The 144179-nt window shown below is 35.0% G+C and overlaps 2 protein-coding genes across 2 annotated transcripts; both read left to right on the top strand.

Moving 5' to 3' along the window:
* Nucleotides 1-40043: 40043 nt before the first annotated feature.
* LOC149567579 (nucleic acid binding protein) lies at nucleotides 40044-141144 on the top strand. Its single transcript, XM_089820819.1, has 7 exons — nucleotides 40044-40509; nucleotides 66876-67633; nucleotides 93941-95934; nucleotides 113602-114630; nucleotides 114770-114851; nucleotides 139425-139475; nucleotides 140514-141144. Exons 1-7 carry the CDS (start codon nucleotides 40242-40244, stop codon nucleotides 140715-140717), a joined length of 4386 nt encoding a protein of 1461 aa, XP_089676945.1. The 5' UTR covers nucleotides 40044-40241; the 3' UTR covers nucleotides 140718-141144.
* Nucleotides 126910-130373, top strand: LOC149567580 (uncharacterized). The gene is made up of 7 exons (XM_089820820.1): nucleotides 126910-127014; nucleotides 127207-127858; nucleotides 127981-128213; nucleotides 128331-128483; nucleotides 128569-128967; nucleotides 129072-129477; nucleotides 129613-130373. The coding sequence occupies exons 2-5, from the start codon at nucleotides 127236-127238 to the stop codon at nucleotides 128712-128714; spliced, it is 1155 nt and encodes a 384-aa protein (XP_089676946.1). The 5' UTR covers nucleotides 126910-127014; nucleotides 127207-127235; the 3' UTR covers nucleotides 128715-128967; nucleotides 129072-129477; nucleotides 129613-130373.
* Nucleotides 141145-144179: the final 3035 nt, after the last annotated feature.

Genomic DNA, 144179 nt, shown 5'->3' with positions numbered 1-144179 from the left:
AAAGCATGGTATCATTGACAAAATTTTGATTTGTAGTTAGTTCTAAATTACTAGTAATAGAAATGCCTCTAATTTGGCCTAAAAATCTAGCATTAGACAAAGATCTTCTAAAAGCATGGACCATAAGGATAAGAAAAAAGGGGAGATTGGACCCCCCTCCTTAAACCTCTTGAAGTACTAAAGAATCCCTCTAGAGAGCTTTTAATCAAGATAGATAATTTTGGTGTCAAGATGCATTCAAATATCAATTTTATTGATTGCTTGGAGAAACCATTTGCTTCTAGACATTTACATAAGAATCTCCAGTCTACTCTATCATATGCCTTTTTGATGACCAATTTGATTAGCATTCTTAGTTTTTTGGAAAGACTCAGATAGAGTGTATCTCTTTATTTGCTATAATAATTTTGTCATAAATCAATTGACTAGAGAAAAAACTAGTCTGATCCTCACTGATAAGGTTGGGTAAGAGCAACTGAAGTTGGTTAGCTAAAGTCTTCGTAAGTAATTTGTAAAGAGTATTACATAGTGGTATAGGTCGAAAGTCATCAAAAGTCTTTGGTTTCTCTTTTCTAGTAATGAGATAAATAAAGGTATTATTTACTTCTCTTAGAAGTTTACCTAATTTCCTAGCTCCTTCTAGAGCACTTGTTATGTCATCACCTAAAAAATCCCAACAATTCTGAAAGAATATAGCTAGAAAGCCATCATACCTAGGCAATTTATCTAGGTTCATAAGATTAAGAGTTGTCTCAATTTCTTAGTTAGTGAACTTTTATATTATCTTTTTGTTTTGCTCCTCGGAGATAAGTTTGGGAATAGAGGCTAAAATATCCTTTTGGGCCCGAAGGTTGGAGCTTTATGTATTGTTATAGATGTGATTAAAATATGATCGAGATGCTTATCTACCTAATATCTTCTGCAGAATCCCTAATTTGACCTTAAGAATCTCTAATGGATGTTATACAATTAATCATTCTCCCTTGTTTGATACTATTTTGAAAGAACTTTATATTTTTCTCCTGACTCTACCCATGTTTCCCTAGACTTCTGGCTCTAGACGAGTTCCTCCTTTGCTACGATATCTTCATACTATTGTATGAGCTTCTTCTCTTCAAGGAATTGGGATAAACCCATCCCATGTTCCAAAAACTCTTCATTAAGAGATTCCAATTTATCCTCTAGGGTGAGTTTGTCCCCAAAGATATTACCAAAGAAATATGAGTTCCATTCTTCAATTTTTGTTTAATAATCTTCAACCTACTAACCTCCTGAAAAAGTTTGGAACCAAATAGTTTGGTTTCATTTCACCATTGCTTAATAAAATTAAGGTAGTTATTGAATCCTTAAGCCACATTTGTTTGAACTAAAAAGGTTAGTTTATTGGCTTTTTATCCTTAATAATTTGAAGCTCAACAGGGAAGTGGTATGATCCCAAAATTCATTTTAACTTCAGACACAAATAAAATAGAGAAGGCAAATAAATTCCTATGAATGAAGAACCTATCAATATCTTCACCAATATTACTAGAATTCTTCCATCTATTATTCCAAGTGAATGATTCTGGGGAGCATTCAATTTCCAAAAAACATAATTTGTAAAATCTTTGGATATTGAGGAGAGATAGATGCTACCACCTCATTTCTTTAAAGGTCTATGGATATCATTAAAATCTCCTCCTAAAATAAAAAATCTCTAACACTCTAGACTAATCCTATCCTATATTTCCTTCCACCCTTACTTTATCTCGGTTGCATATTGGACCATAAATGTTGAAGAGTGTGAAAGGGACATCAGATCTAACACCCTTTACTAGCCCACACATCCAATTCATGTGAAACTCTAGGGAAGATATTAAAACATTCCTAGGATCCCACTAAATAGAAAGGCCCCCTAAGGCACCCTCTATTGTAGAGTCCTTAATTTCCTTCCAACCTAGGAATCTTCTAAATTTATCCATCTCTTCCTTAGCTAGTTTGGTTTCTTGGAAAAGGATAATATCATCTCTAGTCAATGAGATACATCATTTTGTTAGAAATAATAGTCCACCAAGATAACTAGGGGGGGGGGAGGTGGTGAATCAGTTATCCAACTAAAACATTTATCAACCTTAATTAATCTTACCCATGAAATCAAAGTAAACAACAACCATAACAAGATACACATATACAATTACACCAAATTTGTTAACTAGGGAAAACCCTAGTGGAAATGATTCCTACAAAGATATATATATATATATATATATATATATATATATATATATATATATATATATATATATATATATATATATATATATATATATATATATATATATATATATATATATATATATATATAGAATTTGTAGAAGGTAGAAGGACCCATTGTCCAAATAGCTTCTAGGGCAAGACCACTGAACTTTACTATTCAATTGATCTTTCAACTATTCTTTGTAGAATAATTATTTGTACTGTGCTTTATCCTCTTTCCTCTATCCTATCAACCAAATCAATCACTTTCAGATCTTGTAGACTAGGTCACAAACCTCATATTCAAATATCAAACTGTAACGCCCCGCCAAGGGATCCAAAAGAAATAACCAAAAGTTTGACTAAGTTTGATAGCATTTTTTTTTTTTAATTTTTTTTTTTTAAGAAAGTATAACATACACATCAATCACAAAGTAGCGGAAGCAATAACATACATAACAAGTTGCATTCCTTAAAGATCCCATGACGTTGAATCGCATTTAAAATCTAATCTAAAACTAAGTCCATCATTTAATACATCCATATGAAAGAATAATGAAAAGTCTGATGACCATAAAATATACACTTGTTCTGAATGCCTCTTGGAAAATTAATTCAGAATGCTCATTCATCCACTGTACATGTCATAGGGTATGAAAGGCTTAAAAGAATATACATAAACAAGATAAATATACATCTTCCTCTTCGGATCCATGATACACGTGCAATAAATAAATGAAACCATTCATCATACATAATAAATCCATACATCAAGAGATATACATCCATCATAAAATGATACACATCCAGCATATAATATATCCATCTATCATAATGATCCATGAACAGAATGAAGGTATATGCCAACAGTAATACTCCAGCCACGGTGTCTCAGACGTATCTCAATGGTAAGAGTAAAAAGCACTACCACTCGACCACGTGGAACCTAAATGGTCCACTCCCACCATGCTGAGGAGATAGTCTCAAGTCCCAAATAGGATAACAAAACATATAACATAAATACTCTCTAAGTCCAAGAAATCCTATAAGTATGCTAACTCAAAGGTTCCTAAAATAGATCGACATCTAAATCCAAAGGCACCACAAAGACACGTAGGTATCTACTATGTAAGTGGGAAAGTGTCATCACACAAATCATGTTCAGAGTTACCCGAGCAATCCCTTAGGACTCCCGGGTCCCTAGTGATTCCTGCGGCCACTAGTATCCTCTCGCACTGACAAGGCATACTACAAAATGCAAGGTCATAACCAAGCGTTCTCTCTACTCCCATCCTAGTCTGTAATAGCACTCATGGCATGGGTGAGAACATACAATTATCTCTTATTAGGTTCATTTAAGTTAGTATTAAGTGTAAAGTTATCACTTATTAAACAACTTACAATGGGTTACCCCCAGGACCACTTAGGGTCCCTGACCCCCATTGCAAGCCACTTCCCAACACTGCATAAAGATAATCCTACCCTAAGCTCATGGAATCACAAATCACATAATCATAGAAAAATCACCTCAGTCCTATACAAGTGATTGGAAACCATCATAAAGACAATCATAGTAATCACATCAGTTCTCTACGAGCAACTGGGAAGCAACAAGATAAATCAAAGTATTCATCGGCTCTCAACAAGCAACCGGCAATAATCCAACAATACTGATCAATGACTCATAATGGTTATTCAGGTATCTCATAGCATACATTTTGCTATTTCACCAAGACACTGAAACATAATAATCAACAGAACAAATATACTCATCATAAACATACCATCGCATACATGGTTGAGCAATAATGATCAAGATCGAGTCAACACGATACCACACTCACAAAACCCCCAAGCCTCTAGTAGATGTCCTATAACTAGTCAACACTCTAGTCAACCCCAAAAATCCCAAACATATAAAGTATAAGGAGAAACAAGGTACAAGCACATGTTTTCAGTTTTAAGTTGAATGTGGGGTTTCAGTTTCCATTTCAAATTTTACTAACAAGTGATGAAATATATTTTCATCATTTTTCCTAATAGTAAAATCTAAATAATAGCTTAAGTATAAAATAAATATTTACCCCAAGATCAATTTCCCAAATTTACTAAGGTAAATATTATTATATTGACTCTAAGCTGATGTTGATAAGATTCTCATTGATTTTCATTAATCTAGACTTAAATTGACTGAACGCCTAATTTAAAATAATTAATTAATATTTCAAATTGCTCACAATATATATATATATATATATATCTTATAAACAAAATATTATTATTAAGTAATATTTTTTTTATAAAAAATATATATGTATTAATAATATTAATCTTATTAATAATTAAAATTTTATACATATATAAAAAAAACTAGTAACAAATTTTATTGTTTAAAAATGATAAAATAAAACAAGTATTAATCAACCTGTGTTTATAGCCCGTGCAGGTTTTAAATAAGGGATGCCGGCCGCAGGCCAGGCTGCGACCGCAACAATAGTACTACGTATTGTTGTTGCTGCCGCAATCTGTACTGCGGTTAGCAGTAGCAGTGCCGTAGGCACAACGTGGGGACGGGGTGGGGTAAAACCCCCCCTCCCAAAGTTACTTCATCTTTTTTTTTAATATAAAATTTTCTTTTATTATATGAAACGAAATTCCAAGCAAAACGACGTTTTTGAAAAAACACTTTTTTTTTTTATAAAAACGTTTCAACAACAGAACTTTGTAAATAAAGAATTGGATTATTATCCAATCTATTTTTAAATGAATATATATATATATATATATATATATATATATATATATATATATATATATATATATATATATTCATTTACCAAAAATTTGGAAATAAATCTAATAGATATATATAAAAAAAAACCAGATCCCCATTTCTTATTTCCTTATCAATATTTTTAAGAAGAGATTTTCCAATAAGAATTTTATCCTTTCTGATAAGTTTTCACAATTTCCAATCTATTGGGAAGAATTTATATTGATCAATTAAAACATCCCATATACAGAATAATTTTCCAATATCCAGAATTCACAAGCATGATATATATTCTTTACCAGAATTATCCAAACAATAATTTAGCAAACACGAAGAAGACAGGAATTAAAAGAACGTATTTGAATTATGCAAATCTTCACAAGTGTCTACCTGGACACTGATGCTAATCTGCTACGCTCCAGAAATCTGTAGAAAACAATTCCCCTTTCAGAACTTTCTCCTTCTCTGAAATTCTTCCTTCTTCTTCTCCACAATTTCCAGCCCCCTCAAAAATGAACCCCCAATTGTGATAAAGGAGTTCTCTCCCTAAAATCGAGGCACTAATTGTGCATTCCCCTCAGAGAACTCTTTGCTCACACCTTTTTAACTCTTTATTAACTTTCATTTATCTTTCTTTTATCTTTTCCATGCACATACAATAATCTATTAAATTTATTTATTTAATCTTTACTTGACCTCTTTTAAATTGATTTATTTAATTTAATCTCATGCACGTATTATGCAATCATAAAACTTTTAATAATTTAATTTTCTTTTCCCACTTCTAAATTTATTTTTGAACAATAATTTTGATAACTATCTATTAATTTTAATAATAATATTATTTAGCATTTATTTAAAAATGCACTCCAAATATATATATATATATATATATATATATATATATATATATATATATATATATATATATATATAAAATTAATTAAATATTATCATGTTCAAATTTAAACTTATAGATTTATTCTCAAATTTAATTCTTTTTATAGGACTCTTTTATATAATTAATTTCTCAATTAATTAAATAAAATATTAACATAACGAATAATTTTCCATTAAATTAAATTATTAATTAAATCTTTTTAATTAGACTTAATTAACAGAAAATTCACCAAAACTCATAAAGTAAAAATACGAAAACCCATCATAGTTAAACACATACAAAATTCAACTAAGGTTTAAAATCACGAATTAACGTCATCTGACGCATTCGAAAGGTACATGACTTAGATACTTGTCCTAATTGTTAATTAGGACGAATGGCTCAAAGGTTTGGGATTTGGACTTAAGAATTTATCTCCCCTCTCTTACCATTGAGATAATGCGATAAGGTACGCTCATCCTGGCAATTCAGGGAAGTCGATACCCGATACCTGCAACCTGCATAAAATCCACGCATGTACATACACAATATATATACTAAACTAAATAGGCAATGGCAGGAAGTGGTGCATCGTGTAGATCCCGACTAGCAGGTGACTACGACTCCCTTCCTTAACCATATCATAAACATCATACATAAAGAAACAAACATGCACACCATACACATGCAGTATGGGGTAAGTATCCATCAGAAAAGACATAGGGTAATCCATCTAACTACACATCATTAATAATCTAACAGCATTGTAATAATCATCATGCATACATGAAGTATAGAGTACCAAGTAATCTCATTATATATCAACTGAGTCTGAAACAATATCTAATAATCTCAAGATAATGCTATTGATTACCAAACATAAAACTTGGCCTAAAAGAGTTTGGCAATGATAGCAGAAATGTAACTAGAAAAATGTAGGCTAGGGGCAGGCACTACACAAACCTTAGAACTCAAAATCAAACCTCAAAAATTAAGCTTTCTCCAACTTCGCTCTACTTTTCTTATCTTCGCATATCAACCTAATTACTCAACATTCATATCTTTTCTCCTCTTTTTACTGTTCTTCTTTTCTTGTATAATAAAGGAAAATGTCCTTCCTTTATACCAAGCCCATAAAATAATTCCCTTAATTCAGCTATTACACCTTCTCAATTAATTATTATAGAACCTCATTAAGAACACAGTTTACTTAGTGATAACATCAATCTGTCACCTTGTAACTTGAATAACTTTATGTACGTGTAAAATTATGATGAGCAAGCTTAGCCACATCATCTCCAGCATGTCTTCTACATGTCTTTAACCTTGCTTCTCAAAATAACAACTCTACTAAGAGATGTAATAAGTTTACCAAAACATGCTTCTATAAACTCTATCTCTAAATTGTCTTCACCGAAATTGCATAACTTCTTCCACACTTAATATTTTTGGACCTAAGTTTAGCTTCATATACTAGACACTAAGTAGTATCTCCCATTAACCTCACTAGTGAAAATACTCAATGATCTGTCCATACCAACTTAATCTTTACCGATGTTCTTTTGTCAAATACCACAAAAAAGTGTTATGTTGACATCAATGAAAAACACAGTCATGAATGCAACATATCATCATGATAATGATCTAATAATGTTTCTACAATACTACTGCATAGGAATATCATCAGCATTCATGCTTCCAACAATCTATCCCTTTGGCATTGCTGGCAACATAGATGAAAAACATCTAGTTCCCAAAATACCAACTGTTAAAGATTGTTATCCTTTCTTTTCAAATCCTCTTAATCAATTATATTGGCTTCTGTGTTTCCTTAATCTTATTACTAACATCAATTATTCACACACTTCTCCCCCATTAATATACTACTTCTCCCATGTATCAAAATGTTTATCATGTTGTAATCTCTCCCCCAATTGACATTTATGACAAAGGTTTCAGCAACCATCTATCATTGCATCCTATCAATCTTTGCAAAAGCTATCTCTAACCTACTCAAGTGTCCAAAGACACTATTCAAAACAACATCTATCAAGAGTCCTAGATGACTATGTCCATCATAGATACTCCCCAATACAAGAAGCATCAACATTCAATCCAGACAAGCAATAGTGCTCTGTACCACTAGATTGATGCACTCTTGCATCATCTACTCTAATGTAGGTGGGGGCATAACCCCTAGCATGCTGTAGTGCCTGCCCCTAGTTCGCATTTCTGTTATCATTGTCAAATTCTTTTAGGTTGATTTTATGCATTGATTAGTTTAGAGATATTGGATTTACAATATTATGATATTATTTCATGTCTTGAATTACAAATGCATCGGTTATTATTGCTTAGTTGATTTCATTCATGTGTTGTTAATGGTATTTTGATGATCCTAGTTAGTAAATGTGGTTTCTTTTGTAACAATGTTAACATGATGTCTTTAGTGATGATTATGTTGTATTAATAAAGATGCATTATTATATGTACGCATTTGATGTTAGACTTGTGATTTTTATGATACTTACCCCATACTTGCATGTGTATGGTGTGTGTGTTTATTTTATCTTTCTGTCTGACGTGTTTGATGTGGTTAAGGGAGGGAGTCGTAGTCACCTGCTAGTCGGGATCTACACGATGAACCACTCCCCGCCATTGTCTGTTTAGTTTAGATATATTATATACATGTACATGCTCGTCTTTTATGCAGGATGTAGGTATCGGGCATTGACTTCCCTGAATTGCCAGGATGAGCGTGCCCTATTACAAATACTCAAATGGTGAGAATGGGAAGATAATGATCAGGTCCAATCCTAGCCATAAGCCTATAATACTTGTCCTGCAAGGAGGACTCGTAACAGACTGTCTACCCTTTTTAAAACCCGTGAGTATTTTTGTGTGTATGTTGTTTTGTGAGTGTTTGATGTATTTTCTATTAATTAAGTCTAATTAATAGATTAATTTAATAATTTAATTTAATGGAAAATTATTATGATATTATGAATATTTAATTATATTTAATTAATTGAGAAATTAATTAAATATAAAGAATTAAATTGAAGATAAAAGTTTTAAGATTAAATTTAGAACGTAATAATATTTATTAATTTAATAATAATATATTTAGAGTTCATTTTTAAATAAATGCTAAATATTATTGTTATTTAAGTTAATAAATATTTATCAAATTAAAACGTTCAAAAATATATTAAAAAGAAAAAAAAAAAAAGATATTAATTTATGGAAAAGATTTAAGTTCGCATGAATGAGTTTTAAATATAAAAGATTAATTTAAAAGATAAAAACATGTGAACTTGAATAAAGGTATTTTAATAAAGTACGCATGAGATTAAAATTATAAATTAACTTTAAAAACAAAGTCAAAGTGGAAAGTTAAATAAAGTAATTTAACAATTCACTTAAAGTGCATGAAGGATTAATAAAAGAATATCTTAATTAAAAAGAAAATTAATTGTGCATGAATGAATTAATTAAATAAGAGAGAATTAAATATTGGAGATAAAAGTTAAAGTTTAAATTTAGAACTTGATTATATTTATTTAATTTAATAATAATATATTTAGAGTGCATTTTTAAATAAATGCTAAATATTATTGTTATTTAAGTTAATAAATATTTTAACAATTAAGTTTCTAAAAATGAAATTAAAAGTGAAAAGATATTTAATTATCATAAAGATTATAGTTCGCATGAATTATGCAGGAGTTAAAAATAAAATTAATTAAAAAAAATAAAAATGTGAACTTGAATAAAGATATTTTAATAATGTGCACATGAGATTTAAAAAGTTATAAATTTATTAAAGTAAAGTGGAAAGTTAAATAAAGTAATTTAACAATTCACTTAACGTGCATGAAAGGAATAATAAAATAATAATTTTAATTAAAAGGGAAATTAATTGTGCATGAATGAATTAATTAAATAAAGTAATTATTATTTTAGAGTTGTGGGGACAGAAGACCTAAAAGGTAATTAGATTCTATATTAGAGGGTTTTGGGTCATTATTGCACACACAGGTTTTTAGGGAACACACTTTTGGAAAGGGGAGCAAAGAAATCTTTGGAAGCTTGGAAGGGTTCGGATTAGCAAGGGTTTCACCAAATTGTTAGCATCAGATCAAGGTAGGGTTTGTGAACCATTCTAGAAACACTTTCGGATCTTTGTCTTCTTCGTGCTTGTTGGAAATTGCTTTCTCAAATTTTATTGAATGAATCTTGCTACCTTTCTTCTGAATCTTTTGCGATTTGATTTCTTCTGGGAATCGGGATTGAAAAAAAACTATTTAGAAAACCTTGTTTTACTTCTGAAAGAAATTTAGTATTAAATTGAAATTTGGGTTTTGAATTAAAATGGAATTAAGAAATTTAAATTTGGAAGGGGTTTGTTTTTGGAAATGAAAATCTTAGGATTGAAAATTCGAAGGGTTCAATTTATTTTTTTCCTATCAGTTTAATATCGTAAATGTTATTAAAATATGTACATATTAAAATAATATTGTTATGAAGTTCGTTGAGAAAAATATTATAAAATAAAGAATATAGAATTATAATACAATTCTTAAAATTTTCATATATAATAATTTATCTAAATTTATTAGAAGGGTTGTTCTTCTAATAAACAAAATTATTTAAATTTGACTTAGTTAAAAAAATAATAATAATAATAATAATAATAATTTTTATTTTTTTTAAATAATAATAATAATAATAATAATAATAAAATTTAAAATTTAAAAAAAAAAAAAAAAAATTTAAAAAAGAAAATTAATTTAAAAAAAAAAAAAAAAAAAAATTGAAACCTTACATTAATTCAACAATATATTATCAATCAAATCCAACTGTGAGACTATGATGTTTTCTATATACTGTCTATATTTCTTTTTGGATTTTGGTGTTGTTTAGATGTCGACCAGTCTAGGATGTACACCAGAGGTTTTGTGAGATTTCTTGGATACTATTATGTGGCTAGATGTTATGATGATTCTTGTGATTCAAATTGGAGTTTATACTTATGAGATTTGTTTTGTGAGCATTTATGTGTATTTGGATTTAGTTTGATCCATCTTGTTATCAGGTTGCCTGTTAAGGAACCAAGTTTGATCTTTATGGGTGTTGTGGTATGGGACACAACTGTGTTTTTATGTGCTTAGGAGAGGTTGTCTAGGTATGTGACTTGGGAGTGGCTTGCATAGGGGTCCGGGACCCAAAGTGGTCAGTACCAGGGTAACCTAATGCAAGTTATGTAATAAGTGATAATCTAGTAAGTAAAATTTATGGGGGGAAACACACTAAAAAGATAAGTTAGAGATATTTGATCTACCCATGCCTTGAGTGCTTGTATAGACTAAGGATGGGAATGAGATGAGTGCCTCGTCTTCTTGAGAGGGCTTTCTAGTTTCCATATGTGTGATGTTGAGGGTCCGGGGTTCAGAGTAACCAGTCCAGGGTAACTCAACGCTTGAGGGTCCGGGGTCTATTAAGAGATCAGTCCAGGGTAACTCAAGCAGCCATGTGATGACACTCCCTAGTATGTAGCCTAAGTCTCCTCTGTAGTTTTTGTGTATCTCTGGTGGTGTACTTATTGTTGGATGTGGTGTACTTATTGTTGGTGGTGTATCTATTGTTGGATGTGTTTATTGTGGTTACTTACTTTCATTGATGATGATTGGTGTTTCATTATGTTGTACTTTTGACATGTGGTTTTTGACTTGAGATGATTATCTTTCGTTGACTTTATCTTATGATCTTGGTATTTGGTTTATACTTGGTTTGTGTATGATGTTTGGTTATGTGGTGTCGGTATTGGATTGAGTGTTCTTTCTTTGGATTATTTTATCTTCTTGAGTAGCATGTGTTACCTTTGAGGTAGTTTTGGCTATTAGGGGTACCTTGCCTAGGAATGTTTTATGTTTGATTTGTCGTATGTGGATCGTTCATTATCTTCCCAGCACGGTGGGAGTGGAAGCCTGACTAGGTAACCACGCGGTCGGGAGGTAGTGCCTTCTTACCATTTGGGTTCCCCTTCACATTTCCAGCTGTTGGATGTTCGTTGTAGAAGATGTACCTTTATCATTCTTATTTCTTATCTCAGAGACTTCTTTTCCGATGATGTATATATGTTATCATATATCCTGGTGTATTGTATCTATTTTCACATACCCTGCGACATGTGCAGTGGATGTTATTTAGTGGATGTGCTTTCATTGTATGGTTTATACTTATGCATTTGCTTATGCGATTTATGTATCTGTTATTTCTTTATGATCTTGAGACATTATACTTGGAACTTAAACTAATTAATTTAAAATCATTAAATGTGACTCAACGTAAAGGAACTCTTGAGGAATTTGAAACTGTATCTATATTTGCATATGTGTATTTGATGTATATGTTCATATTGCTTCCGCATTAATGTTATCTTGATGTTGTTTAAACTTTTTTAAAAAAAATAGTTCAGTAAACATTGTAACATTTTAGGTTTATTTCTCTTGGGTTCCCGAGCGGGGCATTACACATGCCTTGTAAATACTCAAAAGTCTCTAAAAAGAGGCTTAGGAAAATATCTGCAATCTTCTCTTTGGTTCTTACATACTCCAATCTGATTTCCTTTTCTGCAAGTTTCTCTCTCAACATGTCATATTTGATAGAAATGTGCTTAGCCTTAAAATGCAACACTGGATTCTTAGACATATTCACTATGCTTTGTTATCACAATTTATGAGAACAGGTTCACTAAATTCTATCCTTACATCCTTCAGCATCTACTTCATCCAAACAAGTTGATTATAATTGTTTGTTGCTGCAACATATTCTACCTCTGTTGTACTCTGTGAGATACAATCCTGCTTCTTTCTTAACCAAGAAACCAATTTTCCTCAAAGAAAGAATACTCCACCACTGGTGCTCTTTCTGTCATCCATACTGCCTACCCAATCAACATCAATATAAGCATATAAATTAAAATTATTAGATCTGTCATACCATAATCGAAACTCTGATGTTCCCTTCAGATATCTAAATATCCTCTTAACTACTACATAATGTGCTTCTCTGGGCTCAACTTGAAATCTTACAACAATTCTAACTGCATTTTCTATATATGGCCTTGTGTAAGTCAGATATTGCAATCCTCCAATCATAGATTTGTACTTCTTCTACTCAACATTAGGTGTCACATCCTTCATAGATAACTTGCATCCAATTATCATAGGTGTTCCAACTGGTTTACATGTTTCCAAACCAAACCTTTTCAATAGATATTGCAATCCTCCAATCATAGATTTGTACTTCTTCTACTTAATAGTAGGTGTCTCATCCTTCATAGATAACTTGCATCTAGTTATCATAGGTGTTCCAACTGGTTTACATGTTTCGAAACCAAACCTTTTCAATAGATCTTTCAAATACTTAGTTTGAGAAATAAAGATTTCTTCTTTATCCTGTACAATCTGCGATCCTAGGAAGTATTTCATTTCCCCTATCATGCTCATTTCAAATTCCTTCTTGATTTCTTCTACAAACTTGTAATTTTACTATCATCTCCTCCAAATATGATATCATCAACAAATATTACCAAAATCAACAATCCATCACCTATTTCTTTCAAGGATAGATTACTATCTACCACACCTTTTCTAAATCCATTTTTTTCAAATGTTTGTCCAACCTTGCATAGCAAGTTCTTGATGCTTATTTTAAGCCATACAGTGCTTTCTTCAATTTGCATACCATGTCCTTGTCATCTGTTAAAGGAAAACCTTTAGGTTGTTCTATGTGTACCTCTTCTTCAAGTTATCCATTCAAAAATGTTGACTTGACATCCATCTGATATAGTTTGAATTTCTTATGTGTTGCATGGGCTAAGAATAACCTTACTACTTCAATTATTGCCACAGGAGCATAGGTTTCTTCATAGTCTGCTCCTTGTTGTTGTGAGTAACCCTTACATACAAATCTTGTTGTGTTCCTTACAACTTCACCTTGTTCATTCATCTTGTTCTTGAATACCCATTTTGTTCCTATCACATTCTTGTCTGATGGTCTAGGGACCAATTCCCATGTCTCATCCTTCACTATGTAATCCAATTCTTCTTTCATAGCTTGCTTCCAATAGTCATCTCTACATGCCTTGTCTATATTCTTTGGTTCTACTTGAGATATCAAACACAGTTCTTCATTGATTATACTTCTTATCATTACATCTTTATCTTTGTTGCCGATGATCTGCTCTGGTGGATGATTCTTTGTCATATTCTTACCAGAAGTAGGAGTTGTTATCTTAATTCTTAGTTGTGTTCTAGGCTTTGAACTTTGTTCCTTCCTTAGCTCACTTTCATCCTACAAATAATTGTTAGTCTCAAGGAATACTTCATCATTCTTTGGTTTAATAACAACATCATTCTCATCATCAAAATTGTAGTCTACTATTCTTTCTTGTATCCTAAATTTCTCATCAACTCTTACACTTTAACTTTCAACAATAGTCTTAGTTCTCAAATTATAACATCTATAAGCTTTGCTTTTCAATGAATAACCAAAAAACATACCTTCATCACTTATAACATCAAATTTATCAACATCATCAACTCTTTTGATAAAACATTTGCTGCCAAAACTTCAAAATACTTAACTATAGGTGAGTGACCAAACTATAGTTCATAAGGGGTCTTGTTTGTGTCTTTCATGACCTACACTCTATTCATAGTATAAACTATTGTATTCATAGCTTCTCTCCAAAATATCTTGGATACATCATTCTCAACTAACATAGCTCTTCTTGCTTATGTTACTGATTTTTTTTTTCTCTTAGCAATGCCATTTTGCTCAACAATCTTCAACTCAACTCTTTCTTTTGCTCTAGGATTAAATCTTTTCTCTTCAATTTGATTCCCATTTTGCAAATCACTGCTAATGATAACTTCCACATTTTCATGGTTATCCTTTGGATTAAACAATAGTTACCAAAGCTATCTCTTCTAATACTTCCTCTTTCTTAACTAACTCAGTTTCATTATCTTTATCATCACAATCATTCAAGAATATTTTCATACTTGTTTTGAATTCTTCATCTTCATTATAAAGTGAACTCTTTCTAGTTTTTCTTACTCTCTTAGGGCATGTAGATGAAAAATGACCAAACTCATTACATCTCCAAAAATAAAAAACGTCCATACCTTTTAGCTCTCTTTTCATGAGGAGATCAATACTTTCCTTGATCTTCATGTCTTCTTCAAATCTTGATCTATCTTTACTTGTGCTTCTATCTAGAAGCTCAATTCTCAATTTTGCACACAATTTTGATCTCTCACCAAGAAGCTCCATTGTCTGGGTGTCAAAATTTCCTCCCAACTTAGGATTATTCTTTCTAAAACAACTCACCATGGACCTCCCAAAGTTGTTAAGCCTTATCTTCAAGGACCTACTGCTCTAATATCAATTATTAGAAATAATAGTCCACCAAGATAACTGGGGGGGGGGGGGGAAGGGGAGGGGGGAGGGAATCAGTTATCCAACTAAAACATTTATCAACCTTAATTAATCTTAACCATGTAACCAACGTAAATAGCAACCATGACAAGATGCACATATACAATTGCACTAGATTTGTTAACTAGGGAAACCCTTGATCTTATATATATATACATATATATATATGTATATATATATATGTATATATATATATGTATATATATATATGTATATATATATATGTATATATATATATATGTATATATATATATATATATATGTATATATATATATGTATATATATATATATATATGTATATATATATGTATATATATATATGTATATATATATATATGTATATATATATATATATTCCTTGTTAGAGGATGGACCCTGTTAGGAGTCTATAAACACATTCAGTACATAAGAGTCCCTGCTAGGAGACTTTGAATCCTTGTTAGAAGATTCCAACCCTGTTAAGAGTTGTAGAAGGTAGAAGGACTCACTGTCCAAACACCTTTTGGGGCAAGACCACTAAACTTCATTATTCAACTAATCTCTCAACTATTCCTTGTAGAATAATTATTTGTACTGTGCTTTATCCTCTTTCCTTCGTCCTATCAACTATATTCAATCACTGTGAGACCTTGTAGACTAGGTCACAAACCTGAGATTCAAATATCAAACCTCGTATCTCAAAATAAAACCTTAAGAATGAATTTTTCTCCAACTGTGCTATGCTTTACTTATCTTCACATATCAACCTAATTACTCAGCATTCATATCTTTTCTCCTCCTTTTTCTCTTCTTCTTTTCTTGTATAACAAAGGAAAATGTTTGTCCTTTATATCAAGTCCATAAAACAATTCCCTTGAGTCGACTATTACACCTTCTCAATTAATTATTATAGGACCTCATTAAGAACACATTTTACTTAGCGATAACATCAATCTGTCACCTTGTAACCTGAATAACTTTCCACATGTGTAATATTATGATGAGAAAGCTTAGCTATGTCATCTCTAGCATGTCTTCTACATGCCTTTAACCTCGCTTCTCAATATAACAACTATTATGAGAGATATAACAATTTTACTAGAATATGCTTCTGTAAACTCTATCTCTGAATTAAGCCTTATCTTCAAGGACTTGCTACTCTAATATCAATTTTTAGAAATAATAGTCCACCAAGATAACTTTGGGCAAGGGGGGTGGGGAATCAGATCAGTTATCCAACTAAAATGTTTATCAAACTTAATTAATCTTAACCACGTAACCAAAGTAAATAGCAACCATGACAAGATGCACATATACAATTACACTAGATTTTTTAACTAGGGAAACCATTGATTAGAGGGAAAACCCCGATGGTAATGATGCCCACAAAGAGATATAACAATTTTACTAGAATATACTTCTGTAAACTCTATCTCTAAATTAAGCCTTATCTTCAAGGACCTGCTACTCTAATATCAATTGTTAGAAATAATAGTCCACCAAGATAACTGGGGGGGGCGAATCAGTTATCCAACTAAAACATTTATCAACCTTAATTAATCTTAATCACGTAACCAAAGTAAATAGCAACCATGACAAGACGCACATATACAATTACACTAGATTTGTAAACTAGGGAAACCCTTGATACGAGGGAAAACCCCACAAAGATATATATATATATTCCTTGTTAGAGGATGGACCCTATTAGGAGTTTATAAACACATTCAGTACATAAGAGTCCCTGTTAGGAGATTTTGAATCCTTGTTAGAAGATTCCAACTTTGTTAGGAGTTGTGCCAACCCTATTAGGAGTTGTAGAAGGCAAAAGGACTCACCATCCAAACACCTTTTGGGGCAAGACCACTAAACTTCATTATTCAATCTCTCATCTATTCCTTGCAGAATAATTATTTGTATTGTTCTTTATCCTCTTTCCTTCATCTTGTCAATTGAATCAATCACTGTCAGACCTTGTAGACTAGGTCATAAACCTCAGATTCAAATATCAAACCTCAGATCTCAAAATAAAACCTCAGGAATGAAGTTTTCTCCAACTTCGCTATGCTCTACTTATCTTCACATATCAACCTAATTACTCAGTGTTCATATCTTTTCTCCTCCTTTTGCTCTTCTTCTTTTCTTTTATAACAAAGGAAAATTTTTGTCCTTGATATCAAGTCCATAAAACAATTCCCTTGAGTCAACTATTACACGTTCTTAATTAATTATTATAGGACCTCATTAAGAACACATTTTACTTAGCAAACATCAATTTGTCACCTCGTAACTTGAATAACTTTCCATGCGTGTAATATTATGATGGGAAAGCTTAGCCATGTCATCTCTAGCATGTCTTATACATGCCTTTAACCTCGCTTCTCAATATAACAACTCTACTGAGAGATATAACAATTTTACTAGAATATGCTTCTGTAAACTCTATCTCTAAATAGTCTTCACCAAAACTTGAATAACTTCTTCTAGACGTAGTATTTTTGCACCCAAGGTTAGCTACAAATACTAGACACTTAGTAATATCTCTCATTAACCTTGCTAGTGAAGATACTCAATGATCTATCTGTACTGGAACTTAATATTTACCATTATTCTTCTATCAGATACCATAGAAAAGTGCTATGTTGACATCAATGACAAACACAGTCATGAATGTAAACTATCATTATGATAATGATCTAATCATATTTCTACAATACTCCCCCATAGGAATATCATCAAGATTCATGCTTCCAACACATTATAGAAGACAAGGTTTGTTAGGGGCATAAATGATGCAAGGAGGTCCCCTTAATACCATAAACTCATAATAGAAACATAGAAACAATAGAAAATGCAAGAACAAAATACCGACTTCTTATTTGAAGAGGCAAGAAGTTGAATTGTAGATAAATATATAGGGTTTATAGAGTTAGAGAAGTGCTTTGAGTATTCTATTCAAGGCAGCATCAAAGGCATAATCCAAGGCATTGTTCATAAATTCTAAATACTTTTAGAACTATTTGTTGTATAAAAAATTTAAAGACATAAAAGAAAGATCAAGATCAAATGCAGGAGCATCCTAGGTTGCCTTGCTATCATGCTCATCTTTTTTTCATTCTTCTTATTGGAGCTGAGTGCCAGTGGTTTCCAAGTTATTGTTGTTGTTGAGTTTTTCAGTGATGGTAGAGTTATTGTAGCTAGTGATGGTTGAGTTACTATAGCTAGTGATGGCTGAGTTACTATAGCTTTCTAGTATTGGCCAAGCTATCTAGTATTGGTTAATTTATCTAGTGTTGGTTGAGTGTTCCTTCATGTGCTAAGTGAGCCTGATATTTATTGATGTTTGGTTTCTTCTTTGACCGAGTTTGTCTGTGATTAGTTCTTAGTTTGATCTAGCTTACTATTTGATTTGGATCATGAATTTAATGATAGAATCTTATCTTGGGATGAGTGCAAACTATTTTAAGGTCATCTTTTCTATTATGTAATGATCTAGAAAATTATATAGTCCATTTTGGCAAGTATAAGTAGAGGTAATTGGTTTAGGTTAGAGAGAAGACTTAAAAGTTTAGAGTAGATGTTTCTAGAATTGAGAATTTGAAGCTAGATCATGGATTTTGAAGTTGTATTTTATATTTGGCTATAAACCAAAAGGTCTTACAGTTGGGCATGTATGCTAATAATTTGATGAATAAATAAAAGTGTTTTTTTCTTTCTATCCTTGGTGTTGTTCTCTGTGTGTTTGTTTCCGTTGTGTTTACTCAGCAAAGTGTTTGGATAGTTAGGTGTGTCTTTGGCCCTAGCTTTTCAATTCCTCCTTGTGTCAGGTGGTATCAGAGCCTAAGGTTCATCCTTGTAGAGATTGGATCATGTAGAACATTGAGTTGAATTTGGTTGTAGGGTGGTAGATTTGTGGATTTGACCTGTAACTTGAAAAGGTTTATGATCTTGTAGGAACCTATTTGTAAAGATGGTTCAAGATAGAGGAAATGTTGATACTGTTATTATGGACATGTTAAGACAAATTGCATCTAGATTAGATGTTATGGAGACAACCTAGAGGAAAGGAGCACATCTTGATGATGTGAGTGATGATGAAGCAATAACACCAAACCCTAATCCAGAACCTGAAGAAGATCAAGATGAGGAAATATTATGGAGAGTGTTGTCTAGGGCACATTCAAAGCCTCCTATAGAATTTGTTCCTTATGATTGAAAATTGGACACCAATGTTATGTTGGATTGGATCACTGATATAAAGAAGTTGTTTGAGTTTGAAGCTAATCCTGATAATAGGAAGGTGAAAATTGCAGTCACTAGGTTGAAAGGTCATGCCTCACTGTGGTGGGAGCACTTGCAAACTGATAGACAAAGGAGAGGAAAGGAGAAGATCAAGACTTGGCTAAAAATGGTGAACAAGATGAAGAAGAAGTTCCTTCCTTATGATTACCAAGTTAGTTTGTTGAGAAAGATGCAAAATTTGAGACAAAAGGGCATGACTGTGAAGGAGTATACTGAGGAATTTTATAAATTGGACATCAGATCTAGATATGTGGATGATGAGGTTGAGAAAGTTGCAAGGTATCTAAATGGATTGAGATATGGAATTCAAAATGAGATAAGCTTTGTGAAATTGAAAATTGTGGAAGAAGCATACCAATATGCTTTGAAAGTTGAGGAGATCTTGACAAAGAAGCATGAACAAAGACAAAGAGGTAGAAGAAGAAGAATCTAGAGTGGTAGAGGTAGATCTTATGGAGAAGGTGGAAAATGTGATAATTCTATAAAAGATAAGGGCAAATCTAAATGGAAAAATGATGACAAAGGCAAGACTAAATGGAAAGGTGGTAATTCTTATTGAGGAGGCACCAATTCTTACCGAGGAAGAGGTAATTCTTACTCTAGAGGTGGTTTTCGTGGTAATTTCTTTAGATGTGGCAAAGAACGACATAGATCCTTTGAGTATAGATCCTCTAGTGAGAATGAACAAGGTAACAAAAATGCTATTATTCAAGGACAACTTGAGGGTTTTCCAAGTGGGCATAAGGCTGGAGAAAATTTGATGGTGAGAAGAACTATGTGTAATAAGGGAATTGATGAGGAACCTATCCTAAGGAGAAGTATTTTCAAGACCAGATGTAAGATGGCTAGAAAATGTTGCAAAGTGATCATTAACAATGGAAGTTCAACAAATTTGGCATCAGAGGAGTTGGTTACAAATTTGTAGTTGCAGAGGTTGAAGCATCTTAAACCCTATCATGTTTCATGGATCAAGGATGAGCATAAGACATTGATAAGTGAACAATGCGTTGTGAAGTTCAAGATTAAATCAATATACTCTTTGGCTGAATGGGAGAAATCAAGTTTTGTTGCCTTTGATTGAAAGTTCATATGAAATTAATTGTACTATTGTTCGAGTTTGTGTGGTCAATGGGAAACAATTTGAAAAGGAAATGAAGAAGAATCAAATCTATTTTGTCATAATTCCTAGAAGACTGAGTTGTGTCAGTAGTGACTGATAAAAAATAGCGATGACCAAGTGACATACAATAATAACCAAGTGATAGATGTTAGTAGTGAATGAGTGACAAAAGAAGCTAGCAATATTGCTCAAATGTCAATAGAAATTGAAAGGTTGTTGAATGAGTACAAGGATATTGTTTTGATTAAGTAAAAACAAGTTTTAAAGAACCCAAAACCTTATATAAAGTATCAGACAAAAACAACTAAAAAAACCCACAAGGAACTATGCATCAACACCAAAACTACAAAACAAACTATGATAGAAGCCTTAAAACAACAAACAAGAAAAAATAGCAAAAAGCCAACAAAAAGCCAACACCCAAACAACTACAAGGTCTTTAGTATATCAGCAACCTACTCAGCAAGGATATTCATGTTCACTACAGAGTACAAGGAGATTGTTACTGAAGATATACCTAATAGTTGATTGCCAGTATGAAGTATAAGTCATTGTATGGAACTAATTTCTAAAGCTAGTTTACCAAACAAAGAAACGTATAGATTGACACCTATAAAGATTGAAGAACTTAACAGACAAGAGCAAGATTTATTGTTGAAAGGTTTGATTAGAGAAATATCAAGTCCATGTGTTGTACCTATTGTATTAGCACCTAAGAAGAATGGAGAATGCAGAATGCGTACTAATTCTAGAGCTATTAACAAGATCATATTGAAATATAGGTTTCCTATGCCAATGATGGTTGACATAATGGATTGTTTGAGTGGAGCAAAGTATTTTACCAATATTAATTTGAAGAGTGGTTATCATCATATCCAAATCAGAGAAGTTGATAAATGGAAGACTATTTTCAAGACAAAAGATGGTTTGTATGAATAGTTGGTAATGTCTTTTTGTTTGACTGATGCACCTAGTACTTTAGTGAGGTTGATGAATAAATTCTTAAAGAGATTCTTGGGTTATTTGTTGACCGAAATGAAGGTTGGAGTTCTTGGTTTTGATGAAATGAAGAAGTTATATGATACTAACCCTTACTTTTTTGAGGCATGGAGAGAGTGCGGAGCATCAAATCTATCATATCGCATCAGTATGTATTATGAGTATTTCATTCAAGAAGGTATTTTGTTCCAAGGAATTCAATCAAGTGTATACCAATAAGTTCCATGAGAGTTAATTTTATTAAGGAAAAGCAATGTGGTGGTTTGGCTGGACATTTTGGAATTGAAAAGACATTGAATTTTTTTAAGGATATGTAAATTATTGGCCATAGATGTATAAGGATGTTTAGAAGTTTGTAAGTGTGTGCTAAAATGTTGTCACACTTCTATGAATCATTACATGTAAGAAAACTCAAGAATGAGCCCTCACAAATCGATCCATAGCTCTCTACTCATAGAGTGCAAGGGTTTGCAATGGAGGCCCTCAGTTTGACCTATTTTTGTGCCTATGCAAGTACACCATGAGATGAGAGATTCAAAGAGGAAAAGCAAGAATGTTGGTCTCCATGATCTTCAAATATGCATGAAAATAAGATCTAATCTATGAAAGCAAAATCTAATCTATAAATGCAAGATCTAAGCTAAAAGCCCATGATGGGTGCAAGAGAGAAAAAGACAAGAAAATAGAAGTTCTCCACAAAAAGCTTTTGTATTCAAACTCCTTCAAAAATTGGTCTTCAAACCTGCAGCATAACGATAGCATAATCATGGGTCTGTAACATGAGGAGAGGGCTCTCCCTTATAAAGGAAATTATGGAGGTGAGAGGCTTCTCACAACCAATATGGGATAATAGAGCTTGATCCATGTGAGACAAAATTCCACCAATGAGAAAAGAGGAGTGGTTGAGGAGAAAGTGGAAAGATAAATCCCACTTAGATCACATTTTTAAGTGTAGAGAAATTAAATAAAAAGAATTTATTTTATTTCCTTTTTTCATCAAAAGAGATATTTAAGTGGGATTTTTATTTAATTAAAAGGGAGCAAGTTCTTTTTAATTAAATAGAAGATATTTAATTAAATTAAAAGAGAGGTTTTTCTCTTAATTAATTAAATGTGGATGAACTGTTTAATTAAAAGAGAGGTTTTCTTTTAATTAAATGGGGATTTTATTTTATTTAATTAAAAGAGAAGATTTTCTTTTAATTAAATAAGACTTGGAATAAAATGATCAATCTTAGAAATGAAATAAATCAAATTTGATCAAGGAAATTGATTTGAATATATTACAAACCATTGATTCAAAAAATTTGATAAATTGATAAATTCAATAATGGGGGCCCATAGTCTAGGTGACCATTTTTGGGTGCATACAGTAAGGAGTTGTGGAATATGTCAAGTTGCAAAAGGAGTAAGTCAAAATACTAGTTTGTATACACCTGTTTCTGTTCTTGAGAAACCCTAGCATGACATTAGTATGGAATTTTTTATTGGATTACCTAAGACAACAAAAGGGTATGATTCCATTTTTTTTTGTTGTGGATAGATTTTCTAAGATGGCACATTTCATGCCATGTAAGAAGACATTGGATGTTGTTCATGTTGTCAAGATTTTCTTCAAATAGATTGTTAGATTGCATGGATTACTAAAAAGTATTATTTCTGACAAAGACAATAAATTTGTTGGTTATTTTTGGAAGACTTTATAGAAGAAAATAAATAATAAGTTGAAATTTAGTAAACATTCCATCCATAGATAGATGGAAAGACAGAGGTTGTAAATAGAAGCTTGGGTAATTTGTTGACATGTTTAGTTGGAGATAAGTCGAGCAATTGGGATATGGTATTTGCACAAGCTTAGTTTGCATATAATAAATTTGTGAATAGAAGTACAGGAAAAATAGCTTTTGAGATTGTTACAGGAATGCACCCTAGAGGAGTATCAAATTTGAGGGATGTTGTTGGTGAAGAAAAGAGAAGTGTTAAAGGGGGAGAAATTTTTGATTTTATGAAATCTTTGCATGAGGAAGTGAATTTGAAGTTGGAACAAAGTAATCAGAAGTATAAGGAGAATGTTGTTAGGTCTAGAACATATCATGTTTTTGAAGTTGGTGATGAGGCGATGGTTCATTTGAGGATAGGTAGATTTCCTATTGGAACATACAGTAAGTTGAAGATGAAGAAGTTTGGACTTTGTAGAGTTTTAAGGAAGTTTGGCAGTGGTAATCATTATGAAGTTGAGTTACCTAATGACATGGATATATCTCCTATATTTAATGTTGCTAATTTGTATAAGTATCATGAGTCATGTGATGAAGTTGTTGTATCAGATGATTATCCTAAGAAGTAGATTTGATGCAGGAGTATCCTAGGTTGCCTTGTAATCCTGTACTTTTGTTTATTTAGGCAGTTTAACCAAGTTCTAGCTATGTTGACTAAGGTCTCCAGTGTTAACCAAGTTCGTATGTGTGTGTATAGTTGTAGTTTTGATTGAGTTCTTTCTGAGCTTACCGAGTTGCAGTTTTTGCCTAGTGTGGTGTTGACTGAGTGGTTCAGTGCTAACTAAGTTGATCAATGTTGACCAAGTCCCTTTAGGGTTAACCTAATTGTCTAGAGTTGATCAAGTTTTCCTTCATGCACTGAGTGAACATGTTGTTTACTAATGCTCAAGTCCTCCTTTGGTCAAGTTGTTTGTATTTTGGTTCTTAGTTTTAGCTGACTCTTGTGTTAAATTTAGATCATGAATTTAATCATAGGATCTTGTCTAGGGATGACTATTGACCATTTTGAGGTCAACCTTTCTTTATATAATGCTATAGAATCTTGAATCTTCTATAAGCCATTTTGGCAAGAATAAGTAGAGGTATTTGGTTTAATACAGGGTAGAACTTAAGGGAGAATTTAAGAGAACTTAAGAAGAAAAAAGGACTTAGAGAGGCCATAGTAGATGTTACAAATTTGAAGTTGTATTGTAGATCTTGAATTTGTATTTTTATATCTGTTCATAACCCAGAAGGCCTTCTAATTGGGCATGTATGTTGAAAACTTGACGAATCAATAAAAAGTATTTGTTCTCTCTCTCCTTGGTGTTGTTCTCTATGTGTTTTCTTTTGTTGTGTTTACTCAACAAGGTGTTTGGACAGTTAGGAGTGCCCTTGGCCCTACCTGTTCATACTCCTCCTTACACCAGGTGGTATCAGAGCTTGAGGTTCATCCTTTTGGAGATTGGATCATGTAGAACCTTAAGTGAATTTGGTTGTAGGGTGGCAGATTTGGGGATTTGACCTATAACTTGTAGAGGGTTATGATCTTGCAGTAACCTAATTATAAAGATGGTTTGAGGTAGAGGAAATATTAACAATGCCATATTGGATACATTAATACAAATTACATCGAGATTAGATGTTGTGGAGACAACCCAGAGGAGAGGAGCACATCTTGATGATGATGCAATACCACCAAACCCTAATCCATAACCTGAAGAAGATCAAGATGAGGAAAGATTATTGAGAGTATTGTCTAGGGCACATTCAAAGCCTATTGTAAAAGTTGTTCCTTATGATGAAAAATTGGACACCAATGTTGTGTTGGATTGGATATCTGATATGGAGAAGTTCTTTGAGTTTAAAAACACTCCTAATAATAGGAAGGTGAAAATTACAGTCACTAGGTTGAAAGATCATGCCTCACTATGGTGGGAGAATTTGCAAATTGATATACAAAGGAGAGGAAAGGAGAAGATTAGGACTTGGCTGAAAATGCTGAACAAGGTGAAGAAGATGCAAAATATGAGACAAAGGGACATGATTGTGAAAGAGTATACTAAGGAATTCTATATATTCGACATCAGATATGGACATGTAGATGATGATGTTGAGAAAATTGCAAGGTATCTAAGTGGATTGAGATATGGAATTCAAGATGAAATAAGTTTTGTAAAATTAGAAAGTGTGGAAGAAGCATATCAATATGCCTTGAAAGTTGAAGAGATCTCAATAAAGAAGCATGAACAAAGACAAAGAGGTAGAGGTGGAAGATTCTAGAGAGGTAGAGGTAGATCTTATGGAGAAGGTGGCAGATCTGACAATTATGTACAAGATAAGGGAAAATCTAAATGAAAAATGATGACAAAGGCAAGATAAATGGAAAGGTGGCAGTTCTTATTGAGGAGGTACTGGTTCTTACTGAGGAAGAGGTAATTCTTATTCTAGAGGTGGTTTTCATAGTAATTGTTTCAGATGTGGAAAAGAAGGTCATAGATCCTTTGAGCGTAGATCCTCTAAGAATAAACAAGGTAACATAAATGCTATGATTCAAGAAGACATTGAGGGTCAACTAAGTAGACCTAAGGTTGGAGAAAATCTAATGGTGAGAAGAAAATTGTGTAATAAGGAAATTGATGAGGAGCCTATTCTAAGGATAACTCTTTTTGAGACCAGATGTAAGATGGTTGGAAAATACTGCAATGTGATCTTTGATAGTGGAAGTTCAACAAATTTGGCATCAGAAGAATTGTCTACAAAGTTGGAGTTGTAGAGATTGAAGCATCCTAAAGCCTATCATGTTTCATGGTTCAAGGATGAGCATAAGATATTGGTAAGTGAACAATGTATTATGAGTTCAAGATTGGACATTATTTTGATGAAGTTCTATGTGATATCATGCCTATGGATTGTTGTCATATTATGTTGGGTAAACCTTGGCAATATGATAGATATGATATACATGATGGAAGATTGAATCAATATACTCTTTGGGTGAATGGGAGAAAGCAAGTATTATTTCCTTTGATTGAAATTCCAAACAAGGTTAATTGTACTACTATGAGAATTTTCATGATTAATGGAAAACAATTTGAAAAGAAAATGAAGAAGAATGAAATCAGTTTTGCTATAATTCCTAGGAGACTGAGTTATGTTAGTCATAACTGAGTGACATAAAATAATGATGACTGAGTGGCAGACAGTAATAACCAAGTGACAAAGGTTAGTGGTAATTGGTTAACAAACAATTGTGGTAACCGAGTGACAGATAGTGGCAATTGAGTGACAACATTGTTAGATTGTGGTGATTGACCAGGAAAGTACTGTACATACTTCATAAATTTTTGGACCCTATTTTATCAAGATTTTGGGCTGACACATAATTATTAATTATAACCCTAAAGCAGTAAAAATACTTGTATAAAAGAGCTTAGGATTAGGGATTGTTTCATAGTTGTGATGTGAAATTGGTTCTTGTGGCAGTATTGAGCTATAAGGGATTATGGATTGTAATCAGGTTATAATCACTGGATCATTATAATATCAGACTTGTTGTTTGGTGGACGTAGCCCATGAATTGGGTGAACCACGTTAAATCATGGTGTCTTGTGTTCTTTTCTCTGTGATCTATTGTTTTTTGATATTGGTTATATTTGCATGTAATTGTTATTTTTCTGTCTATGGTTTAATCCTAACAAGTAGTATCAGAGTGAGGTTATTTTTAAGTTATCCTCTATAGGAAAGTCTCATGATTGAGTGGGAGTGATGACTAACAAGGGTAAGCTAAGGGTTGATAGATTTAATGGGCAAAACTTTCAGTTATGGAAGATGCAAATGGAAGACTATCTTTATCAGAAGAATTTATGGAAGTCGTTAGAAGGCAAAGCTAAGAATCAGGGATCTATGCCAAATGATGAATGAGATCTTTTTGACAAAAAGGCACTTGGAAGCATTCGATTATGCCTGGCATCATCAGTGGCATTTAATATTACAAAAGTGAAGATGATAGAAGAATTGATGCAAACCCTAGTGAAACTATATGAAAAGCCCTCTGCTTCAAACAAGGTATTTCTCTTGAAGCATTTATTTAATATGAAAATGGCAGAAGGTGGATCTGTTGCATATCATTTAAATGAGTTTAATACTATTACTAGTCAGTTATCTTCTGTGGGTATCAATTTTGAGGAAGAAATTATGGCTCTCTTAATTTTGTGTTCTTTGCCTGAAATTTGGAATGGCTTGGTAATGGTTGTGAGTTATTATGTTCCTGGATCTAGTACCCTAAAATATGATGATGTGATTGGTGTTGTTTTGACTAAGGAAACTTGTAGGAAATCTTCAGGTGGATCTGCATCAGGAAGTGCTTTGAATGCACAAAGTAGGGGCATAATGACTGAGAGAGGAAGTAATTCTAAAAATCATGGGAAATCAAGAGGAAAGTCAGAGGGGAGGAGGTCTCAATCGAGAGGACCGAATGACTATTGATACTATGGGAAACTAGGTCATAAAAAGAAAGATCACTAGAATCGAAAGAAAAATGAAGGAGATAAATTAGATGGAGATAAGGAGGCAAATGTGGTAAGTAAAAAATCCGAAGAGGATGCTTTGCTTCTATTTTTAGAAAGTGTTGATGATTCATGGGTGTTAGATTATGGTGCTTCATTTCATGCTACACCTCATAGAGTTTATTTCATTGATTATGTCCAAGGGGATTTTGGGCTTGTTTATTTGGGGGACAATGAACCTTGTCAGATTGTTGGAAAGGGAAAAATTAAGATTAAGTTGCAGAATGGGAATCATTGGCTACTACATGAGGTAAGACATGCTCCAAGGCTGAGTAGGAATTTAATTTCAGCAGGGCAACTCGGTGATGAGGGTTGTGTAGTTACTTTTAATGATAAAAATTGGAAGATTTCAAAAGGTTCCCTTATAGTAGCAAAAGGTGTGAAATTAGGCATCTTATATCTTTGTACAGGTCATATTGTTCCTTCTACTTTAATTGTTTCAAAGAAAAATGAAATTTCAAGAACAATTGCTACAGTTGAGTAGGGGAAACAAATAGTTGTTGTAGATTCTGATACAGCGTTGTGGCACAATAGACTTGGGCACATGAGTGAGAAAGGTATGAAAGTACTTCATTCAAAGAAAGTTTTACCAGGTCTCAAATGTGTTAATATGGATTTCTATAAAAGTTATGTGTATGGAAAACAAAAGAGAGTGATTTTTGTAAAGGCTGGGAAGGAAAACAAAAAGGAGAAATTAGAGCTTGTGGATATAGATGTATGGGGATCGGCTCAGGTATCTTCCCTTGGTGGGTCTCATTATTATGTTACTTTTATTGATAACGCAACTATAAAAGTATGGGTTTATTTTCTTAGATAGAAATTTGATGTATTTCAAACTTTTAAGAAATGGAAATGCTTGGTTGAAAATGAGACTGATAAGAAATTAAAATGTTTCAAATCTGATAAGGGTGGTGAGTATTGTAGTCATAAATTTGAAGATTATTGCTCCACTAATGATATTTGTAGACAAAAAACTATTTCGAGGACTACACAGGAAAATGGAGTGGTTGAACACATGAATAGGACTATAATGGAGCACACAAGGAGCATGAGGTTGCATGCTGGGTTGCCCTTACGCATGGGTGGAGGCTATTAATACTACTGTATATTTGATTAATAGAGGTCCCTCTACTCCTTTGGGTTGTGGTATTCCAGAGGAAGCATGGACTAGTAAGAAGGTGAGTTATTCTTTTCTCAAAACCTTCGGCTGTGAAGCATTTGCTCACATAGATTCTGAAAACAGAACCAAGTTGGAAGCTAAGTCAAAGAAATGTGTATTTGTTAGATATGGCATTAATGAATTTGGTTATAGGCTTTGGGATTTTGAAAATCATAAAATTTTAAAAAGTAGGGATGTCATATTCAATGAGAAAGTGTTATACAAAGATCTGTTGCAACAACATGAGAAGAAAGAAGATGATTATGTAGTGCTGGATGATACTCCAAAAGCTGATGTTCCAGCCATTCCTCATGATGTGCAACAATCGCAACAACAAATATCACACACATCGATGAATGTTAGATGGTCAACAAGGCAAATTAGACCTCCAGAAAGATTCTCTCCCTCTTTGTATTCAATTTTACTTACTGATGCTAGTGAACCTGAATGTTATGATGAAGCTATGCAAGTGGATAATAAGATTCAATGGGAATTTGCAATGAAAGATGAAATGGACTCTTTGCTAAAAAAAAAGACTTGGGATTTATGCAAATTGCTTGCAGGCAAAAAGGCTTTACAGAATAAGTGGGTTTATAGATTAAAAGAAGAGGATGGAGGTAGGAAAAGATTTAAAGCCAGGTTAGTTGTGAAAGGATTTGCACAGAAAAAGGGCATTGATTTTGATGAGATATTTTCTCCTGTTGTTAAGATGACTTCTATCCATACTATTTTAAGTCTTGTGGCTACTGAAGATTTGCATTTAGAGTAGCTTGATGTTAAAACAACCTTCCTTCATGGTGATTTGGATGAAGAGATATATGTGGCTCAGCCACAAGGATTTGCAGTCAAAAGTAAGGAGAACTCAGTGTGCAAATTGAAGAAAAGTTTATATGGCTTGAAGCAAGCACCTCGGCAATGGTATCTAAAATTTGACAGTTTTATGCATGAGCATGGATACAATAGGTGTCATTCAAATCATTGTGTTTATTTTAAGAGGTTGGATGATGCCAACCACATTATTTTATGTTTATATGTTGATGATATGCTTGTAGCTAGGTTTAACATGGATCATATTAAGCTTCTAAAATTCCAGTTAGCACATGCATTTGTTATGAAGGATCTGGGGGCAACAGAACAAATCCTTGGTATGAAGAATAGGAAGAATAGAACATTGACGTTATCTCAGGCTGAGTATGTGGAGAAGGTGTTGCAACGTTTCTCTATGGAGAATGCTAAAGTTGTCAGCACACCTTTACCTAGTCATTTGAAGTTGACTAAGGAGATGTGTCCCAAGCCACAAGAAGAGGAGAATAAGATGTCCAAGGTACCCCATGCTTTAGTTGTAGAAAGTTTGATGTATGTTATGGTATGTACTAGGCCAGATATTGCACATGCAGTGGGAGTTGTTAGCAAGTACATGAGTCATCCAGGAATTGAGCATTGGAATGTAGTCAAATGGATTCTTAGATATTTGAGAGGAACATATAATAAATTTTTACACTTTGGGAGCTCTACTGCTGATTTACAAGGCTATGTTGACTCAGATTTGGCAGGGGATATTGATACCAAGTGGAGTACTACAGGTTATGTCTTTACTATTGGTGGGGTAGCTGTGAGTTGGGTTTCACTACAGAGGCAGAGTATGTTGTTGCTACAGAGGCAACCAAGGAGATGATATGGCTTCAGTTCTTCTTGGAAGAATTGGGACACTCTTAGAAGGATAATTATTTGTTTACAGATAGTCAAAGTGCTATTCATCTTGCAAAGAATTCAACTCTACATTCAAAGACCAAACACATACAGTTGGGGTACCATTTCATTTGGTCAGTTTTGAAGGATGGACAGTTAAAGCTCGAGAAGATACATACAAATGACAATCCAACAGATATGTTGGCAAAGGTAGTAATAAGGGAGAAGCTGAACTCCTCTTTAGCTTTGGTTGGTCTTCTCGACTGAACATGAATAAAAGAATAGTAGAGTTCAAGGTGGTTTGATCCAGTGGGAATCTCATAGAGTAGCGACATAGCTACAGGATCAGTCTCCAAGTGGGAGATTGTTGTTTAGTGTGGAACCTGATCAGTCCCCAAGTGGGAGATTGTTAGATTGTGGTGACTGATCAGGAAAGTACTGTACATACTTCATAAATTCTTTGGGGCTAAAATTTTTTTGGGCCCTATTTTATCAGGATTTTGGGCCAACATGTAATTATTAATTATAACCCTAAAGCGGTAAAAATACTTGTATAAAGGAGCTTAGGGTTAGGGATTGTTTCATAGTTATGGTGCGAAATTGGTTCTTGCAGCAGTATTGAGCTATAAGGGATTACAGATTGTAATCAAGTTATAATCACTGGATCGTAATAATATCAGACTTGTTGTTTGGTGGACGTAGCCCAGGGATTGGGTGAACCACGTTAAATCTTGGTGTCTTGTGTTCTTTTCTGTGTGATCTATTATTTTCTGGTATTGGTTATATTTGCATGTAATTGTCATTTTTCTGTCATGGTTTAATCCTAATAAACATAAGCTGGTAGTATTGATCGAGTGCTAGTAGAAATTACAATTTTATTGAATGAATATAAAGATATTATTGGAGTGGACATACCTAATGGTTTACCAACAATAAGAAGTATAAGTCATTGTATGTACTTGATTCTTAGAGCTAGTTTACCAAAAAAAGCACCATATAGATTAAAACCTATAGAGAATGAAGAACTTAACAAACAAGTGCATGAGTTGTTGCAGAATGGTTTGACCAGAGAAAGTTTGAGTCCATGTGTTGCACATGTTGTATTAGCACCTAAGAAGAATGGAGAATAGAGAATGTGTATTGAGTCTAGAGTTATCAACAAGATCACAATGAATTATAGGGTTCCTATGCCAAGGATGGATGACATAATGGATTTTTTTAGTGGAACAAAGTATTTTACCAAGATTGATTTGAAGAGTGGTTATCATCAAATCAGAATCAAAGAAGGTGATCAATGGAAGATTGCTTTCAAGACAAAGATGGTTTGTATGATGGTTAGTAATTCCTTTTGGTTTGACTAATGCACCTAGAGCTTTCATGAGGTTGATGAATGAAGTTCTCAAGAGATTTTTGGGTAAGTTTGTGATCATTTATTTGGATGGTATTCTAAAATTTAGTAAGACAAAGGAATAACATCTTGAGCATATTAGACAAGTATTGCAAAGATTGCAAGAAGAGAAGTTGATGATTAACTTGGAAAAGTGTTCCTTTATGAAAGAGGAGATTATGTATTTGGAATTTGTGATTTCAAATGATTGTTTGAGAATGGGTCCTGAAAAGGTTAAAGCAATTTTTGGAATGGCTTGCACTTAAAAATGGGGGTAAGGTAAGATCATTTCATAGTTTGGTTGGTTTTTATAGGAAGTTTATAAATAATTTTAGTTCTATTTTTAATGTTATAACTAAGACAATGAGAGGAGATAAAAAAGGATTTCAAGTGGACACATGGAGTCGATAAAAGTTTTAAGGCTTTGAAACAAAAGGTTGTTGAGTTACCTATATTGGATTTTCCTAATTTCATTAAGGTATTTCAAGTTGAATGTGATAAAGGATATACTTACCTGATTGTCGCAACAGTCTCCAATCAATTTTACAATATTTGGGTGTATATTTTGGGCCATTCTAGTAGGCAAAGAGACCTAATTCTTGGCATTTGAACCACCACTTTTTTCTAAATGAACCATTGATTTTCAAAATGTTGTCAAACTCCTTATTGTTGGCACTGATGGTCCTTAGGTGATTACAAGATTCCACCTTTTTTCTAAGGCCATCTTGAGGTCCAATAGGTTTCTCCTCAAGTTTAGCTTCCACCCTAGTTCCCTTTGAGGTAATACTGGTCTTAGGAATTCAAAGAGGATACCTATCATCATGAGTTAGATTAGGTCTTCTATTGTTTAGGCAGAAACTATCGATTCTTCTATGAGGTATAATATAGAGATTGCTAAATGAATTTCTATCAGGTAGTTTGGATCTAATTTCCTATAGGGTAGGAATTAAAAAGGTTGCCTTATTTATCTCAAGATTTTTTATGGGTTTGAAATCTAAAGGGATCTTATTTGAATCAGAGATATAGTTTGATTGCAGAGTTGGAGTTGGGGGGATATTGGGGTTAAAGGAAGAAGATTTTGTGCAATTCCTTTTGGAGAATGTTATCCATTCCCCTGATTTTTGCTTATCTATATTTTCTAAAATCTTAGGGTTTTATTTTTAGAAACATTCTTTTTTCCTATGATGATTATACTAGAGTATGTCCTTTTCATACGTTTGTTGGGGACAAAGAAGTACTAGATGATTCATTGGGTATCCTTGTTCCTTGCTTGAGTATTTTATTTTTTCAACAAAAATCTTCTGTTTCTCAATGGAGGCTAGCTTAGATTCTTTCTACAAGAAAAATTTGTTGATTTCCAATGAGGATTTCTTTCGCCATTCTTCTTTGCCTGCCAAAATGGGATCAAAAGAATTTTCAAAATTTCATATTTGTTGGCTCTAGGAAGATGGTTTATGTTTGTATATTTTGTCTTCTCAAAATGTGTTGCGGATTTAGTCTTCGCAATATAGTTCACATTTTTGTTAAGCAAAGCTATTTTTTGTATTTCACAACAAGTGTAATTTTTTTGTTATCACCACTTGCCCTCTATTTTAAATCCAATTTGATTCAATGTATTGAATTTTAATTTCTATTCATTGCACCCTAAACTTGAATAATCTTCTTCGGTCTTGCGACTGGGTGATTTTCCTTTATGTTGGTGTCTTTCAAAATCTTGATAACAGTATAGAATGCAATTAAATCTTAAACCCGATTGAACTACTTGAACTTGTATGATCTAGTTCAAGGGGTTCAATGACCTGTGTTTTCACTTAACCAAAATTTTAAGCTGCAAATTTAAGGATAAAAATGGCTATAGAAGCATGATATGAAAGTAGAGGAGTTGGTTCAAAATGTTAAAATTGGGGCACCATAAGTGGGCCAACATGTAGTTACCAAACAAATATTGAGTATGAACAAGATCTTTTCCTTGAGCATAGAGGCAGAGAGACAAAAATCTTCAATTATGTTAAGGGGCAACATTGTGTTTCTAGAATTAGTGATTGTATCTTGTGCTTAATGGTTCACCTTGTTTGTTGTCATTGTTATCTACTGTTAATTTTGATCTCCCTTTTTAAAATTTTTATGCCCTTTATACACATTCCTACTTTTTTGTGAGCAAAATTTTGGGTTCCTCTTTTTTGCTTTTGACTTACCTTTTTTGGGGTAAGTTCCTTTGTTTGGTCTCAATTTTTAGTCTTCAAGTTTCTATATTCCTATTCACGATATGAGACCCTTGCATCTAGAGGAAGGAAATGAGGATTCCTAGCCTCGGGGCAAGAGGTCATTAGTCTTCATAAAATCTACTTTTGAATCAGGTGGGAATCTTCTCTCACATGTCCTCAACGACGGGGGAAGATTTCTATGGTCCTAAAGCTAGATGCATGGAAATGTTCATTAATGGAAGGCAAGTATAATAAATGCACCTTTCAACCATCATGATCAATAGGTTATTTAGGACACCTAAGAGGATTAATTGTCGCTTTGTTCAGTAATTACAATTGTGCTCTACAAGAAAAGTTGTCACTTGGGTCGTCACCTTGCTTGTAAGTGTTTGATTTTCAAGTCTGCGAGGGTTTTTTTCTTAGGGTTGGATTGGTTCTAGTTCACACGCAAATAAGAACTCATTCTGTCATTGTGATACTCCCTCACCCTAGTGCTAAAAGTTGGTTGTTTTGTTTCACCTTTGTTGCATTTCTTTTGTTTGCAGGTGGGGTCTTCTAGTTTTTGTGAGGTGAGTTTCCTTCTTTCATTTTATAGTTGTTGTGTTTTGTGTTTTCCTATAGCCTTGACATGGTTTTGGTGGTAACTCAACTCCTCCTTTGATCAAGTTCGTGTGCATGTCTTGTCATTTGGTTGTTCATCATTGGGAAAAGTTGCTTCAACTCCACCCTTTCTATGTCATCGAGCTAGTCTTGTGTTCTTTTAACAAACTAAGTTGGGTAGTCTAGATTTGGGGTTCTTGTAAAGGGTGCTTGACATTAATAGAGAAAAATACATCTATTAAAATGAGGCATAGTTGGTTCCTTGTTTGTTGTTTGGTCTAGTGGTGCAAGCTTCACTTCTTTTAGTTTTTCTAAGTGCCCTACTGAGAAGTGGTCTTCGTTGTCTGGGTACTCTCTAGTACCCTGGTTTTGATCCTAGTTTTGGTGTGAGGTAGGATCTCACTAAGTGAGCTTCATTTTCTCAACCAATGAAGTTACGTGCATGTCTCGATGGGTGCCTAGGTGGTGGTTCTAGGCTTTGAAAGATGAAAAGTACGAGTATATTATCACTATTACATGTACACGTGTGACCTCAGTCCTGGTGGGATGAAGAGTGTATTGTTTGGCATTGTGCCAGCAGCTCTATGGCATTTTGGGTGGCGACGAGTGGTTTTTTTCCACTTTCTTCGTCTACTTGGATGCAACATCCTCCCTTAGGTTGAGTGCCTCGTGTCATTCACAACATGTTTGTTGGTATTTCAAATTTAAATCATTGTCACATCAAAAGTACCTAGCATTTATTGATCCCATGTGTTACACAAGTGAATGTAGAATAGTGGTCTTGTTAATCACGCAAGGACAACTTAATCTCATAAGCCATGTCATTGGAAGTTTTGTCTGAGCAACACATTATTGGGTTTTCAATATAGAGTGAGTAATGTAATTTTGAACTTGAAGCTATCTATTTGCACTCACAAAGTTTGAAACTACATGCTCTTAGGATTTAAGGATTCTTTGCCCCATTGCTAGTGAGAGACAGTTTTCATGCTCCCAAGGTATGGCTTCCAGTTACCCTTCTTTCATCTTTTATTAGTTGTCATGTCTATTTGGGATTTAGGGTTTTGCATTTCTTCCCCATGTGGCACATTTATCCTTTGTAAGGATGGGAAGGCATGAAACCTTGAAATCCCTAAAATCTTAGATACGATAGGAGAATCATTGTTGAAAAGAGGATCACAATGATAACAAACATCTCGTCTCTGTAGGTACTAATGGGTATTGGCTTTAGAGGACCAACAAAATTGTTCAAGTATCATGGTTGGACAAAGATCGATGTAAATTGTAGAAGATGGAGGTCACTTGATAAAAAGGGTATCTTAGATGGGAAGATAATTCCCTGATGGGTCTATATAAGCTACATCTCGAGATCCAAACCATGGAAGGATTAGCTATCAACATAGGAGGCGAGGCTTCCCAAGAATGAAAGCCTTGGGAGCAATGAGTTATCAAATGAAAAGGCACTTGCACGATCGACACTCTACGTGAGCAAGTCCAAAACGTTTATCTTCTAGGGTTGATGAGGCTTTGCCTTCCACTTCTAACCCTTTTGGTGTCGTGATGTAGGAGAGTGCATAACGAGGACCTCCCTACAAGCAAAATTTTTTGCATGTAGGGATCCTTTTGGTCGACTTCAATACCTATTTAGTGAGAGTTTTGCTTGCTTTTAGAGGCACCACAACTCTGCAGAATACAAATCCGAGTTCAGAGATTCCTTTTCCTCGTGACTTGGTCGGATGTACTTGGATTCCTTTTGAATTTGACCTTATGTCATTGATGTGACCGATAGACTCATTAATGACACAACAGGTGGTTAATGGCAATAAATAAAGAATTTCTTTTTGTCAAACTATGTGTTTCCCTACTCACCTGATGCATTTAAGATTGTTAGAGAAGTGGAGTGCTCTTATCAATTCGTGGACACCTCAAGGAGATAATTGACAGGGATACGACAAAAAAAGTGTGTAAATATCAACATTTATGGATTGTATTTTTCGTTGGGAAATCCCTTTCCTCATCCTCGCTTCTTTCTATCCTCCTTTCATGACTTTTCAAGTGTAATTTCCTCTTCTATAGTTGTTTATGCGTTAAGATAGCAATAGATTTTGTAAATCTAAAAAACAAAGACAATATGTGAGTTAGTTGGGGTAAGAAGTTAGTTTCCCGCCTAAATTTGTAGATAATGACCCATAAATAAGATCATCAAGTGTTTTGGGGTAGGTTAAATTGTTGATTTTACTGTCTAGTGTCCATTGCTGCATCTCTTGACAACCATACACATTTATAATATCCATTTGAGAGAATCAATACAAATTAGCTTCCTTGAAGCATTCTCTCTTGTTTGGCCTAATGTTTGCTAATATTTTTAAGCTGTTATTGGAGTAGAGAAACCCTAGAGTGCTTGCTATGGGATTCATTTATCTTCGAAAGCAATGAGATCTTTCTATTTTATTACTATTATCTTCCTTGGCTTGGATAAATCTAAATGATCTTGTTTACTTCAATACTATTTTATTTGCAACACTTAAGAATGTTAAATTGATTGATCAAGTGTGTATTTAAGTAGAGAAATCCTAGAGTGCTTGCTATGGGATTCATTTATCTTCGAAAGCAATGAGATCTTTCTATTTTATTACTATTATCTTCCTTGGCTTGGATAAATCTAAATGATCTTGTTTACTTCAGTACTATTTTATTTGCAACACTTAGGAATGTTAGATTGATTGATCAAGTGTGTATTTAAGTTGTCCTACTATCCAAACATGTATTGTTGATTATAACTAAGCAAAAGTAAACTATAGGTAGATTAAATCTCTAACTCTGTAGGCTCTTTACTTTCTGTTATTTGCTTTCTATAACCCCTTTGGTTCCATCGTATGACATTCACTCAACCTAGTTCAAGTGACCCATTGCCAAAATCCAATAAACAACAAATAATCATTGAAGTCTTCTCCCACCTTATTATAAACCTAGTCACCTCCTTATCCAACTTTGCTTATTCCTTGCACGATTGAGACTCGGTCTACATGACCTTGGGAGTTGAGAGTTCCTCTCTCTGCTCTTTCAAGTGATATTGGTTGAACATTCCAATCCAATGACAATTGTTACTCTGTTGGTAGTGCATGAAACAAAGTTCTATCAATGAACTCCACTACTTGATTCTTTGGAATACAATATTTTTGCAATATGCTTCAAAACTTGAAGCTTATAAGGATTACTGTGGGACAGTTTGTGTTTCTACAACATCATAGACAACAGTTACTATAATTTGATTAAATGGATGCTTTTTTCCTTTTTGGGGTGTATTTATAACAATTATATTATTTATTAACAAGATCTAAACACTTAATTTATGTAATGATATTAGAGCTGGGACTGAAACACACACACACACACACACACACACACACACACACACACACACATGCAAGTAGCTATAGTTATTTGTTAAAAAATGAGTCATAATTGGATGAATTTTGATAACTAAAAGTTGCTTGCCTTTGTATTTGTGATCTAAAACTAGAGAGATGATACAATCAAAGAAAGAATAAGAATGTAGTATATTTATAACGATGTTACAAATATATAGTACAACTATAATTTTAATGACAATGTTACAAATATTAGATAATGTTACAATGCTATTAAATGAATGTTCTCTTAGAACCTAACTTTATCCCAAACGTTCTAAAGATCATCATTTGAAATTCATTCTATTTACTAATATTTAAAGAAAATACAATTTAATATAAATTAAAAAACTCAAGTTTAAATTTAAGATTCAAAATCAAGATCCCAAATAAAACTAAATCCTAATGAATGAATGAGTGCGATTTTAATGACGTACACAATACCACAACAATCTATGGGACTGACAGAACGTGCTAAGCATATTCCATATTTCTTTCCATTTCCAATCTTCTGATATGGATATTAACCAATAAATCTGCCATTTGTTTGATCTTGTTAACCTCAAACAAACTATGCATGTGGACCGCCTTTTGTATAAATTGTGCACTCGGAGAGAAAATGCCATTATGTTTCAATAGCTCCCGTCCTACAAAACATGCATATCCTCTCCTCTCAAACCTCCTTGGGCCTCTTCCATATGTTCATCTCACACCTAAGGTGATGGGATCTAGTCCTCAACTGAGCCAAAAACAACCTTGCCTTACCTTTAATAGCAACCCCAAGGTACACTTTCTTGCTGTGATCCCCAGTTGGGTTGAATTCTTTAATGTAATAAACATTTTTTCTGCCAATGTTATTATTCCACATGGCACTTTGGAACTTTTCCCTAACAAATTTTTTATGCCCGCATTATCGTTCAGACACTCCCACACCTTGATATTCCATTCATCCACCCATTTAATGTTTTGCTTCATCCATGTTTTCTTCCTATGGTTAGGAACTTTTTCTTTCACAATTTTTGGCCACATATGGTCATGCATATTTTCTGTCCTTTTTAAGTAGCTAATTAATTGAATTAATGGTGAAGGCTCTAACAGAAAAGCTCCAACTTCTAACAAAAGAATTTCATAGGGAATAAAAGATTTGACTTTGAGATTGCTTGTGATTAAGTGCTTTTGAATTCTCTCTATTTACCTCCATGCAACCATAAAGAACCATCGACTTAACCAACAAACCAAAAAGAATCTTCTTAGTTTTGACAAATTTAAAAGAAGGATCATAAAGAATCATAAAGATTTATGTTGTCTATCTCCCATTCAAATTTATGTATACTACCTAATCAATGCATAAAAACAGCCAATCACCAAAAATTCCAAAAGCGCGAGGGGGGAAAAGGCACCGCAATGAATGATTTTGTCTTTTAAAGGAAATATTTTTATGTACAAAACGCGAATATGTTTTAAAGAAGTTTGTGACCCGCGGCTAAAAGCATAATGGTCCAATCGCTGTAGTCCTTTTCAGCCATTCATTCGCTACAGCAACCATGGAGCATTAGGCACCCAAGACACTGTCCTGACGAGAGAGGAGCAAACGGGGAGAGGTAGAAAGCAAGAAGCCTGCAGAGAAGTCTTTATTTATGGTGAGTATCAGAGCGTGAAGGAGAATTGGGCATGGCTGAGCTGGAGCAGCCAATAAAGAAGCGCAAGCGCTACGATGTCAACGATGTCGCGGCACCAGTCGGCAGCGGGAAAGTGCAGGGTCAGGAGGCAGTTGCTTTGCCTTCGGAGGAGGAGAAGGCCAAAAAGAGGAAAAGCAGAGATGAAATAGGCCACTTATACAATTCTTACCGAAGGATTAAGTACTGCGTTTCCCAGAAGGATTCGCGCCTGAAACCTGACCTAGAAAAAGCTTTTTTAGCCCTCCTCACTGCTGCAACCGGTAACTATCCGTGAAGCTTCTTTTCAATTTTGTTTTGCGTTTAATTTGAAAAAAATCCATGCCCAGTAACATTGGGCTCATATTAAGCGGCCTAGCTGTATTTGTTTTTGGTGAAAGTTACTGAAGGCTGGATTAGCATCTTGGTCTTGCTGCGTGCTCTTCACCAGCTGACTTCAATAGGGAATCATACGCAACTATCTCTCGTCCTACTGTAAAATTGAGCGTACGGCTCTCCTAGGCGTTGCCCATTTTGACGTGCCATGCCAAGTCAGTAATTTACCTTATTTCTACGCTTCGTTTTGTCCTCATAGGGATTCGGACATGACCCGCTACTTATGCTTTTTAAAAACTTCACGAGTTCATTCTTCAACTGAGTTTGAAGCGTTATTTCAACCAAGTTCAACAAAAACGTCTCCTAGGCTTTTGAACCTGGTGATGTTTATGCGCTTTACTACAAGAACTTATTCCTCACTTCTCAGTCATGTATTGCAATACGCCTTACTATGCGAGTTTGATATCATATTTGACTTAATTTGAACACTTAATCTTATCTAGGAATTTGAACATAGGCTGTGGTATAACGCTCTCTATGCGTCACCAAAATCAAGTGAGCTTACCCACCAAGTTTGAGGTGTTATCCTTTCTAATTACAACATTGTATCACGTCTCTCCTAGTCTGGAACCTGGCGATGTGCTGCTAAACCCCAACACTTTACTGCATGAATTCACCCCAACACTTTACTGCATGGATTCATTCTGTAGTTTTATGCATACCGATGTACTACACTGCGAGTTGAATGGAATATTTTACTTGATCCCAACAAGTTATCACATCTTTTAGAGATGTTAGTCTTGGGCACTATCATAAAATCCTCGATGCTTTGTGTATGAGCTTATCCAACAGTGTTGTTTATGGAGCAACGTCTAGTGAGGACTAGAACCCAAGGCTTACCATTTGACTTCATCCAGCAGTTACATGCTGTTATGCTGCGAGAAATTAAATCCAAGGCTTTGCTATGATTTTTTCGTGACTAGTCAACCTCATTCCATGGGCTTGTTCACTCACTCATGTTCATATGATCTTAGGGCTTACCTATGGAATTCTTCAGGCTTTACCACTTGCATCTATCTCATGGGCTTCTCTATTTTGCTATGTCAAGCAAGGTTTTAAATTCGCAATGCTTGACCATTTGAGCTTTCTCTGTTGCTTGTTCATTTATATTTTTTGAATATTTTTAAACAAATACCTGATCTTAACCTTCAGTTAACCCTCGTTGCCAAGATATAGTTATAATTAAACAGAAAATGTATAGAATACAAGTGACTATCCACACTTGTACATAAATCATTAATTCCCCTCTATTTAAGAAAGTGAGCTGTGCAAGAGATGCTTAGGGGACAGTGCTTAAAATAGCTCTCTCTCCAAGATAAGCTTTACTGTAGTGTTCAAACCAGAGAGTGGTTTGAGAGAATAGTGGAGAGAAAAGGGGAATCTATAAATGTGGATCGTACATAATGTTTTTGCTTCAAAGTCTTACAACCATACCAAACATCCCTTCTTAGCATTAAGTTGGAAAGAAGAGAAAGAGGAATGGCAACCGTATTAATGATATCTTACTTCATGATCAACAATGAATAACTAGAGGTTATTCAAGGAGTACTAACACTTGACAAATTTGAAGGTGTTGTAGTTTGATGAAGATTCTTGACTGCTTCAGAAAAAGGTGTCAAATAATCCATTTAAATGCTTCAAGTAATTAGTGACAGTTAGCTTGAAAGGTACAACATAAAACTGGAAATAATCACCAAATAAGAGTTGTGGGAACCCTTTTCAAAGAGTCGATAAGAGATCCATGATTTTTGGTTCAACATTGTAATTCTTAACTGGTCTCCCATATAGGGTCCATGAATACAAGAAGTATCGTGCAACCAAAGGTCAAAAGATCCTATGAGGACATGTCAAGTTGTAGATCCATTTTGGCAAACCACATCATAGGATGAGAAGGATGTTTGAGATAATTAAAAGCTCCAAATGACCAAATGTTGGGTAACCAGATGAATGCTGTCATGCGTTAGTGATATTAAAATCATATTCTATTGTACAAAAGAAAACAAAACTTGTTATCAATGGAAATTGCTACTATCTCAAGCAGCTAGCACAACAAGAATGTTTCCCGACAGTTAAACAAATACATGTGGGGATCAAAGAAAATTGCAGATGTTGTTAAGCATATGTGGGTAGGAATATTTGTGAGAAAATATATGTTGTAAATTGTAATGGTGAGTGAGATGGCCCATGGAATGGCTGAGATTGACTGGAGGCTGCATTGGAAGTGTCTCTCTTGCATGGATTACAGCCCCTGTTCCCCACTTATCTCTCCTGGATGGAAAATTTGCTTGGTCCCTCTTTCCTGTAATGTAGTTTTTAGAGGTTAATCAAAGGAAGTGCAATTCTCCCCCAAAGACTCACAAAAGCGTAGAAAACACATGATCACACTTAGGATAGAAGTCCATTTCTAGCTGGTCTAATGATTTCTGTGATTGGATCACCAATACTTGTGGCATTTATCAAGTTTTCCACCTTAATAACTTATTTGTCTATGAACATCCTTTTGTGTGATTCTTAAAAGGAACAAAAGTTACCATACAATGTCTAGAATCCCATGAAGTAGTAGGTTGGCCAACTTAGTCAAGAGTACATAGTAATCCACAATAAAGATGTCATCAAAACTTTTGCAGAAGTTGGAATAGTTGAAGAATGTGATTAATACATTTCAATTGGTTCTACCTGAAGAGACATTTTGCTTTTGAAAGTTGATGGTGCTGGGTTGAAAATTTAAGATGCAGGAACTGATTGGTTGCTTTGAATTTTTGGTTTCTCTTTAACAAAATGGACTATAACTTCTTGCAAGAATTGGATTGTTAAATACAACATATTGTTTCGCTATCGGAGAATAATATCTTCATTATGTCGGTCATCAACAGGTACAACATCAAGAGAAATGTTAGCAAATCTCTAGTATCACAAGCACACTGCTCAACTGGCTTATGATCTTAATGACTCGTTTGTCTAAGAATATCAGAACAAATCCTTTTTTGTGATTCTTAAATGGAACAAAAGGCATCATACAATGCTTAGAGTCACAGGAAGTTGTAGGTTGGCCAACTTCCTTGAGTACTTTGTAACTCAAAATAGAATATGTAATCAAAACTTGTGCGGAGTTCGGAGAATGGGAATTAATGCATTTCAATTGTGCAGATTCTACCTCAAGAGAGACATATTTCTTCCGAAAGATGATGGGAATAGCTTGAAAATTGATAATGCAGCAACTCTTAGTTCCTTTCAATTTTCTATTTTTTCTTCAACAAAAAGGTCTATACCTTCTTGCAAGAAGTGGGCTTTTTCATACAACATATCAAATTTTCATTGAAGAATAACATCTTCATTATGTTTGTCATCAACAAGTACAACACAACGAGAAATGTTTGCAAATCACTATTATCACAAGCACACTCTGCCTTGGGCTTGTCAGTTCCATTTTCCAGATTTGAAATCTCTTTTTCATACAGATCTAATTCTTTTTGCACAGTCTTTATACTCCTATATATTGTACACTGCATGTGATATAGACACAACATCGAATACTAGAAATATGGATTCCACTGTAATGATCCTTCATGCTGATAAGAAGCACCCTGAGATTATGAGGAAGCACAAGATGGATTTTGTGTGCAAGGCCTGCTGGTTTGATGAATATTTGTCTTTAGAGTCTTTCCCATTTGCACAAATGTTATTGGAGTTTTACAAAGACTTAGAGTTGTTCCAAGTTAATCAATGACGAGAATAATTGGAGGACGACAAACTTTGTAGACACCTAGTCAAGGAGTGTATAAAATTACAAATATGACTTTTGACCTTAAAGTTTGTCCAACACAAGGAGTAAACCTAAAAAATGAGTGGCTGTACTCAATTTGTACAGGATGGCCAAGACACAATATTTTTGAATTTCTAAGGGAAGCCATATTGTATAAGCTATAAAGCTTGATGAGAATTGCCATTCTAAAAGCTCTACCCGATTTCAAAGAGCAAAGAAAATGATACAATATTTAACACTAATGGGTCATGATGGAGCCCTAATTTGCAAAATTAGGACCTCCATTTTAAAAATAATGTTGGAGATTTGGTGAAATATAGTCATTGATGTTAGAGATGAAAAACTTAACCAATATCCATATTGGAGAAATATTATACAAACTGTCTGACATGAGAAGGAAATGCACACAAGTAGTAATAACATAAAGTGTATCAAGCATTTATATTAGAGAAATCACAGAAGACTGATTAAGACACCTGAACATTAGATTCAATTAAAATATATAACGGGAAATGATGTAATTTATATAAAATTCTTCAAATTACCATAATGATACTAATAAAATAGCTATGATATATTGGAACACGTGGTCATCATATGAACAAAAGTTTGAGGAAGCGTTTAAAGTTAAGAAGACACTATTGGAAATATAGATGGAGTAACTGAGGGGGGGGGGGTGTAAAATCAGTTACCACAAAAACAAATCCATAGATCCCTTAGATGTCTTAAAAACTTAGCTACTGTTGTCACTCGGTAGCCATACAGAAAAATGCTATAACTCAGTAAATGTATGTTAACTTATTAAGCATTCACAAAGATTTAACATGCATGCATAAAAGAAATAACCTCAACACAAGAGACACCAGATTTAACGTGGAAATCCAATATTTATTAAGCATTCACAAAGATTTAACATGCATGCATAAAAAAGAAAACCTCAACACAAGAGACACCAGATTTAACGTGGAAACCCGATATGGGAAAAACCACCAAGTAACTAGCTACCAATTTTCACTCTTTTGAAGTGAGCCCTGTTAGGAGCCAACCCTGGTAAAGGTTATAAAACACACTGTTAGGTGTGACTCTATTAGAGGATTTAAACACCCTGCTAGGAGTGGCCTTGCTAGAGGACTTTAGATTCTTAGAACAATTCAATAGAATTGTCCACCTTGTTAGAGGATTTACAAAAATGGTTGTTAAAACAACTCTGTTAAGAGATTTAGGAATCACTGCTACAATGATGAAAAAGTAACAATGAAGTGACCTGAATGAGATGCAACTGATCTTTGCTGTTACAGATCTCTGTTCTGCTTCACTAGATCCTCTCTTGATCGAATACACCTTTGCTGCTCCTCAAAGATATCTGATCCTTCTTCAAAATTTGCTCGCACTTTCCTCTTCACACAATTAACTTGCATGCTCGCTCATTCATTTATCATACTTTAGAATTCACAACTTGACCTTTTACTTATACCTTACAAATTGTCAAGTCGGCTCATTTGCAAGTTACAATTACCAACAATCATTACATCAGTCAGCTACAAACATTATATGAAACAATTAAACTTTATTTCCCAAAACAATAAAATCCTTCATTGGCCTACCCTGCTTCAGAAATGATTTCCAGTGTTAACCAACTGAAGCTCGGTAAACATTGAGAACTTTGCAAAATCCTTTGGAGACCGAGTGAACTCGGTAGACACTAACTTTCCTTTGCTGACCTTGTGAGCTTAGTAGATATTGACTTCCGCTACAAAAACCTTTGATGCCCGAGTGAGCTCAACAGAAATTGTTTCCATAGAGTAACTTCTAGAAATGCTCGGTAGAATCTGTAATTCGCTTTGCTAACCATTTGAGCTCAGTAGACTCTGTCTTTTGCTTTGCTGATGAACTGAGCTTAGTAGACTTTGACTGATAATTGATATGACATTTGTGCAACATCAAAGACAACACACAATTGAACAATTGTATCCAACAAACACAAGTCTCCAGTTTGCATGTTAAAGGCCACAATTTATATGCCTACAGATGATTCTTTTGATAAGGTGGACAACTATGAAATACATCGGTAGCGCATCATGAACCTGATCAATTAACTCTGAAATGAATTGAGGTATGCAGTAATATATCAAGAGAATTGATTTGTTTGAAGACTACAATCATGAACAACATATCCATGACACAACAACACAAAGGAATCAAATAAATATATTTGAAGACACATCAAGTCAATCTGAACATGAAACATATTTCTGAAGCATGAAGATAAAGAGGTAATACTTAAATCGATTGCAGTCATAAAGGAAGATGGAATCCAAAGGTGGGAAGTGAATGCAGAAACAAAGAAGCAGTTTGTTTATAATATGATGATTAAATAGTGATTAGAAAACAAATAATTTATGTCATATTTAGTGCCAGAAAATCAGAGAGCATATGCTGTAAGAGTGAGAAACTTGTATCAGATTATGGAGGCGTAGAGGTGTGAATATGCCAATCTTATTGATCTTCGCTGGAAAAGCATTAAGGGATGGCATTTAACTCTACAGCCTCAAATACTGGTGAAGGTAGGGAATAACAATATTGCCCGGTGTATAGATATTAGAACATCTTCGGAAATAATGTGCTTGTGGACCTAGTAAAATTAAAGAGCATTTCAAAGACAACCTGATGGAACTCTAAAATTTGGAGAGTCCCAAATACCATGGAAAAGACAGAATTTCCAGATCTTACTCACTACTTGTACTCAACCAGTATGTTTCAAGTATTAAAAGTCATGAGCAAGATAATTATAAGTGGTTCACGGAGAATTAAGGAAAGAACAAACAACAACAATCCATTAATGGCAAGAGGGACAATTCAATAGTTTGAGAGATAGTGGAGTTGGAACCAAATGTGTGATTTTGCATATAGCTCCATGCCGTTTTTCCTTGATAGCTCTAGGGCTTCAGTCCCTTCATATTATGGCCTTGACAATGGAATAATTCTTGAAGGAATTCCATCTCAAGAACAGTATTTGGTAGATTGTTGTACTGCTGCTGGAGTTCAGTGGCCTGGTCAAGATTGGAAGTTTTATTTGGCATTCTCACTCTTTCGCTCGATGGCTATCTTTGTAGGAGTTTATCATAGATGGTTGCAAGGAAATGTGTTTGGAGGAGAATATGTTAAATTCGAGGAAGTGTAGCAACATATTTTACAGATACAGCTTGGAAAAAAATAAGCAAAGATTCAATACTTCTAGACAAGCCATCGTCTTCTGTTGTTAGAAACACGGCATTGGAAACAAACAACTCTTCACAGCAGAAATTTATAGAAACTCAAGATATTCCTATCGGAGGGAATGGTTTTCTTCCTAATGCAAGAGTACAATAATTAAGAAGGAAGCTGCTTAGTTTTATGGAGCAACATATTTATCCGTTAAAAAAGATTTTGTTAGGCTTGCTCAATCAGATGAGCAGTGGACAATACACCCAGCAGAAGAAACATTAAAAGAAATGGCAAAGGATCAAGGTCTTTGGAACCTGTGGATACTTGTTGATGCTGCAAGGACGCAGAAGTTGTTTTCAAAGGATGACCACAATAGTTGGCTGTTTGGTGTTGGTCTCTCAAATCTTGAATATTCATACTTATGTGAGATTATGGAATTGTTACATGAAATTGATCGAGAAGACCCAACGAAGATGTAATAAAACTTGTCAATAGAAGGCACGGTTAGCAAGAGAGTCTCCACCGATACATGCATGTGACGATATATGTTGACTGAATTCTTCAGTGGGGAAATTATGTGTTATGTGCCACATCTCAATTATGGCGATTGCCACCTCTAATGGAACTCGCAAACCTTCACATCTTGGTTATTAGTGGCAAATAAGGATATATTCACGGGAAGAGGAAATAGGAGGCATCAACAAGATCTTTTGGTAAGTATCTCCCGTAAAGTGTTTATACTTACTTATAGTGCTCTGTGTATGTTTTGGCAGGTTATGCTCAGATGAGGGAGTCATTACGTGCGCAAAAGACTTCTTTGAAACCAAGCGGAGAACATCTTGTTTGAGGATTATATGAGAACTCAAGGACTGCCAACGTCTTTGTAATATGAAAACTGGAACACGATGATTCTGTGACAGGAACCAATGCATAAAAGAAAGAATGGAAGGCCACTCGCGAGGGATGAAGACAAATTTCTGGATGCCAATACGTCGAGAATCATAAAGCCAAAGCATGATTAAACTTCCTACGATACTTGAAGAATTTGAATGCGGAAAGATCACCATGAAATGATTGGAGGCTATGTGCGAATGAGGTTGAAACGATTGAGCACGAACTCGGATGTAGAGTAGTGGATGAATTGTTACCTGCGGGTACCAAAGTTTGGATGTGTATAAGGGAAAAGGCAGGAGATTATTTGCAAGCACGGTGAATATAAAGGTTATAGGGGCCCGATGAAGAAATATAATACATTAATTAAACTGCCGGCTAGGAAATGTTTATATTTTAAACATTTCATAAAGATTAGCGATTTGTCATTTGTTTTGAAAGGTTGTGACAATAGAATACGACTCTTCATAAGGACATAACCTTTCAAAACGTGACTTTTCATAGTCTATATATAATATAAGATGTAAATCAAACGAGACACATTGGATTTCCTGAAGATAGTTTGTCACTGTTCAACATATATATTTGGATTTTTTTTATAAAAAAAATCTCTTTAAAGGAGGAGTTGGATTTTTGAACTAAGCAAAGAAGATTGTAATTTTTTGAGCACCAAATCAGGCATTGTATGGATCGAACTATGCTGAATAGAGCATTAGAAGGTTGAGTGTCTTCAGTACAATTTGTCCAGCATTAAAATCAGTAAGGATTTTAATTGTTTTTAGAGTTGGAATACATGTAATTCGTCCTTTATGGTGCTGATCATTTATTTGTTTATAATTTACTAATTTGATAGGTACACTAAATTGTTTATTGTTATTCAGATTTGACAAATACAAATAGCATAGGATATAAATTCTTTCCTTTTATTTTTATCTATTGTGTCCGCATAATGGTTAAAGCATAATAGATTAATTTGAATACACAAAAATATAACAATTTGTGGCATCATAATTAGTAAATTTTTAGCAAAAGTTACATCATCAATGTCATAAAGTTGTATGTAAAAAATATATGTTTGACTCTATTACCCAATTAGAATTTGACACTAATCATAAATTTGTTCAAAATTATTGAATTGAATGCTAGCATTTCTCCATCTTCTTTCTTTAAGGATTTTGATTTAATAAATCGTTTTAACTTTTTCTTTCAGCAACACACAAATCTAATAAAAAGTAATCAAAGTTTGAAGATAAATAATCATTAATTGCAATCCAGATAATTTCCTTGATACTTGCTAGTTGAGAAATTTGTTTTTGTTGTAATCTGCTATAATACATCTTGCATCCGAGTTTTGGATTTGGGTAAACAAGCCTTGGTCTAGTAGAACCAAAAGCGTAGAGGATTTGATTCAATCCTGTCACATTGGCCAAAATCAGTTAGATACCCAGCATCTAGCAGGCAAGGCTCGTAGGTTTCTAACCAGCGATTTTGATAACCAACACAACCGACTACCATAAAGATCAATGAAAATAGATGTATCTCTGGCACATAGAAAACATGCAGCATGGGTCAATGTAGGAAGTTAAACAAGAAGGCATGATAATAAATGTTTGGTAGTGGAGTGTCTAAAGTGTTTGGAGTGATCTTTAGTTTGTGACTATGATGTAGGCGAATTCTATATAATTGGTGAATACTTCCAGTTATCAAACCATGTGACACATGTAGGTTATCGATGGAATGGTTGAAAGGCTCCCATCATGCTAAAACTTATTGCAAAACATGGAATTCTTTTGACATTGCAAGGAGATATTTGAAGTGAACATATTGGAGTTTGTATAACCTGGAGATGATCTTTAAGCACATGTTGCACACGTACATGATTTAGCATAAATGAACAAAAAATGTTGAAGATGTTCTTGCAAGATAGAGTACTGGTATGGCACAATTCATATTAAATGTGGACACTTGAATGACTAAAGTGACAGGATCACTAAATAACTAAAGACGGTAGGGATTTTTCTTCACAAACGTTATGATTCTAGTAGTGTCTAAAATTGTTCCCGTTCGATTAATTGTAAATGTTTAGTGGCTCGAACAATTTTTTTTGGCAAAAACTATATAATAAAGTCTTGCTTGACATTGCAGTTTATTAGAATCATTGTTTTAAGATAAAATCATATTTGGTAATAGTCACTTTTGACTAATTTTTTGTTATTATGGAATGATGTGTTGCTAGGGACACATTTTTTAACTTTTTGGTCACTTATAAATATAAGTGCCACAATAACAAGACAATAAAAAATAACGAGACATATATTTAGAGAAGAGAAAAGAAAAGTATTCGCTTGCAAGGAAAGCTATCGAATAAAAGCTCCTTTTGTTTATTTTTGAGGCGAAGAGATTCCAACTAAAATGTGATTTGTCCTTTATGATCAATAAATAAGTTATTGGATTATTCCAGCAAGGCTTTATTTTTTGCATTGGGCATCTGTGACCCCAGCTAATTGGACTCCTTACCCAAGAAGTTAAATATCTTTTAGCTAGCATAGAATTGCATATAAAAAGTATTTGTTGTAGGGCTCAGAAGTAATTCATGATATGTTTGATCAAATATTGTCTCATAGAGTTGTACGTAATAATTTAACCATTTCAAGCAAGCACATAAATTCATATCGATCGAGTTCGAGAACCTTGCTGTCATATCCTCATTTTAAGATAGAATTTTAATAATAATTAGATAATACAATGTTATTAAATAAATAAATATAATAAAGTTATATTAAAACTAATTCTAAAATATAAAAATAGGAAATAATAATGATTTAATCTTTATTATCAATGAAATAATATTTAGTATGATATTTTAAATAATTAGAAAATAATAAAATTACAATGCATATATAAAGAAATAAAATTAAATACAAAAGACAATATTGTAGAAAGTGTGTTAACTTTCTAAATAGAATTTATTAATAAATAGTAATAAACACAAATAAGTAAGTAAATAAATAATATAACATAATATAATATAAATCAACTAAATTTAATGAAAAGTCAAGAGATATTTAATAAATAGACACGACTTTTTGAAATTAAGATATAAAAGGGAGGAGAGTTTATTTTAGAGAGGGGGAAAAAAGAAGAAGAGAAGATAGGAGTTCAAAAAGGAAAATTGGAAGAGGAAAGTAATATGAAAAAAATAGGGAAGTGGTCTTCTAAAAAGGTATCAATGATATTGAAAGGATGTGAACCCTCGAAAGGATCATAATTATGAATAGTTGTGACTCATCAAAAATATTATAATTATAAAGTATTGAGACTTTTCCAAAGTATTTTAGTTATGAAGTGCTGTGACTTTTTGAAAGGATTATAACTATGAGTGTTGTGACTTTTCAAAGGATTTGTATTATGAAAGTTTCTGACGCTTGGGAAAGAAGAAACAAAATAAAACATTTTATCCTTATAATAAGAAAAGGAAGAATTTTAAAAAGTAAATATAGAACTGAGATAATCTAGAAGGAATAATTCATTGAAGGGTCGACTATGGATAGAGCCACATGGACCAAGCAAAGAGGAAGGTAAGAAAGGTATGTTTGTGAATTATATTTGTTTAATTATGTTTATGAATTTATTTATTTTAATGAATCATACTTGTGGATAATTTATACATATACATATGTATATGTAAAGGTGGAATTCAAAACGGATAATACACATAACTTAATGGTTAATGGTGTCCCTTTTTAGATTAATAAATAATCTTAATGTTCATCAAAGGTTACTTGGTCAATGAAATCTTTTATGGGTAGAAGATTTGATCATAATTTCTATAGTGGCAGTATCGGAGATGAGCGTAGCCTCCCATTTGGCTGACACGATGAAGTAGATCACAAAGTCTTAGTGTCAGTATTAGAGATGGGTATAACTACCCATTTGGTTGACATAATAGAGATGGACATATAGTGTTGGTACCAGAGATGGGTGGAATGCCCATTTGGCCAAACACTACCTAAAAGGATATGACCTCTATAATGTTGGTATGCGAGAAATTTTATCTCCATCTGACCAACATGCTTGAGGAAATATAATAGTAAGAATATTCTAATGGCGTCAACAAATGCATATGTGAGCCTTAAGAGGTGCACTCTAGAAAAGACACATGAATAACTAAGGGTTAGGAAACTCATCTAGAGACATTTTTAAGGTTTGGGTTTAGGCTAGAGGGTAGGAAAGTATACTAAGATTTGTTATTATTAAGATCCTAACTTTTTCTTTTGCAGGTTTTGCCAACTCTAGTAGTAGGGACATTACACTTGCCAGTCGGAGAATTCGTAAAGTTTAAATATATAAAGCCTTTGAACCAGGTGATCAGTTTCAGAGTGAAGGTTTACCCGCCTAGGTGTAGCGAAGCCTGAAGGGCAGGGGAATCAAGAAGTATTACTGTTTGTTGGCCAGAACTGATTGTGGAATCCTGTTGGAGAATTGGCAAGCTCTTGAATTTCCAATCTGCGGTTTGGGAACCAACAGGTCATACAATAAATTGGCAGAAATCTCTTGAGTCTACTTTTGCATGAAACAGAAATTATAAACAAATACCAGTATGAAAATGTTAGCAAAGGAACTGTTCATAAAGGTGTACCTGATCTAACCCTGTCTTTGTACATACCAAAAAAAGCTAACATGAAAGAACACGAACTGAATATGGTTATATAAAGTGGATTGATTACTTTTCAGACTGCATCTCCCCTTTTGTCTTGAAAACTCAAAATGTTCTGCTGTAGTTAGTCCAAAAACAAAAATATGGGTATCCAAAAAATCAGCTGTGACTCCAAACTTTCATTACTGGTAGAAATCAAACAGATGAGTCAGGCAAAAAGAGCCCATTGTTACAATGTCGGTATGTAATGCCTTTGCCTAAAGATTGCAAATCTGTTGCCCAAACTCGCTTAAAGGGTTCACATCTAGAAAAACTGAGCGCTTCAGCAATAATTTCAGTTCCTTTTGTTAGCATCAGAAATGTCTCTTGAGATAGAGCAAGTTCTAGGGAAAGCAGTCTGAAGAATGCAGACTGGTCCACAATGCTTGAAACAATAGCAAAAATCTTCATTAATGTTCCTTGATCAATAGAAACACCAAAACAATTGATTTTGACTGTTGATGAGCAATCATTTGCTCCTCAAGACTCAAAAACTGATCTGTACTTTGCTGCAGCAAGCTCTGCGCTGAGTTGCTCCATTAAAGCCCAGGTTGTCTCCTGCATGTATGAGGATTGAGTTTTTTCTGCACCAAATCAAATCCAAGCCATTAAATTACAACCTCAATCACTATATTAAATTTAGGTTTGTAAATTAAAATAGCAAAACCAAGGAATTTTTTAATGCATAGAACTCACCATATAGCTATTTTTCATTTCTACCCCCAAATTCTCTCTATTGGGACTCTTTAAAAGTATCCAATAACCCCATATCTGATAGATTTTTCCTAATCTTCAAACAATATGCTTTGAGTTAAATACTTTAATTCTTTAAGATGGACATATTGCACTATTGTGTATAAAAATTTGGGCACCTGTCTCCCTAGTTTATCAGATTTTTTTTTTCATGCGTGCTCCATTTCAACATCACTCTTTAACAATTAGATGTTGACAGGAAATGTGGACATTGAATCTGAACATCAAGAAAAACATTAGTGACCAAATCACAACAAAAAATCGCACAAAGGATAAAATCTTACAATCACTCTAAAATTTGATTTACGACATTGAAAAATTTGCTAGGCTACCACTCTTCTTTGTAGTCATTTCTTAAAGTATGCCCTGAACTAAACCTTTTCTAAGTCTTGTGTGTTTTACACATTTGGCAGCAATAATCAAGCGCTGTTAAATTATGTATGCAACAGTATATAAGCATTTGAGGCTAAATAGAGAGGAACTCCAAGCCCCAAAGTCACTTGGGGCTATGAAGTATTGAGACAAGTTGGAACTCAATGTGCTGGAAGCTTTCATTTTCAAGTTGCTCCTGTAGAGCTACAAATCCAACTGGATGAGCTATGTGGCTGTTAAACTCATGCTGCAGTCTAAATATGGCAAGTGAGGTGACTATATGAGGTCGTTTTTTCTTGCTACAATTCAATAAAGCAAATGGCATCTAGTAAATAAAACATGTGATGGAGTGCATTTTGACAAAAAGAATGCTTCCCAAAGTTGTTAGTTGCTGAAGCTAAGTCCATCACAGCTTCACTAGATAAAATATGCAAAGATCATAGGGCAAGACATTTTGTAAATGTAGCCACCCTTTGCTTATCATACTGTTGAGTCCACACTAAATTATTTGTACTGCTTTTGCAAGTGCTTGGACTCAGTTATCCCTCATAGCTTCACAATCAAGTAATATTATGTATTCATACGAAGAACTGCCAAACATCAATAATTAAATGCATCGAAATTGCTTTAAACTATCTTGAGGCTATGGTGAGGCATCTAAAACATTTTCGGAACTGCCAAATCCAGTTGAAGAGAAATTCCTGATCCATGTACAGCCACATGCGTTTCAGCTATTGTGAATTGCAGTGCTGTTCAAATAAATTTTGATGTCATGGCATAATTGGAAAATGAACAACTCGATCAAAGGACAAAGGGGATTATTGCCTTTCCCTGTCATGCTCTCATCAGCAAATGAAAGGTGTAAATGAATGAAAGATCCACAAAAGTAGAGGATGACCACCCGTGAAGTCATAACCCTCAATCATTTCTACCCGTAAAGAGAGTCACAATCTCTTACATTTACCACCCCTCGGAAAAGTCACAACCCTTCATCGTTTCTACCATTAGATAATCACAGCCTTTCATAATGACCACTCTTTGGAAGAGTTGTAACCCTTCATCATTGCTGCCATTTGATAGTCACTTGTAGTTTCTTCCAATTCCTTTCTTCTTCCATCAATCCTTTTCCTTAATTCCCATGCTTCCCTCTTCCTTCTTTCCTCTATATCCTTTCAAATGAACTCTCCACCCTTCTACATCTTGTGTTCAGGGAGTTTTGCGAATCTTCTTTACATATCTGTCAACCTTTCTATTAAGATAATATCTTATACTTTCTATAATAGTCAACTACTTGTCTGTAGTCTGTCTTTCAGTCTAGATAGGAATGTTTCCTATCCTGTCTCTTTTTTCTTCGGTCTAGATAGGAATGTTTCCTATCCTGTCTCTAGTTTTGTTGCTAATTCCGTCTTCAGTCTACGTTGTTTCTTTTAGAAACAACGTCCTTGTAATTCTTTATAAGGAACACATTTGTTCCTCTATTTATCAATGAATCATCCGGAAATCCGTTAATCTGCCAACTCTTCTTGAATCTTGTAACATGGTATTAGAGCCAATACTTGAATTTCTTTGAAAAATTTATAATTTCTTTGTGAAATTATTTGTTTAAATTTTTTCAAAATTTTTTCTATTGAATTTCTCTAAAACCCGCTTAGGGTTTTCAGCCTAGAGAAATTCCCGAACTCAGGTCTGCCTGTGTTTGTTCAACACACTCTAGCCCCATTCGTCCATGCACATCGATCCTTGAAGAAAAATCTGCCATTTTTTTCAAGAAATCTGAAGTTTTTTCAAGCTTTTTTCAGCTAGGGCCGTTTTTTTTCGAAACCCTAATTTTTGGGGTCGAAAAAATATTTTGTTTGCAGATTCTTGGTGGGTTTTTCGAGAACTCAATTGGGTTGTCGTCCGTTTTTTCTGGGTGCCTCGATTTTTGAGCCAGCGGATCCAGAAAACGATAGCAGATTCCTTCTGGGTTTTTCGAGCTCTCTTTTGGGTCATTCTCTGATTCTTTTGTGTCTTCCGTATTTTTGCCTCGAAGAACATGCCTTTACAGATTTTCACAGTTTTCATTGAAAAAACGTGCCATGGCATCTCTGACAAATATTCTGCTCGAGCATAATTCCAAATTCAATGCTCGCAATTATGGAACCTGGAAGCAGCGCATCATCGCAATTGAATATTGAAACACCGTTAAGCAGCGTCCGACTTCTCCGCTTCCTGATCAAGGCGAAGCTGCATTTTTCGCCTTCTAAATTTGTTTCTGTTTTTATGGGTTTGTTGATTTTCTCCTCAAAAACCATTTCAAGTCTGTAATACGCAAGGTTGCGTGAGATTCTGGGTTTGGTGGTTTTCTCCTCAAAAATCATTTCAAGTTGTCTATAATACGCAAGGTTGCGTGAGATTCTGGGTTTGTCGATTTTCTCCTCAAAAATCATCTCAAGTTGTCTGTAATACGCAAGGTTGTGTGAGATTCTGGGTTTGTTGATTTTCTCCTCAAAAATCATTTCAAGTTGTCTGTAATACGCAAGGTTGTGTGAGATTCTGGGTTTTATTGTTTTTTCCACAAAAACGAAGTTTTGTAAATGCAACCTATTTTGAGTCATAGCACTCTTTTGGCAAAGCTTCTTGGTTTCAACATTCTGTAGATCTAGGGAGGGTCTCAATTATCCCAGAATGTTCCGACATTCGTACGTTGACCATTAAGGGAGGGTATTAAGATAATATCTTATACTTTCTATAATAGTCAACTACTTGTCTGTAGTCTGTCTTTCAGTCTAGATAGGAATGTTTCCTATCCTATCTCTTTTTTCTTCGGTCTAGATAGGAATGTTTCCTATCCTGTCTCTAGTTTTGTTGCTAATTCCGTCTTCAGTCTACGTTGTTTCTTTTAGAAACAATGTCTTTGTAATTCTTTATAAGGAACGCATTTGTTCCTTTGTTTATCAATGAATCATCCGGAAATCCGTTAATCTGCCAACTCTTCTTGAATCTTGTAACACTTTCATTAAACTTAATTAACTTGTAATTATAGTATCTTATATATATTTTTGCTTGATAAAGAGCTTAATTTATTTATTATAGTATATATTTTACATCAAGTATCACAGTTAGGAAGTTTGAAACTGCCATCACAAAAAGAACATTTTGTAGACCCCCAAAACCAAAATCCACCTATGGCTACCCTTATAAATTATAATGTTGGCTATCAGCATCCTTTTATCTTCGAAAAAACAGATTTGTGTCTCAACGCCCAGTAACAAAATTGGGATCGACCACCATACAAAGTTTCTAGAATATTCAAAAAACAAACAAAAAACCAAATTGGACTCCACACTTGTTTTGTAGATGCCACATTCCTCCATTTGCTCGCCTTGACCACCACCTCGTTGTGTAGCTCGCCCTTGTCCCCTATGGCCCGATCTCGGTCTAATCCTCCTATGTTGCACCACTCCTTGGCCGGCTCGTAGAATTGTCCAATACTCTACAATCTGGTGTGTGAGTGGTTTTGTCAAAGTTTTTCTTGTCCAAACTAGAGGAAATCACAATCACATGTGGCACATTACTCTCCACATGTCGTTGGCTTTGGTTTTCCTTGCAACTCTATTTTAAGCAACGTGGTAGAACAAAAAGGGTGGAAATGAACACGGTACCTCGGGATATGCTCTTTGGGTATGAAATCCAATCCCTAGTTTCCTGATGCGGAGGAATGTTTCAAGATTTTGCCTCCACTCTTCATGTTCACACCTTGTCACCACTTTGTAGGCCATCGCAATTTTGTAGAATTCAAGTCAAGTGAAGTTGTTCAACCTTCAGTGGCTTGGCCAAATCAACAACTAACAATGTGACTTTGGTCTCCACTTCATTATTGGTCCCATCCTCCAATCTTTTGGATTCAATAGCAAAGATGTGCCCTGCACTATCTCTTGCAACACAACTAGCTCTAGAAGGGTTCGAGTTTTCCTTTGATGCGCCATCAAATTTTACTTTCACCCACTCATCTGGAGGGGACATCCAAACAACATCATCCCTTTTTTGTCGAAACGGATCAACCCGAGAGAGCCCTTTAACGAGTCTATACTTCTAAAGGTTCCAAATCCTTTGTAAAATAGCGTCAACTCGCTTAAACGACGACTTACATGGATGTTTCAATGAACATGCTGTATTGATAAACTTTGATATACTACTTCCAATTTGTAAGCACAATTGCTCAATTGATTCCTTCTTACCTTGAAAGATTCGTTCCTTCGATACCTTCTAGATGATAGTTGAAGGGCAAATTTTCCAAATACTAGAGAAAGCTGATCTATATTGGGGATATTCCATGTCTGGAAAATTTGCTCTTCTAGGAAAGCACACTGCATACCTAGCATGCTCAAAACAAATTTCCAACATGTTCTGGTAGTCTTGCAATGTAGGTCTCATCCTCATCTCTGCATACTACACATTCAAACAAAACATAATATCCAAACCTCATCAAATGTTTCCATGTCAGAATTCTTCCTTTGCATGCAAGCCGGGCAAAGGTTACCGATTTTGGTAGGCAGCGCCTATATCAAAATAGGAGAGTTCGTTCATGTGCATCTCGTTAAACATTTTCAGACAACTTATATTCAAGTATGACTAAATATTCTCTGTATTTGGATCCACACGAAACAAGTTCATCCTTCTCCCTTGTCAAAAAAATCTCTTACATTCTATAATTCTGCTCAACTCTGCTCTTTCATCTGCTTCTAAATTGATATACACCCCTACTTTCCATTGCCATCCACCACCTTCCAACTTGACAATGTAATCAGAACATTACATCACCATCTAGCAATGGTTTTGTCTTGTAACATAGCATGCGAGCACCCTTTGTAAGCCACAAGGAAACCCTCAAAGTAGTCATCCCAGGAGTTTTCCTTCTCCCAATCACATAATCTCCAAGTAAGGTGATCAGTAATCAAATATCTACATGACACAATAAAGTTCCAAATTGACGAACCCTTAGATGGGTTGGCTACAGTCAAAATTCTATCTCCTTCACTGTTGTCCAAATATTTATAACTAATAATCTTGGTCTCTCTCTACTGTGGATTTCTATACATCATCCAAATGAGTTTTGGTCCCATGAAGTTGCTCATGAGATTCCATCTTCTGATTACATCTTTTGGCTTGAACAAAGGAATGAAAGAATTTGTTGTTCCCATTGCCCGCTGTCAACCAACATTCTCGAGACTTCTGCCACAACAACAACTCCTTGCGAGCAAGGATTTTAGATAGTTTCTTCAAGAGCTCTTTCTCCTCATGGAAATCAACATTCGTCATACCATGCTCAATCACCTTGGAATTTAGAGTTTCCAGTTGTTTCCCAGTTGTTTCCTTTTCTGCAAAAATATTTTTGAAGTGAGTTTACTCCAATCTTTCAACTGGAATTTAATGTGCTGAAGTTTTTTGGAGAAGCAGAAAGCTATGGTGCCGAAAACAAGAGGCGCTTCCTTCCACCATTGACACACTACGATGAAAAGATTTGGATCCTGTAACCACATCGATTCGAACTTGAATGGGGATCGAATGGGTGTAATGTCACCTTGGCAGTGAAGTACAATAGGATAATGATTTGATCCAGAGAAAGGTTGTGTTGAGTTCTCGAATATGAGAGAACTGTTCTCCCAGGTACCAACAAGAAAACATCTATTCAGTTTCTCAGCAATATTGGTGAACCCTTGTCTCCTATTAGTCCAAGTAAAATTGCAATCCTTTGGTACAATCTCTTCCATTGTATTTTTGAAAATAAAACTCTAAAAATCATTTTGAACTGCAGTCAATGGTAATGTTCCTCCTTTCTTATCAGAGGAGCTGGTGGCATTGATATCACCTTCTAATATAATCAAGTGCTTCTCCAACATCTGAAGTTGTAGGCTAATTTGGGCCCATAAAATCTCTCTTTCGTATTGTGGTCATTGGCACATAAATATTCACCAGAAAAAAATTACATAAATATTCACCAGAAAAAAATAAAATGTTCACATCAAAGATTCAAACTGTAAAAGCTGCCAATTGGTATCTTTTTGGGTTTCAAAATCTCTGAAATTCTGAGGATTCCAAGGACAGTTAGCCCCCCAGAAGCTCCTGTAGCACTGACATATTCTTTCTCATCTTTTCCATCCACGAAGCAAACTTATAAATTCATCATGACTCAGCTTAGTCTCCCGTAACATCACGCTATCCATTCTTTTTCCTGATCAGTGTAAAGTTCTGCAAATTCTTGAGTCTTGAATCAGACTTATAGTTCAGTTTGGTGTTGCTGAGAATGATCTTTTAAACAATATGTATATTCAGATTTATTGAGGCAGATATCACTAATGTTTACTGCAGGTCCAGTCCTCTAAACTCGATCTTGTGTGATTGAGAATATCTCTGCTGTGTATTCGTGGGAAGGAGAATGCTTGGAAGATCAGACTGCTGTGTGTATGTGTGTCCTCCAAACTACATTCTCAACCCATATATATATCCTTCTAGAGGGTATGTCCCTCAAGGGACATAACCCTAATTAATTATGACTAACTAAGTTTAACCAAGAACAAATAAGGTATTTGTCTATAAATCGCCAGCACCTTTAGAGAAAATATATATTAATTTGAATGCCATTCATTAGGATTATATGTATAGAAGAGTAGGTATGGTCTGTACCATCAAACCTGTAGGTTATCTAGGTTAGATTCTTAACGCTCCCTCTTGACCTGATAATCCTATAGAGAGATATCATATCTAGCAACATCAATACAGATGTTTAAGCAAGAATTAATACTCTATATCTGTCTGTCTCTTCTTAGTATGTAGTATCATGTCTGTCTCTTCTTAGTATGTAGTATCATAGAACACATGATACAAAGTCATATTACTGAACCTGTGATATGACAAATCACTGCTACTAGTGATAAGACACATGTTGTGACTCATAGAAACTGGTATTTCTATATCACAATGAGATCTTGAGTTTAAGATCTACCAGAATACAGGATAAACTTAGAGAATTCTAAAATTCTTCCTTTATCCAATTTGTGACCCATGAACATAGCAATGTCAATGTCACAAGACGATCTAAAACTCATTTGGATCTTACAGTAAAATCTACTGTTTAGTACATTATCTAAGAGATCGTCATCTCTCATAATGCCTTTTACACAAGTATTCATTATTTCAGAGATCGTCACCTCTTTAAATAATGATTACACATGGTGGAGCCCATAATAGTCAATAGCCTAACAAAAATAAAATTATTTTATTAATAATCAAAAGAGTACAAATGAATTACAACTCAACCATACCAAGTCTCTTCCTGAAATGTTCTATCTTTACCCTAGATAGAGGTTTGGTGAGTATGTCTGCTGTCTGATCTGTAGTACAAATGTATTCCAATTTTACAGAATTCCTATCTACCATATCTCTTCCATAACGGTAAGGAATTTCAATATGCTTGGATCTGTCATGGAAAACTGGATTCACCGAGAGCTTGATGGAACTTTGATTATCACAATGAATAATAGTAGGATTCAAGGCTTGCCCAAATAATCCCACAAGTAACTTCCTTAGCCATACTGCTTCTCGAGAGGCTATCGTTGTTGCAATGTATTCGGCTTCTGTGGAGCTCTGAGCTATTGAAGACTGCTTTCTGCATATCCATGAAATCATAGCTGATCCTAAACTGAAACAACATCCTGAAGTGCTTTTCCTGTCTTTAACACTTCCACCCCAATCTGAATCGGTGAATTAATGCAAATCTAAAGCAACTTTCTCATATTTGAGTCCATAATTAAGAGTGCCTTGTAAGTATCTCATAATGTGTTTAACAACAACTAGGTGAATCTCCTTAGGTTCACACATAAACTGACTTAAGCCATGAACAACATAGCAAATATCAGGCCTTGTATTTACTAGGTACATAAGGGACCCAATCCTCTGTCTGTAGAGAGTAGAATCTATTGGAGGTGATTCTGCAGCTGCTTCTTTAAGTTTATGCAAATTGGTCTTCATTGGAGAGGACATAGACTTGCAATTCCACATTCCAAATTTCTTCAAAATATCTCAAGTGTACTTTCCTTGATTAAGTATGATACTATTAGAATTCTGTCGTACATCCAATCCTAGGAAGTAATGGAGAAGCCCCAAGTCTTTCATCTCGAATTCTCTAGTTAGATCTTTCTTGCACTGATCTATAAGATGATCATCACCTGTGATTAATAAATCATCAACATACAATATTAGTATTACCATATCATCTTTATCTCTTTTATAATATAAATTTGGATCGGCTTCATTCTTGGAGAATAAGCCGGTGAGATATTTATCAATCCTTTCATACTAGGCCCTGGGAGCCTATTTAAGCTCATAGAGATTTTTCTTGAGCCTGCAAACAAAAGCGTTAGGATCATGGGTTTCAAATCCTTTTGGTTGCTCTAGATAGACTTCTTTTGAAATCTTTCCATTTAGAAACGCTGTCTTTACATCCATCTGATGTACCTTCCATCCCTTAGATGCGACAATTGCTAAGACAACTCGTACGGAAGTATATCTGGCAACAGGAGCAAAAGTTTCTTCATAATCAATCACTTCTTTCTGAGAAAAACCTCTGGCTACAAATTTGGCTTTATATTTCTCAATACTTCCATCAACAACATGTTTTATTTTGAATATCCATTTGGAAGAAACAACAGATTTTCCTTTTGGTCTTGGAACTATTTCCCAAACAACATTTTTCATAATTGATTGGTATTCTTCTGTCATAGCTTCTTTCCAGGTTGGATGTTTAATAGCATTAGAAGGATTGGATGGCTCTGTTTTGGATAAATCAATCATATTTGCTGTGTAACCAGAGAATCTTTTAGGTCTTTTACTTTTTTTGACTGATCCTGAAGGTGCAGCAAATTCTTGAGCTGCTTCAACTGTTTTATGGCCCAAAGTAGCCTTTTCTTTGAATTTTCCTCAAGGTTCATATTTTCATTTTCGACCTCTTCTAGGTTCTCCCTCTGGGATTCAGAGTCACTAATTCTTTCAGAACTTGATAAAGGAGAAGGTACATTGGAACTTATGGCTCTTTTGAATGCAAGATCTTCCTCAAAGATTACATCTCTGCTAAGTTCAATAGTTTTTGGTCCAAGTATGAAAATTCTATATGCTTTAGAAGTTCCACTATACCCTACAAGGATACCTTTCCTCCCAGATGGTTCTAATTTGGTTCTCTTTTCTTTTGGAACATGAATGTATACAGGACATCCAAAACTTCTGAGATGACTTATATTGGGTTTTACTTTAGTAAATACTTCTTCAAGGGTTTTATCTTTAAGAATGGAGTGAGGGCTTTTGTTTTGAATATATACAGCAGTACAAGAGGCTTCTGCCCAAAGATAGTATTTTAGATTTTGGTAAAAAATCATAGCGCTAACAGCTTCTATAATTGTCCTATTCTCTCTTTCAGATACCTCGTTTTGTTCGGGGTTATAAGGAACATTGTACTTCCTCTTGATCCCTGATTCTTTACAAAACCTTTCAAACAAGTTTGAGGTATATTCTCCTCTATTATCTGTTGTAAGGGCTTTAATTTTATGTCCTGAAAAATTTTCAGTTAATGCTTTGAATTGTTTAAATCTTTGTAGGATTTCTTTTGATCCTTTGCACTTTAAAAATAAATCCATGTTTTCCTAGAGAAGTCATCTATGAACAAGATATAATACCAGAATCTTCCAAGTGAGGGAACGGACATAGGTCCACATAAATTTGAATGAATTAATTCTAGTACATTATTTGTTTTTCTAGTACTATCATGAAAACGACTTTTAATACTTTTACCTAGAGCACACCTTTTGCAAATACTAGGGTGATCTTTATTTAATTTTGGTAATTTGGTAACCATCTTTTCCATAGTCGATAAGGTTTTAAAGTTTAAATGCCCTAATCTTCTGTGCCATATTTCATTTGAATCTTCAGCTTCATGAACTAGGGCTTGAATGGATTGACTGGATTTTGTATTCAATTCATACAAATATCCCTTGCTTTGACCAATTAATTTAGCTTTCTTGATGGAAGAGTTCTTAGCCCAAGTTAATACTTTGCCATCCACGAATGCAACATTGTGTTGATATCCTCCAAGTGCTGTAATAGAGATTAGGTTTCTTTTAATCCCTGGTACATAGAGTACACCTTTAAGAAGAAGAATATTTCTTGTTTTTAGTTTCAAAGTGCAGCTTCCAATTCCTTCAACTGAGTGTGCAGAGTTATCACCAATAGTAACTTCACCGTTAACTTTCTCTGATAAGGAATCTAGAGTTTCTTTGTATCTCGTTATATGTCTGGAAGATCCACTATCAATTACCCATGCCTTATTTGAGATTTCATTTGATAGAGAGGAATACAAAACACGGTTCTTAGGATCATAAGTGTCTTCTTCTCTACTAACATTTGTACAATTTGCCTGTTGTTTGGAATTTTCTGGATAATTAGAGCTATAGTGTCCAAATTTTTCACATTTGAAACACTTCATTTTAGAAAGATCTTTCTTGGGCTTTCTGTTCTTCTGATTTCCTCTTTTCTTCTTGAAGTGCTTTTTCTTGCCTTTATAGGAGTTTGCATTAAGAACGTGAAGTTCTTCATCTTCACTTTTGGTTTTCCTCTTTTCTTTAGTTTTCTTGACTCTTCTTGAAGACAATCATTCTTAAGTCTGTTAAAGTCCGGAAGTTGATCTCGAGCACTTATTCCTCGTGCGAATATTTCCCATGATTCTGGCAATCCATCTTGGCCATGAGCACTAGTTCGGTGTCATTAATGATGGTTCCTATGCTTGATAATTCATCTCTAATGCCGGCAACTCTTAGGAAATAAGAGTTTATCGATTCTCCCTTCTTTATTTGGATGTGATTCAGTTATCTTTTTAGTGCAAGAACCCTAGTTGCATTGTTTACTTCATATGCATTCCGTAATGCATTCATCATATCGTAGGTAGTTTGGTATTTCGTAAGCATAGGTACGATATCATTTTTAACTGCATCCAAGATGATTTGAATGGCTTTTCTATTTCCATTGGGCCATATGGATTTGTGAGGTTCAATTGGTGGCTGTTTGGATGCTCCATCAAGAAATTGTTTAACATTGTTTTCTTCAAGAATCATCAAGATTCTGAATTTCTAGGCTTCAAAGTGTTCCTTCCCTTCAAATCTGTACTCAGGTCTGATTGTATATGCCATTGAAAATGGGAGAAAACTACTGAATATGTATGAGGTTTGATGACTGAAATTTTGCAGAGCCTTAGATCTGATAACTTGGCTCTGATACCATGGAAAGTTCTGCAAATTCTTGAGTCTTGAATCAGACCTATAGTTCAGTTTGGTGTTGCTGAGAATGATCTTTTAAACAATATGTATATTCAGATTTATTGAGGCAGATATCGCTAATGTTTACTGCAGGTTCAGTCCTCTATGCTCGATCTTGTGTGATGGTTGGAAGATCAGACTGCTGTGTGTATGATCAGACTGCTGTGTGTATGTGTGTCCTCCAAACTACATTCTCAACCCGTATATATATCCTTCTAGAGGGTATGTCCCTCAAGGGGCATAACCCTTGGCATTTAACAAACAAATTTGTCATCCCTAAGCCAGCGATCTTAGTAGATAAATTAGTTATGACTAACTAAGTTTAACCAAGAACAAAATAAGATATTTGTCTATAAATTGCTGGCACCTTTAGAGAAAATATATATTAATTTGAATGCCATTCATTAGGAATATATGTATAGAAGAGCAGGTATGGTCTGTACCATCAGACCTGTAGGTTATCTAGGTTAGATTCTTAACAATCAGTACACCTTTTGATCATGCATCTTTTGTCAGAGGCATTGTAGCCTTTGACATTCCATGATAAGGTTCTCATGGCAAAACGTTGATGAAAGAAAAAAAATTCTTACGCAATCAATTCCAGAAGCAACAACTGAAAATTCTTATGGATTGTGCCAACTTACTCACTATTAATGAAATTTAATTTTAAAATGGTGCAATCTAATTTACAAACACAAATTAAGGCTATAAATCCTATACAAATCAACAAAAAATGGACATAAAGAACAGTCAGAACCAATCAATGGAGAAGGAGAAGAATGAAATCAATTGCAACAAAGAACACTAATCTGAGTTGGCAGGAGTGAAAGCATCACTCCAAGGGTTTCAATGGCAGAAAACCTTCTGACTTACCAGAGCACTGCACTTACCCTCCTCCATTAATCTTTTGTAAGTCTGTTATCTTATTTTTACTGGTTTTGCAGATGACCATTGGCACCAAGCATTCCCATCACACTGTTATTACATCGCTAGACAAATCAAAAGCCCTCAGCATGCTGCCCTCTGAATACACAATACATTCAATATGCTCTTTTTATCAGATTAATTTGAGCTTGGCATTATTTTATATTGCTGGACATTTTCCATGGCTTCAGTGATTAATCATCTAGTTTTTATTTGAATTGTGATTGGTTTATGTGTTCATTAATGGCACAGTTTCACAACAGTTCTTATTGTTATACATTTATTAATTTCTGAAATTCATTGTTCTTTCAGGTTGTGCAAGTGTTCAACGGCTTGCTGCTGAGTTTATTCCTAGATATGCTTTACATTGCCCATCTGCTCTCGAAGCAGCTTGCAAAGTAACCATGCAAATTGGTGACTGGAGTTCTTCCTTAGCACTTCGTGGAGAAGATGCTGATGGTATAGCTTTTGAGACAGCAAAGGCCTGCTTTTGTGGGCTGGTAGATATTTCATGTGCTGCTAAATCTGCAGCTGCAAACACATCACTAGTTAGTGGCATCTGTTCAGCTATTTTCCAAAGTATACTATCATATTTAATTCGCTGGCTTGATGGCAAGGAGATCTACAAATTTGAAAGTCTTGAAATTGAAAAGCTACAGGGGTCTAATGAATGCTTCTCTGACATAAAACACAATTTAATTCAGGGAAATGATAAACTGGAGCAGAAAATTTCAAAAATTGTTTCGTTGTCTCTTGTTAGGATTTTTCTTTTTTCTCCAGAAACAATGCTAGTGGCCTGTTTTGAATTGTTAGAGTCAAAAGACACAGAGAAGTGCAAAGAGGGGCATTGGTTCTTAAGGCAAATTATGTCTGAAAATAGTGCAAAAGACCTTATTAATATTCAATCATTGAGGCAATCTGTGGTGGTGTCTCTGTCCTCAAATTCTGTAGAATATGGATTGAATTCAATGGAGAATCTTGAAAAGAAGCAAGTTTCAGATAATAGCTCCGAATGCGACAGTCTTGCAAAGAACCAAAGTGTTGTTTCAGATACAAGTTTGATTGCAAAGGTAAGCAGTCTTAATTACATCTAATTGTACAGATAGAGATTCACACCATCCATATTAGGTTCTTTTAATAATACTTCTCTCATAAATAGATGATGTGCCACTATCCAAAAGCTAGATTGGTGAATAATTGGATGATTTAAATGTTGACTTCTTTGAGATCACTTGTTCTTTAGAATTGTGTGGATAATTTGGAGCTATTTCAAATGTTTCATCCACACTCAAGAATCTTTGTTACTATATTTTCATTTTTTCCTTAGATTTGTTTTGGATTTTTTACAGTACATGTGCACTCTATAACAATTCTGCCATTATCTTAATTGGGAAAATATCTGTAGGATATAAAAATAATTAATTTGGGCAAAATGGTCTAAATTGGGGAAAATTGGAAATGAAAGAATGAGAAGTAGTAGATATTTTCCACAGCAAGTCAAATTGTGATATTGCCATTAGGATGTAATTGTGTAGTTTTTGAGTCAAACTCATTGACACATGTTTCATGAGTAGTGGTTCACAAAAACCCGTCTCTCATGAGAATGAATGGATCACTTGTGAAAAATTTAACTATTGCAGTCATTGATTATTAATCTCCTATCATAAACGATTATTAAATTGCTGAAAATAAATTCCCAGCTAATATCGAAAAATTAACACAACTGCAACTTCACTTATAAAATACAGAAAGAAATGCGCAACACAATGAACACTATTTTTGGACAAATTGTCCCTGGAAAAACCCCTAAGGGAAAACTAGTTCTACAGATGAGAAATTATATTAAACTTCAGCAAATCAAGAGATACAAAATTCCTTGTCTCTTATTGGCAGAATTCCGTCAACCTCCTAATTTATCCCGCTGATATTCCCCACTGCTATTCTCATGCTAACATTGCGCCCTTGCTAACACTGCAAGACTGTTTGCTAACACTGCAAACGTTTCTCCAAACTTCATACTCTCCAAATGCCCCCCTGACCTCTTTTTATACTACTCCTGTTGGTAAACCAACGACCGAGATTGATTTACAATCGACGGTTGAGATTAAAACAACTTAACAACCCTAACCAAGTCGGTTTCTAGTTGTTTCCAAAAGTGGTTAATTAATTAACAAATATTTGTTTTTAATCTAACCAATTAGTTAGCAAAACAATTACTTGCTAAATAATAGCAAATGGACAAACAGCTGTCCAAAGCTAACAAAATTAACACTTCCTCTTAGCGAGGAAGCTGTTCTGCAGGACACCTAACTTATCTCTGAAGAAGATAAATTTTGCCTTCCCCAATGCCTTAGTCAGAATGTCTGCTACCTGCTCCTCTGTAGGTATGTATTGTAGCTGAACAACTCCTCTTTGTACACAATCTCTGATGAAGTGATATATGATATCTATATGTTTAGACCTATCATGAAACACTGGATTCTCAGACAACTTAATGCAACTCTGATTATCACAATGTATCACAGTAGTCTCAACCTTTTGACCAAGCAAGGCTACTAACAACTTTCGAAGCCATATAGCTTCACATGTCACCATGCTAGCTGCTATGTATTCTGCTTCTGCTGAACTTAGAGCCACAGACTTTTGCTTCCTGCTGAATCAAGATACAACTCCTGATCCCAAGCTGAAACAACACCCTGAAGTGCTCCTTTTGTCCGTTGTACTTCCTGCCCAATTTGCATTAGTATAGCCTATCAACCTGATACCTTCACCTCGAACATATTTGATCCCATACTCGACTGTACCACGCAAGTAACGTAGCACATGCTTAGCCACTGTCCAATGCATTTTCTTTGGTTCAACCATGAACTGACTAAGAGAGTTAACTGCAAATGCTATATTTGGCCTAGTGTTGACCAAATACATAAGCGAACCAATCAACTGTCTATATAAAGTGGGATCTACATCTTTCTCCTTAGTTGTATCTACCTTCTTCCAATTTGTGATCATGAGTGTAGACATGGCTTTGCAATCCTCCATCCCAAATTTCTTCAAGATTTTAATGCAATATTTCCCTTGACCAAGGAAAATCTTCCCATCTGTCTGCCACACTTCCATGCCTAGAAAGTAGTGCATAAGTCCTAAATCCTTCATCTCAAACTCTTCTGCAAGGTTCCTCTTGCAATCCACTATGAGCCCTAGTGAACCTGTAAGAAACAGGTCATCCACATAAAGAACAAGAATGAGAATCTCACCCTCAACCATCAAGTAGTAGAGGTTAGCATCTGCTTCACTCTTCACAAAGCCCATTTTCTGCAAGTATGTATCAATGCGCTCATACCACGCTCTAGGAGCCTGCTTGAGTCCATACAATGCTTTCTTCAATCTGCACACGTGGGTCTCTTTGCTGTGTGCTACAAAGCCTTCTGGTTGTTCTATGTATACCTCCTCCTTCAACTCACCATTAAGGAATGCTGTCTTGACATCCATTTGATGGATTTGCCATCCCATCTGTGCTGCAAGTGAGATTACAGCTCGTATAGAAGTATACCTGGCAACAGGAGCAAATGTCTCCTCATAGTCTATTCCCTCCTTCTGAAAGAACTCTTTTGCGACGAACCTCGCCTTGTATTTCTCAATGCTACCATCTGCAGCGTGCTTTATCTTATAGATCCAACGTGATCCAACTACAGCCCTATCTGTTGGTCTAGGTACTACCTCCCGCACATCATTTTGCATTATTGAAGAGTATTCCTCAACCATAGCATCTCGCCATACCTGATGTTCTGCAGCTTCCTGATAGCTAGAAGGCTCACTATCTACCAACTAACTAACTAATGCCACATAGTCATTGAACTTGGCTGGTTGTCTTCGCTGTCTAGTACTCTTCCTAGGAGCTCCCACAAACTCCTGAGTATCCCTTTGTGTATCTGGAACCACATGGTTCTCGCTGCCAACTGTAGAGGATGAAATGTCAACCTCTAAGTCTTCTAAATGCATTTCTTGTTGCACCTGTTGCTCCATACTTTGTGAATCTTCACTAACTGAGTCTACTCTCGTACTGGTAACTGTACTTGAGCTTTGTTGCTCTTGATTTGGTCTTGGAGCTTCTGTTGGTTGCTCACTCTGATCATTTGCTGGCAAATCTCTGGATCTCCTGAATGCCTTGTCCTCCATGAACTTGACATCCCGTCTGACAATAATTCTTTTAGTCCCCGGAATGAAAATCTTGTATGCCTTTGAGGTCTCACTGTACCCAACAAAGTACCCCCTCTCTGCAGTCTGATCTAACTTTGTACGTGTATCTCCAAGAATATGGCAATATGCCAAACTCCCGAATATCCTGAAGTGACTAACATCTGGCTTCTTCCCTGTGAAAGCCTCCTTTGGTGTCATCTTCCCTAGCACCTTGTGTGGAACTCTATTCTGAATGTAGATTGCTGTATTACACGCCTCTACCCATATGTAACGGGGCATGTCCTGGTCATGTAGCATAGCTCTTGCTGCCTCCGATATAGAACGGTTCTTCCTCTCAGCAACTCCATTCTGCTGTGGATTGTAAGGAACAATCCATTCTCTCTTGATTCCTTCTCTGGTGCAGAACTCCTGGAAGACATTTCCTTTGTACTCGCCTACATTGTTTGATCGAAGAACGTTTATCTTCTTTCCTGTCGAGTTCTCCACAAGAGCCTTGAACTCGTGGAATTGACTGAAAACCTCATCCTTAGTCTTCAAGAAGTATATCCAGGTCTTTCTAGAGAAATCATCAATAAAAGTAACATAGTACTCATATCCTTTGAGAGATTTCGTCGACATCGGTCCACAAACATCTGAATGTACTAGATCAAGAACACCCTTAGGTCTGGTGTCACTCCTTGGAAAAGATGCTTTCGCAAACTTCCCCAACACACATCCCTTACATACATTGTCATGCTCTGTGCTCACCTCTGGAACACCTGTCACCGTCTCACGAAGCAATCTAAGTGCTCCATGATGAATATGGCCCATCCTCCTATGCCATAGCTCTCCAAGATCTCTAGGATTACTGTTGCTCATAAGTGCCTTAGGAATATCAAACTGCAATCTATAAAGGCGACCACTCCTAACTCCAATAGTTATGGGTGATTTCCAATCCTTGTGCTTAATCAACACATTTGTCCCTCTAAAGAGTACATTATACCCCCTATCCTAAAGAACAGATACAAAAATCAAATTCATACCTAAGCCTGACACATATAACACATCATGAAGTGGGATTATCTTTTCATTCTCCCTCTGAAATTGAACAGTCCCTTTCCCAACAGGGTTGAGTTGGGACAAGTTTCCCATAGAAATCTGGATGTTGGTGTCCTCCTCCTTATAACTGGAGAAGTACTCTCTAACTCTTGTCATATGAAATGATGCCCCACTATCTATATACCAAACACACTGTGAGGTTGAGCTAACCATACAAGCTATGAGTGCAAACTCATCTTCCATTCTACTGGAGAGTTCTTCCGCACTTGCTAAAGCTGCCACCTGCTTCTTACCCTTCTTCCTCTTTGGGCAATCACTGACATAGTGGCCAAACTCGTGACATCCAAAGCACTTGACCTTAGAAAGGTCCTTCTTCTTCTTCTTTTCACTTTGTAAATTTGATCCTTTGCTAGATCCCTTCTTTGCTTTCCCTTTACCCGCTAGGGCAACATTCTCTTGTTCCACCTCATTTTTCTGACTCTTGTTGGCCCCATTGACAAGACTTAGTCTAAACTCCTCCTGAGTGAAATCAGTCCATAGTCGATCCTAACTCGGTAAAGTATCTCGTCCACTGACAACTTGAACAAAGACACTCCATTGTTTAGTAAACCCATTTAGGGCTATTCTCACTAGCTCGTCATCACTAGGACTATCTCCAACAGCTGCTAACTCGTCTTTGACAAGTTTGAGCCTGGTAAGGTAACTTGTGACGTCTTCTCCCTGATTCATTCGGGTATTCTTTAGCTTCTCTCTGAGAATCAACTTTTTGTTGGTGGTAGCATTCTGGTATAGATTCAGAATGGCGTCCCACATCTTCTTTGCCGTATCTAGCTCTGCGATATGTGGAACAATATGATCCTTGACACCATCAAGAATAATCCTCTTCGCTTTGGCATCATCCTTCCTATATGCTGCAAGTTGTGTTGCATCCGTTGGTACAGGTACAACACTGGTAGCATAATCCTTGATACCATTCTCTTCCAACAATAAAGAAATTCTGGCCTTCCAGACACCAAAATTTGAGGCACCATCCAATCTATCCTGATCTCTCAAACCAGTTGAAGCCATCTCAAGGGTTTAAAGCAATAATAAATCTAAAGAGATCAAAATTTCTTTCCTAGGGCAAAACTCGTCTACCCTTAACAATGCTCTGATACCATGTGAAAAATTTAACTATTGCAGTCATTGATTATTAATCTCCTATCATAAACGATTATTAAACTGCTGAAAATAAATTTTCAGCGAATATCGAAAAATAACACAACTGCAACTTCACTTATAAAATACAGAAAGAAATGCGCAACACAATGAACACAATATTTTTGGACAAATTGTCCCTAGAAAAACCCCTAAGGGAAAACCAGTTCTACAGATGAGAAATTATATTAAACTTCAAAAAATCAAGAGATATAAAATTCCTTGCCTCTTACTGGCAGAATTCCGGCAACCTCCTAATTTATCCCGCTGATATTCTCCACTGCTATTCCCACGATAACACTGCGCCCTTGCTAACACTGCAAGACTGTTTGCTAACACTGCAAACGTTTCTCCAAACTTCATATTCTCCAAATGCCCCCCTGACCTCCTTTTATACTACTCCTGTTGGTAAACCAACGGCCGAGATTGATTTACAATCGACGGTTGAGATTAAAACAACTTAACAACTCTAACCAAGTCGGTTTCTAGTTGTTTCCAAAAGTGGTCAATTAATTAACAAATATTTGTTTCTAATCTAACCAATTAGTTAGCAAAACAATTACTTGCTAAATAATAGCAAATGGACAAACAGCTGTCCAAAGCTAACGAAACTAACATCACTTAACTGTCATTCCATCTAGGTGATGCTCACATAGGTGAAGCATTGTGTCTTCTTGAGAGGCTACCGTATTACTCCTACTCAAGCATGGTTAAGATCAGTTAGTTTGCTTCCCCATTTGCCAAACCTTCAGGAATTGTTGTGTCTTGTGAACCTTTTCTTATAGAGCCTCTTTAGCTCATCAATTCATTAGTGGTAGGTGGGTTCTTGTGAACTAGTACTCATGAAACATAATTCAATGAGTTTGACTCAAAAGTTACACAGTTGAATAATGATAGTGATATAAAAATAAAAGAATGATTAATTTTTTTTTAAAATTAAACATTGTTTTGCAGATATTAAGTTTTTGGACAAAGTGATAAAAAAAGAGATTTGTTAGAAGTCACTGTGATTGAAAAAAAAAACTCGTTTGCTTTAAAATGTTTCTGGTTCTCAGTATTTGTCTGGCCAGTGAAAAAAAATGCAGTCTTATCAAAATTTTGTGACTAGTTGCTGATTTTGATAGGCATGGTTGTTTAGTTTTGAGACAAGATTGACACTATATGGCCCATGTTTTAATCTCTCATATACATATATAATTAGTTTATTGGTCACTTCAATGTTTATCGTCAATGGACGTAATGTAACTCTCACAAGTCACAAGTTGTTAATCAATCACTGACATCTTTTTAGTCACATCTTTGACTGCTTTGTATCTATTTCATTGTTCACTACTAGAAGCAGTACAGTTCCATCTTTATCATCTAACATAGATATTGCAAATGACCAGTCAATAGCCAAGATAGAAGTGACACATATGGCAACCCATGGCTACCCAGCCAACTAAATCTCATCATATATAAAGAGAAAAAAGAACACACTAAGTGTCCCCTTGGTAAGTTATGCTATTTAGTTTTCTGTTTAGATGTTTCCCATATGACACATTTTAGAAAATTAATGCCAGTACATATTCTCTGTCTACAAATTGTCTCAGAAAGTCCTTCAGTTGGTCCACACTTTTCCATCTAGACTTGTGTAACTCGTAGATGTTTCTTAACTGTAGTAACTATGTTTTTACAAGTCTGCGATCTGACTCGGTTGAAAAGAAGTCCATTGGCATAATGCAACCTTCATTTTGGAATGCTTTATCTAGTGGGTATCTTGTTTGGGAAAGTGGGGATTTTGTCTTTTTGGGAAGACTGTTGCAATATATGGATGTGTGGCAGGGACTGTTGGAATAGTTAAAAAGATGACCTTCTGGGTGGTTTCATGTGATCGGTTTACATCTCCCTCTGTCAGAATATTCACTTTTTTTTGTTCCCTTGTATATGCGAGTGTTTGTTCCTTTGCAACCCCCATTTATTTGGGCAAAATCCAATTCCTTGGGTGGCCAGAACATGTAGGTGACTTTTCACCTGACTATATGAGCTTTTGTACTCCTTAGTTCCTCACCTCCTAAAAACTGCTCGATCATTGCCACTTGTCTTCAAAGTAAGAACTCCCTTGCACTTGGGTCACTGAAATTGAATAGCAGCATGCATTATGAACATCAATTAAGCGTATACATAAATGTTTTGGAAAAAATGATGAAAATCAGAAAAAGGAGTAACACCCTGGGATAAGTTTTTGATTAAGATAAAAACAGGTTTTGAAGGGGCCCCGAATCCCTATAGACAAGACAACAGCTGCCATATATTAGCATTACATGTCTAGCAGCTCGACATAGGTCAACAATGGATTGTCAAGAATAGCTCTATCCACGACCAACAATCCAAAGACAGTTACAAAAAGATAAGCATTACGTCCAAACTGTCCGAAAGGGATAAACAAATCCCACTAATAACAATACTAAAGGAAACACTAAGTTTTTCCTTTACTTCCTTCTTTTGGGATCAAAGGGTCATATCAAGATGAGGAGGAAACTTCTTCAAATGCTTGCCAATAATTGGGATTCAATCCTTCTCAACTATCACTGCCTTATTCTACCAAGAATGTTGCTCCGTATATCCAGCACAAGGCTGAAATCCCATGACCGGATCAGTACCAGTACCACCAACCACAGGACCAGGGCCAGCCTCGCCTCCTTTCTTACTGCTTCAGCCGCTTCATGCTGGACAGAACCAGCAGCATCAATGCTTTGTTGTTCAGCTACAGCAGGTCTAGAAACCGCTGTAGGCTGTTGATCCAAATCAGTTATATCAGCCAACACTGCTTTTTGCAAAATAGAATCAACAACCGGAATCTCATCCCCATTCTGGACAACCTGCTCCTTAACTCAACCAATGGATCCCTGAATCCCACCAGTAGGATTCACATCTTCCTCAGCTGTATTTTTAGTAACTGTACAGTGTTTCAACAATGCTCTCTTCCACCATGAAGAGGGCCTCTTTGATATAACTCCGAAAATGTCACATTTTGCCGCCAAGTGACCTGTTTGTAACATTTTCTACATCTTTAAGGAAGACCTTCGTAGTCTAGTTTTTGAATCCAAGAGCACTTTGGTGTACAAATTTTAATCTCTGCCGGCAAACCTTTGGAGGCATCAATGTCAACAAGAATCAAAGCGAAGATAGAATGAAACATATCAGAAGAGGCTGAATCTCCAATTAAGAAATCTCCTAAAGCTTCACCTACTTCCTCGAGAATAAAATCCATCCAAAGATTTAGAGGGAGTTTAGGAAGGCGGACCCATATAGGCATCTTACAGAAAGCTTCGGTAGATGGATTGAAACCCTGATGCTAGGCTTAATCATTAAGGGAAACCATTTATCCCATGTATAAAAGTGATTACAAAAACTGATTCTTCTATCCTCTGGAATTTCAAGTCTTGCAATAAATAATCTATTAACCAAAGGCTAGATCTGCACTGAATCGGTAACATGAGGTTCCAACAATATAGCCCTTCTGTACATTAAAAATGAAGAACAAACAGAGAAACAACAAGTATTAATTTTAAAAGTTAACATAGGAAGTTTGGTAAAGAATTTATAAAGAACTTAAAATATACTTACCTTTTAAGGGCGAGTCTCCTTCTTGCAAGCTGTTTGATCCATTGACAGATATGAAATTTTCTTTCACACCTTTGCAACACTTGACCACCCAAAAGTCTGCTCTTGAAAAAAGTAAGTTTGGCTAAGTTAGAGTGAAAGGTAAGTTATGTTTATGTTGAAGGCTTTATACTTCTTAAGTTTTGTGTTCTAGGGTTTTTAAGAAAAAGGTGTCTTTTCACCTTTAAAGGCCATTTTGCCTCTGTGCGATCCTGGGTTCACCTGCTCCTGCAGGGGCTGAGACAGGCATACCTAGAAATTTAGGGCATAAATACAAATCAGATAAGTGTATAATAGCTTATTCAATATCACATCGTCTTACTTGTTTTAAGGGTCTCTACATGTGATGTAAGTATTATAAATGGCTCTTCCATTCACAGGAATTGAGGACAAATGCTTCCTTCATATGTAACACATATTTAGGATCAAATAATGACGAGTGACAAATATATCAAACAACCATTTCACCATTTCAAAGATCTATCTTCCTTGCATTTATTTTCAGTTTTTGACTTGTAATGCTTGATGTTATAGCATCTGTTGAATGATTCTTAATCTGTAAAAATTAATTCCATAATGCTTGATTATATTCGGGTGAGTAATTTAGAAATTGAATTGTTAATAGCTACTTCCCTGAAACTTTTTTCGCTACCTATAGTAGATAGCAGAAGCTTGAAACCTCTAATAGCAAATTTCTTGTTTAAAATCATTTTGGAAATATTCAATTTAAAAGATGCTTGGTTTGCTATGTACATGGCTTATCTATTTGAAGGGCCCTGTACCAAAATTTAAAAGATTTTACATATCTGGGTTTGATATGGCAATCATGATAGAAATGTTACGTTGATTTTTAAGTCACAAAATAGAGTTAAAACACCATGAGCACAAAAACTTAACAACCATAAGGGATTTCTAGACACAAATTGAACTTTTCAATTAGGGAATTGACAGATTATGTAAAGGATTCCTGCCTATGTTACAGGATTTTCAGGAAGAATCATGAGTACATCGATAAGTTTAAATATCTACATTTATTTCTGTACTCTTGAACAGTCAGTATTACTAGAGACCTTTGAGGTATGGGTTGAGGCAAAGTAATAAAATATGGATCCCACGCTATCTCTTGTAGCTCTCCAAGTCTTGGATGAAGCTCACAGCCTTTAGCTGAACGGACTCATCTTCTGCCTGCTCTTTCTATCTCAGCTCTTTTTTAATTGGTTTTGTACTGTTTTTCTGGATTTTAACTTGCCGTCTTTGATTTCAGCTGGATTCCTTTTCTGCTCACATTCTTTCCGATTGGGCCCTGATTTATGTCACTTTATTTATTTGTTTCCTTTGGGAGTGCTGTCAAAAGGTTTACAATTTCCATAGCCTGAATTAGAAGCATCTCTTCATTTCTTATTCTTCAGGCGACCATCCCTCCCAGCATTGATATGGGCAGTTTACTGTATTGTTTGAAGCTTGAAGATGACATTACATATTTTGAGGTTTGGTTTTGTAAATTATTGCATTCTCATCAACAGTTCAGAACGCCCGTTTCAAATTATAAGGCTTAGAATGATAATGAATTTCTCAGACTTTTGTCAAACCTTACATTTTCAACAAAGTATAAGATGCCAACTGAACCAGACACCATATTTCGGATAAAAATGCCATCTTCAGGCCAGAATTCCTGTTATAATTAAGGACAAATAGGCGACAGCAAACCTGGGAAGGGAAATGGCAGCATAAAAAAAGACATCAAAGCTTGGAGGGATTTCCCTACAGCTGAGACAGATTAAAAATTCTATGATGGAACTCTTACCACTGATTCTTTTACTGGGAATCCCTAAGAAGATAAAAAAAACACTTTGTGCATCCACCTGAAACATGGAAACCCAAATTGTGCATTAATTGTCAGAAGACCAGCTACATTAAATATATTCCAGAAACAAAGTTGAAGCTGAAAAACTCAATTAGCAGTGACTTAGATCTTAGGGATTCAAAGTGTAGTCCATCCCATTGTACAAATATTGAACTAAACTCATTAGGTTGGCACTCCGGAATCTGCCATTGCAGAGGATATAGGAATCTCAATAGTCAAATCATATTTGTATTGAATTTATATTTGCTGAAATGAATCCATCATAGCTTTTGCATGTCCATTCATTATGCCACACTCTGATTTATCATTGTACAAATATAGGGGAAAATGGTTATTGCCCATGGAAATTAATATATGTATCAGTAAAGCCTAAAGGTTATCAGGGACATCAACTACTTACAAGAAAATCTGTCAACATGTTTGACTTTTATATAAGTACTTGATGGATATATTCCTAAAAAAGAGGTTGAAAAGTGAATGTCCTAAATGATTTGTTTTATCATCCAAACAGGGCATCTCCCTTCAACAATAGTATTTATAACTAATTTGAAGTCACCATAGACTTCCAAAATTAATACAGTTGTTGTCAAATGCTAGATTGAGTACTTAAAAAATATCTTCAGCTTTGATCTAATTATTTGCTTTTCCTCATCACTTTGCAAAAGAAGAGGATTACCCCAGGTTCCCTTTCGCAGCCTTACCATAAATTGCTGTTATGAAACCACTGGCCGTTAGGTGATCCCTAAGGATTCCAGAAGTTATTAAGATCAATAATTGAAGACTTCTTTGAAACTTTAAATTCTGTAAGCACTGGCCATGTTGATAAAGCTGTGAATGATGGTTTTACTCAACTGATACTTTCAAAATTGTCAATAATGGCTGTGTAACCACCTGGGCAACTTTTTGTTGTTGGGTGGTCACGACTGTAAGCATCAGTAAGTAGTGCTTTCATTGTGATACAAAGAGCTGTAAAGATGAAATGAACAATTATGTCTTTAGCGCTTCAACTGACTTAAGTAAGCTTCTTGTAAATGGGAAAGTCTTCCATAATCTTTTAATGGGTATGTAGAAGACAAAGACAAAGGTCAGGAGGTTGGAGAATTGTGTGTATGCATCAAGTAGAATAGAAAACTTAGTTGAAGATCAAAGGAAAGTTTTCAGAGAGCAAGAACAACTTATTGGTTGCAATCCGCACCTTGTAACTTGCTTTTTATGTAATAAAATCATGTAAATGAGCTAGTCACTGCTATTATAGCTGAGGCTTCCTTCATTTTCTAGACATTTTAGGGTAAAATATGACTGTACATTGTTTCTGTGTGCTCATTTTGATTGTTTTTATGGTTGTTGCACTATTGAACTGACTTCTTGATAGAAAATGGGAACTTCCAAAACAATGATAGCATTTAAATCTCCATGACTCATAATTCCAGTCAATTGCTTGACAAATTACAGATCATTTTGGTACTTGTGCAGTTTACTGTGTGGAATTGAGCAGAATTAAATTGTTTAACATTGACAAGGTCCATAAAGAATCAAAACTAGTCCTTGGCAATCCAGAGATTGATAGATGCAGAAGTGGCCTGAAAAAATTATTAGATTAATATCTCCAAATATCTTATTTATTATTCTTTTAATGGTCAATATTATTTTGTAAATATTACAATGTTTCTAATGTTCTTTTATTCTTTCGTTATTAGAAATGTTTCTGATAACAATGGTTGGTTCATAATAGAAACATCGTCTTTGTAAACTATATATGGGCATGTTGCTCATTCAGCAATCCATTCAAATTTTTACCAATTAGCTGTGTAATATGGTATTAGAGCAGTGTTAGAATTCTTTTTGAAAAATTTATAATTTCTTTCTGAAATTATTAGTTTTAATTTTTTTTTTTAAATTCTTGTCCTAGTGTCTGGGGCAATTCCAACCTAAGAAAAAACACAATTTCATATTTTCTTCTTCAGTTTCTGGGTCACAATTCTATCTGTTGGCTCACACAAGGTTTCTTACCATTTTTCTTTAATAGAAAACATGTCTTTTGTCGCTGTGCAGTTATTTTAGTGGTTGGTTCTTACATTTGTTTTGCCAGTCTCTTCTGTCCATAACTCAATTCATGTGGCATGATGAGATTTATTTCTGCAACACACCAGTTATTTTCTTCCACGACCTGATTTTCTGGTTGTATTTTCGTGTCCTCTAGGTTTCACAGCTTTGTTCTAGGGTTTTTCTGTGCTGAATGACCATTCCTATGGTTATGTATATATCACGACATTTTCACATGCAAGCTTGTCTTTTGTTCTTTGTGCCCAATTTTCTGCAAATACGACCATTTGCTTGGTTGCCTTCTTCCTACAGATTCGATTTTCCTTATTCCATATGCTGTTCGTGGCTTCAACTGTAATCTGATTTTTGGTTGGATCAAAATTTTAAATGTCATGATTGGCTTTTCATGAACTTTTCTGGGTCTCTGTCAAAATTTTCGAGCTCGTCTGAAATTTTTGCTTTGGGATCTGTGCACAGATCTTTGCTGTTGAGCCTCAAAATCAATGTCTATTTCCTATCTTGCTCAAGCATGCCTTTTCTTGTCCTGTTTGATCTTTATTAGTCTCAATATTCGTGTCACCATTTGGTCAACTACCTTTGACCTCAGTATTTTGCGATGGCATCTTTGATGAGTATTCAGCTTGAGAGGAGTCAGAAACTCAATGGCAGATACTACAATACTTGGAAATAATGTATGGTGACGATATTTGAATACAAATGTCTTGACAAAATTGTTTGGGCAAGATTACTTGACTTGAAGATAAAGGTAAGGAGTAGGGAAAATTTGATAAGCAAAATCAAGAAGCTGTTATGCTCATCAAGCTTTCAGTCACTGATGATCAGCTATTGCAGGTTCCTTCTGACAAATCAGCTTCTAAATTTTAGATACATCTTAAAGGCTTGCATGAAACCTCTAATAAGAGCCATGTGTTCTTCTTGAAGACCATGCTCTTCACACATGATGGAATGAACAGGTGTTTGTGTAGGATCATCTAAATAAAATCAAGTATATTTGCAATTCGTTGGAAGCAATCGACTGCAAAATGGAAGAAGAATATATGGTGGTGATCACTTTGAAGAGTCTTCCATCTTCCTATGAGCATTTTGTTGAGACACTCAACATTGCTTCCATTTATACTGATGTAATGTTTCTGGTCTTTGCATCATGCCTTCACAAAAAGATTGTTCAAAACAACAATTCGGTAGTGGTAGTAGTTCCTCTTCCAACAAACAAGCTTTCTCAACCAATTCTTCAGTTTTCTTAGTCTTCTTAGCAAGCTCAATCATTAGAAGGCCCAAAGAAGAAAACTATTCACTGCAACTACTCGCATAAGTTTGGTCATGTGAAGGTCAAAGTGCCATAAATGCTTGGCTGCTCAAGCCAAGCAATCTGGTAGCAACCTAAAGTACATGTAGCGAAGCACACTGGGTAGATTGAGTTTGCCTTTTATGCCTCCATGGCTCAAAGACCTAAAAATCATGTGAAATCTCATGCTCAGTATGTTGATTCAGCCATTTAGGGGCCTCATGTCACTTCACTCATTGCTAAGATTGGTTCATAGATTTCCAAGCATTCTCAGATTTATTTGTTTTTGGAGGTGGGGAAGAGTACATTGTTGAGAGAAAGGGCAATATATAGATTCGGTCTAAAGGAAGGAAACTAATTTTTCTTGATGTACTATGTATGTTCAAGGAATGGAACTCAGCCTATCTTAGGCAATCAAAGTCTAAGACATTCACTTCAGCTAGATGTGATCTTTAGCTCACATTAGTGGAGTATTGTTGATCCAGAAACTTAGTATACTGTTGCCTTGGTCCTGAGGATCATGTTCTATTCAGACTTGTTGCCTCTGGTGATTCTCACAAGGTCGGTATGGACGCCAAACGCTCCTTTGTTAGTACTCTAGGGTATCAATGGTATGCGCACTTAAATGTGTACTATCTTTCTCAACTTATTCTGGAAGATATTGTCACTGGACTACTGAAGATTCATACCCAAAACCTTGGAGTTTGCAGATTGTGTCAAGTTGGGAAGCAACATTGCTCTCCATTTTTAGATGGAGATTCCTGAAGAGCTTCTAAGGTATCAGAACTGGTCCATGCTGAAATCTTTGGACCTATGGCTACTCCTCTATTATTGGGTCTTATGTATATTTTTTCACTTCGTGTCAATGATTTCAATCCTAAAATGTGGGTTTATCTTCTTCATCATAAATCAGAGGTGTTTATTTTGTTTAAAAAACCCAAAGCATTTGTAGAAAAAGAGTGTGGTCAACATATTTTTATTCTTAGAATTGACATTGGGGAAATTTTTTTTACTCTTCCTTTCCCATTTTTGTGAACAAAATGGCATAAAGAGCCCATTAATAACACCCTACATTCCTGGCAAAACAATGTTGTTGAGTGTAGAAATTATACGATTTCTGAAATGGCGCAATCTAGGCTTGAACGCAAGAGTGGTTCAACAAAATTCAGGGCTTAAGCACTCCACATTGTTGTCTATCTTCTCAACCGCTCTCTTATAATGCTTATCAAGAAACAAACTTCGGAAGAGACGAGGTTAGACTATAAGCCCAAAATCAGTCATCTCAAAGTTTTTGGCTCCATTGCTTTTGTTTGGATTGTTGATTCTAAATGCACCAAGTTAGATGCCAAGTTTGAGAAACTCATGCTAACCGGCTACAGTGATAATCACAAAGCCTACCAATTGGTTGACATTGAGACCAGTTGTCTCATCTTTGGTTGTGATGTGGTATTCAATGAGAAAGGAGTGCCATTTCAGCTCTCTCCTCCAGTTATGGATTGGGAGGATCACTCTCTTAAGGTGCAAGACTTGGGTGTTCATTTTTCACTAGGTCCACCTGATGAGAAGACTTCAGCTAAGAAGGTTCTAGCTGTTCACGTTCCCTCTTCTCCTCTAGTTTCTTCTCCTACAGGCTCACCTAGACATGTAGCTACACCACTTGATTTTCCTCATGATTCGTTCGATCTTTTGTTTGATAACAACGATTCCATTGCACCTCCTACAAGGTTGGCACTTCTACTTTGGCCTAAATGGTGGGCTAAGACAATTGGCAATCTTAAAATGATGAGCTCATCTGCTTGGAAGAGTAGACCTTATGATTCTGTAAACTTTGCTCTCATGGCCAACATTCACAATGTGTATGAGCCTCAAACATACACATAGGCGAAAGGGATACCTGAGTAGGAAGAAGAGAAAAATGAGCGTTGTAGTCTATTGGAAAATAACACTTGGGGTATATCAGATCTTCCTTTACGAAAGAAACCCACTTGATGCAAATGGGTCCACAAAGTCAAATACAAGGTTGATGGTACTTTAGATAAGTACCGAGCTCGTCTTGTTGCCAAAGGCTTCTCTTAGGGTAAGGGAATTGATTATGAGGAGACCTTTGCTTGACAACAAAATATGAGCACCATCAGATTAGTCTTAGCCATGACAACTCAGTGTGGCTGGAAGGTCCATTAAATGAACATCACAAGTGCCTTCCTAAATGGTGATTTACATGAAGAGGTGTAGATAATGCTGTCTACTGGATTCAAGGTTCTCAGCAAAGAACAATAGGTATTTAAATTGCTGAAAGCACTCTATGGCCTCTGTTTCCTCAGGCATGGTACATGCAAATTGATAGGTACCTCACATAGAGTTTTCTACAGTAATCCTTTTGACTCAAATCTGTATGTCAAGACAACTTGCAGTGACATCATCCTCTAGGTATGTTGATTATCTAATCATCACTAATAGTTTGACAACTTTGATTCAAGAAATCAAACATAAATTATGCCAGTAGTTCGACATTAGCAACCTTGGGGTTTTGCACTACAACCTAAGTGTTCAGGTTTGGCACTAGTCACATGGAATCTTCATCTCTCAATCTAAGTACGCACGAGCTTTGCTTGACAAATTCAAAATATAGAATTGCAAAATTGCATTTGCACCTATGGGGTTTGGTTTGAAGTTGTCGGCCAAATATGGTTCTCCTATTGAGAATGAATCTACATTTAGGCAACTAGTGGGTAGTTTGATCTATCTGAGCGTCACTAGACCTGATCTCTGCTTTGCAATGAGTTGCATATCCTACATCAAATCATTGGGTTGCAATGAAGCCCATTATGCACTATGTCAAGAGCACTTCAGACTTTGGTACCCTCTATTGACGAACCAAAGGTCCCAGATTCATTAGTTACATGAATTCGGATCTGGTGTAATGTCCCTGGTTATTTACTCTTACGAAATTGGGACAATTTACTGGTTGAAAACAATTGGAAGAGATTTCTAATATGAAAAGGATAGTTTAGGTTGGTTGTAAGATCACTTCTCAGATGATTGTCCTGATTTATAGTTAATATTGATATAATGACTATCACTGATTTAACAATTTGATATGTGCGTGGATGATTTAGGTGTGTTATATTTTTATTTAATGCATTGTAATTTCCCTTTGCGAGCCTTATGGGATTTGAGAGTAATTGCTCCTCACAAAGACTTCTTTCTAATTTCAGACTCCCTTTCTAAGACAAGATCCTTTATAAATCTTAAATGGACGCCAATTGCTTATAATTGATGATTCTTAGTACATATACTAAAGATTACTTGTCAATGATTATTTTAGCAATTTACATATGAAGGATAATCATTTTTATCTGTGTATTACACAATTGTGGTCTTTGTTGTACTTTGTATGCAGTTGAGAATCAAACCTTGATAAACTTTGTATGCAGTTATGAGTTGAACCTTGGTATTTCTGATATGGCTATATAATATTGTTGTTGCTGAATTATCCCTTTTCACTACCCTTAGCACTGATGCTAGTCTTGTTGTTGCAAATTTATCTTTTCCAATCCAATGCAAGTGTCTATTCCCAATTCATACGGTTACTACCAAATTATGTGGCTGTGAACATCATCTCAGTGACCCATATATATATTCTGGTCACATACGGCAGAGACATATATGATTAATGTTTTGGGCGGCCTTTTTTTATATTGTTCTATGACCTCAATCAAAAAATATGTATTTTATAGTCCTTCCTTTGTCCACTTAGCGAAAGATGGATGTCTCTTTGTAACTAAACTTTGTGTCTAATCGCTATATATGTATCCTTCGCTATTGGAAAATCATGCCCCTTTGGCCGTGCTAAACTCTTGACATGGGGTGGCACCTTCTTCGATGGCTATCATATAATTTTATTGTAACTAAAATGAGACTCTTGAGCTTGCGCGATTTAATACCATTGAGAATTAACATAGTAGGTTTTTATTAGGTTGGTTTCTTACCTAAATACTTAAGTCATTCGTTAATATCAGTATCGGCATGGATTGTTATCCTTCATCGATGAATATAAAAGCAATTTTGTTGTTATTATCTACAAACATTGGTCTCAATCAGTAGTTCTATCTTAATGATAATCGAGTCCTTCCAAGGCTTGATTTACGACACCATCCCTGTGATGATATCACTGGCTTAATATTTAATATATAATTTTATTATATTTATTATTAAGAATTCTATAAGCAGTATATATTTTATATTATATAATCTGATAAGTAATATATATATATATATATATATATATATATATATATATATTTCAATTTTATTATTATAATTTATAATTTATCAATATTATTATATATTATTATATTAATGACAATTCATTATATGTTATTATTTCATTTGTTCATTATTTTTAAATATTAATTATTGAAATAATATTTGACATTACATAGGGGAGGCTCTGCTGATGACAAAAAATCCACTTCCCATTATGTCTTCAGTTTGGGCATAGGAACTATCACTCGGACCAGTAAGATGCTGTAGGCTGTGTCTCTTGCCTCAAATGGAAATCAAATATCGGAGAACAGTCAAAGCAGGTTGTCGGATAGTTGACTTCAAAAGATACTTTTCGATATCCATGTCTCAGGCAGGTCCTTCAGCCCTCTTCTGCAACAATTAAGGGGTGGTCAAACTTTTTGAAAATCCAGTCTCCCATGAGCGATCCAAGCATAGTGAGATTCATTGTCACTTCATTTGACAACTGGTTGAAAAATGGATCTGTGGTTTTGTAGTATGTTCCTACACTAGACCAGACTGCCAATATTCTCACCAGGCCCCTCCTTATAGATAAATTTGTTAAGTATAGGGTGTTCCTTCATGTAGTTGGCAGACCATTAAGGGAGTGTATTAGAATAATATCTTTGAATATTTTATCTATTATTCTTTTAATGGTCAATATTGTGTAGCTTGTAAATATTAGAGTGTTTCTAATATTCTTTATTCTTTCGTTATTAGATTTTTTCTAATAACAATGATTGTTTTGTAATAGAAACATCATCTTTGTAAACTATATATGAGCATCTTTCTCATTCATTAATCCATCCAATATTTTTTGAATTACCTGTATAATAAAAGTAAGAATGGAAAGGGACTTGTATGCATGGGTGTCTGCCTTGGGGTACCATGTGGAATTTTAGAGGAAATGCTAACAATGGATCTGCCAACAATTGGAGCACATGGCTAGGCAACAAGCACAAATGACTCGAGAACGGTCATTTACGGAGTGTTGGTGCATTTTTTATCCAAGAAATTTGGTATTAGAAGTGATGGAGAAGAGGAAAAATGTGATAATTTTTAGATGAAACAGAAGCTGGGAAAGAGGTAAAATCTGAAACAATGCCATTCAAGGTTTAAACAAAAGTAGAAATGAAGACCTTTGAAGAACAAGTTAATGCAGGGATATTAGACTCATGGTTAAAGCTAATGGAGGTTTATTTTGGTATTCATAATGTGGGTGGGGCTGAGAGAATATCCTTTGCTTGCTTCAAAATGAGTGGTAATGTGCTTGTATGGTGGGAGAGTTATGTTGGTCCTTATAAAAAGAGAAGGAAACTAACAGTGTGAAGTTGGGAAGGTTTTGAAGGATTTTCTATGAAGAAATCTGTACTCATTTGGACATGAAATAGATTAAAAGATTAAGTGGCTATATTTTAGGCAAGGTTTTGGGCAAAGTGTGCAAGACTTTGCAACCAAATCTTGTAGACAACACATTTTGCTTGACGAAGAGGAGGATATCCTCATCAAGTATCTAGGTGGGCTGTGTTTTAATCTTAGGAGAATTATCATCTCAAATCTGAAGGACCCAGATGAAGCAAGTGACTCAACATATTCCACAGAGGAAGAGAAGAAAAAGGGTGGACGAGAGTCTTCCAAGGAAGATCAAAGTAATAACCAGCTAAAGAAAGATAAAGGTAGAAGATCAACACTTATGCTCATCAATGTATAAATCCACGAAATTCATCATTCTCATTGTAATATCGACAGTTACACTGATCATAAATATTGGAAGTTGCATCCAGAAGTGCGCTTGAAAACCTAAAGAGGACTCCAAAAAATCCATGGTCACCATTCAATAACAGGTGGAAATTGAGGATAACTTGAATATAAATGATCAATAGGGATGCAGAACCACAAGGACCATCATTTCAGACAAGGAACTAGAAGCAACAAACCAATTATTCACCAAATGAAGAATACATGGGTAATTGCATCGTAGATCTTGATTCTCAATGCAAATTTATATAAACTGATGTAGTTAAGATGCTAGGTTTGAAGAAATATCTGTCCTCATCCAATGGGTATTGATTGAATGAAGAAAGGTCCTGAAATTCATGTAATGTATATTTCAGTTTGCTCTGAATGATCAATATATACATGAAGTAGAGACTGATGCAATTTCACTTAATCATTTGATATTATTCTTGGGAGTTATTATTTGTTGTTAAGGATGCTTTCATGAGATGGGACAAGTATTGAGGGGCCAAGGATGGAATCAAGTACATTATGTTGAATAATTTGCCATTGATGTCTGAGGCAATAAGTACTTAATTGAACTGTTAAATTCAGCAAGTCTATGACATGCCAGCTCTATAATGTCTGATGAGTTTTCTCAATACTCTGTATCAGATATTTGTTTTTCACAGCATATAGAGTTTGATGTTTGAGAACTAGTTATGAGCAGTGTTTGTATTCTTAAAAATTTATTGAACATTATCTTAGCATGCCTTGTTGGTATGTATGATAATGTGGCAGTGAGAGCTCCTGGTGAAGTTGCAACAATTCCAAGTATTGGGATAGTTGACAGAAAATTCCATCATTTTTCCATCGACTTCCTGAATGATATTATGCACTGAGTATTTGTCATCCTCTTATGGTTGTTTGTACTGCAGATCAGAATTTAATAGTCTTTAATTTGCAGAATCAAGTCACCAGCAGTCTTTTCCCCTTCAACAAAGGGTTACTTGTGGAATACAGGTTGAGTTCATGAATTTAAAGAGACAAAATGTTTAGGAGCTGAAAAAAGTCGCACTGTAAATAAAAAATATAGAGTGATGCATATAAACAAAACGAAAAGCCGAAAATGTGTCAAAAGTGTTGCAGTGGGTTCCAAAAGACTTTGTTATTGGGAAGGGACATGTTTTTATTGTGTTCAAAAAAATTGAAGTTATGAATTATAAAGTGTGACTGTTTGTATCTGAAGAGAGTCAAAGAGTATGTGATGATATGGCACAACATAATTGTGATGTGTTGGGTTTGCAAAAAGCTGTTTTTTTGGGTGACTATTTTTACATCAGTGTTTTGTAGAGAAGATCATTCAAGTGTGATGTCAGATTTGTTTTAAAGACCATATAAAATTTTTGATGCTGGGAAATGGTGTTCAACATGAAAAATAAGTGAATGTCGATTTTGAGTTTTAAAGTTTTTTTTTTTAAATTATGAATTATGTAAGTGCTTATTGTAATACAGGAGATGGATATAGCATTGATAATGAAATATTGAAAGATCATTCTGTATCCCGTGACATCTCGAAATTGATGCTTGGAAGGAATCGCGAGCAGCATAAACGAAAGTATAGAAGCATTTTTTTATAAAAAGGGTGCTGATGCTTGTGTGATGTAAAGCTGATACAATGAGTATTATTGTGATGCCGTGGAAACAAAACCAATGTAGTAAGTGCTATGAAAACAAGTTGGAAACTGTGAGTAATCAGCTTGGGCTGTGTTTCAACTGAAAATTTTGCAGAGCTGTCAGAGGTTTGAGAAATATTAAAGTGCAGAGAAATGTATTATTGAGTTAGTATTTTCTTTGTTGATATTGTGGAGGTTGGGGCCTCTTATGTTCAGAATTCGTGCTTGTCAGAAGGTTGAAGGTTGGAGCCTTGACAGTTTGATGGTTGGTGCCTTGATTAGTTAGTTGAAGTTCACTGTTGTAAACAAGGGTTATAGTTCTTATTTGAAACTAATAATTTTTTTAATCTTATAACCTGTTTTTTTTACCCGAAAGGGTTTTCCACTAGATAATTTTGCATTTCTCTGTTTGGTGTTGATCTATATGTTCGTTTTGTTTTCAAATTGTGTTTTTAATTGAAAAAAACCTGTGAAATACTGATTCACCCCCTCCTCTCAGTATATCTTAACTGTTCCTCACATTATTTAGAGACATCAAAACACAGCGAAAATTGAGACCAGTCAATTTTGTTTACTTTTGTAGAAGGATAGACAAGTCGAATGGAATTTCATAATCTTTCTTCTATTTTTAATGTTAACAAGAAAGCAAAAGGTTTGGATGAGTTGGCATTGTTTTTATGAGATTTTCATGAACCTAAGGGCTGTCCTTAGAGAGAGAGGCACAGCATAAAATTCATTTGCTCACAGAATCTTCTCTACACGAGACTGGATTGCATTGATAATTAATAACAGATAGCAACGGAAAAGAATCTGTTCCAAGAGGAGTTGGAACACGTTGTGGTTTGTTGAAGCACTTACGAAAGAAGGATGGCTGTTAGAGGATGTGTATATATTATAGGGCTCTCAATAAGATCAACACTAGGAACCATTATACTTTCCCAAAGATGGGACTTCTTGGGCCATCGACAATATGAAAAATATTTCATGAATTGGATCTAAAATCAGGTTACCATAGGGAAGAGCATGTTCAAAACCAAGGAAGGTCTCTATGAATGGATAGTTCTTTTTAGTTTATGCAATGCACTTATTTCTTTTATGCATTTGATGGTAGATGTTTTGAAGGACTTTATAATACGTGACTCATAGTGTATATGGATATGATTCTAATCTTTAGTGCTATATGGAGGAACATGATGTTCTAGTTTTGAAGGAAAAAGAGCTTTTGAGAAACATGCAGAAATATGAGTTACAAAAGAATCATTGGAATAATTGGTACATTTACTTGGAGAAAGAGAATCGACAGTGAATCTTATAAAGGTGTAGGCTACCACAAATTAGCTAATGGAAAAGGGTACCACAAGACATGGAGTATTGTAGGCACTGTTCCATATATGCATAAGTTCATTCTGGATTTCCCTTCCATAGTTGCTCCTTTACGTCATGTTGCAGCCAAGGGTAAGAACTTTTAGTGGCATAAGGTTTAGATGAATCAATTGAAGCATTGAAAGCTAAGATTTGCCTTGCTTAGTGGCATAAGGTTTAGATGAATTGATTGAAGCATTGAAAGCTAAGATTTGCCTTGCTTCAATGTTAGCCTTGCCTAATTTGCAGCTTCCTTTGAAAGTTGATAATATAGATTGATGCCACTCTGTATGCTATCAGTGCCATCTTGTTTTAAGTTCGTAAGACTGGCTTGTAATCATTTAGAGGTCTTTACTTTAGGGGTAAGGGGATATCCAGTAAATGAAAAGAAGCTATATGTACTAGTTCAGGCCTTGAAGAAACAGGCACTATTTGCTTGGAAAAGAAACTATCATGCTTATTGACCATAAACTATTATGGTACTTGCAAGCCTAGAATGATTTGCACCAAGTTATAAGATATTATGAATGGATGAAATTTTTGCTACAATTCCATTTGGTGGTCAAATACAAGCAAGAATTATCCAATTTGTGGGGGATAATCTTATCTAAGCCACCAATTTACAAGCTCACATCGACTCTTACTGCAGTGGCTCAACATGAGCCCTTAACAAAAGATGCCTATGGAGAATATTATGAACTAGAGTCATATATTTGAGAAGATTATAACCAACTATAAGGGCAAGAAGGTAATTATAAAAAAGAGGTCTCTTATACTTCAAGGATGGGCTTCTTTATGGGTTGGATTAGTTGTGTGTGCAAATGGCACAGATGCTTCTACTCATTAGGGAGATACATACCTTAAAAGTGGTGGGTAATTTTGATTTTGGTAGGATAGCAGCCCATTTGCAAAGGTATGCATATTAGGCTAAGATGCAAATAGAAGTAGCAGGATTGGTTAGAGGATGCAAATTGTGTTACACTGGTAAATCCAAGGTTAGAATGGAAGGATTTAGTTCTTTTTGGTGCCTGCTAGACTGTAGGAAAACATTTTTATAGATTTTATCGGCAGGCTACTAAGGAATAAGCATGCAAATGCTTATGTTTTTGGTCTTATTTGATAAATTTAGCAACACATGCATTCTGATCCCATGCCAAAAAGACTATCACAGAAAGATACATGGCTGATTTGATCTTCGCTAATGGTTTGATGCTTAATGGGTTGCCTGGGTCCATTTTTTCAGAGAGGGGTATGTATTAGCCTAAGATGCAAATAGAACTAGCAGGATTAGTTAGAGGATGTAAATTGTGTTGCACTAGTAAATCCAAGGTTAGAAAGGAAGGATTCTGTTCTTTTTGGTTCGTACTAGATCATAGTAAACATTTTTGTATCTTTTACAGGCAGGGTATTAAGGAATAAGTATGCAAATGATTATCTTTTTGTTTTTGTTGATAGATCTGCCAACACATGCATTCTGATCCCATGCACAAAACTATCACAGTAAGAGGCATGGCTGATTTGATCTTTGTTAATGTTTGGATGCTTTATGGGTTGCCTGGATCGATTTTTTCAGATAGGGATACTTAGCTTGTGGCAGATTTTGGATAACTTTGTGGGGAATTTTAGATATCAACATTTGATTGAGGATTAAAGAAATGGACAAACCAAGGTTGTGAATAGGACATTAGTGCATGTTTATTAAGATTCTAAACAACTTTAGGTTAAAGATTTGGTATGTTTATATTTATTTTCAAGGTTTTAATGAGTTAGCCATTCGCCTGGTCTATAAATATAGGTTTCAGGTTTGACTTGTGAGTCTTGATGGCATTGGATGTGATTATACGCAAGTTGAACTTTGAAGACTAATTGATAAAGTGACAGTTCTGAGTTTTCTTATATTTCATGTTCATTTGTGTTTGATCTTTGGACAACCAGTCTACAAAAGTGTATCTATATTTAGAGCATTTAATATGGCTGTTTTACTATCTCAAATACGTTTGGAATGTTATTTTGGGAAACTGATTTTGCCTTTTAAAACTTTCCCTCTTTCTTGTTCTTGTTGTCTTAAATATTCAGTAAGTGGAAAACCATATATTGGAAGGATCACCTTCTAACGAAACTGATCATGGCTTAGATTGCTGTTGAATGATGTAACAAGCAATCAATATCATGCCCTATGTTGATTTACACCAATAAATGATGTCGGTATTTCCATCAAACACTGACACCGAAGTTCCTCCAACGGTAGGATTTGGGCTAGTCACTGGCAGATTGCTCTGATCTTTTAGTGCTTATCTGTTGCATAGCAAATTTGGTGCTAATGTCAAGATTAATGTTGCGGTTCATTTGTCATAAACTTGAACCTCCATTCCTAGGATAGTGACTTTAAAATGGAGCCTCAATTAGCTCAATTTCAACAGTAGAAATTTTTATTCTCAATTTGATGAACTTGATTCAGATGCTTGCTTTTCTTATGCTTAAGTGAAAATTGAACCATTTCTATTAGTTGGTCTGCATTTAAGTGTATCTTGATCAGGGTCATTTCTTGTGAATAGTTTGATGAGCTTCCATAATCACTCTGAAATGGCAGTTATTTTTACCATTAATTTTTTTGTATTCTGTAAATGGTGACATCCATTTCGTAATTTATTGATTTGTCAAAATTATCTTGTGAATGCAACCAATTTTTGTATGAAGCATCTCATTGAAAAGTATGGGAAGGAAGGGAAACTGAATTACTTATATTAGTTGGCCTGTATTTAAGTGGATCTTGGTAAACTTATTAGGTTCATTTCTTGCAAATAGTTTGATGAGCTTGGGTAATTTTTCTGGAACGACAGCAACTTTTTTTCATATTTATTTTGCATTGTTTAAATGGTGATGTCTATTTTCTCATTTATTGATTCTTAAAAATTAATCTCGCGAAAGCAACCAACCATCCCATTTAATAGTAAGGAGGGAAAAGATGTTTAAAAATTTCAATACAATTATTAAATTTGAATTCTTTTTGAAGCACTAACATTTTCTATGTAAATATCTATCGTTCCAGGTAATCCATAAAAATCCTTCTTTAAGAGGTTGGTTGGCATCTAGGTTTAACAAGTTTTGTAAATCTGCAAATCCTGAAGCTGTATCTGAGGTCTTACCAAGACTTAAAGAGCTCCTTGAGTCTTTCCCAGTAATTATAGGCAGAAATGCACAAGAAGATAGTGACGCTGGTGAGTCTGATGAGGAAACAAGACACATTGAATATAAAACAAAGCAGATGTCTATTGGCTTGAGCAGGCTTAGTGAATCCTCAGGTATATCTAGTTGGTGCAGTGCCAAAGCTGCAAATGCTGGAATAAGTAATGTGCACATGGATAGCCAACAATCTGATGAAGATAGAGATTCTGTAAATAGAGATATGGAGAAGAATATAAAGATGAGCAGATCGGTTAGCTCTCAGATGACTGATTGTAAATTTGTGAAGGATAACTTATCTCATGAACGTCGAAGTTCTCTGGTTCGTGGAGATGATAATCGAAGCCGGAACCATGAAGGGGATTATCGGAGTCGACACCAAGAAATGGATTTTAATACTGAAAGCATTGGCAGAAGGTTTACTGTAGAAGATCCACCAAATCCAAGAATGGCTGTCAGCAATAGTTCTAGGGTAAATGAACTGAAGGAAGATGGTACAAGAAATATGGGAAGACATATGGTTCCGGATGATAAACATCGTGGCTTAAGTAATGAGTATGTAGCTGCTATGCCTAGAAAAGACACAAATGGTGTTGTTTCCAAGTCGCATTCTTCTCCTGTCCGTGGAAAAATTGCCTGGTATTCAGACGGTGACCCTGCTGCAATGGACGTCTTTGCTGCTTCAAAGCAACTATGGGTTGGCTCACTTGGGAAAGATGTCACAGATTCTTTGCTGAAACTGCAGTTTGAAATATTTGGCCCCATTGAGCAGGTTTCATTATTTTGCGCATTGGATTTTGGATTGGTAGAGTATAGAAATATTATGGATGCAATTAAAGCTCGGGAAGGTTTGCAGGGAACTTCACCTTGGGGGTCTCCTCTTCGTGTAAAATTTTTAGATGTAGGATTGGGCAGTCGAGGGGCTATTGGTGGAGTTGCTGTGGGTGCCAGCTGTCATGTCTATATAGGGAAAGTACCAAATCAGAGAGTCAAAGATGAACTTTTGAAAGAAGTGAATTCCACAGGAGTTTCACATAGTGTTACAGATCTTCTTAGTGCTGGTGCCCTCCTAATGGAATTTGATGCTCCTGAGGAAGCAGCTGCTGTGATGGCTCATATCAGACAGTGTCGTAGAGAAGGTGTAATGTCTGTTACATCATCTAAATCTTTTCTGGCTAGCTCAAGTACAAAGGAAGGACACAGCACTGGCACTCGTCATCTTTGGGTTGGTCGCTTAGATGCATCAGTCTCAGAAGAAGAGTATATCAGTGCTTTCTCACAGATTGGTGAGGTCACAGGGTGGAAGTTTGTTTGGACAAGTTCTATGTGTTTCATTGATTTTCTTTCATCAGAAGCTGCTGCAATTGCTAAGTCTCGTTTACATGGTATGAGATTTGGAAGCCAAAATATAATTGTCGATTTCAAACACAGTACTAGTAGAACTGGGTCAAGTAGTCAGTTAGGATCACCTCCTGCTAGGAGTAACACACCTTTATCATTATCATCATTGCTTTCATCATTGTGTAAGAAGTACAACATAAATTCAAGCTTAGGTTGTTTGAACAATACAAGATCAAGAAATGGGCGCGCTAATATTAGCAGAGAAGGAACAGAAAGAGTACCTACAAATACGCTTTGGATAGGGTTGCCTGATGCTGCATTTAACTTTATGAGTGAAACAGAGCTGAGGACACTTTTCAATCTGGCAACTGGAAGCACAGGTACAGTCACCAAAGTTAAAAGCGCGAGAACAACTAGAGGCCCATGTCGGTTTGTTGAATTTGATAGTGTGGAGGCTGCAGCTGCAGCACTTAAAAATATATCTGGGCGTCTGGGCTCAGGCATTCAGATAGAATTCAGGTTTTTAAGCAATCCGATTCTTCTCAGAAGCATATTCTTATTGAAGTTATCTCTGTTATATAAACCTTATCTGATACCTCTAGCTTTCAGAGGATGTTTTTGTTTGAATTATGGCTAGTGTCAAATAGGACTCACATTTCACAAATAAAATGAAATTGTTTGGTTATTTTTTCTGGTACATGATATGGAAATCGGTGTCCAATGTGAGTGCACGTATTCTTTAACTATTCATAATTGTGTTATTCTTCATTACTTTTATACAGAATAGGATTATAAAATGTAAGGGAATTTTGACACTTAGTCGCACCTTTTTGAAGTGGTAAACTATTATTGAGAGAAACCAAGATCTTTGATAAAATAAATGTCATTTTGTCTACCTATCTGTCCACCTGTCTATCTATCTATTTGTCTATCAATCTATTTCTCTCTCCGTCTCTCTCTCTATCTATTTCTTTGTCTTTATTAATTAATGTACCTGCCTCTGTCTTTTTTTTCCTGTCTGCTTGTCTTTCTATCTCTCTATCTCTGTCTTTGTTTCTATCTATCTATTTATCTATATTATATAGTCTATGTTATACTGCCAAAAAAAGAAAAATATAAATTTTGAAACTACGATCAATAATGCGTATGCCAGTATTTTGCATGACCAAGTCGAGGGATTGGATGGCACATGGTGTCCAGAAATATATGTTCATATGTTCCCTCAACTGTTAAACTACCTGCCTTCAATTTTCAGGGTGTCATTACGATATGGACAACTATTTTAGGGTTCACCATCTCACTGGATTACATGAGGATCTTGGCAAGGAAGTTTGCATCATTCACAATCAGTTGCTTTCTTGCCATGCACCTTTGATGTCACTCAATGTTATCTCTATGAAGGATTTTTTCTTGGTCGAAAAGGTGTTCTTTACCTGCTTATACCTAAAAATAGTGTAATGTAGCAATTGCCTTAAATGTTTCTGGCCAATATGTTAATTTGATAAGGTTGAAAGGAAGTCAATTTTTATAAAATCAATGAGCAATGCTCTAATTCGCAACCTCCCTTGACTTATTTTGGAAGGCCTTTTCCTATGGGTGTCTTTTATGGGAAACAAAGCGATATTGTCTTCTTGGGAAGACAATGATGACATGAAAGGCTGTGGGCCAGCCAATGTTGACAATTCACTTAAGGCTTGTCTGATCCATTTATAGATAAAAGATGCAATTTTTTGCTTTGCTTTGTTGGCGTTCTCTTGTTCTTTGATTTAAACCATAATTTTCTCCCTTGCCAGCCTTATTTTATTCAGCCCTGGACAAATTCTATTCCTAAACCAGTCATAATGTAGAGGTGAGCTTTGATTTGTCTATATGAGATATAGACTTGTTCGTACATTGGTTATAATGCCAATGAATGTTAAGTAACATGGATCGTTTTTGCAAATGTACTAATATTGCCATTGTAATTGATATGTTCCAAATGCAGATTTGAATCTTATATAAATATGAGAAGAGACATGCCTCTACATGTCTCATGAAGAGGCATGTCTCTAAGGTTTAGTCATCATTTAATTAAAATATTAAAAATAATAATGTGTATAAGATATGTGTGTGTGTGTGTGTGTGTGTGTACATGTGTATACATGTGTAATGTCCCCTTTTTGGGACATTAGAAATATTAAAGGACACATGTATATGATATTAAAATTGACTATGAAAGTGTGGATTCTTATTATAAAAGGTCAATTTAATATTCAAAGTGGACTAAAGATGACAAGGCGAGATAAGACGAAAAGCCAGGAGGGAAGTCGAAGAGTCACAACTGTGAGAATAAAAGAAAAAGAGACTCTTTCATTTGACATGCTTGATTTATTATTCAGATTTCAGTTTCTCTCTTGCGAGAGTATCTCGAAAGCTTTAGCTTTCAGCTAGTGTGAGGACATAGCCCCTCATGCCGGCGGACAATTGACGCAAACCCATTGTCCGTGGAGATGTCACTTCGGATGTCTTGTATGCCCTTACCGGTTCTTCTCTAAGTGTTCCAATCTGATTGTAAACTCTGTGTTTAAGATTGGATTTTGAATGCTAGTTATTGTATTGCTGTTGTATAATGCAATAACATATTTGAGGAATTTTATGAGAGTTTTCTGGTTTTATATTGTGGGTCTGTAATGCATTTTTTATATGCTTGAATCCTGAGTATCATTTTGAGAAAGAACAGTTTAGTATCTGTTGAAGTTTTTGTTGGTTTTTATTGTATTTTATAATACATCTGCATATGTTTAGTTTTGAATATATTTGGAGGAAAAATCGAGTAAATATCCAGTTTGGGATATTTCAGTGGTATCAGAGTTGGTTTTCCTACCAGCCTGTGAAGTTATAATAGAGACAACTCTATGAAGGGTCAAATTTATCTAAGTTCGATTTAGGAGGAACAATTTTTTTTTTTAAGGGAATGGAACTAAGGAGCATTTTTAGTGCTGAGCTTTCTATTTGAATTAGTTGTGATCGTTTGAGGAAACGTTTTCATGCAAAATTGGCACCTGTACTTGATTCGAAAATTTTCTATTTGACGTGTATGATATTGTTTATTGAGGGAGATAAATAATACTCTGAGTATGGTATTTCAGAATATTAAAGAAGCACAAATATTGAGGATGTTTCATACTTCTTGTATGGGCGTTGAAAGTTTTATTTCCACAAACATTCGATTTTTAGGATTAACAAAGATATAGGCCCTTAGCCCTACTGTGGCCGGTTGGCCTATGTTGTTTGCCTACGTGGCATTGAGTAATGAATAAAGTAAATCTTCATTGGAAGGATATAGCCGCTAATACTCCTAAAAGTTATTAGCATTGGAAGTATTAGCTTGTTCTGTAAACAAAGATCACAGCTTATCATGACACTAGATAAGAGCGGACATTAGAGATCCAAGGTGTATCTACAATGAAGCAGACTCCTCTAATTGGAATATTTGGGAATGGCAATAGTCTAAAGTGAAGTATTGGTAGTTGCTTTTGGAAGCCAACTTGAATTGCATCATTCTGGAATATCGCTAGAAGTTCTAACAATCGCTTGGCGACACACCAAGATAAGTGGGGATATTGACTTGTGCTCTAAGAGCTGATAAGTCAAGGACGGGATTTGGTGAAAATCTCTAGTGCAAGGGAGCTATGTAGACTTTCTTGAGTCGATTTCATACAGGTGGACTTTTCACTTTCCTGGCAATCACATTCATTTCCTGGAGCAGTTCCATGGAAGCAGTTACCGATTAACGGGAACCAAAGATAGTGAAGTTCTTCGATAGAGAGTTTTTCTCTTCATTCGCATAAGTTCCGAACCTCAGAGCTTTCCGATTGGACTAGAGGGAGACTTCTACAAGTACGAGCTCCTGTGTATTGGATTATCAAAATTTGGGATGACTCTTTCTATTTTTCTTGGCAAGTAACTGGTTGAGCCATAATCGTTTTTTGTTGGTATCTGGAAAGACAAAAGAAATGCATAAGAATTATCATGATGTTTGGTGTATGAAGTATTTTGAAGGAAACTGTTTGAACCTCCTTCGTGTCACATCATTCATGGGTTGGAATCGTTAGAAGAATTTAAGCCGTTACGTCTTAGACCATTGAAGGATTTCAAAGAGCCTTCTATTGCGAAAACTAATTCTGAGCCCACTTGTCACGAAGCATTACTTTACCCAGAATTAGGAGATACGTGGCATTATTAACAAAATTATTTGTAACAAACAGATTTCATAACAAAATAAAGAATTATAACCTGGTTTCATATAGAAATGAAAGAGTTTTCTTCAACCAACTTTCAAAACAAAATATCTTAAATCTTTTTGAAGGGATCTTAATTGATTTAACTACTAAAGATTAACTGAGATGACCATTCAATTGAAATAACTGGAATAACGATTAACTGAAGTAACTGAAATAACGATTAACTGAAGTAACTAAAATAACAATTAACTTAAGTAACTGAAATAACGATTAATTGAAATAACAATTAACTGAAATAATGATTAACTACCTTTCCTTACATAAAATAAAGTAAATACATGATCAGTTATAAGAGGAATATAGATGCATATTAGGAATGGTAAGAAAAAACATTCAAGAAGTAATTGATGAGTCTTTAACTAGTTGTGCAAGCCTCGGCTTTTGATAAGAGGAGAAGCATTGACTTAGGCTTAACCTCTCAACCTTGGACCATATTCATCAATACGCAATCTATTGAATAAAAAGGCCTTCTCTACCTTGGGATCAGGCCTGGGATACTTATAGTCCAGTCACTTGAGCATTTCCAATGTTTAGAATGTCTGCACAGTTATGGACGAACATGTTTGAATAATTGACACTACTGAGATCAAGTGATCATAGATGACAAACATGCCTTTAACGACTTTGGCCAAAGTTTTCGGATGGGTTCAATTACCCAATCACAACCGCTCGACTTGACAACAAGGGAACAACAAGTATGAACATGCATGAGCTATTAAATGATTTTCCTTTTTCAAATAATTTATAATTGTTATGCCATATCTGATTTTTATTCCATGTTATTGCAGATTTCTATCTCACCTCTTCACCTTTTTCTTGGCTATACAATCGAATGAGTCCCAGGTGTTTGAATCTCAGAGCAACCAGGTCTTTCTGTTGATCCTCAATTGATATAAGAATATTACATGTTTTTAGCATATCACATTTTTGTGACCTGAGAAATATAATCTTAAGACTTGTAAAATAAATACCATTTGATTCTGACATTCAATTGGTAGAATAAAGATATGATATCATGACATGGATATTTGGTCTTGACTCATCATAAGAAGTTTTGTCCTAAAGAGGAACTTATCTGATGATATTAAAACAAAGATGAAGTATGGCATATTCTAGAACTGTATCTTACTGTTGTAATTACAAATGCAGTAGTATCTAATAAATGCATATTATAATCATTGAGATATGGGGAGGTAACTGTAATCACCTAAAAATGGTCATCTAGACTATTAGCCCCCTTTTCAACATTTTGGCTAAATTAATTTAATCATTTACCTAGACCAAATTGCTAATAATTAATTAATTTGATTATAACCTATAGTTTGACTATACTATCCTAAGTTCATTATTTGATTAAAAGAACATGTCCCCTTTTAATTAAATAAAAGACCCCATTCTTCTAACCCACTTAAAGTGCACACATAAAGTCCTTTTTCTATTTTACAATTAAAAGAAAAGGCTTGTGAGACTTTTGTCTTATATGACAAGTTAACTTATATTCTATTGGTTGACTTGTGTATGCACATGGATCACTCCTCTTTTCAAATTCCACCGTTGATCATCCACCATCTTCATCTTGATCTCTACCGTCCATACATCTTTAAAAAGGAGAGAGCTTTCCCTCTTAATCAATCCTCATTTTGAATATTGTTATGCTGCAGGTTTTCTAACAGGTTTCTTTGGAGCTTTGTGGAGAACTTCTATTTCTTGTCTACATTCTCTCATCCATGGCATCATTGGCATTTTAGCTTAGCTTAGCTTTCATTTTTACATGTAGCTTAATCTCACATTGCTTAATAATGGTATTGTAACACTCTCATACATGTTTTAGCATAGCTGCTTCTTGCATTTCCATTCTAGTTTAGTCTTCCATCTTGCATTGTATTCTTGAAGAACTCCTTGAGACACTTGCATTCTTGCATCTTGTCTTTGGAACCTCCCATTGCATAGTTTACTAGCAAGAAGAGTATCTCTAAGGCTCATCTGAGAGCCCTTGAACTTGAAATATACTCTCTTGCACTCCGTGGATAGGGAGCTCTAAGCCGGCATCCGAACATTCCAACTCATGGAATCGTTTGGATAGAATGGTTTAGAGTGGGACACTTTCGAGTGTACAGTAACCACATAACTTGGTAAATTTGGAAATTAATATGAATCTTGGCTGGACGCTACCAACTGGCTCCTTCATGGAAAGAACTCCAATGCAGTCTTAGTGTGATTACAAATCACGTATTCAGCAAGAGTATAGACGAAATGAGAATTATTGTGGCAGAAAATATACAGGGAAAGAACGAAAGGAAAATTGTAGAGAAAAAAAGATCGTAAGGAAACTTGCAGAGGGATATATTGTGAGGAATGAGATTCAGTGGTCTTATATTAGCTTGGTCTCTCACGACTTCCATAATAAAAGGCTTCCCAAGATTGTTAGCCATAACTCATGATTGGTTTTTAAAAAGATTTGTATTGTTGATCCATCAAGAATCAAATGCCAAATGTACATTTTGGTTTCAAGTAAAGAATTGAATTAAATAAGGAAAATAATTCAAAGGATATGAATCAAGGATAAATTATAGTATATTTATCTACTTGCACGTAGATGTATTTATAAGATTGTCATCATATTATATGTTTTTATCAAGGTTGTATCTCTTATTATGTATATCTAAATACATGCTTTATTTGGAAGATTATTTTATCTTCTTGTACATGTTTTTAAATGCACGTATTAGATAGAATCTTGTATAAGAACCATATTATGGTGTCACCTTTATTTCTACCTATGTGCACGTACATAAATGTGTCACATAGAGGAAAGGAGCATGAATCTACATCAAGCAAAGATTATCATGATAATGGCTATAGCTAAAAGTAACATATTCTAACTCATGTTTAATCTTTTGAAATGAACTGAAAATCATATTCTCAACATTTATAACCAGAGAGGAGCTGAAGAGTCTTGATTTGTGTATTAAAAGGGGAAAGAGGGTCATTGTTGGGAATGCTTGATTTTATGATTCAGTTCAGTTTTCTCTCTTGTGAGAGTTTTCAGAATGCTTCAACTTTCAACTAGTTTGAGGACGTAGCCCCTCGTATTGGCAGACAGTGGACACAAACCCATTGTCCTGGGAAACATCAGTGTAGGTGTTTCATTCGCGCTTACAGGTTCTTATTCTAGCATTCCAATCTGACTATTTATCTGTATTTAAGATTGGGTTTTTATACTAGTTATTGTATTAAAGAGTTACTAGTTTTATTTGACTAGTTTGTAACACATGATTATATGCTCGACATTTTGGATATTATTATGAAATAACGGGTTACATTCTTGTGGAGAATTCCTCGGGTTTTATTATAGCATTGTATTTCAATTTTCCCTATATCTGAGTTGAATGTTATATTTGAGAAAGGTTGAATAAATCCCTATTGGAATTTCTTTGGTTTTCGATTTTGTTGGAAACTATCTGCAAAGTTTTATTGCTGATTATATTGTTAAAAGGGAAATCAGTAAATATCCGGTTCGGGATATTACAAGGACAATGAAATTAATCAACTATCTCTTCAACAATCAGATCTGATTGATCAACTCAATGATGCAAATCAAGAGCTTATCAACTTGAGGACATAAAATGAAGGATTGAAGAATGATCTCAGCATAGAGAAGCAAACCAATGAGAGGACAATGAATTCAAAAGAAAGCATGAATCAGCTGGATAAGCAGACTCAATTCAAACACAAAGGTAAAGCTAGATTAGGATACACAAAAGAAGGCGAATCATCTCAGCAAGGAGTTCAAAAGAACAAAAAGCCTACATGTAGTCATTGTAGAAAAATAGGTCATACATCAAACAAGTGTTGGAGCAATAGTAAATCAAAGTTCAGTGGAAAGTGTTACAGTTGCAACAAATCAGGACATAGAGCAAGTGAATGCACAGAGAAACCTAAATTTGAAGGAAGGTGTCACAATTGCAAAAAACAAGGACACAAATCTTTAGAGTACAAGACCAAAAAATGGAACCCAGTAGAACAAATTGTTGAAGTTATATTTGGTTGGGATTACAATACATGGTGTAGATGTCACTACTGTGGTGAGTTGGGCACATTGGAGCAAATTGCATCAAACATCACACAAGAAAGAGAGATACCACAAAGAGATGTTTTGTATGTACAAAACTTGGACATCTTACCAAGAACTGTATAAACAGAAAAGAAAGCTAAGGCTGACAATATCAAAAAACAAATGAGGCAGCAATGGGTAAGGAAATCTCCTGAGGATGAAAATCAGAGTAATGAAAGTGTTGACACCCAAGTCAATGAGTTGGGTGGCTCAACCATTTCAACCTAGTTCCATATGGGGATTACTGGAATTGTGATTAAGAAGAAGACATCTAACATTAGTTCTAGTTAGCAAGCAAAAGATCTATATTAGCATTCAAGATGCACAAGGATCACTTAGAGAAGATAACAACTGAAGACCTTATTGAGCAAGGTCGGGTCGCAAGACCCTATTGAGCAAGGTCGAGATGCACAACCTTACAGAGTTTTGGATGTAGATGTTGAGTTGGTGACTCTTCCGAGTACCAAGTTCAAACCGAGTGGTGGTAACTTTATTGACTTCGAAGTTCTCTTTGAGTTGGTAGTTTCTACTGAGTCAAGAGACCTTACCGAGTTGAAGGTGTCTTTCGAGCATTGAAGACTAAACCAAGTGGAGAATATTATTAATGATGATCATAAAGACAAAATAATTGCTAAAAGGAGGAAAACGATCGAATCATTTCATTGCGAATTTTTAGAGCTAAGAGGAGCAATTTTAGAGCCCCCGAGTGATTTGAAGCAGTAATTGTTGAAGTTTACTTCCGTCTTCAAAATTTAACCGAGCGAATGGCGTCTTCTAGCAGCAAGGTGAAAAAGGGTTTGGAGATGTTGATTCGAGGAGTTGATTACAAGGCCCCTGTGTTCAAATTGAGTCCAGTAGTTGCAAAAGCACTTGACCCTACTGGTGTGCAATCATAGATTCCTCCAAAGGTAATCCTTATTCATGATATTCAGTCATTTTATCACTGTTCAATTCAAGCACTGGGAACCCTAGAAATAAACCGGGCATTCAATGAGTTGTGTGTGGATGGTGTTTTGAAACCCGAGCACAAGCATTTGGAGACTAAGAGTTTAATGCATATTCTACATATGTCGAGGGATTTCCAAGGAAAGTGGATTAGGTTCATCCTGAGTTGAGTCCACGAAATGCATTTGTGGTTGGATCACCCTATCCAAATTACAAAGAAGTTGATCCAAAAGATAACCAAGTTGCCGATGTTGAACAAGGTGAAGACCATGAAAACCCTAGGTCAGTTTGAACTGGCTAAGAGAACTCTTGCTGAGTGGGATGACAGAGGCATGAAGTTGAATGAAGTAATTGACATGGAAATTAAGTTTGGCATCCATGTTATTGCACACAAGACATATAGCTCAAGCCGTCTGAACAATGTTTCCTGCGAAGCTGTTGACTTGGCTTACAAGGTGGTGAAGAACTATCTATCCTTCGATCTTGTCGAGCTGCAGTTGAGCCAATTTAGGAAGAGCATGGAAAACATCAGAGTTTCAAAGAATTATCCATGTAAGTTCAGTTCCTTGTTAACTTGTTTATTTTTCTGTGTGCAAAAGTCTTTCCCTTCAAAAGGAAATGTGGTATAGAAGAAAGACACATTGGTATTATATCAGATAAATGAATTTATGGGAGAGATGGGAGAAAATTTTGAAAGTGTAATGGATACCTATTTTGAGTCCTTTAAAGAGAAAATGCAAGCCAGATTTAGAATACCAAGGAAATTGATAGAGGATTATGAACAGGATATCTGTTTTCTTGTTGACTGTGACAAGGTCCATATCCAAGTAGTTAGGCCTAGAGTGGCACGGGTCAAACGTTTGGGATATGAGGTCAATATTGATGACACTAAAGACATAACTGAGGCTCTCTTGAATGAGCCAGTAGATCCCAAGGCTCCATATTTTGGAACCTATGAGGAAGCAAGGGCTAGAATTGAACTGGAAATCAAGCTTCCCCAAGCAGTGAAGATAGGAAGGAAGAAAGTGGAGAAGTTACTGAAGAACACCAAATCATCTAGTTTTCCTATCATGCTGATTGAAGGAAAAGGTGATGACCCAGTGGAAGAAGGGGAAGAAGAGAATATAGAGGAAGAAGAATCTGAAGAAGAGGATCTTCCCAAGAAGAAGGGGAAGGTAATTATAACCAAACCTGCAAAGTCTTCCCAGCTATGTTCACAAGAAGATCATCAAAATCCAAAAAGAAACTAAAATTGGGTGATGATGATGATGAAGATGAGCAGTTCGCATTCAAAATATCTACCCCCACCTTTGAGCATAGATTGAAAAGACTTGAAGAAGGTGGAGGTACAGGTGATTTCAGATTTCTAAAGTATGAAACTATAACCAAGGAAGAGAAGAAACAGATTGAGGATGACCTAGTGGCAAAGATGTCTAAGTGGAAGTATTCCCCCAATGAGCTAAAATCAAAGGTTCTTGATGATTTACTGGAGGAAGTTGTACCACAATGGGACAATGCATTAAAAGTTGCCCAAGACAGTAGAGAACAAACTCTCATACAACTTATGCCAAATCTTTCTGATAAGGAAGTGAAGGAAGCATTAAAGGCTAATGAACACAAGCTTATCTTTAGATTCAATGTATTCTTGATCCTATCAAAAGACATAGAATTTATTGTGAAATCAAATATTGTTGCATGGAAGAACATCCAGGGGTTGCACAAACATAGTGATCAGGTTGTGCAAATTGATGATGAAGAAGGTGTTGAGAAAGACAATGAAGAAATAGATGACATTGATAATGTAGAAGGAAATGATGCAGAAAATAAAGAAGAGCAAGAAGCTACATGAGGAGATCTTCCTGAGATTCAGTGTATTGAAGACTCAGATCCTGAGAAGATAACAACAAAGGTAATGACCTCTCTTCCCAATTCTTCGAGCAAAGCCTTAGTGCAACCCAACTCCGAGAAGGCTTCTACCAAGTTGGCTGTGGTAACAACTGCATCACCAAGCACCCAACCAATATTTGGAGCAACATTACCGAGTGTTACGATGAGTGAAGTTAGTGTCACCTCATCTAATGAGCAACAGGCCTCAATCATTCCAGCATAAGGCATTACTGAGCTACAAGAAGGTATTCCTACTATTAGTATTGTTTCTTCAACATTTGTTGCTATTTCTACTGATTCAACTATTGTTTCTATACCTAGTGTATTCACAATAAGTGCAAAGACAATTGAGGTTAAGCCTCAACTGAGCACAAAAGTCAAGAACAAAGGAAAGGAAAATTTTCCTTCTATTATAGAAAAGGGTAAAGAGAAAGAAATTGATTTGGATGAGGACACTATTATTCCAAATTGGGATACCTCTAACCTCATCCTTGAAGAGATGGATACCCTTGGGGAGCTCTGGAAGAAAAGAGCAAGGCAACAAAAACTAAGAGCTGAAAGAAAACAGAGGAACCAAGTACTTGAGGATATAAAAGACATATTTGTTGATGCACTGAGCATTGAGGTTGATGAGAAACAACCAATTTTGGATCAACTTGTTGATATTGTTCACAAGTATAATGAGGAGCTGAATGGACAAGAAAAACTTCCGTAGAGGGTAGAGAAAGTTGGAAAAAGTTTTGGAGAAGGTAGCATAGAGGATAACTATTGACCAAGTAGAATTATTTACTATTCTTGCTACATTTGAAACTTTTGTAAATAATGTTTCTTTGTTCGTTAAGTGACATCTATCTTCACTAAGGAAATAAAGGATAAACAATCCAAGATAGATGAGGATTTGAAGGCAAGTGCACGACAATTGTCACTTGATCGTAGTTGCAGCTCTGCACATTTTGTGAAGATCAAATACTTGACAGATCTTCAGGTATAATTGTTAAGGGAAGAAGCTAGGATAAGAGCCACACTTACAGGTATTCAAAACATGATCTTTCCCAACATGAATGCAATGCAAAAACATATTGCACATGCAAAGACATTAATCCATGACAATAATTTCTCCATTGCTGATCATATGATGGAACTTTCAATAGAAGTGCAGATAGCCTTGCATGCATCCAAGGTATTGCAAGCGAATTGGGACAAGACTATGACAATCATTTTGAAGGTACACAATGATTTCTTGTCACATTTTGGTATTAACTTGTAAATATTTTTGCATCTTTGGCATTTATGTTGAAAAGGGGGAGAATATTATTGATAAAAGGGGGAGAATATTATCATACTTAAGATATATATAAGAGAGAGATATATGTATGGGGGAGTTGTAATAAGAAAGGAAACACATGTACAGATAGCAGAAAATATGTTTACAAAAGCAATTTTGAAAAAGCAAAAAAATAGAGTAAGATGTTACCAAGCAACAACAGAAGACAACAATCAAAACCGAGTTGAAGACCCAAATTGTGAACAGAGGGAGTTTTGACTCGCATTTTGAGCATCTAGATTTTTTGTCTGATAAGTGTTTCCGTCACTAATGCCAAAGGGGGAGATTGTTGACATTAAGGTCAATTTGTCTATTAGTGACTCAACACTTAGTCAGTTGGTTTCATTGCTACCAAGCTTACCGTAACTCTAGCAGTGTTAACCAAGTGTTTTAGTTGCTATCGAGCTAATTAGTCAGACTATAGTTCATGCTGAGCTTCATAGTATCTACCAAGTATCTGAGACAGAGTATAGTGTTAACTGAGCTCGTAGTGTTAACATAGTGAATTCAGTGTTGTTAGAGCCATGTAGTGTCAACCGAGTAATTCAATATCTACCGAGTTTCTCAACGTTCACCGAGTCATATAGTGTTGACCGAGTTCCTACTACTCGAAGTGATCGGTATGGACTGAGCTTCAACATCAACCGAGTGCCAGAGTTTGCCAAGTGTTGACAGTGTTTGCCGAGTGTTAGAACACCACTGAGTTGTCTTCAAAACCCGAGTTACAACAGTGGGCTGACTTAGTGAATTATGATAAACTTGGTATTGTAGCCGAGTCTAGAAGGTAATTAAGTGGATTGGTATATATGTAATGTATAATATCATATCCATAAGAAGAAGAATGTATGTGAACAAGTAAGAAGCAGATGAGTGTGAATTGGAGAAGGCTACAAGCAATATAAAGAAAAGCACAAACTTATCAATCACAGTGAGGTGAACATTGTTATTTAAAGGCAGCAAAACAAGTTACAGATCCGAGATCAGCCACTGGTTCATCCTAACAGGTGCATCAATCAAATCCTTTCACAAGGTGGACTTAACAATCTCATTCCAAATCTCCTGACAGAGTACATATTTCGTTGTATGCTTGTAAATCCTTTAACAAGGTGGACCTAACAATCCTTATTGTTCCTAATAGGGTAGATCACCAGAAGTGGTCAATTGTAAGCTTTAATAGGCTAACTTTATATTGTAGTAATAAAGCTTGTGGGTATCATCCCCACCCCAGTTTTACTTTCTATTTGGAAGGTTTTTGGGTTACCAATATTGTGTCAAAGTGTTATGAATGTTTTATTGCTTTCAGGCTTTCATGCATGCAACTAGATTAGATTACATGGTGAATGTTTAATTTGGTGAATTAAGTTTAAAGTTTTAATGGTTCTTGATTCACCCCCCCTCTCAGTCACCTAGTCTATATTACATTTCCAACAGCTAACTCAAAAGTAGTTTAGACCAAAGCTCCGAGAATTGCCATGAAATCCCCTGAATCGCCAGTTTGGCGATTTGATTCAACTTGGGCGATTATTCATGAGTCGTGAATCGGATTAATCGATTTTTTTTTCATGAATCACCTGAATCGCCGATTCATGTGATTCATGGAACAAATGCCTGAATTAGCTCCATGAATCGGCATTTGGTTTTCTTTGGAGATTGTACATTTCATATGCAATTGCAAAGAAAATTTCTTATGTCTGAATTTTATCGTTATAATTTGGTGTCAAGTATATTTGTTCCCATCGAGGGTTTCTTCACTGGAAATTTGTTGTTGAAACATCTGCATATTCAAGCATCTATTCAGTATTTTAGTGTTGTGTTATTAAGCAATTCTGGGCGGTTATTTTGTAGGATTGAGGTGCATATTTGGAGGGCAAAATTATCCTACAGGGCTGTAATTAATAGTGCCTAGACTGGGTGTTTAAATCTGCATTCTAGATGTGGCTGTTGACTATTGTTGGGGCACTTAATCATCTGCAGTTGCACACCATTACTCTTCTACTTGTGGTGATTCCTTTGAGTTTTGGGCGGCTATAATGTGAGGACTGTGTGCCATTTCTTGGGTGCCTACCATCTATCTGATATACGCACTCTAGTATGGGATATTTATGCATCATCGTGAGAGCTGCATGTAATCTGCAACAACATTTGGAGTCAATCTATTATCTGAAACCGGAGTTTTGAGAATCACCATGAAATCGCTTGAATCGCCTGCATGTTAACTTCTATTTGATGATGTTATAGTGTGTTTAAGTTATATTCAATAAAGGGTGCATGAAATAAGTTTTAAATTGTTAAAATCTCTAAATTTAAAGGGTTTTTTTAAATTTGCTGATTCATAGCCGATTCATGGCTGATTCATGGCCGATTCACGATTCGATTCGGCCTTGCTGATTCCAATCCAATTTTGATTCTCGTTACTTTGGTGTAGACCAACATGGGCAAGACAAATGATTCAGTTTAGTGACATTGAATGTCAATAGTGATGGTAACACATAAAAGCAAGTTGGGCCATTACTAGCATTTCCCCCTTATGATACAAAGCAAGCATACCGATTGTTAGTTTTGTTGGTCACTTATGATATAGAAAAGGTATGACATTACTATTAAATATTGACACCAAACAATAGTGAATGTACATAGATATGGGTTTAATTAAGTCTAGTTGCTTTAACAAGACTTAACATAAGTTTAGTGCACATTGCTATGTAAGGGGGCAACTAGATGGCACAACTTTGCAATGTGGAGTGTTTCTAATGGCTATTTGTTAGAGGAGAAAAGCACAAGGAATTTCACTTGAGAATGGATAAGTGGGAATAATAAGTCAATGACAAATGCATGACAAAAGTGCAATGCAATAAACATTCAAACAAAAATATAGTAGGGTTTACAAGTGGGGCAAACATAACACCAAACTCAATAATGTCAACAAATAGCACACAAAATTTTATTACCTGTAGAAGGTCAACACTTTGCGCGTGATGCTTAGAATTAAACCATAGTAACAAGAATCGCCATGAAATCGCCTAAATCGCCGGTTTTGCAATTTGATTCATGGTTCCCGATTTTTTTTGGAATCGGTTAATCAGTTCAGCGATTTCATGGCATGAATTGTATGAATCACTGATTCATGCAAAAAATCACATGAATAACCTTTGTGAATCATGAAAAATCGGCCATGTAGGTAGGGAAAAAGTCGAGTCACATTTTAATAAAACAGTCTTTTTTTAATGTTTTTTTTGACTTTCCTTTTTGTTTTAATCCTAAAGGGCCTTCTAATTGTTTAGGATAAGTTGAAGAGAGGAAAAGTGAGAGCGAAGAAGAGAAAACAAAAACCACAGATTTGGAACCAGCAAGAAGGAAGACCACCAAAAAAGGATACGTTTATAGATAATAATAGACATACATTTACAAATACTGATAGACATACTTTTCATGGATCTTGATTCTTCATCCATCATAAATTTATGATTTGATGTTTTATGGATCTTCATCTTACATACATTCTATAATTTGACTCATTATTATCCTTTGATTTCTATTTACTTAAGCTACAATTTACATTTTATGTGTAACGTAGTTACGTATGTGATGGATTTATCATTTATGTTCCATGTTTATTTATGTTAGCTTCTATTTGATGATGTTATAGTGTGTTTAAGTTATATTCAATAAAGGGTGCATGAAATAAGTTTTAAATTTTTAAAATCTCTAAATTTTAAAGGTCTTCTAAATTTCTTGATTTGTGGCCAATTCATGGCCAACTTGCCGATTCCGATCCGATTCCTCATTACTTTGAATTAATCAAATGGCAAATTGTTAAATTAAAATATGAAACCAAAGGTAATTGATGAGAAAAAGGGTCAAAACAAAGGCAAAAAAAGAACCTTTACATAAGTCTTAGATTTTAATTTTTAAATTAAAAAGATATATTTATATATATATTTTGTAAATAATTATTTGTATTTAATATATTTATACTTGTAATATATTATATTTAAAAAAAAAATATTTTTATAAATTTTTAGAAATTTGAATACTTTAATGTTTTTGTTTTAAATTTAATTAATAATATTTAAATAACTAGAAATTACAGATTTTTTTATCGGTAAACGGTTGAGGCCTGAATTAATTATTATTATTTGTTGGAATTAATTATTATTATATGTTAAGTGATGGTAGATTCAAACCCAAGACTTCTGACATGAGAGGCTCAGAAGTTACCGTTGTGTTATAGGCTTTTGCCTAAATAGAAATTTCAGATTTATACTATCCAAATTCAATCAATTTTTTTCTGATCTTTATTTGTTGGAGATTTTGTTTCCAAATTTACTTTGCTGAACTTGAATACGAAAATAAACTTTGCAACATATATGCAAACTATATCTGTTGTACAGAGTGAATGTATGATAACCAAAGGAAAAAATCTCTCTTGAGGTTTCGTCTAGAAACCAATAATCACTCACACATTTGCTGAAGTAAATCAAGTGAGGATGAGATTGTTGATGCACAATGCTGAAATCCTGAGGAAAGTGGGTTTACTCCTTCCTGCATTATGGCTTGTATGGAAGGCAAAATTTGTTTGTGGACTACACAAAAGCAATAGTTTTTAATCAGAAGAGAGATTGCTGTATATTTTTCATTATTTACAAATCACTGCATATTTGCAGGCTCTAGAAATACCTTTAGATGTTTTACGTGGCAAATTTCTACTATCAGGTTGATGGGTCTTTCTGAGACTAACACATTAACAACCATAGTAATTCTATTCTGTGATTAGATGCAGACTGTATCACTATTACCTATTGTGTTTCCTCCATTCCACCACAATTAGAAAAGAATTTGTGGTGTGAGTATTCTCAGAACTTTAAAAGGGTTATCTTGTATCTGTTTTGGAACCTGATTTAAGTTTCTCACTTTAGAAGAATGTTAAAGTAACATATAAATGAGCTGAAAATAACATATATAATCTATTGCTAGCTTGTTTTATTTTCCCCACAATTTGCTTTTTTCCAAATACTATTAGACTCTATTCACTTGTTTCTCAAAATAATCTTTCATGAATAAAAAAACTTCCATCTCATCTCTATACTTCTTTAGCATATGTGAATCCTGCCATTGTTTTTTTGGAGATTCTTGTCATGGTACCATTTTCCAACAATTGTAGCACTTGTTTTTCCATAGACAACAAGTCTTGTGGCCTTTCAGATGAACTTGCTTCTATTCTTGCATATCATGTGAAAGCATGCAGGAGCTTATATGTGTGCCACAGTTGGCATCTTTTCTATTCCTCCCTTTAATGTGAAAGGATGCAGGAACTTGTGTTTTGGTTACAAACGCCTTAATAAAATTATTTGACAACCTTCCTTTTCACTATCATATAGTCAATTCAAATGGTTTTTTTCTAGAAATGTTAACTGACAAATTAGGAAGTTATTATTTGTGAAATTTCTATCTTTTTAATGCTTTTATCTCATTTTGGGCAGGGCTGTTCACATTTTTAATACTTTCATCATTTTGAAGCTATTACCCAAAATTACCTTGTAATTTTAGATATAGTCTAATAGATCATCTAAGCTCTAGTTTGTATATTTGTTCCAAAATATGTTGTTTTCTAAACATTACCAATATTTTTGCAGCAATTCTGCAATTTCATTGCAGCAGACCGAGCATCCACATAACCATGTGCAGACAAATTCATCACACTTTCAAGCACCTCTTGATGATCTTCGCCGAGGCTGGGATGATCCATTCACAAAAAGATGGGAACAAAACTGTGATGAATTACATTCCCCAAATTTAGAGCAGGATGAGGTGGATAACACAGAGGCTTTCCCACCTGGTTGGGGCATTACAAATGGAAGAGATACACCAGAGGATGAAAATAAAAAGGACGAGAGCATGGACATTTATGAACATAATGTGGGCAGTGATGCCACTGCAAGAACTGATGTTTCTTTAGGGACAATGGCTTGCTCAAGTGGTTATGTAAACAACAGCTCACTTGGAGATGTGACAGAAAGTCCAGGTGTTTCTCAGGGTAGTGGCCATCTTTGGCTTTGTGGCAAATCTGTAGGTGATCAAGTTTCAGTACCAGGAAGTTTGTCTTGTCCTCCCATTTTACCACAGGGAGCAAACCTTGCACCATTGCCACCAGTTAAAATCACTCCTTATATCAATGTGGATCATGTAACATTGAGTACATCATGGACTGGACATTGTTTGCTTTCTTCATCACCCGTGGATCAAGTATCTCCTGCAACTGCTCCATTGGCACCAATCAAGCTTCCAGTAAATCCTTGTGGTGCTCCTCTCCTCCCTTCTCCCGTGACTCCGCTTGGGCGTATCTCTGGAGGCACAGTGCAACATTTTGAACATATGAACCCTCTTCCGCCACTACCTCCTGTATCTCCACCCCCCCCTCTCCCAAGTGATGCCCCGCCTCCTCCTCCGCCACCACCTCCACCACCACCTCTATCTCAACCTCCTTCAGTTCCACCTCCACCAAGCTCTCCCCCTCCTCCTCCACCCCCACCTCCTCCTGAGCCTGTGGTGTGTCGTTGGCAGGGCCCTTTATGCAAAAGTGGTGTACGACTCTGTACGGTATTGGCACACAGAGAAGATTCGAGTGCTTGCAACTATATAAATCTAATGCCGGAGCCTACAGAGTATGCCAAATGCACCATATCATGACTTTTATATTGTCAACTCTGTTAAATGCTTTATTTTTTGGTCTTTAAGAAACTTGTTTTGTGGACTCTTTGAGTCAAAATAAACTACAACTTATAGTTGAAAATTGCACTGCAGATGGCCTGAGAAGCTGGATGTAACAAAGCGGACAGACTTCAGATCTGTTAAATGTACTTTCCATAATACTCCATCAAACAAGGTAAATTTTCTACGATTCCTCAAGTGCTTTTTAAAATTTAATGGAACTTTATCCAAGTTTGGTTTTTAGTTTCTAGTATCCTGCTCTTCTGCTGAGATTAAGAAATATTGTTTTCACTGTCACAAGTCATGTACCCATCTGGGGAAAATGAGAAACAATTCAAATAAACAAGGAAGTGTTTTTCTTCTTGCTTTATTTGTGTTATCTTTATATATGAAATTATCCATCATATTATTCTACTTGCAGGACTCATGGAGAGTTATGGAACTCTGATATATATGCATATATGTATGTGTGTGTTTGCATGCATGCGTGCATCATATGCCAGCAAAGTTAGAAACATATCATTCTACTTTAAATTTAGGTTTCTGTACCAAAATGATCAAGCCAGAATGTCATGATAGACAAGTTCAGAGTTCTCTAATAATTAGGATCATTAAACATTTTGGCATTTTAAAAACACAAATCCTAGATATGTACCCAAAGGAGATTTGTTTCAGAATCTGATTTTGGTATGTTTGTAAACCCAAATGTGGATTGTAGATTTAATGATACTTGGCGTTCCCAGTTGCTAGTATTATTACTGGTGTATGGTTGAATCTGGCAAGGAAAAATGGAAATATCTTCTTCCCTGGACCAAAAGCTATATGCTCCACACCCTTAAGAAAGTCTGTTGCCCAAGCCACAAACCAGAAGAGTGCATGATTCTGGACCTTTGTGCTGAATATATTCTGTGACGATAGCAGCACTCAGGAGATATATCACTCACTACATGTAAGTGCCGTGATCTGCAACCTTTATAATTTCAGCCACTAATAGAGCCCTTAGTTTATTGAATTAGCTGACATATTCCACACAGAAAAAGATTTCAGTATAGTCTGGCAATGTTAAATCGTTTCGCTTGGTGATATGTACATATTAAAGATTAAACCGAGGCAATACATGTTTATTACCCTACTGAAAGGTAACTCAAGAAATTATTGGTCTTGAACTGAAGTCCTATATAAGATTTGGGTACCACATATATCACACCAATTGTCAGCAAATGAACAATTATAATATTCAGAATATATAGCCTTAGATTTAAAATACCTCAGTTCTGTAAATTATATATTTTCAATTCTGCATATTGTGTTTGAAAGGAGACTTTACTAATTTGGCTTTGGATGTGGACTTTGTCACGAACTACTACAAGGTTTTCTTCCTGCCCTTCTATCAAAGTCCTGAAGGTTTCTGTGTCCAGAAATCACAAACATTTATCAAATCCAAAAACTTGCTAACTTCCTCTGTCCAACCTCCTTATTAAGAACTTGAAGAAGCATCTAGTATTATGGTAAATAAATGAATGTACTATTAAACAAAAAGATCATAAATGATCTATGTACAAGTATACACAAGAATGTTTCAATAAACAAACAAAGAGAGAGAAATAGAAACATTTTGAAGAGAGTAACATAAAGAGAAAGTTTTCATATCGAACAGAGAGAGAATATGGAAACATAGAAGAGGAGTGACCTTTAGAAATAGAAATAAATCCATGGAAGAGAGAGAGACAAAAATTGAGTGATTTAACTCTAATACCCTCCCTTAATGGTCAATCTAACTTCAAAAATAAAATCTGCAAGTGAATCCTCAGAAGGCATAAAAGGCCGATTCCAACTGATAGTGAGCTTTGCGTGCTCTGCAATATTGGCCTGTGGCTGAAACCCTCCCTGCTTCTGCTGTTCAGAAGCAATGCGAGTCCATGAATCTCAGATCACATGACCAAATTTGTGGCAATAGTTGCACCGATTTTGCTTCTTTTTGGAGCTATCTTGAGATTGAGATGATGTTTTAGATGGGCCGTTATCCTTGTGAGAGGATTGGGTGGTAAATGCTTGTTCAAAGGAGGATGAAGGAGCAGTGATACCAAATTGGTGTTTCCAACGGTCCTGCTGCAAAAGTTTGGTGCACAAATATGAAAATTTGAGGACAACATTATCTGTAGTATTATTGAGCGTCTCAATAAAGTGCTCATAGGATTGTGACACTTTTCAAAGTAATGATTACCATATCCTCTTCCTCTATTATACGACCAATGGCCCCAACTTGATTTGTGATGTCCTTATTCTTCAGAAGATGTTCTTGTAAGGACATGTGCTGATCCATAATAATAGAGAATAGTGATTCTTTAGAAAGAAAGCTCTGCTTTTGTCTAATGTCGCATGGAGATCCTTCATTGTAGTTCAAATCTCTAGAGTTGTGTGATATCCTCATGAAAATAAGATCTATATAATTAAAATATTAATGAATAATTAATTAAAAAGAATAATAATAAATAAAAATATAATATTAGTAATAATATAATTGTAACATTATAAGCATGTTATGACATTATATATATATAAATTGATGTACACATATAATATACATTAATATTAATAATAGTAATAATAATAACATAATATTATTATTATATAATAATATAATAAATTAATCAAATGAAAAGACACCTTTTCTCATTACAAAGTATATATAAGAATATTATACTTGAGAAACTGACAAAGAAATAGGGAGGCAAATATATGGAATTAGTATGCAAAAAGTCCAATGAGAAAAAAATCAAGGTTTCGATAGGGAGATTACCAGTGGTATCAGAGCCTGTTCCGGCCAGCTTGAAGGGAAGAAAAAAATATAAAGATAGAGAAAAAGAATATCGAAAGAAGAAAGAGTGGAAAAATTGGTTAAAGAAATGATGGAACTGTTCAGATTCTACTCATCACATGGTAATTCATTGAGGAAACAACTCTACGATGGATTGAATGTCCACACGGTTTACCAGTAAGCAAAATCATGGGTTAATGCTTGCATGTATGGAGACATGGAACTTTTGCATTGGTTATGGAAAAATCACATGACTACATTCGACACCTAGACAACTTCAACAATGTAATTATCTGTTGTGTTATTGTCTTAGGGTAAAATGGTGGAAATGCTCGGGTTTCATGAGTCCAGATCTCAGCTGCGAATGGAAAATGCAAGGGAAGAAGTCTTGAAAATTTTGGAGTGTGCAAAAGGTGAAGGCAAGTTGGATTGGGTGTAGCGATGGTTGAATTATTTATAGAAGTATACGATGTTGGTTCCCAAAACCGTAGATTGGAATGCTACAAAGTCTTGCCAACTCGGTGTTGGGATATCCAAGTGGTTATGGCCAACTTGACGAAACTAAACAATGCAGTCTGAGTTCCCTGCACTTTTAGCTCTGCAAAACCAAGGCGGGTGTACTTGATCTTGGACAAAACACTTGGATCCAAGACGCTTATAGAAGATTGATTAGAATGTGAATGTATTGAAATTTTTTCTAATGACAAGAATAATAGAAAAACTTTAAACTTGAAAATTATGAGTTAAGAATAATAAATGAATATATGATTGTTTTAAGAATAAAATGAGTATAGATTAATGCAACAAATGAATATATTAATTTCTCAAAGGCAAGATATGATACAATTGCCAGCGTATGGATTGTGAATTATGAAAAATATAAAGAATAGTGCCGAAGGGCGATAGAGTCAGTATTGTAAGTTTAAAACGTACAACTTTATAAAATTCTACGCACATCAATTATAAACAATTTAGTAATCAAGATGCAATAGATCAAGTATATGGACACAATTTTAAAATAGTTTGGAATGTATTTTAACCCCCGTGGTTCGGAGACAAACCAAATATAGATTAAATATTTCTCAATATCTATGATGTTCTATTTTAAAAAGCTTTAATTGATCTTGTCCACTTATCTATCATATAAATTATTTATAAAATTAAAATAATAATTATAAACGACGAAACTATATAATATTTTAACTCTAAAGCTTCAAGCAAATAAAATAAATATTTCTGACTGATCATGCTGGAAATAAAATTGCACTGGAGACACTCCTTATAGATGATCCATCCAATGCAGTTTGTCTCCAGAATCGCATAAATATATTTACTCAATAATCCAAATTCATGAGCTTAGTTCAAAAAATCATTTCTTTACTAATGAAAGAATAAAATATATCATAGAGCATATATATAACTTGAATATGTAAAAATTTGATATGAATATGAATTATATCTTCATTTGCTTTCAATCTCCTATTTATAGAGAACGATGGGTCATATGGTTATTTCCAAATGACACACCGCTTCAAAACAAATAACTAAATACTTTTTTTACATAGCGTGAGCTTTTAATATCATAGGGTATTATTTTAAGGGATTAAAACCAGCACCACATGACCATTCTCAGATTTTCTGAACGGCAATAAAATCACAGGCAATGATATAGGTGGCCTACGATTATAATATTCTCACAATAGTCCTGACTCCAGGTCTGCAAGGAATCCCTCAACCTGTTTAGTATATTTGGTCTTCCATTTCTGACAACTCCTAGTAATAAAGATGGCCTCCAAGCAGACCTGCATATGTATCCAAATCCTTCATCGTGCAGATTAAATAAGCAATCGCATATCGCAGAACAGCCAGCAAAGCCTCCTGATATATATTACATGCTCCAGACATTTCGTGACCATTCTCATATATTTGCAACACCGGTATAAAAATGGGCACGCCATCCAATGGTGCAAGGGATAATATTACTTCCAAATTTCTTCCTCTGTTATAAGGATGCATAGAACACTGATTCAATCATTCTGCCTTCATAAAAGCGATCATCATGTGCTAGCAGTATTCATACTCCAAGTCGGAATGGGGCTCTTCCAATCTGCAACAAATACGCAATAACATTAGATACTAATAGTAAGATATTTTTTGGGGAAACAAAACCCACGAGGTTCTGTAGTTTCTTCCAGTTTATATTTTACACTTTTCCAGTGCTTCCGAGGTTCTCAACGTTTCATCTCTATGCATTTTTTACTGCCATTTCAATGTGATTCTGACTTGTAGATTTGCCACAATTTGCTTGAGCAACATACAGGTATCATCGATAATGTTACCATGGAGTCCCCTTCTATGAACCCGAACATTCAACCTCCAGTGATTGAACCTCATCATCGGGTACCATGCATTTTGCAAAAGAAAATCTTTAATTTAACGAGCTCCTCCTCCATCTGGGTTTTGATGCATAGTTCTGAAAAACATTTAATTGATTACCATAGAAAGGTTCCAAAATAACATCTCTGTGTTATTTTAGTCTGAACATGATATGTCTGAAACAAAAATGAAGGCAAGAGAATACTTATTTTCCAGGCCTCAGCACAATATACTTTTGCCCAGATAATAGGCAGTCGCTGGTGTGTCATTTATGTGATATTCAGAATTGTTGTTGCATTAACAAACTGCTATTAATCTCAAAGACTTGTTATAACACATCATAGAATATTGTAGAAAAGGTATAATTACTGCAGTCTCTACTCAGAGCCCGATTCCAAAATTCTGATTGCGAAGAAATAGCTACATGTGACTACATTGGAATAAATATTTCTGATAACCTCTTTGAGGTAAATTTGTAAATACTGTTACTATTCTGATGAATTCATCTATTATCAATCTGCCGTAGGGCCAATAAACTGAGAATGACTTAATAATCTTCCATACCTCGTGAAGCTCTGTTCACTCAAAATAATACACACTGAAATGCTCTTATGTGTATAGGTCTACCTTGGGACACTTGTACATTATATAAATCTTTTACAATATGTATGTTGCTGTACAGTTCCAATTAAATCCTTCTAACACCATTCATTTTGTACATATATTGCATGAATGATTGGATAAAATGCTCTGAGTGGAGACTATAATTCGCAAAAATTTCAAGGCTCCATCATACGGTAAGGCCTTCACTGAGATTGTCGCTGCAATCACCTTCACAAACGTAGAAAACATTCCCACTATATGGCTCCAAGAACTGCACTCTTGTTGAATTTACCCATCAGAAATAAAGCCAAATGGGCACTTATAGGTCTGAAAATAGATATCGCACTTATACCTCATGATGTGAAAGGTCATACAACAATTTTCTTTTTATAAATATTTAGAGGGGGAAATGAGCTCAGGGACATAGTTACAGATTTAAGAAAGAAGACACAATTTAAGACAACACTAATTGTTGGGCACGATACTATGCAACACACAATTTAATGAAGAGCAGGTCTATGGACTATAAATTTGCCAAATCAACGTATAGCTTGCTTGATCAGGAATAATTGGCAAATTTTGTAGTAATTTCTCTCTTTTCTTGAAATTTCTATGCACTCCAAATGGAGACGCTTAACCAATAGGTAAACGAGCGTCATTTTTGGTAGGAGAGTTAAACACCAATGTAGTCATCAAATTGACTCTCCTAGTTAGCAACCAATAAGGAAAAATATATGTTTGGTTGAACGGATTGAAGCCTCACTTCATTGCATCAATAGATAGAAGGAAAAAGAGATAAGAAATAAGATATTTATGTAAATTGCATATAAGAATTTTTTTATGAATATTTGGGAGATTTGGGAAAGTTAAGGGACATTACGTTGTTCATAAAAGAATGAAAAAACCATTTGAGGATGAGTGAATGTCTATTAAGAACACAATCTAAAATATTATTTCATTGACACTGATTAATAATTACAATAAAGAATATCTAACAATTCTAACCTATTGTCATGAGGGAAGAAGAGGTTATGAACAAATACAAGTTGCGTCTTTTACAATGTGATACAGCACTTAGAACATATTATAATAAGGGAGGGGAATGGAAATATAGGACGCTGCCATTGGAAGGAGAAGCAAGGAAGGTCAAAGGGATAAAAAGGAGATCAGAAATGATGAAGCCATGCACAAAGAAAATGCATTGCCACATTTGCAAAAGGCATTAAATAATGTCACATTGTTGGGGAATAAAAATAAAAGAGGATAACAATAGATGTCATTGAATGGAGGAGTTGGAAACCTACAATAACCAGTGGAGCAATGAAGTCTATAGTGCGAAGTTCGAGGCTGTTAAGATATTCATTAGTACAACCTTACATCTGCCAAATTCGACCCTCCAAGTATAATACTAAGGATACTTGCATTGATATATGATAGCAAACTTTAATGAAATACGCTTAAATCAGAAGGTAGAGCTTAGGTATCTGTATGACTGGCATGTACAATATTAAACATACATGCTCAAAACTAATTATTTTTAAGTTGGGACGAGGACCAAATATGCAATATGGGAGAGGCTTGTGTAAATCTAGCTAATCGGTCATTCTTAAGACAACTTGGGGATCAATGACCCCGAGTGCCTTTTAGATATGTCCAGTAAAGGCTTAAGGGAAATATAGTCTTTTGGGATTTGCAAACCTTGAGGGAAATTATTGAGTTTGGTGTCTAAGCAAGCTGTTGTATCTCAACATTCTCATAGATTGCAATAATAACCAGAATAACAGTCTTCTTAATTTACATTTAGTTTTTTTACTAATTTATCTATAGGGGTAGTCTGGAGAGAGAACAAAGGTGTATTCAGGAAGAGACTGGTGTAAATCCAGCCAATTGGTTATTCCAAGATAGGGTAGGGATTAGTGACCCCAAGCGCGTTGCAGGCAAGTCCCAAGAAAGGCTTAAGGGTTTGGATTTGTAAACTTTGAGTAAAATCGTTGAGTTTGGTGCCTAAACAATCTGTTGACATCCTAAGTGTTCTTCTTGACTACAATAGTAATAAGAGCAAAATAAAACAAACATCCTGCTAAGTAGGCCACCTCGTGTGGATGCTTAAATGCCTCTCACTGAGGCCAAGGGGGCCAAATTTCTACTCTTGGGCTTAGTACGGGATTGGCTTGGAATAATTCATCATGACACATTTTTTTGAAACTTATATATACTCATATGTATTAATGATCACTTGTGGTTGCAGCATTCTATTGAAGAAGTTAATTGTGTAAATCTTTTTCTTGAGCCTAGCGCATTGCAAATTGTAAGACTTTAATCAAGAATGCTTGCATTATGTGTTTGCATCGTGTCTTGTTTGTGTCTTCATGCATTAATGTGCCGACTTCGTGTTCTCATGCACTTATGTGTTTTACTTGTGTATTCTTCGTGTTTTCATGCATTGAGATGTATACTTCATGAATCCCTTATGCTTTTTTGCATCCAATTATATGCTTTGTACGTGAGCTCTACAAGAAAAGTTATGTATAAATCTTTTTTCGCTTGAGGACAAGCAAAATTTGAGAGGGGAGGACTGTGATATCCGTGTCATCATAAGATCTATATAATTAAGAGATTAATTAATAATTAATTAAAAATAATAATTATAAATAAAAATACAAAATAATAATATACTATTAGTAATAATATAATTATAACATTATACTCATGTGATGATATTGCATGATAATAATAATATTAAAGGAGGGAAATGAATCAAATGATAATCAAATATCATTCTATTAAACAATAAAATATAATTTTCTATAATGATTAATTAATGATCAAAATGTATAAATTGTTGGACATATATAATTACCAATGATGGTTCTACTGTTGGTGTTCACGTGTGGAATTTTTTTCCAGAGGATTTTGGATGCGTTTGGGTGCATCCATACACACACACACACAATGATGTATGCAAAGAAATGCAAGAAATATACAAAAATAAACCATTCCATTGCATGATACTTCACCATTGATAGTTCAAATTGAAATAACAGTAATAGTCTATTTAGTAAAATGCTTAAGTTCAAGATTCCGATGCAATTTGAATTACAAAATCCAAACTTAGTTCATGGTTCAATGTTGATCAATCAAGAGTCAAGGCCCAAGATTGACAAATCAAATTCAGTCAATTAGAATCATAAGGATTCTGAAAAAATGCACATTCTCATCATCTCCTTTGGCTGCTAGAGTTGCAAGGTCTTTTGAACCAAATATGGTTCTAGTTGTGCTAGATGCACGTGCCATGATGTTATCAACATCATCCTCTGTCATTACAGAAAGATCCTGAAGTGTTGCATCCAAGTTTGCACATTGAGGGGCTACATTCCAAAGCTTGGTTGACCCTTCCTTGTATCCATCCTCCTTCCATGACAAAAGATGCAAGTTGGTATGTATATAAACCAAGTCCTCAGCTTTCTTTGAGCCCAACCAGTTGCGTTTCACTAGATGGATATAGGAGTATGTACTTCAATTCCGTTCAGCAACAAAAGAACTTGCAACCTGGATAGTGTTCATAAAATTAAACATACAAATGAAAAGCAAATTAAATAATTTTAAACACAAAATTGTAGAATACAATTGTTAAAAATAAATAAATGAAAACTTACTTGTGAGAGGATCTTGATTGCAAGAGGTTATAAATTCTTGAATGGTTGACCATACATGTACCACAATTTGATAACTCGCATGTCATTTTGGTTCTTTATTGCATATGGAGTAAGTTTTGATCCTGAAGCAAACAAGCTAAATTATAGCCTCACCTTTTTGTCCATTTCATCATCTGGGAAGAGTCTTGGAAATGCATTGTAGCACCTAGTAGCATCTTCTTCATCTGCATATGGTACAACTCTATCTGACATAGCAAGTATTTTATGGCTATAGGAGCTTGGAGAGGTGCATAGGGTAGTCATCTTCTCCCAATGATGATGAATGATTGCCTCCATCTTATTGCACAAGGCTTCACATTCTGTGGGGTTAGTCCCATGTGCTTGTATGGAAAGCTTTACCTTTTCTACCATGATGTCCATGCCATCGTACACATCCTCCAAGCAAGGTGCATTTGTATTAAGAAAGCGTAGTATAGTCATGATAGGCTCGGTAAAATCCAATACAAATTGCAGTCGAGCCCACCAATGCTCATCCAAGATTGTGCCTTTGACCTTCAAGGCGCTCTCTAAATTTGAAGCCTTCCATACACTCCATTGGTTAGAAATAATTATTTGGCTCAATGTTGTTCGCACCTTGAAGAGTCATCTCATAACAACAATATGAGATGCAAATCTAGTCTCAGTAACCTAAGCAAGTTGACAATATGAGATTTATAAAGCAAAGTTATAAACAAGTAATAGTTTGATAATTGAACATGAATATAAAATTTATTTAAAATAAATAAATAAATGAAACTAACTAATTACAATTATAAATTTACCTTCAACAACTCCAACTTGGAGAATGATCTGAATATGGATTGTGACATGTGGTGGTTTGTCACAAACATTTGTATCTCCTCTCTGTCTTGGTATATTTGCTTCACCCAATCTATATGGGTGCCAATTTGCTGCATGAACAAGTTGAGAGTGTATCGTGCATGGTGTCCAAAAAATATGGTCATATCTAGTCTCAACCAAAGCGTCTGCACCCCTACAATTTTTCGGCATTATGTGTGACCACCTGGACCACATTCTCACTACCCACCATCTCTATTGCCTCAATGAGAATTCTATAAATGAATTGTGAATCTTTAACTGGTCTTTCACAATCAATCGCCCTAAAAAATATTACCCCTTTGGGGGACATTGCAATCACATTAATCAATGGTCGGTTTCTTGTGACTTTCTGTCCATTAGACAATAGTTATACCCGAAGTTTTCCAAGAAGTCCTAATTGGTTGAGGAACTTTGTCTATATAAAAGTTTTCTTTTTGCAAAAGACTATTAAGCACCTTTTCAAATCTAGGGCTATTGTATTCAGCTGGCGCTTTAAGGATGGCTGTGACCATTTCCTTCCAATATGACCAAATTGAAAGGAAGACCATTGACAAAAGGCAATGTGTAATTGCTTCATCAACAAGCTCTCTTGCCCCCCATTTTGAATGCTTGATCCTATAGACCTCTTTTGTGGGTAATAACTTCTACTTCATCTTCCTCTCCCATGTTCAAGAATGGATGTTTCGAGGATGCAACATGATCGGTGGGCACATTCACTTTGCTCTTTGTGGATGAAGGTTTATACAAAACTTGTTTTTGATTTGCTCACTAAACGATCAACAACTTCTTGTTCTTTTATAAATCCATCTAACTGTGCATTGATCATCCCTTTTCATCTTTGCTTCCCTTGCACATTGCTATCCCTTTACGAGTAGGGCCATTACAATGAGCATTGACCCGAGAGTATGAGTTGTTGAATGGTTTATTATGACATACTTTGCATTTCCAAATGTATGACCCACCTCTTGAAACCTGTGATAATATTGTGGTGTGTCTCCATAATGGAGATGCTACAACAATATTGAAGTTATCACTTCGTTCACCTTGCCCTGCTGCTGAACTTTGACTACCAGTAATGGCCATTCTTGCATAATACAAACAATGAATCTAATAAGAAAATAAAAAAATTAAATTAGAGTCTATGAAACATTAAACATACAAGTGCAAATATATGATACAAAAATACTAAAAAAAGATAGTTAAACTTGTTCCTTCATTTCTTTAAAAAAAAAGAGAGGAATAAACTTGAAAAAAATCTTCTAAAACCTGTAAAATTCATGAACATCTCCAAAAGAATCACTAAAAAAGCTTATGAAATGGATCAAATGCTTACCTTAGATGCTTAGACACCCTACGAATGATCCCCTTCAAAATAATGACCTTGCTTTCAAAAAAATGCCAAGATGGAGACAAATGAGAAGAGAGCCAGCTACAAAAAAATTGAAAATAATGAGCAATGAATGGCCTCTTTTAGGGCCGTTTTAGGGTTTTGGGGCAAAAAGGAGCAAAAGTATAATTAAAAATATCAATTAAACCAGAGTAACGAGAATCGCCATAAAATCGCCTGAATCGGCAATTCGGCGATTAGATTCAGCAATGGCGATTTTTTTGGAGTCGGAAATCGCCATTGCTGATTTCTTCAAGTGAATCGCTTGAATCGCCGATTTAGGCGATTCAGGCAAAAAATCGCATGAATTGCCTGGAAAAATCGGCAGGAATCGCCCGTGGCCAATAAAGTATAGAGTTGTAAAATTTTAAAAAATTGCTTGGTTTTTTTACTTTGTTTTTGACCATTTCTCTTTGTTATAACCCTAAAGGGCCTTCTATTTATTTAACATGAGTAGAAGAGAGGAAAAGTGAGAGAGAAGAAGAGAAAAGAAAAGCCATAGGTTTCTAACCGGCAAGAAGAAAGAGCACAAAAGAGATCAGCAATCCATTTGGGGAGGCCATCAATTGCATTGGGAGCATTAGGGAGCCAATCTCAACACTCAACTCATTTGCAAGAGGTAAGTGCTCTTTTTTTTTTTGCATGTTAGTGTATTATGCATTTTTTGTTAAATTTTTATAGTTTTCAAGATTTTTAGTTTAGATCTTGAATGTTCTTTATTTTTACTAAGTTGCAAACTAGGGTTTGTTGTTTTGTAGCTTTTATTAGCTTCAAACTTTGATATTTTACATATAAATTTTTATTGCAGCAGCCTTTGCTTTCATTTTTTGCAAATTCGCAATGGGTAGAAAAGATGAATGTTGGAAATATAACGAAGAGTTTCCTGGAAGAACCAAATATCAAACAAAATGTATTTTTTGTAAAGAAAAAATAACTTCTAGGGGTATTTATAGATTGAAATACCACATTGCTGCTATACCTGGACACGATGTTACAATTTGCACTCACCAAACTCCTGAGGCAAAACGCACTTGCTTAATGGCATTAGAAAAAATTGAAAAAGACAAAGCCAATAGGAAAATGCAACTTGAAGGGTTAAGGGGTATTGGCTCCCATGTTCCCGCATCCGCATCTGCAGCCGCATCCACATCTGCATCTGCATCAGCTTCTGCATCTGTAGGTTGTGTTGGAGAGGGTTCTTCTAGGCCTCCTTTTTATCCTAGTTCTTCTGCTCGTGCTAGTGCTAGTGCTAGTCGGTCACATACTGAGACAGAGTCCCACACCAACCTATTGCAGCCTAGAGTGCGGAAAAACAGAATGGATAGTTACTTTGTGCCCCGCACTACTCCTGGTTCCCAACCCACGCTTGAGGGCATGGGTTTGAACAAGGAAATTCATGATGCTGCCAGAAAGGAGATATGCAAATTTTGGTACTTTTGCAACATTCCATTTATTGCAGCCAGGTGATTGATTCTTTTTTCGTTGTTTTCTTTAAAGTTAAAATTAAAAGTAAAAGTAAAACTTTAATTATATTTACTTGTTTTATAATTTGAGTCTTTGACATCTAAATTTTTATTTGTGACAGGGCTCCTTATTGGCAGAACATGATAGACGCGGTTGCTATTTGTGGTCCGGGGTTTAAAGCCCCAACTGAGGCTGAGTTGAGCGGATACCTCTTGGATGAGATGGTAGAGGACATGAGGGCTGAGCTCAAGGAGAACCGAAAGGAGTGGATTGCAAAGGGTTGCACCATCATGACTGATGGTTGGACAGATAGGAGGAATAGAACACTCCTCAATTTTCTTGTATCCTGTGGAGGTAATTGATCATTCTACTTTCCTACATACATAATTGTAAATTTTGATTTGTTGAATGCTAATTTGTTGATGATCCATTTAATTTTAATATTCTAATTCGTTGTTGTGTTACTTGTAGGATATACCATGTTCATCAAATCCATTGATGCTTCCGCACATGTAAAAAATGCCACATACTTATGTGAGGCTATTGAGGAAGTCATAGCAGAGGTGGGAGAACAAAATGTGATCCAGGTGGTGACGGATAATGCAACAAGTTATGTTGCTGCAGGTAAACTTTTAACTTTTCAAGTTTTGAAAATAAATTTATTTGAATTTTGAAATTTGAATTTCTAATTGACTTAAAATTGTTGTAGGTAAACTTTTGATGGAGAGGCACCCCACCATATTTTGGTCCCCTTGTGCGGCACATTGCATTGACCTCATGTTGGAGGAAATTGGCAAACTTGAGTTTGTCAAGTCGTGTGGAAAGGGCAAAAAACATATGCAAATTCATTTATAATCATTCATTTGTCCTTAGCACAATGAGGAAGTACACAGAAGGCAAAGAGTTAGCTCGCCCAGGTATCACGAGGTTTGCCTCGAATTTCATCACCTTGCAGTCCTTGTTGACATCAAGGGATGAATTGAGGAGCATGTTTGTTGGGCGGGAGTGGATTTCCTCTTCCTATGCTACGACCACTGTAGGGATAGATGTGACGGATTGCATATTTGATGAGGATGGTTTTTGGAAACCCGCTAGAGAAATCCTGCAGGTAAATTTATTGCAATTTAACATTTAGTATTTTACTTTTACTTTAAGTTATATTATTTTATATTTAAGTTTTGACTCAAGTTTTTTGTTTTACTTTATATGTAGGTCACCGAGCCCCTTGTAGCTTTGCTACGAACTGCTGATGGGGAGAAGTCCTCTATGGGCTACATTTATGAGGGCATGGATAGGGCCAAGGAGGCCATCAGAGCCCAATATGCAGGAGTGCAGGAGAGGTATGGCCCTATTTGGGACATCATCGATAGGAGATGGCAGAATCAACTCCATCGACCCATCCATGCAGCAGCTTACTTTCTGAATCCGGCATATCGTTTCCGTCTTGAGTTCAAGGCGGATGCGGAGGTTCTCACTAGCTTATACACAGTGATTCAGAGGTTGAGTAGCGATGAAGATAGCGCTGCTGCGATTGTTGAGCTAGACCAGTTCAACAATAAAGAGAGGCCACTTTTCTCTAGCAGGATGGCCATAAATGCTCAGACAACATTACAGCCAGGTAAAAATTAAATAATATATTCAATGTTCATGAATCTAGATTCTAATCTTAAAGTTGATTATGTAATTTTAGAGTTAACTTGTAATTTGTAAATGAGACTAATTGTTTCTATTTTCAATTTTTCCCTTATTGCAGATAGATGGTGGCAAATGTTTGGGGCCACAACCCCAAAACTTCAAAAAATTGCCATTCGTATTCTGAGTCAGCCAAGCAGCGCTTCTGGATGTGAGCGTAGTTGGTCCATGTTCGAGCACATCCATTCGAAGAGGAGAAACAGGTTGACAGTGCAGAAGTTGAATGATATTGTCTTTGTTCATTACAACCTCCGTCTTAGGATCAGACATATTTTGGGCACTGACTCCTCTCCGATCATTCTAGAGGAGATTGATCCAGAATCAGAGTGGCTCACAGAGGTTGTGGATCTAGTCTTCACTGAGGAAGACCGTGTGTGGGTTGACCAGGTGGATATAGAGGCTGAGGCAGCTAGAGCACGTTCTTCAGGCATTGGTAGACGCACACGTGCACGCACAGGCACAGGCCCTAGCGACGTTCATGAGCCCATCTTACATGCGAGAGATATGGCTCGGCAGTCCTCTAGGACCTAAATTAGACGCCTTGCTACTAGGCAGACTGGATACTCAGAGGCTGAGGCTGAGGCTGCAGCCGAGCTTCAGGATGATGTTAAGGATGATGATGATGACTATGAGTCTGAGGCTTGAGCTGGAGCCTTGTTTTTATATTTTGTTTACAGATATTGATACTGAATCATTGATAGACATATGTTTCAAACTTTCATGGATCTTCATCTTAGATTCTTACATACATTTATGATTTGATGTCTTATGGATCATCTTACATACATTCTATGATTTAAATCATTGTGATCATTTGATTTCTATTTACTTCAGCTAGCCTACAATTTACATTTTAGATAACATAGTTACATATGTGATGGATTTTATGTTCCATGTTTATGTATGTTAACTTTTAACTTCTATTTGATGATGTTATAGTGTGTTTAAGTTATATTCAATAAAGGGTGCATGAAATAAGTTTTAAATTGTTAAAATCTTTAAATTTAAAGGGTTTTTTCAAATTTGCCGATTCATTGCCGATTCATTGCCGATTCACGATTCGATTCGGCCTTGCCGATTCCGATCCGATTCCGATTCTTGTTACTTTGAATTAAACACATGTTTTAAAAAGTCACTTAAGTGATTGGGCGTTCAAAAAGTCCATATGCTCTCCAGATGCACTTTATGTTGTCTGGATTCTCTCCAGATCCTCTTAGACGCATCTCATGCGCATCTGCAGGCATTGAAACGTCTTGCCACCATCGGTGCAACACCCAAATGCATCCGAGCATCCAAAAACAAACGCAACCACATTCAAGGAATTCTTGAGCACATTGGTATCTTAGATATAATATGAAATAATACTAATAATAATAGAAATAATAATAACATGATAATATTATTATTATTAATAAATAATAGTATAATAAGTTAATCAAATGACTAGGTACCTAGACTCGTCCTACCACAATTGATGCTACTCAATGGAAGTTTGATGAACATAACTATGAAGTTATGCTCATTGAGATTTCAGTGATTGATGATCAGCCGTTGTGAGTCATCCTACCACAATTAGTGCTGCTCAAGAGAAGTTTGATGAGTGTAACTGTGAAGTTGTTATGTTCATTGAGCTTTCGGGTACTATTTATTAGCTGCCTCAAGTGTCATTCGACAAGACAATTTGCAATGTCCCCTATCGGGACATTAATTAATAAATTTATTTTTTAGCGGACTTTTTGTAGACTAGTTCCTTATCGGGTTTAATAATCCTCTATATATTTGGTAATGGAAAAAGGTGTCTTTCATTTGACTTAGTTGTTGGATTTGTACCCTAGATGCCAGATCTGGATTTGGATTCATGTTGATCTAGGTAGGGTTTGTGCTTTTACCATTTGGATCCAGATGGATCCACAAGCCACAAATCGGTCCAAATCCATAGGGTAAAAACACGAACCCTGCCCAGAACAACATAAAAGTCGCAAGGATTTGTGTGAATCCTTAAGGATCCAACGCAAGTCCGTGAGGATCCACAGACAAAGACTATTTTAAGTGGGTCTAAATTCATTTAAAATGATTTTTTTAATGCTTTTCCCCCCCTAGATTCATAGATTCATACTAGAATCATAGATTCATACTATGAAATGATTTAAGTTTAGCCAAGTTATCCTATTCGCTCAGGCAACATGAAAATCGGTAGTCGATTCACTTGAAAGTCGAAGTTAGTTCAAAATTGATATTTCTCTGACAAATTAGGTGCAAATTCGTCCAACGGGACCTTGGTGAACTTTTTGACCAATTTGAGCAAATGTTAAAAAGCACGCGCAAACCTAGAAGAAATGTCGATTGGTTTCAATGAATGTCATGAGAATTTGGGTGAATTTAAGATTCGGTTGACTTTCAATGGAAATATGATAACATTATTTTATTGATATATTGATATTGTAATCTAAAGTTAGATGTTAAATTTAATATGTAAAGACCATTGTCATTTTATGAAACTAAAAACGCATCCGCATCTTCCATCAACGACGTTTGTCCTATATCGATGTGCTTTATCTTCCCATGCATTTGTTTCGAGTTTTCTATCAACAACATTTTTTTGGAGTGTCTTTTGGCTCAACATGTCTTCTTCCTCATTGCTCGGCGTGGTTCTTCCACAACACGATCTTCCTTACTGCTGAACGTTTTGATCTTCCTCAACATTTTGAAGCCTCAACGTTTTGATCTTACTGTGACATCCTCAACGTTTTGATCTTCCTCAGTTGCATCATCAACGTTTTCAAGCCCGTGCAACTTCATCTTCCTCTATAGGTTAGCATTTTCATATTTTTTTTTACAGTTAACCATTTTTAAATTATATTTAATAATTTGTTTGCTATTGCATATTTAGCCTTCATAGAGATTTAAACCTCTATATATATTAGGAATCATATATCTCTCATATAGAGTTAGCCTTCATATAGATTTATATATACATCAAATATCATATATCAGTATTGACATATATTAGGAATCATTTTTTATTTACTTTTAAAATTCTTTTATGCTTTGTAGATTTACAGAATGGCTGCAAGTGGTTCTGGCATCGGAAACACCCACTTCATAATCGACAAATGCTCATTGTTATGGAAATACGTGGAAATGGTTTGACCAATGTCGGGTGGACGAGGTTATGTATGGAATTGCAGCCATTGTGAAGAGGAATCAAGTAGTTCCTATGGTAGAGTGAAAGTACATTTGTGTTTTATTCCTCAGAAAGACATTCAATTTTGTACAGGGAAGCTGAGAGTAAACAGAGTGCTACTTAAAACCCTCCTTCCAAACCACATTGTGAACAAATACATTCGAGAACAAAATCAAGCTTCATGAAGTTGGTGGGAGGGCAAGTGCTTCTCATGGTAGGCCTTCAAAGAAAGGGAAAATGCCATCTACGTCTTCAACTTCCGTACCAATGAACCATTGGTTGAGGGTCATCCATTCTTATGTTCTCCTCAACAACAAATTGCAAGTAAGAAAGCAACGAGACCATTGGAAGCATCATTTCAAAATGAAGCGAGAGACATGGTGACCAAGCCATAGCGAGATGTCTATGCAAATAGATTATCATTTAATGCTGTTTGCTCACCATATTGGCAATACACGGTGAGCGCAGTTAATGAGGCTCCAAAGGGGTTCAAGGACCCTGGTTATGAGAAGATACACACCACTTTACCAGATGATGAGGTGGCTCGTGTAGAGGCTGCCATGCTGCCCATCAAGGATTCATGAACTGAAATAGGAGTCACAATAGTATCAAATGGATGGAAACATGTGAGAAACTGTCCTTTGGTGAATGTTATTGCAGTGTGTACCCGAGGTGCAATGTTCTTGAGAGTTGTGGATTGTGAAGGAGAGGGAAAGGACGGTCCTTTCATTGCAAACATTCTCATCCAAGCCATTGAGCAAGTTAGCCCTCAAAATGTTGTTCAAGTAGTAATTGACAATGCCAAGAATTGTAGGGCTGTTGGCTTATTTGTTGAGCGGATGCACACATTCTTTGGACACCTTGTGCAGTGCACTTACTCAACTTAATGCTGCAACAAATTGGCACTAAGGTTGAGTGTATTAAAAATTGTATGAAGAGGCACAAGATATTCAAATGTTTGTCACAAACCACCATATGATGCAAGCAATATTTAGACAATTCTCGAAATCGGAGCTCTTGAAGGCAAGTTCAATTGTTTAAAATTTAAACATGTTTAGAAATCTAGTCACATTAGTTTAGTCAACTTTTTATGTTTTAAAATTTAGATAGATTAGTTGATTTTTAATTTTTAATCTACTATTGTTTTGATCTTAAAATAGGCTGTTGAGACCCACTTTGCCCCCAACACTATTGTTTTGAGATGCCTTGTCAAAGTTAAAGAGGCATTGTCTAGAATGGTAACTAGTGCTAATTGGAGCGTATGGAGGCAATCTAATAGTGAAAAGGCATCCGCCATTAAGGCTCAGTTACCGGATTCTGCTATTTAGGCCTGGGTCCTGGTACTGGTACAGTTTTGGTACTGGTTCTTCTTGGGTACTTCACAGGTTCTTTGTGGGCCCTTCTGTGAAGGACCTAAAGTGGACCTGGGCACCTAGGAAGTACCCCAAGGCGGTAGGTCAGTTTATGCATGTAATTCTGATTTGTTCATCAGCATGTTCTTTCTACCAGCTTTAGATACTGTCTTGTAACAACTTGTTAATATTATTCAAGCCAAATTTGTTCTATGTAATGCCCATAATTTATGACAGTAGTGAACAGCAATCTACTTCGATTCATTTGAAGGTCAGGGATTGATATTTTTTCATTTGTAGATCTAAGGACATGACTATTGATAGATTTGTAAAAGCCAGCCAATAGTTATGTTTGTTGATCATGTTTGTATTGATGTCAATTGCCAATGCATGTAATCTGAAACTGCATCAGTATTACAATTAATTTATTTATAACGTTATTGGCCATTATGAATTTACAAGTATCACTCTTCTTTTATATTTGTAACTTCAATGTTTTAACATACATACATGCATACATGTACGGACGAACCCGAACCTGCAAGGGAGGAAAATTGTTGTACCCACATACCCGAATCTCGTATCCGTACCCGAACCGGAACCAGAATCGACAACTTAGCATTAAGGCAAGGATACTACAAGACTCTTGGTGGGATCGTGTTGATTACCTTCTAAAGTTCATTGAGCTTATATTGAGCATGATCCAATACACTAACATGGATAGGCCTTGCTTGGGTGAGGTATATGATGGCATTGACTCCATGATTGAGGATATTAGAATCATCATAAATGAGAAAGAGCAAGATCTTGATGAAAAGTTCTTCAAGGAAATACAAATAATCATGGTAGAGAGATGGAACAAAATGATTACTCTTTTGCGTCTACTTGCCTTTGCATTGAGCCCTAGATTCTATAGCCAAGTTGTGCTCAAGGAGAGTACCATTAGAGTTGCCTCATACGAGACAAAGTAGCCTTCCAAAGACTCTTTCCTGAACACGTACAACCTGCAGTGAGGTCTGAATTTATGAGTTTTGTGAGCACCGATGATTTTGGTCTTGATGCCGATGCCAATAAATGCTGGTACTTCCATGGTCAAATGTACTAGCACTTGCAACCCATTTCCATTAAAATGTTATCGCAGGTAAGTTCTTTAATCCTAAGATTCTAATTTGTAATTTCTTGTTCATAAATATTCAAAACTCCACTCTACAATTTCAAATTTGTAAATCTTGATAGGTTGCTAGTTCATCATCATCATTTGAGAGGAATTGGAGCACATACTTTTTCATCCACTCAATAAAATGCAACTGACTAAACTACAAAAAGGCAGATAACTTGGTCGTTGTGCATTCAAACTTGAGGCTCACAACTCACAAAGAGAATATCCACGGAAAAGGGGAGGCAAAATAGTGGGATGTTGAACCAGAGCCTACAGAGTTGGAGGCCCACTTTTATGCACTTCCAATTGATAATGGTGAACATGATGACAAGATACATAGTGATGGTGACGCTGATTTTGAGGCTACAACTGAGACTACTGATGCTAGTGGCACTAATTGTTCTTCTAATTTGCAACGTCCTAATGATGATGAATTCTTTGATGATTTTTGATCACAAGACCAATAATGATTACTGATTAGTAATGTTGACATTACTGTTTTTCAACTGAAACGTTGATATAGTGGTGTACTTTGACATTTTGTCATGCTATTCGAACTAAATTGTGAATATATATGGTTGTGTATGTTGCTAAATTGCTTAAATATTAGCATAGTAGTGTATAAACTTATTTGCTACAGCATGTGTTTACATATATATAATTTAATTTTTTTTTCTATGACCGAACCCAAAACGTTCCCAAACCTAGCCCCAAAAAAATTTGAACATATGTCAAACCCAAATGTTGAATCCGCATACAAACTAAAATCCAAACCGGCAACTTAGAGTTTTAGAATTATGTATATTGCTCTTATATATATACACGAATCGTAATGGGAAGTTTTTTTTTCACGAATCCATGGATCTGATTCACATGGCCAAATCTGAATCGGCAACTAACAAATCTATGGAAGAGAGAGAAACAATAATAGAGAGATTTAACTTTAATATCTGGAACATTGGCCAACTTGATGTCTGAATTAAATTTGGAGGACATTATCTAATAAAGTGACATTTTACCATGTTATCATCATTTTATTAGAATAATTAATAGTAATTCATCATTTAAATACAGTATTTTATTTTTGATCACTTAATAAAAATAAATTTAATTACTGTAGCCTTAAAAACTGGGGACATTACAGCACTGCTCTATCAAGCATGAGTTTGTCTCATTCTAGGATTTCTACTCTAGAAGGACAACTCTCTTTTTAATACAGATTTATATGGGTAATGACAAGCTGCAGATACATCTGAGAACCCATTTACCAAGGGAAGATTAAGCGAAGTTATTTGCCTTGTGGTAGCTCCATCAACTTTATAATGAAATAATGATGGTTCATGGTGTATTTTTATCAATCATAATCCTGTCAAATTGATCACCTTTAATAACATATATCTGCATACTCATTTTGATGATTGCTTGAATCACCTCCATTGTGCACAGTATTTTACAATTATTGACATGAAATTTGATCAACACCAGTTCATAGATAAAATAAGTTGTCATGTCCCTACTATTAGGGTTAGTTTGGGACAAGTAATTCCTGCAAAATAATGGTTAGAATCACAACAATAACAAAACTAATTATATTATTCTACGCTTTAATTTAACCCCAATCTTAAGGACTTCTTCAGATTGGGCTTCTAGCTCATAGCTACCTTGCCGTCTTCTTGGGAGCGCATCCTTTAAGATTCTTCTTGGACAGGCATCCTCTATCCAAGGCCAATCAAATATGCATATGTTGACATCATCAGAATATTCTGGCACATTGATTCTCGGCCATAGCAGACAATGGAGATCTTAATATCTCACATGCTCCATGCTTCGAGTCTCATTATTCTCTATGATGTTAACCCCATGAGCGAACACAATATTATCCACAAGTATGATTCATTAATATAAATAAAATCATAAACATTATTAAAAAAAATATAATCCATAAACATACCTTTCTTACTTTCTTTTCTTGGTCCATGTGGCTCTATCCTTAGTTGGCCCTTCAATGAATTATTCTTTCTAGATTATCTCAACTCTATATTTACTATCGAAAAATTCTTCCTTTTCTAATTATAATTAAAGGATAAAATATTCTTTATTGTTTCTTCTTTTTCAAGAGTCACAACCTTTCATAATACAAATTCTTTGAAAAGTCGCAACACTTCATATTTATAATCCTTTCGAAAAGTCACGACATTTTATAACTAAAATCTTTAGGAAAAGTCCCAATACTTTATAATCACAATTTTTTTGAAGAGTCACAATTATTCATAATTATGACCCTTTCAAAGGTTCACATCCTTCTAATATCATTGATACCTTTTCAGAAAGTAACTTCCTTATTTTCTTCATATTACTTTCTATGTCCATTTTTCATTGTTGAACTCCCACTGTTTCATCTTTTTCCCCCTTTCTAAAATAAAATCCTTTTTATATCTTAATTTTAAGGAGTCATGTCTATTTGTTGAACATCTCTTGACTTTTCATTAGATATAGTTAATTTATATTATTCTATGTTATATTATTTACTTACTTATTTGTATATATTATTAATTTCTATTTAGAAAGTTAAACATACATTCTACGATATTGTCTCTTGTATTTAATTTTATTTCTTTATTTACTTATTAAAATTTTATTGTTTTTTAATTAGTTAAAATATCATAGTAAATATTATTTCATTGAAGATATAGATTAAATAATTATTATTTTATATTTTTATATTTTAGTATTACTTTATTATCATTATTTATTTAATAATATTGTATTATCTAATTATTATTAAAATTTTTATCTTAAAATGGGGATATAAGTCTTGCATGAGTGATTGGTACTGCCATTCTGGCATTTAGTATAATCAACACCCAAACTTAATGCACTTTCTGAATGACATATTACAACACTAACAACTTTGTCACTGTCTACTTCTTGGAAATCCATATCCACAAGAAGTTTTGGGAAGAGCAGATGTCCAGGTTTAGAAGGCGACATGCTGTGCAATTACAAATTGCAAGCCAATTTAATCAAGTGTACTTTTGATGTTACTTAGATTTAGTACTTGGCTACATTATTTAAAGTATCAAAATCATCACAGACTATCTTGTTCCTTGCGATTTAGATTGCAAATGTGTGCAAATTAATATTGTTGCTTGTGCCCGGCTTCTCCCAGCTAGTGTCAGATGAAACAGGTTATTCTTGTTCGGATTCCAATGAACTATTGAACAAACAATTTACATTTGAAGATATCAGAGTATGAAAGTGCTTTGCAACTGTCATTGCAATGCCTGATATTGATAAGCCCTTCAAAATCGAGATCAAAACATCTGACTACATAATTGGCATAGTTGTCACCTACAATAAATGCCATGTTACTTATCACTCTGGGACATTCAATGATATGTTTAGAGGCATTCTGTTAATGAGAAGGAAATGTGTGCCATTATTCATCTGTTGAAGTATTGCGGTTGCTGCCCCTTGAAACTTTTGAAATTATTGTTATACAGTTGTGTGCAATCCTTTATTCAAATCTTCGCACCACGAAGTCAATATCTGAACGAGGTTGGTAGAAATTTCTTATGTACGATACAACTTTTGATGTTGGGTATGCATTGGCGTGGGTTGTCATTTTATACTAATAGGTGTACAAGTGGAAGCTGTATGGATATCAAGTTGGGAGTATACTGCTGGTTGTTAGCTAGCAAGTCTTGTATACAATCTCCAATACAATCCCTTTATTGTAACAGTACATCAGAGCCTCTGTAAACTCAATGTCATGTATGTTACGGGAGGAAAGCAGAGAGGGAAAAGAAAGTGAAGGCATATGCCATTGAAAACCTTTATTCATATTCTAAAAGATTAAATACATATAATTGCATTAAAGCATGAGGATGTACAACCTGTTAGGTTGTTGGGAGAGTTACCTCTTGTAGTCAGTATGCATGTTGTATTTCTATCTCTTTTACTGAATTCTATCCTGTATTTCCACCTTGATTTGGTTTCTTTGTAGGAAACAGTGACATCATCATTTATGGTGAATGTTGGATTTGTATTTGAAGAACTGATTAAAATTCATCAATCCTTATGGTATTTTGTCAATTCTTTGCGAGATATTTGTTTTTGGTTGTATTTACAACTTATAATACAAATGATTATATTTGTTGTTATTTGATTGATTGCAGAGGGAGGTCTGTCGGCTTGTCCCATCCATTGGAGATGACAATATTAAAGGGGTACAAATACTTTCTCACATCAAATATGTGCATTCACTACAATGTTCAGTCTTTACCTTAATGTTTCTTTTTTGCAATTAAATTATCAGGGGCTAGATGTATGTTTTTGGATTGAAAAGATGTGAACAACTTCCACTTTGAACTGCATTCAAGGTCTACAAGTTGGTTTCGTCTCCTTGTATTTTATGGTTCTTAATTGCAGAACATATAATTTTAATTTTCTTATGCACTATTCGTGAAATGCTGTGGAACATAGCCTATAGGTGAAAACAGGTTCACACATGAATAATTAGCTAGAATTCCTTCCTTCAGCTGTTGGGAATCTCTAGCATTACTTGAAGAAGACTTGTGCAATAATCTTCAGTAAATGCCACAAAATTGAACCTTTTGAAGACAATTTGAAGAGAATTATCGCTGTTAGTTGTCTGTTTGTTATGTGTGCAATATACTTGACAAGAAAGTCTTGATGACATTATATGGTAACATAGCCTGCCTGTGAAAATGTTTATGAACGTAATACCATATGGTACCCGCTTGTGATACAGCAAGTAAAATATGCGGATGCATATAGTTTCCAGAACTTGTCATGGATTTTATTTACAACATTCTTCTAATAATCTTTAACCTCGTTTTGCTTTCTATTAGTATTGGACTTATCATTTGTTACTGTGCACTTGGAAAACTAAAATAAAAATATGTTTTCTTGTAGTGAACTGTTTTCAAAGTATTAAACTGTAACGTACTTGAATGAGCCATTTGGTGTTGTTAATTTTGGCAAGTAGTTCGTTATAATTTTCTCTGTCAGTGGCAAATGATGGTTAGGAATACAAATAATTTGTATAAACACTGGATATCTAATTTATGTGCTTCCATACAATGTTTTGCGATATATCACTATGCATTCTTATGATTGTCTGTGCTGTTTGAAGCAAGGAAATCTTTTTAAGTCCAGATATTCAGGTTACCTATTGTTTTCTGGGGATTAATGTTTCCCAGTTCTAATAAAAGAATTGTGTATTTGTGGAGTTTCTTTTGCAGTTTCAAGAATTTATAGCATATTTGAAGCAACGGGAATGTGCTGGAGTTGTGAAAATTCCCGAGGGGAAGTCAATTTGGTCACGGATATTATTTATTCTGCCATATTCTGTTGAGGCATGTGAAATGTTGGCAATCACTCCTTTCCCTAATGAAAGTCTGATTGGCTTGCTGCTGGCCAAGGAAACGAGTTTTGACTGGATATGATGTAACATGGAATTTGTAACGGCTGTTGGAAAATGCAGCTAAATATTGTAGGTACTGCCCAACTTAATGTCAACTTTGTATATACCCTGTTTTTTAAGTTAAGAGAAGCCATGGGGTGAGGGACTATTATAAATTACTTCTTATGAGGGGATATTCTTCTCACCATTCTACTAGAAGTATCAAGTGCTTTCCATCTCTCCACTTGAAGATATCAGAGAATTGGTGAAACTGAACTGTTAGAGCACCTATATACAGTGCTCGCATCTAGAGCTCAATTTGGAATAACAATTTTACGGCCTCTGATTCAGCTAACATTTTTTATCTGTTTGCTAGAGGTTTACACTGCCTGTTTACATTGTTTCTTGCAATTAACTAGTGCAAGATTTTGTAATATATGTCATATAAGAAGAATTCTCATTTATATTCTCATCGGTGTTTAGTTGATTTGGTTTGATTTCTTGTCAAATTATTGTACTGAAGCATGGTATTTTTCTTTAAAATAATTACACTTAGATCCTGTGTAGTGTTCTAAAATGGTGGGTAGAAGTTCTTCTTGTTTCCTTGTTTGAGTATTTCTCTGTGGCTGAATTCTGCATATACATAAAGAGGAATCAAATTTGACTGGATCTCACATTCAGTTCAAACGAAAAAGTAAAGATGTTCTAGAGAGGATCCAAATTCTTCAACGAATTTGAGCTTTTACAGAACACTGGGCCTTGAAATTAAGTCAGCGGAGGTTAACTCGTGTATAGTCACTCTTTGGGTTAAATTATCCCTTCTCTCCAACAACTATTGGCAAAATTACACATTTCAAAAGAAAGCTTCATTAATATTCTAATATATCATAGTTTAGGGGCAGGAGAACGTACTACCTTCCTAAGGGAGGACCCAGTATACATCTGCGAATGTATCAACTTGGACCTGGATGGATCACTTCTTGATAGAATAATTCTAGTTTTGCACAAGATACAATGGGAGCAACACTGTCGGTATATTACTCTCTATCATCAGATCTGTAACGACCATGGATGATAAATAAGAGCCTGCGCATCCACGACAAATGAGCAATACACTATTTTACTAAAACAAGTTAGGAACCAACTCCAAATCCAACTTGGATTTTGTTCCATGAGTATTATGTACAAGGACAAAAAATCACGAGTACAAACTCAGTGAAACATATGCATAGACAAGTAAAGAAGAACGAGCCACCGATTCATTAGTACAAAACAAGAGCTCTGGGCTAGCTTGAGTCCCTGCTTGCTTTCTGCTATTAAGAAATGGAATAATTATTTTTTTGGGTATTATGTAAGTTTGGTCACACAAAGGTTTATTTGTTAACATGAGCTTCTTGTCAAAATTTCAATGCTAGATTATTTAGTTTTCAAATTTGGTTAAACTAAAATGTATGTCATATTGTAGAAAAAAAATTGTCTGAAGAAGAATATTTTTATATTTAATCTTATGTTTAAAATAATAGAGGTCAATTTAATTTTTAAAAGAAACGTACTGTACATTTTTCCAAAGTATTATATTGATAATAAATGATACTATTTTAAAAACACATAAATTTATATTTCAATTTGAAAATAACAATTTGAGTTAATTAAAATTTTAAAATAATAGTAGTCAAGATCATTTTAAATGATTTCAATATCATTTATTTTATAAATTATTTAAATTATTAATAGAAATAATTAAGAATATAAAATGAGTTAAAATTTGAATAAAAATAATCTATAGAATAATAAATTTTAATTTAATGTTTTACCATATTTTATTACATTAATTCATTTTAAAGATTACTTATTTGAATTAAAAACTATTTCAATGATGGAGATTAATATAACGTTAGTGATGGTATTAAAAAGAGTATAAAATTTATTTGAACTGCTATGTTAAAAAGTATACAAATAATAAATATATATAGAGGTATATGAATTTTCTACATTTTGTAAATAAACTTGTCATTTTCAATGTAACTTTGAAATATGTGTAATTATGATTTGATATCTATTACACTAATTGGGGAGTATAACATTAGTCAAAGAATGAGAAAATTTTAAGGTATGAAAGGAAAATATTAATTTCAAATAATTTTTTTTCTCCTAAGTTGGAAGAAATTAAAATATAGATTTTTCTATAGTAAAATTAAAAGATACAATGATTTTCAATATTGATAACATCTAATAATAGAATAAAATAACTAATTTAAAAATCATAAATGAAACTAAATAAATATATATTATGATAAATAATAATATATTATAAAATATACAAATAAAACTAAAATTTATTATATTAAATCAAAATAAAATAATGTTTTTCTTTTTTTTAAAATCTTGACTACCAATACATTTTATCATTCTCAAATTTCATTGTATAAAAATCTTTATTTATTTTTGTTTTAACACATGGTTTGGATTGCAATCTTGTGCTAATTGACGACTGACGATTATACGATTAACTCTTCAGCACGCACGATTTAATTTGATTTAATAAAAAATAAAAAAAATTGATATTTTCCCATTGCGTATTGCACGTTGGACACCCAAAAAAATTAATTCTTTGTTTTGAGCATTGATTGTGGTTTGTTAACAAAGAATAAAATATAGAATAGTCGAGAACATTCATGCCACCTTATTCTCGTTGTTATTTGACTATTAAACAGGAGATAATTAATTTTTTAAAGTTAAAGTCATCTGATGAAGAATCTTTAGATTCTTATTCTTCTGCTAGCTGCCACATCATGAGGATAAAGTGTGTACCATTGATCATTTTATTTATTAGCTAATTAATTGAACCAACTTCTCGAATGTTTATGTTGCAATCTTCATTACGCCGAGAGACGTTCTATACAATGGCAGCACAAATGCCCAGCACGGGAATATGCCAAGATTCCTGTCAATAAAAAAGAATTGGGAGCAGTTACAAACTTCCAAATTAAATATTAAAAAAAAATTCTCGAAATAATAGCTGGCCGAAATAATAGCTGGCCAAATGGAGGCCAAAATAATAGGCTCGAAAAAGTAGGGCCCGAAAAAGTAGGACCCGAAAAAATAGGGCCCGAAAAAATAGGGGCGAAATAATTTCAATATGATTTTTTTTTTTGTTAAATATAATTTTGCATGCACATTCATGCTTTTTTTTTGCAGGGAGTGGGGGAATTTGAAACAAATTCGTGGAATGTGAAGAGACGTCTATTGGGGGATATGAGGAGCCTCTCAGAAGTTATAAAACCAAAGCTCTTCATTTCATTTTCATTTTATGTTTTTGCAGGAAGGAAGAGGTGGAGGTTATTGGAGGATTAGATTGGAGTTTTTGAATAGGAGTAAATTGAAGTTTTGGAGTAACATTTTTGCAGGTTTTTATTTACATTTTCATTTAGATTTAGATGTAGAAGTAAATTGAAATTCAAAATTAGTTATAATATTCTACTTTGATTTATATTTCAATTTTAAT

Source organism: Cupressus sempervirens, chromosome 3 (genome assembly GCF_028749045.1).
Source record: "Cupressus sempervirens isolate cs-2001-9-10 chromosome 3, ASM2874904v1, whole genome shotgun sequence".
Taxonomy (NCBI): domain Eukaryota; kingdom Viridiplantae; phylum Streptophyta; class Pinopsida; order Cupressales; family Cupressaceae; genus Cupressus; species Cupressus sempervirens.
The sequence above is the reverse complement of the archived record's forward strand: the minus strand, read 5'-3'. Positions and strand labels throughout refer to the sequence as shown.

Bases quoted from the DNA above. Each gene is read 5' to 3' on its own strand.
- LOC149567580 (XM_089820820.1), top strand. From the start codon at position 127,236: ATGGGTAGAAAAGATGAATGTTGGAAATATAACGAAGAGTTTCCTGGA. The intron at 127,859-127,980 runs GTGATTGATTCT...TATTTGTGACAG, and splicing joins ATTCCATTTATTGCAGCCAG to GGCTCCTTATTGGCAGAACA. The intron at 128,214-128,330 runs GTAATTGATCAT...TGTTACTTGTAG, and splicing joins TTTTCTTGTATCCTGTGGAG to GATATACCATGTTCATCAAA.
- LOC149567579 (XM_089820819.1), top strand. From the start codon at position 40,242: ATGGCTGAGCTGGAGCAGCCAATAAAGAAGCGCAAGCGCTACGATGTC. The intron at 40,510-66,875 runs GTAACTATCCGT...TTGTTCTTTCAG, and splicing joins CCTCCTCACTGCTGCAACCG to GTTGTGCAAGTGTTCAACGG. The intron at 114,631-114,769 runs GTATGCCAAATG...ATTGCACTGCAG, and splicing joins CTAATGCCGGAGCCTACAGA to ATGGCCTGAGAAGCTGGATG.